This window comes from Myotis nattereri (genome assembly GCF_964212035.1).
Source record: "Myotis nattereri genome assembly, chromosome: X".
Classification (NCBI taxonomy): domain Eukaryota; kingdom Metazoa; phylum Chordata; class Mammalia; order Chiroptera; family Vespertilionidae; genus Myotis; species Myotis nattereri.
In genome coordinates, this window is record NC_138078.1 from 141760003 (window position 1) to 141895132 (window position 135130).

At 55.3% G+C, this 135130-nt stretch overlaps 8 protein-coding genes across 11 annotated transcripts in view; 7 read left to right on the forward strand and 1 right to left on the reverse strand.

The window, feature by feature from the left end:
- Positions 1 to 244: 244 nt before the first annotated feature.
- FLNA (filamin A) lies at positions 245 to 25560 on the forward strand (the record flags this gene model as incomplete). Its single annotated transcript, XM_081115169.1, has 47 exons — positions 245 to 617; positions 3670 to 3918; positions 4035 to 4132; positions 4252 to 4399; positions 4870 to 4988; positions 5560 to 5637; positions 5726 to 5888; positions 5992 to 6192; positions 6737 to 6874; positions 6960 to 7083; positions 7188 to 7324; positions 7407 to 7600; positions 7758 to 7871; positions 7956 to 8099; positions 9027 to 9150; positions 9233 to 9393; positions 9478 to 9568; positions 9654 to 9823; positions 10262 to 10379; positions 10477 to 10739; positions 11166 to 11763; positions 11858 to 12031; positions 12113 to 12275; positions 12352 to 12512; positions 12605 to 12775; positions 13397 to 13520; positions 13607 to 13763; positions 14840 to 15029; positions 15184 to 15207; positions 17760 to 18007; positions 18126 to 18221; positions 18399 to 18501; positions 18588 to 18728; positions 18838 to 18966; positions 19152 to 19325; positions 19876 to 20037; positions 20129 to 20332; positions 20409 to 20561; positions 20662 to 20784; positions 20894 to 21160; positions 21291 to 21428; positions 21614 to 21729; positions 22270 to 22402; positions 23414 to 23590; positions 23736 to 23954; positions 24039 to 24242; positions 25051 to 25560. 47 exons carry the CDS (start codon positions 245 to 247, stop codon positions 25236 to 25238), a joined length of 7944 nt encoding a protein of 2647 aa, XP_080971295.1. The 3' UTR covers positions 25239 to 25560.
- A 19986-nt stretch (positions 25561 to 45546) lies between these two features.
- RPL10 (ribosomal protein L10) lies at positions 45547 to 47989 on the forward strand. 2 transcript variants are annotated; one of them, XM_081081839.1, is made up of 7 exons: positions 45547 to 45587; positions 45688 to 45733; positions 46566 to 46624; positions 46717 to 46824; positions 46999 to 47137; positions 47537 to 47699; positions 47781 to 47989. In XM_081081839.1, the coding sequence occupies exons 2-7, from the start codon at positions 45711 to 45713 to the stop codon at positions 47931 to 47933; spliced, it is 645 nt and encodes a 214-aa protein (XP_080937965.1). In that variant the 5' UTR covers positions 45547 to 45587; positions 45688 to 45710; the 3' UTR covers positions 47934 to 47989. The 2 variants fall into 2 exon arrangements, with proteins under 2 accessions (XP_080937965.1, XP_080937964.1); XM_081081838.1 differs by having other exon boundaries at positions 45576 to 45594.
- A 3066-nt stretch (positions 47990 to 51055) lies between these two features.
- On the reverse strand, positions 51056 to 60020 carry DNASE1L1 (deoxyribonuclease 1 like 1). Of its 2 annotated transcripts, none has more exons than XM_081081870.1 (8): positions 59857 to 60020; positions 57399 to 57626; positions 56278 to 56366; positions 56110 to 56196; positions 53319 to 53419; positions 53062 to 53174; positions 52487 to 52735; positions 51056 to 52415 (listed from the first exon to the last, which is right to left on the reverse strand). In XM_081081870.1, the coding sequence occupies exons 2-8, from the start codon at positions 57525 to 57527 to the stop codon at positions 52254 to 52256; spliced, it is 930 nt and encodes a 309-aa protein (XP_080937996.1). In that variant the 5' UTR covers positions 57528 to 57626; positions 59857 to 60020; the 3' UTR covers positions 51056 to 52253. The 2 variants fall into 2 exon arrangements, with proteins under 2 accessions (XP_080937996.1, XP_080937997.1); XM_081081871.1 differs by having other exon boundaries at positions 59883 to 59994.
- A 1506-nt stretch (positions 60021 to 61526) lies between these two features.
- On the forward strand, positions 61527 to 70849 carry TAFAZZIN (tafazzin, phospholipid-lysophospholipid transacylase). The gene is made up of 10 exons (XM_081081979.1): positions 61527 to 61968; positions 62052 to 62180; positions 63624 to 63669; positions 63923 to 64008; positions 68129 to 68209; positions 68300 to 68341; positions 68548 to 68610; positions 68760 to 68812; positions 69935 to 70012; positions 70130 to 70849. The coding sequence occupies exons 1-10, from the start codon at positions 61860 to 61862 to the stop codon at positions 70229 to 70231; spliced, it is 789 nt and encodes a 262-aa protein (XP_080938105.1). The 5' UTR covers positions 61527 to 61859; the 3' UTR covers positions 70232 to 70849.
- Positions 70850 to 78216: 7367 nt separating this feature from the next.
- Positions 78217 to 89154, forward strand: ATP6AP1 (ATPase H+ transporting accessory protein 1). Its single transcript, XM_081081456.1, has 10 exons — positions 78217 to 78436; positions 78668 to 78794; positions 83197 to 83271; positions 84230 to 84423; positions 85175 to 85215; positions 86204 to 86289; positions 86706 to 86953; positions 87537 to 87584; positions 87671 to 87902; positions 88335 to 89154. The coding sequence occupies exons 1-10, from the start codon at positions 78285 to 78287 to the stop codon at positions 88542 to 88544; spliced, it is 1413 nt and encodes a 470-aa protein (XP_080937582.1). The 5' UTR covers positions 78217 to 78284; the 3' UTR covers positions 88545 to 89154.
- A 600-nt stretch (positions 89155 to 89754) lies between these two features.
- On the forward strand, positions 89755 to 95945 carry GDI1 (GDP dissociation inhibitor 1). Its single transcript, XM_081115197.1, has 11 exons — positions 89755 to 89911; positions 91181 to 91288; positions 91434 to 91533; positions 91677 to 91811; positions 92436 to 92634; positions 92906 to 93037; positions 93532 to 93631; positions 94059 to 94230; positions 94526 to 94670; positions 94798 to 94852; positions 94942 to 95945. Exons 1-11 carry the CDS (start codon positions 89867 to 89869, stop codon positions 95092 to 95094), a joined length of 1344 nt encoding a protein of 447 aa, XP_080971323.1. The 5' UTR covers positions 89755 to 89866; the 3' UTR covers positions 95095 to 95945.
- A 671-nt stretch (positions 95946 to 96616) lies between these two features.
- FAM50A (family with sequence similarity 50 member A) lies at positions 96617 to 105746 on the forward strand. 2 transcript variants are annotated; one of them, XM_081115132.1, is made up of 13 exons: positions 96617 to 96831; positions 98352 to 98436; positions 98535 to 98634; positions 98865 to 99010; positions 101413 to 101489; positions 101613 to 101679; positions 102300 to 102361; positions 102590 to 102666; positions 104341 to 104395; positions 104578 to 104626; positions 104724 to 104794; positions 105282 to 105392; positions 105565 to 105746. In XM_081115132.1, exons 1-13 carry the CDS (start codon positions 96721 to 96723, stop codon positions 105571 to 105573), a joined length of 1020 nt encoding a protein of 339 aa, XP_080971258.1. In that variant the 5' UTR covers positions 96617 to 96720; the 3' UTR covers positions 105574 to 105746. The 2 variants fall into 2 exon arrangements, with proteins under 2 accessions (XP_080971258.1, XP_080971259.1); XM_081115133.1 differs by lacking the exon at positions 96617 to 96831 and adding an exon at positions 96984 to 97217.
- A 14795-nt stretch (positions 105747 to 120541) lies between these two features.
- Positions 120542 to 135130, forward strand: part of PLXNA3 (plexin A3) — a gene marked incomplete at its 5' end in the record, with an annotated part of 15845 nt that continues 1256 nt past the window's right edge. Inside the window, 31 exons of the mRNA XM_081081252.1 lie at positions 120542 to 121138; positions 121481 to 122020; positions 123206 to 123388; positions 124457 to 124585; positions 124656 to 124756; positions 125094 to 125217; positions 125312 to 125468; positions 125545 to 125644; positions 125825 to 125939; positions 126113 to 126313; positions 126502 to 126598; positions 126967 to 127157; positions 127235 to 127380; positions 127449 to 127569; positions 127671 to 127807; positions 127900 to 128070; positions 128816 to 128909; positions 128993 to 129232; positions 129309 to 129452; positions 129532 to 129766; positions 129858 to 130000; positions 130082 to 130338; positions 130434 to 130500; positions 130589 to 130735; positions 130823 to 130982; positions 131091 to 131194; positions 131419 to 131515; positions 131790 to 131980; positions 132107 to 132276; positions 133478 to 133690; positions 133912 to 134062. Of these exons, the coding sequence (XP_080937378.1) occupies positions 120542 to 121138; positions 121481 to 122020; positions 123206 to 123388; positions 124457 to 124585; positions 124656 to 124756; positions 125094 to 125217; positions 125312 to 125468; positions 125545 to 125644; positions 125825 to 125939; positions 126113 to 126313; positions 126502 to 126598; positions 126967 to 127157; positions 127235 to 127380; positions 127449 to 127569; positions 127671 to 127807; positions 127900 to 128070; positions 128816 to 128909; positions 128993 to 129232; positions 129309 to 129452; positions 129532 to 129766; positions 129858 to 130000; positions 130082 to 130338; positions 130434 to 130500; positions 130589 to 130735; positions 130823 to 130982; positions 131091 to 131194; positions 131419 to 131515; positions 131790 to 131980; positions 132107 to 132276; positions 133478 to 133690; positions 133912 to 134062 (5523 nt within the window). The remainder of the gene's footprint in view (positions 121139 to 121480; positions 122021 to 123205; positions 123389 to 124456; positions 124586 to 124655; positions 124757 to 125093; positions 125218 to 125311; positions 125469 to 125544; positions 125645 to 125824; positions 125940 to 126112; positions 126314 to 126501; positions 126599 to 126966; positions 127158 to 127234; positions 127381 to 127448; positions 127570 to 127670; positions 127808 to 127899; positions 128071 to 128815; positions 128910 to 128992; positions 129233 to 129308; positions 129453 to 129531; positions 129767 to 129857; positions 130001 to 130081; positions 130339 to 130433; positions 130501 to 130588; positions 130736 to 130822; positions 130983 to 131090; positions 131195 to 131418; positions 131516 to 131789; positions 131981 to 132106; positions 132277 to 133477; positions 133691 to 133911; positions 134063 to 135130) is intronic.

Consider the following 135130-nt stretch of genomic DNA (forward strand, 5'->3'; position numbering starts at 1 on the left):
TGGGGGGCATTCCAAGGAGCGAGGTGGGGCGGGCCACCCCCAAAGCCCCACCCCATGACCACGCCCCATAGTGACCCCACCCCCAGCCCCGCCCCCAGCCCGCATTTAAAGGGCTCGCTCTCTCCACAGCGCAACCTCCGCTGTCTGCATCGCCCCTTGCACGCCGGAGTGCCTGCGACTTTAATTAAAGGGCCGTCCCCTCGCCTAGGCTGCAGCACCGCCCATCGGCTCCTCGCGCCTCAAAATGAGTAGCTCCCACTCCCGAGCGGGCCAGAGCGCGGCGGGCGCGGCTCCGGGTGGCGGTAACGACACGCGAGACGCCGAGATGCCGGCCACCGAGAAGGACCTGGCGGAGGACGCGCCGTGGAAGAAAATCCAGCAGAACACATTCACGCGCTGGTGCAATGAGCACCTCAAATGCGTGAGCAAGCGCATCGCCAACCTGCAGACGGACCTGAGTGACGGGCTGCGGCTGATCGCGCTGCTCGAGGTGCTCAGCCAGAAAAAGATGCACCGCAAGCACAACCAGAGGCCCACCTTCCGCCAGATGCAGCTCGAGAACGTGTCGGTGGCGCTCGAGTTCCTGGACCGCGAGAGCATCAAGCTCGTGTCCATCGGTGAGGGCGCGTGCCGCCCCGTGGCGCCGGGAGGGCGAGGGCGGGGGGCTCCGCATGTCCTTCCATCTCCCCTGGGTAGACCCCTCCCAGCCACCCTCCCCGAGTCGTGGTGCTTTCTCGGCCCCCTCCCCCCAGCCCGGCTGAGGGGCTCCGCGCGGGCCGGGCCTCGAGAACAAAGGCGCGCTGGCAGGCTCGCCCCGCTGCTGTGCGGACCGCTACGCGCCCCCGCCCGCCGCGCCCCGGCTGGCCCGCGCCCAGGCTGAGCTCACATCCTCCGCAGGCCGTGCCCCCGCCCCTTCGCTTGCTGTGGGAGAGGGCCTGGGGGTGGGCACTGGCCAGGCTCTGGCCCTGCGCCCAGTGTCCCATCCCTGTGCAGCGGGAGGCCCGGTTTCTCTACCTCCTGCAGCACTTTGGAGAGGGCCTCCTGACTTTCAGGTTCCCCTGTGGTTGCTAAACAAGGGAGTTAGAGTTTGCGGGTTCCATTGTTTAGGGCTCTCAGCTTTTTCTGGTCTTGGAAGATGCCCCCCCCCCTCCTCAGAGATGGCTCTAACCCCCAGTTTAGATCTCTGCCAGGGAACTTAGGAGGCCAGAGAAGGGCATGGCTAGCAAAACAGAACCTGAAATGAGTCTGGGTGTCAGCCAGTGAAGGGAGCTGGTTTGTCGTCTACTGAAACACTGAATTACTGTTGAACTTGGGCCAAACTCTTGTTTCTATGTAGGACTTGGCTTTTCTGCATCTCAAATGCAGGAGTTGGTTGGGAGGTACTCCAGCGTGTGCTGGGCTCATTGCCAGCCCAGTGTCCGTGTCACTGGGCTGGTGATGCTGGCATTGACCGGGCCTACTGTAGCATCCCTGGCTCTTAAGGTGGAACCCACTCCGGGACAGGCAGCAGAACTGGTGGCTTGGGGGCATTGTACAATAGAAAGAAGAAGGGCCATGAACTTTTTTCAGAATTGAAAGGGGTCTTTCAGTTGGCCCCCTTGCCCCGATGCGATCCATGCTGAGCCTGAGAAAGTGGGAGACCAAGATTCAGGTGCCTCCAACCACTCAGAGGGTTGGTCTCCAGGGCCTCACCTCTTTCTTTGGAATGCCTTTGGAGGCTCAGGCCCACCCCCCAGTCCCAGTCTGTGTCTAGCCAAGCTGAGTCATCTCTGAGCCTTGGGTGGGGGGGCAACCGGATGTGGGGAGGCGGGCCACACCCCAGCTGTCTGAGGGGGGGTCTCCTCCTCCCTTCTCTTTTGAGCTGGCTGGAGCAGGCCTAGTTCCCAGAGCTTTGCCATATAAGGCAAAAAAATGTTGGAAAGCAGCAGTGATTAGGGGAGGGAGGGGGCAGGCTGGCCCAGGGGCTGGGGAAAGGGGGTGGGAGGGGGCGGGGCCATCCAACCAGGCAGTCTCCCAATGAAGCCCGGCCCTTCCCTCTCTCTTTTCTGAGGGGGATGGGGAGGGCCTAGGCCTGCCTCCTATGGACCAGGGGGCGGGCCCAGCCTGACCCACCAGGGCTGATGAGCTTGGCCTTGTGTGTCCCCTCCTGGGTCACAGTGGGCCTCAGGCCTCATTAGGGCTCTTCTGCTGGACCCAGGACTCTGGGGATGGGGGCCTCGTGGGAAGCCCTGGCTGGTCCTGTGCATTTGGTCTTCTCTGACCCTTCCAGTCACCACTAGCCTGAAGCCCCCTCTCCACTTTCCCACCATTTGGAGACAGTGCAAGCCAGTGGTGCAGGACTCTGACCAATCTCAGTCTGGGGACAGAGAGGCCACTCTGCTCTGAGCGGCTCAGCTGGTCCTCAGGGTGCTGCCTACTAGACTCAGAGGCCACCCGCCATTGATCACCCTTTGGTGGCATCCATTCCCTTCTCCCCACCCCCAAGTTGACTCACTAGACAAGTATTTTCTCTTGACTGGGGGTTGGGTAGGTTGGAGACAGCAGGGATTTCAAAGATGAGCTCTTAGAAAGCTTGGCCTTTCTCTGGGCCCCACTCCCAGCCCCTCACCCCTTGAAGCCAAGACCCACAAGGGGCTTGGGTGGGTCCCACAGCCCAGAGGGGTTCCCATGGTGACAGGGTGCAGGGTGCCCGCCCTAACCACTTCCCCTGTGGTTAGCTTGGTGGCCGCCCGCCCACAGCCCAGCAGCCCGTTAGGTGGCAAGGAGGACAGGCAGCAGCCGGTTGGGCTCTGCTGAGGCAGCGGGATCAAGGACCCCACCCATGGCCTCTGCTACCCCAGTTCTCAAGCTGGGCCCTGGGCGTCCAACCCAGCCTCAGTGGCTCTGCCCTCCTCCTCGGGCTGGGTGAGGGGGCCCCCAGAATGTGCCCTGCTCATCCTCCTGCTGGGCCCCAGTGAGTCATGGCCCATTGCCATTGGGCTCCCGACCCCTCCCCTGTGCCATGACCTTGCCTGACTCCCAGCTTGGTCCTGCGGGGGGTGGGGGACACTAAGGAAGTGCAGGGTGGGGCTTGCACCCTCCACCCCAAGAGGGGGACCTTGCCAAACTCAGGCCTTGCCCAACACCTCTACTTCCCTTGCCTCCTGCCACCCACCTTGGGGAAGCAGTTGTATTTCCCAACTGCCCCACCCACCAGCCTTCCTCTTCCCCTTCCTCAGCCCTGGTCAGGGGCCCTGGCATCCAGGCCCACTAGGGCCGCGCTGTTCCTACTGCTTGTTGCCTGGAAACCCGTGGAGATGAGTGATGGGCCCCTGCTTGCGTTGCTACAGAGCACTCATCCTGCTCACTCCAGGGCCCCTCCCCTGGCCCTGTCTGCAGCCTGCTGCTGTCGTCAGTCCTTCCTCTTGTCCCCCAGGGCTTCCCGCTACACCCCCTAACTACACTCATTTTCCCCCAAAAGTTTTCTTCCCTCTGAAACCACCTACACCCCCTCCGGGGGCTTCTCCCCCACATGGGGTTCCCTGTGCTGCCATGCTCTCCACTGCCTGGGAGCCACCTGACACCCTGTGTGTGCACCCTCTCCACACGCAAGCCCGTGTGTACACACGTGCACAGGGGCACTTGGGTGGGCCCCCTGCTGTCCAACACCGTCACTCTTTTCCCTCACAGACAGCAAGGCCATCGTGGATGGGAACCTGAAGCTGATCTTGGGCCTCATCTGGACCCTGATTCTGCACTACTCCATCTCCATGCCCATGTGGGATGAGGAGGAGGATGAAGAAGCTAAGAAGCAAACGCCCAAGCAGAGGCTCCTGGGCTGGATCCAGAACAAGCTGCCGCAGCTGCCCATCACCAACTTCAGTCGGGACTGGCAGAGTGGCAGAGCCCTAGGCGCCCTTGTTGATAGCTGCGCCCCGGGTAAGGAGTGTGGGAGTGGGAGATGCGGGGCTGGAGCTGGGGCTGTGAGTAAGACAGTTGATACGGCCTGCAGGGGAGTCCGGCGGACCCCAGACTCAGTCATCTTTGTTCCGCAGGCCTGTGTCCTGACTGGGATTCCTGGGACGCCAGCAAGCCTGTGAACAATGCGCGGGAAGCCATGCAGCAGGCCGATGACTGGCTGGGCATCCCTCAGGTACAACTCTGCCTGGACATCCAGGGCTGTCCAGGGGCCAAGTCCCAGGGGGAGTGGGGTCCTATCCCTGGAACCCGAGGCCTGGAGGCCAAATGGTTCTTGTCTTTTGACTGTGACAGGTGATCACCCCCGAGGAGATCGTGGACCCCAATGTGGACGAACACTCCGTCATGACCTACCTGTCCCAGTTCCCCAAGGCCAAGCTGAAGCCAGGGGCTCCCCTGAGACCCAAACTGAACCCAAAGAAAGCCCGAGCCTACGGGCCAGGTGAGGGAGACAGGGCCTGGGGATGTTCAGGGACATGGCAGCTAGGTTCTCAAACGCCCCCTGAGAGTCAGACAGGCATGAGTCAGAGCTGGTCCAAACTGGCCACTTGCGACTAGCCGTCAACCCAAGGTAGGACCTGTTCAAGGAGGGAGCACCCAGCCACTTTCCCTGTAAGTGGAGACCAAACCCGGCCAGGGCATCACGCAGGAGCAAGGGCCCAGGCAAATCCAAGTGAGAGTTCCAGAAAACAGGCCCAGGCCTGTCTCACAGTGAAGGTACAGCTGGGGCCCAAGGCCAGGCTCATTGTACCAGCGTTCACGCTGAACTGACTCAGCCAGTTCTGAGTGTTCCACTGGGACGGCGGGGAGGGGGCTGAGCTGCGGAAGGAGATACTACTGAAGGATGATGGGGGAGGGGGAAGGCTGTGCACGACCCTAGCACCCAGCCATGCCTTTCTCCTCCCTTGGCAGGCATCGAGCCCACAGGCAATATGGTGAAGAAGCGGGCAGAGTTTACTGTGGAGACCAGAAGTGCCGGCCAGGGAGAGGTGCTGGTGTACGTCGAGGACCCAGCTGGACACCAAGAGGAGGTAGGGCCACCTTCAGGCTGGGCGGGGCACTGCAGTGCCTCCACTTGAAGGGACTGCTTTTGCCCTGACCGGTTTGGCCCAGTGGATAGAGCGTCGGCCTGAGGACTGAAGGGTCCCGGGTTCAATTCCGGTCAAGGGCATGTACCTTAGTTGTGGGCACATCCCCAGTGGGGAGTGTGCAGGAGGCAGCTGATCGATGTTTCTCTCTCATCGATGTTTCTAACTCTCTATCCTTCTCCTCCCTTCCTCTCTGTAAAAAATCAATAAAATATATAATTAATAAATAAATAACAGGGCTGCTCTTGCCTGGTCGGCCAGCGTGGCTCACTGGTTGAGCATTGACCTATGAACCAGGAGATCATGGTTCGATTCCCGGTCAGGGCACATGCTCAGGTTGCGGGCTTGGTTCCCAGTGTGGGGCTTGCAGGAAGCAGCCAACCAATGATTCTCTCTCATCACTGATATTTCTATCTCTCCCTGTCCTTTTCTCTCTCTGGAATCAATAAAAGTATATTTAAAAAAATAAAGGGGCTGGTCTTAGCAAAGGCTCATGGGCTCCTTGTTACCACAGGCCAAAGTGACTGCCAATAACGACAAGAACCGTACCTTCTCTGTCTGGTATGTCCCCGAGGTGACGGGGACTCACAAGGTGAGCCCTCAGCCTGTGGGGAGGCTGGTGGCGGGGACAGTGGCTGTGGGGCCCCGACCCTCTCACAGCCTGCCCCTCCTGGAAACAGGTCACCGTGCTCTTTGCTGGCCAGCATATCGCCAAGAGCCCCTTTGAGGTGTATGTGGACAAGTCCCAGGGCGACGCCAGCAAGGTGACTGCTCAGGGCCCCGGCCTGGAGCCCAGCGGCAACATCGCCAACAAGACCACCTACTTTGAGATCTTCACAGCAGGTGAGAGGAGGCTGCTGAGCAGGCGGTTCTGGGGTGGCGGAGCGTTGCTGGGGTCCGGGCGCAGCCTGGAGGCTCTGGGAGCTAAGCTGGTACTTTGTGGCAGGAGCTGGCTCAGGGGATGTAGAGGTCACGATCCAGGACCCTACCGGACAGAAGGGCACTGTGGAGCCTCAGCTGGAGGCCAGGGGCGACAGCACCTATCGCTGCAGCTACCAGCCCACCATGGAGGGTGTCCACACTGTGCACGTCACCTTCGCTGGCGTGCCTATCCCTCGAAGCCCCTACACTGTTACTATTGGCCAAGGTAGGCTGGTCCCGGCCACCTACGTCCCCCATTGCTGGGGCCTCCCATGGGATGGTCGGTTGGAGGGTCCCACTCCAGCCCTCCCCACCCTGGCACCCGGGGTCTCTGCTTCCACCGTTGGGGTGAGCTCTCTTTCCTCCCCTGCTGGGGCCCTTCTTCCTGTTCCTCTCGCCCTTTCCATCTCTCTTTCTCTTCACGCTTTCACCTTCGGAAGAACTTGCTCGAGCTGTCTAGAATCCTGCTGCTCTCTGCTCTGCCCACAGGGTCAACGGTACTTGGATCTGTCTTGCTTTGGGAGGGGCGGGCTGGGTGGGGCCGGGGAGCTGGTGTGGAGCAGGTGGGAGGAGGCCATCACATCCTGGTCTGGGCCACAGGTCCTGCGGTCGGGGTCCCTTTCATTTCTTCCTGGCATGTCCCTCCCTATCTCCTGGGGTCAATTGTGAGGGTCCCCACCCTCATCCTGATGGCCCAGCCCTGTGGGAGGAAGCAAGGGAGGGGTCGCCCTGTGCCAGCCCCAGTGGCTTCATGAGCCCTCTCCCCACAGCTTGTAACCCGAGTGCCTGCCGTGCTGTTGGCCGGGGCCTCCAGCCCAAAGGCGTGCGGGTGAAGGAGACTGCCGACTTCAAGGTGTACACGAAGGGCGCAGGCAGTGGGGAGCTCAAGGTCATCGTGAAGGGTCCAAGTAAGTCAGCCTGCAGCTGAGGTGGGCAGCGGCCGCCCCAGGGGTGCTGCTGGGCAGGCCTGAGGCCCTCCTTTGTCTCTGGCAGAGGGTGAGGAGCGTGTAAAACAGAAGGACCTGGGGGATGGTGTTTATGGCTTCGAGTATTACCCCACGGTGCCTGGCACATACACCGTCACCATCACGTGGGGCGGCCAGAACATCGGGCGCAGGTGAGGCCCCAACCCAGTGCTCAGAACCAATGCAGTGTAACCCCCCCACCCTGCTCAGGGCGGTGCCCCTCAGCACATACCCCTGTGTGGCTCTTTCTCTACAGTCCCTTCGAGGTGAAGGTGGGCACGGAGTGTGGCAATCAGAAGGTGCGGGCCTGGGGGCCCGGCCTGGAGGGTGGTGTCGTTGGCAAGTCAGCGGACTTCGTGGTGGAGGCCATCGGGGATGACGTAGGCACCCTCGGTGAGTTGGAGGCTACAGTGTGGGCAGCCAGGGGCTCCCTGCCAGGCTCCAGGGCACTGATAGAGTTGGTGGCTGTTGACAGGCTTCTCCGTGGAGGGCCCATCGCAGGCCAAGATTGAATGTGATGACAAGGGCGATGGCTCCTGTGATGTGCGCTACTGGCCCCAGGAAGCTGGCGAGTATGCTGTGCACGTGCTGTGCAACAGCGAGGACATCCGCCTCAGCCCCTTCATGGCTGACATCCGGGAGGCACCGCAGGACTTCCACCCAGACAGGGTAATGTGCATGTGCCACTGGCCCGGGTCTTGGCCCTCTTTTGCCTCCACTTGGGGGCTGGGCTGAGTGATTGGTGTTCCAGCGGTGTTTTCCCTGCCACCCTATTTCCTTGGTGGCCTGCATTTGGTCCCCTGAGATCTGGGTGGCTTCCCATCAGGTGAAGGCGCGTGGCCCTGGATTGGAGAAGACGGGCGTGGCCGTCAACAAGCCAGCGGAGTTCACGGTGGATGCTAAGCTCGGCGGGAAGGCCCCTCTCCGGGTTCAAGTGCAGGTGGGGTGCCCACCTATGGCACAGAGGTGGGGGTGGGCAGCTGCCCAGATCTGAGTACTGACCAGTTGGCCACCTACTTTCCAGGACAACGAGGGCTGCCCCGTGGAGGCATCAGTCAAGGACAATGGCAACGGCACGTACAGCTGTTCCTACGTGCCCAGGAAGCCCGTGAAGCACACAGCCATGGTGTCCTGGGGAGGTGTCAGCATCCCTAACAGCCCCTTCCGGGTGAGCTGGCCCTCCCACAGGCCTTCGATAGCCCTTCATCACATCTTCCTAGGGCACCTGTCCCGTGTTTATCTATAGCTCTTAGATCAAACGTGAATTCCAGACAGCTCATCCATTCCAAGTGTATAGCTTGGTAGTCTTGAGTCCATTCAGAGTTGTGCAATGGATAACACAATTAAAGACTAGGTAGGGTTTTGTGTTTTTTTAACTGATTTCAGAGAAGGGAGAGGGAGAGATTGAAACATCAATGATGACAGAATCATTGATTGGCTGCTTCCTGTACACCCCCTACTGGGGATTGAGCCCACATCCCAGGCATGTGCCCTGGCCAGGGATCCAACTGTGACCAATACTCAACCTCTGAGCCACACCGGCCAGGCAAGACTAGTTTTCATCATCGCAAACAAACGCTCCTCTACCCCCCAGAAATCCCCCTCCCCCAACCCTGAGCAACCACTATTCTGCTTTCTGCCTGTTCTAGACATTTGCTATCAATGGAACCATGTAATGTCTAGCAGCCTTTTGTGTCTGAATGCTTTCACTCAACATAATGTTTCAATTGTGGTTCTACTTGCAGCATGAATTGGTACTTCCTGCCTTTTCATGGCTGAATGATAGTCCATTGTATGGATTAGACCACATTGTATTTATCCAGTTATTTGTTGATGGGCCTTTGTTATGGTCTCCCTTTTGGCTGTTGTGAGTAGTGCCACTATGAACATTTGGGTACAAGTATGCAGACGAGTGATCTCATTTCTCTGGGTAGATAGAGGCATAAGAGCGGGATTACAGCGTCATATGGTCATTTTATGGTTAATCACTTGAGGCACCACAAGACCCCTTCCCAAGGTGGTTGCACCATTTTGCGTAACAGCCAGCAGTGGATGAAGGCTGGTAATACCCTTGCCCTTACCTTGTCCTGTGCAGGTGAACGTGGGAGCCGGCAGCCACCCAAACAAGGTCAAGGTGTACGGCCCAGGAGTGGCCAAGACAGGACTCAAGGCTCATGAGCCCACCTACTTCACCGTGGACTGCACGGAGGCCGGCCAGGGTAAGGCTCTGCCTCAGGTGGGTGGACATGTGGGTGAGGCATCCGCATGAGGTCCCAGCCTCCACTCCCTCCCCTGCTGCAGGCGATGTCAGCATTGGCATCAAGTGTGCCCCTGGTGTGGTGGGCCCGGCTGAGGCCGACATCGATTTTGACATCATTCGCAATGACAATGACACGTTCACGGTCAAGTACACACCACGTGGGGCTGGCAGCTATACCATCATGGTCCTCTTTGCTGACCAGGTGGGTGTTGCTGCTTCCCGTCCCCAACACTGCTGGGCATTGGGGTGCTGTTCTCCTCTTAGTCCGCTTCTCCCACCATTGCAGGCTACGCCTACCAGCCCCATCCGGGTCAAGGTGGAACCCTCCCATGATGCCAGCAAGGTGAAGGCAGAGGGCCCTGGCCTCAGCCGCACAGGTGAGGATGACCACCCTCTGGAGAGATCAGGGACCTCAAGGGGGATTGAGGCAATGTGCCCCTAATGGCTGCTGTGTCTCCTCAGGTGTTGAGCTTGGCAAACCCACCCACTTCACGGTCAATGCCAAAGCTGCTGGCAAGGGCAAACTGGATGTCCAGTTCTCAGGAACGGCCAAGGGGGATGCAGTGCGTGATGTGGACATCATCGACCACCACGATAATACCTACACGGTCAAGTACACTCCTGTACAGCAGGTAGCGCCCTTAACCTCTGCAGCCTGCACCTCTTCTCACCCATCATGCCTGTGGTCCTCCTTGAACGGTGGGCTGGGTGGGCTGCTCCAGGAGGCTTCCCACTCACTGCCATTTCCCACCTGGGAGACAGTGGGCATGAAGGCCAGGGGCGGAAGAGGAGAGCCAGTTGGCTGACCTATGAACCAGGAAGTCATGGTTTGATTCCCGGTCAGGGCACATGCCCAGGTTGTGGGCTCAATCCCCAGTGTGGGGCGTGCAGGAGTGCAGATTGTCTCATCATTGATGTTTCTATTTCTCCCTCTCCCTTCCTCTCTGAAATCAATAAACATAAGAGGACAGCCAGTGTCTCTCTGACCAGCCCCCAATTCCTAACGGGAAGCTGCAGGCCAGGAAACCAGGGTCATGACCTATGACTCTACCCTTCTGTACCCCTCCCAGGGCCCAGTGGGCGTCAATGTCACTTATGGAGGGGATCCTATTCCTAAGAGCCCCTTCTCCGTGGGGGTGTCTCCAAGCTTGGACCTCAGCAAGATCAAGGTGTCCGGCCTGGGAGAGAGTAAGTAGTTGGAGCCCTTGTCGTGGTTACCGAGCTGGCCCAGGAGCTGCCCGGGCTCAGTGTCACAGTTCTTTCCCTTCTTCTGTCATCTCAATAGAGGTGGACGTTGGCAAAGACCAGGAGTTCACAGTCAAGTCAAAGGGTGCTGGTGGCCAAGGAAAAGTGGCATCCAAGATCGTGGGCCCATCCGGCGCCTCAGTGCCCTGCAAGGTGGAGCCCGGCCTAGGGGCTGACAACAGTGTCGTGCGCTTTGTGCCCCGCGAGGAGGGGTCCTACGAGGTTGAGGTGACTTACGACGGTGTGCCTGTGCCTGGCAGCCCCTTTCCTATGGAAGCCGTGCCTCCCACAAAGCCTAGTAAGGTAACTGAGGTATGGGGGCTACCCTGTCTTTTCCAGACATGCCCTTACCCTTTATCAGGCTGAGGCCTGCTTATGCCCCTGTCTCGTAGGGGAGGGAAGCCAGAACAAGAGGAAGTAGATTGTCCTCGCTGGTTTGACTCAATGGATAGAGCGTTGGCCTGTGGACTAAAGGGTCCCAGGTTCAATTCCCAGTCAGGACATGTGCCTGGGTTGTGGGCTTGATCCCCAGTGTGGGGCGTGCAGGAAGCAGCCAATCAATGATTCTCTCTCATCATTGATGTTTCTCCCTCTCTCTTCCTCTCTGAAATAAAAATATATATATATTTTTTAGAAATTAAATTTAAAAATAGATTGAAGTGGGGGCCAGGGGTCAAGGGTCAGGGAGGTGGTGTGGTTTCAGCTCTTGACCTGCCCATCTCTCCTCAGGTGAAGGCGTTTGGGCCAGGGCTGCAGGGCGGCAGTGCAGGCTCCCCTGCCCGCTTCACCATCGACACCAAGGGCGCCGGCACTGGCGGCTTGGGCCTGACCGTGGAGGGCCCCTGCGAGGCGCAGCTCGAGTGCCTGGACAATGGGGATGGCACATGCTCCGTGTCCTACGTGCCCACCGAGCCCGGAGACTACAACATCAACATCCTCTTCGCCGACACTCACATCCCCGGCTCCCCATTCAAGGCCCATGTGGTGCCCTGTTTTGACGCATCCAAGGTCAAGTGCTCCGGCCCTGGGCTGGAGCGTGCCACGGCTGGGGAGGCAGGCCAGTTCCATGTGGACTGCTCAAGTGCGGGCAGTGCAGAGCTGACCATCGAGATCCGCTCCGAGGCTGGGTTGCCTGCCGAGGTGCACATACAAGACCACGGTGACGGCACACACACCATCACCTACATCCCTCTTTGCCCCGGCTCCTACACCGTCACCATCAAATACGGTGGCCAGCCTGTGCCCAACTTCCCCAGCAAGCTGCAGGTGGAGCCCGCGGTAGACACTTCCGGTGTCCAGTGCTACGGGCCTGGCATCGACGGCCAAGGTGAGAGGCCATACTGCGAGACAAGGGGGCTGGGGGCATCTAGGGTCCCCAGAGCCCCCGGAGCCCATGCCTACTCCTCATTGCCCCCTTACAGGCGTCTTCCGAGAGGCCACCACTGAGTTCAGCGTGGATGCCCGGGCTCTGACGAAAACTGGAGGGCCGCATGTCAAGGCCCGCGTGGCTAACCCCTCAGGCAACCTGACCGAGACCTACGTGCAGGACTGTGGTGACGGCACGTACAAAGTGGAGTACACACCTTATGAGGAGGGTATGTGCCAGGGCTCCCTGGGGCTGTGGGGCATGTGTGGGGTGGCCCGGGCTCCTCCTCACCCAGCCTGCCGTCCTCCAGGACTTCACTCTGTGGACGTGACCTACGATGGCAGCCCTGTGCCCAGCAGCCCCTTCCAGGTACCCGTGACCGAGGGCTGCGACCCTTCCCGAGTGCGCGTCCACGGGCCAGGCATCCAAAGTGGCACCACCAACAAGCCCAACAAGTTCACCGTGGAGACGAGGTGAGGAAGTGCCCAGGAGGCAGGGGCGTGATGGGCCTTGAAACTCCAGTACTAACTGGCTGTCTGTCTGGACTAGGGGAGCTGGCACAGGAGGCCTGGGCCTGGCTGTAGAGGGCCCCTCTGAGGCCAAGATGTCCTGCATGGATAACAAAGATGGCAGCTGCTCGGTTGAGTACATCCCCTATGAGGCTGGCACCTACAGCCTTAATGTCACCTATGGCGGCCACCAAGTGCCAGGTGAGGAGGCAGGTCGGCTAGGACTGAGCTGGAGCCACCCGTTGCCCTCCACCCTGTCTCACACACAATCCATCCTTCTGCCCCCCACCCAGGCAGTCCTTTCAAGGTCCCTGTGCATGATGTGACAGACGCAACCAAGGTCAAGTGCTCTGGACCTGGCCTGAGCCCAGGGATGGTCCGTGCCAATCTGCCTCAGTCCTTCCAGGTGGACACAAGCAAGGCTGGTGTGGCCCCACTACAGGTCAAAGTGCAGGGACCCAAAGGTGAGTGTCCACACGCTTAAGAGCAGTAGGTTGGGTCCAGCCAGTGTGGCTCAGTGGTTGAGTGCCGACCCATGAACCAGGAGGTCACAGTTCGATTCCTTGTCAGGGCACATGCTCGGGTGTGGGCTCAATCCCCAGTGTGGGGCATGCAGGAGGCAGCTGATCAGTGATTCTCTCTCATCATGGATGTTTCTGTCTCTCTCTCCATCTCCCTTCCTCTCTGAAATCTATAAAAAAATATATTTTTAAAAAGAGCAAGAGGTTGGAGGGCATGATCCTCTTTGAGGGGTGGGGGAAAGAGAGCAGAGGCCTTGCCCAAGAGGCTGGAGCAGGTGCACCAGCCGTTGATAGAGGAGCCTCGGGTGATGGGACCAGATGGAGGTAGAATAGACACTGAACAGATGTGGCAGCAGGGACCAAGGGCCAGGGTCCAAGCTGGCACCCAGAGTAGTTTCTGGTGTCACAGGGCGCAGGGCCATTCCTGGGATGGGCAGGTGAGGGCAAAATGAGGTGTAGGCCTGGAGTGGGGGCTGGGTGCATTTCTGAGCCCCTGACATCCCGGGTGATGGGGCTGAGGGCTCAGGAGACTGGCTGAGGCTCTGTCTTTGGGACTGGGGCCAGGCCTGGTAGAGCCAGTGGATGTGGTAGACAACGCTGACGGCACCCAGACCGTTAACTACGTGCCCAGCCGCGAGGGGCCCTACAGCATCTCCGTGATGTACGGGGAAGAGGAAGTGCCCCGCAGGTAAGAGGCAGCTCCCTTCCAGGCTGGGGGTGGCAGGCTGGGCATCAAGAGCTTTCCTAACCACTCACCCCTGGCCCAACAAACAGCCCCTTCAAGGTCAAGGTGCTGCCTACACACGACGCCAGCAAGGTGAAAGCCAGCGGCCCTGGGCTCAACACCACCGGTGTGCCCGCCAGCCTGCCTGTGGAGTTCACCATTGATGCGAAGGACGCAGGGGAAGGCCTGCTGGCTGTCCAGATCACGGTGAGTGGCGTCCTGGGCAGCTCCTGGCCCTGCTGGGTGCCACTCCGGGAACAGGGAAGGCCAGGGAAGGTGGGGAGCCCAGGCTGGAGCCGTGTGCAGAATAGAGCATACAGTTGGGGCACTTGAGGTCTCCCCAGGGAGTGATGCCAGCCAGGGCAGGTCTCCTGTGTGTAGGAAGATGGTGACAAGCACAGGCTTCCCCACCCATACACTAGCTCATGCCTCACTTTGAGCACGTTACCAAAGCCCTTAGTTCCTCAACTTGCCCACTTGTGACATTAGTGCTGGGCAGGCCCCGGGGTGGAGGATGGGAGCCGAGGGGTACTCATGGGGTAAAGCAGAATGGGTGCCAAGGACCCTGGCCCTGCCTGTTGTCATGGGGGGCAGAAGCTTTGGGCATTTGGGAACCTCTCTTCTGGCCCTTGCCAGTGGGGAAGTAAAGGACAATTCTGGATGCAGGCAGCTATTTTGGGCCATGGCGGCTGAGTGACTTGGACGCTGTTCCTGCAGCAGCTGACTTGACGCTGGCTCCTTTAAGAGAACCTGAGCCCGGCTGGTATGGCTCAGTGGTTGAGCATCAATCTATGAACCAGGAGGTCATGGTTCTATTCTTTTTTTAAAAAATATATTTTATTGATATTTTACAGAGAGGAAGGGAGAGAGATAGAGAGTTAGAAACATGGATGAGAGAGAAACATCAATCAGCTGCCTCCTGCACATCTCCCACTGGGGATGTGCCCGCAACTCAGGTACATGCCCTTGACCGGAATCGAACCCGGGACCCTTGAGTCCGCAGGCCGACGCTCTATCCACTGAGCCAAACCGGTTTCGGCCATGGTTCTATTCTTGGTTGGCGCACATGCCCGGGTTGCAAGCTTGATCCCCAGTGTGGGGCGTGCAGGAGGCAACCGATCCATGATTCTCTCTCATCATTGATGTTTCTGTCTCTCTCCCTCTCCCTTCCTCTCTCTGAAATCAATAAAAATATATATTTTAGAAAAAGAGAGAACCAGAGGTGATCCTGGGCTGGGTAGGCTTATGCCAACCACCTCCGTCCCCTGTGCTTTGCCACACAGGACCCTGAAGGCAAGCCCAAGAAGACGCATATCCAAGACAACCACGATGGCACGTACACGGTGGCCTATGTGCCAGATGTGACGGGCCGCTACACTATCCTTATCAAGTATGGCGGTGATGAGATCCCCTTCTCCCCGTACCGTGTTCGCGCCGTCCCCACCGGGGATGCCAGCAAGTGCACGGTCACAGGTGAGCCCGCCCGCCATCGGCCACGGCGCTCAGCACGGGGCTTGGGTGTGCCTGTGTGCAAGGGCTCGCTGCTTGGGGCAGCGTGTGGGAGTGGGGGCCGCCCCCTGAGTGACTCACCTGACCTTTCTCCTTGCTCTCTGCCCTCTCACCTCAGTGTCAATCGGAGGTCACGGGCTAGGTAAGCTGCTTGCCGGGGCCACTCCCAATGCCCCTCCTGCCCAGAGGGCAGCTTCCTTTCCTCTTCCATGCTGATTCCCAGGACAGTTCCAGCTGCAGCTCTTGGCAGGGACAGAGGGGGGGGCCGGAGGGTTAGGGCCCAGGGAGGCCTCTGGAGCTGAGCATGAGCGCTCTGGCCCGTCCCCTCTCTGGGCCTCTGTTTCCCCATCTGAGAAGTTGGGTTGCAGCTGAGAGCTTTGGGGTGAGGTGCATCCTGAGAGGCACCCCACTGGGGCTCTGGGGTCTGGGGATCTTGGCACCCCAGGAAAGCCCAGGAGGCGGGCAGCAGGCCCTTCCTTCTTGCTCCCTCCTTCCATGTCAAGGGCTCCTGCATGGGCTAAGGGGACAAGGGGTCTCCCCCGACAGGCGAGAGTCCCCAGCCCTGGCCAGATCCACAGACCCTCATCCCCACCTCCCAGGGGCCTCGCGTCCCGGGCCGGGGGAGGCGCAGCCTGCATGAGCGGGTGGGGCTCGCTGGTAGTGCAGTAGCACCAGCGTTGACTGCTTGGGCGGCCAGCATGGCGGGGCCTGGCCCAGCCTCAGAGCCCCAAAGTGCACTCGGTGGCCTATCCGCCCTCCCCGCCTCCTTTCCTACCCCTGTCCCCCCAGCAGTGACGTTATTCAGAGGGTCTCCAACCAGGTGTGGCAGGGGAGAGCCAGCCCTAGGCAAGGACACCAATAAGAGGCGATTGCTACTTAGGAGGCTCTGAGGCCTGCAGGCCTGGAGCTTGGGCGAGGCAGCCAGCATGAGTTAGGGTGTCTTGGGCTTTGCAGCAAGGGCTCATCTGCCGAATACAGCAGGCCCTGGGATCTGAGATGATAGGCATGTAGGGCAGGGGGACGAGGCCTTGGGGACCAGAGGCAGTGTCAAGCCTTGGTTGAGGGAGTGGCCTCGGTTTACCTGGCCACTGTGTGCAGAACAGAGATAGTGAGCCCAATTGGGGAGCTGAAGTTACTTTTATTTTTATTTATTTATATTTTAAAAATTTATTTTTATTATAGATTTCAGAGAGGAAGGGAGAGGGAGAGATAGAAACATCTATGATGAGAGCGAATCATTGATCGGTTGCCTCCTCCATGGTCCCTACTGGGGATCGAGCCCGCAACCTGGGCATGTGCCCTGACCGGGAATCGAACCGTGACCTCCTGGTTCATAGGTTTACGCTCAACCACTGAGCCACACCGGCCAGGCTGAAGTTACTTTTAGATCAGCCAGAAGGGTGGCTTGGGCTAGGCTTGTGGCCATGGGGCTTGAGGGGGGTGCCAAGTTGGGAGGTGTACTTTGAAGATGGAGCAGCCAAGACTGGCTGATGGGCTGGGTGGGAAAAGTGGGGATTCGAGGGTAACTGAGGTTGGGGCCCAAACCACGAGCTAGATGGTGGGTTCAGTTCTCAGTTGGGGAGAATGGGTGTTGGATGGGTATGAGGTGAGGCCTTCCAGGGCAGAGTGGGCAGCAAGTGGCCAGGCCTGGACCTCGGGAGAGCTGCGGAAGGCCAGCAGAGAGCCTAGGGCAGCCTGAGCCCTCGACCACAGGGGAGCTCAGTGGCAGGCTGGCTGGGGAACCCCTTGGACGCAGCCCTGGAGCAGGTTCCATGCTCCTGGGGGCTTCCCTGGCCAGGGCCAGCCTGCCTGTTACTTTGAGGCCTCACAGCCCCACCACCCCCTGAGCCTCCACGGCTAAGCGCAGGTCGTAACGTCACTGTCCCTCCCCTTTCCTCAGGCACTCTGGGGCCCTGGAGGCTGCTCAGCTGCTCTGCCCTTGCAACCTAGAGGCGGTGGCTGTGGCTTGGGCCTCCTGTCCCCCTCCCTCCGGGTGCTGCCGCTGCCTATGCGCTGTGCTGCTAGGGCGCTAACCCCGCTGCTCCCTGCTTCCCTGCTCCCAGCTCCCTGCCTGCTCTGGGCTGTGCCCAGCCACCCCTCACCTCGAGCCTTCGGTTGAGCGAGCATTCTCAGTTGTCAGGAAACTCTCATTTCCCCTTCAGGCCTGGGTGGGGGCGGGAGGCGAATGTCACATCCCCCCACACTGCAGCAGGACCCCGCCTCACCGCGTGCACACACAGCACTGGGGGCCGGGGCCGGGGCCAGGCCACGGGGCAAAGGCAGCTGTGCGCCCAACCGGAGCACTGGCATTCCTCAGCGCGGTCCATGGCACCAGCTGAGGCTGAGTTGGCAGGGGAGGTGGCAGCAAACGCTTGTGCCCCAACGGCAGCAGCGGCCTCACGGGCCTCCAGGCCCGCCCTTCCTCCCCAACACCTGGGTGCCACCCGTCGGGCCTTTCCCACATGGGGGCTGCCCCCAAGACAGGGCTCCCTGGCCTGAGGTGGCTCGAGGGAACCTTTCCTGCCTTCTGAGAAACTACTCACCTTCCAAGCTCGGGGGTCAGGGGTGGGAGGCCTGGCTGTGCTTGGTGGTGGCAATAAAAGGCCTGGGCGGGCGGCAGGCAGTGGATAGGAGCAGCCTGAACGCCACGCTCATGCACTGGCCCCCCTCTGGGGACCCGCCTTGCCCCACTAGGTGCTGGCATCGGCCCCACCATCCAGATTGGGGAGGAAACGGTGATCACTGTGGACACCAAGGCTGCAGGCAAAGGCAAGGTTACCTGCACTGTGTGCACACCCGACGGCTCCGAGGTGGACGTGGATGTGGTAGAGAATGAGGATGGCACCTTTGACATCTTCTACACAGCCCCGCAGCCGGGCAAATACGTCATCTGTGTGCGCTTTGGCGGCGAGCACGTGCCCAACAGCCCCTTCCAAGTGACGGTCAGAAAGGGCCAGGGGTGAAGGGTCTGGGTGGGACCCATCCTGAAACGTGCCCCACCCCCCGCCAAAGGATTTCTCTGTGATTTCAGAGTCTCCAGCTCTTGTGTTTGCTCTGCAGGCTTTGGCTGGTGACCAGCCCACCACGCAGCCTCCATTGAGGCCCCAGCAGCTGGCCCCACCATACACCTACGCTCCGGGGGCCCAGCAGACCTGGGTATGGCCTAGCCCGCCTCCTCCAGCTCGCCTAGCTCTAGGGGACGTTGGGGGGCTGGCCAGCTGGGTGTCCCATGAGGCCCATTCTGGCACATGTGAGGAGGGATCCCAAATCTTCCTGCTTGGGACTCCCTCGACTCCTACAGCCCCTCACTTGGGCCCTCTGTCTCCACTGCAGGCCCCAGAGAGACCCATGGTGGGCGTCAATGGGCTGGATGTGACCAGCCTGAGGCCCTTCGACCTTGTCATCCCCTTCACCATCAAGAAGGGCGAGATCACAGGTGAGTGGGAGCAGGAAGGAGCCTGGGAGCCGCAGAGGCCAGGGTGTGCCAAGGGGCTGCCCTGACCCTGTCACATTGCCCTGCAGGGGAGGTACGGATGCCCTCTGGCAAAGTGGCACAGCCGGCGATCACCGACAACAAGGACGGTACAGTGACGGTGCGCTACGCCCCCAGCGAAGCTGGTCTACACGAGATGGACATCCGCTATGACAACATGCACATCCCAGGTGCGCCCTCACAGCATGCCACCGCCGCCTCACAGAGGCCTGGGGCAGCGGGAGGACCTGGGGGCCAACACAAGGTCCCCATTACACATGGCCCCTCTTCCTGCCTCAGGAAGCCCCCTGCAGTTCTACGTGGATTACGTCAACTGTGGCCACGTCACCGCCTACGGGCCAGGCCTCACCCACGGAGTAGTGAACAAGCCTGCTGTCTTCACAGTCAACACCAAGGACGCAGGAGAGGGTGAGTGGCAGCTGGTTTTGACCTTTCTGTGCCATGGTTGTCCTCAGCGTGTGGAGAGCTGGGCGCAGGAGAGACATTCCCGAGTGGGGTCCCCTGCCCTGTCCCCCAGCCTCTGCTTGCCTGTTGGGGCTCTCCCTCATCTTGTCCTGGGTATAGTTCCTGCCCTCACCCATGATTCTCTACAGGGGGCTTGTCCCTGGCCATCGAGGGACCATCCAAAGCAGAAATCAGCTGCACCGACAATCAGGATGGGACGTGTAGTGTGTCCTACCTGCCTGTGCTGCCCGGCGACTACAGCATCCTTGTCAAGTACAATGAGCAGCACATCCCAGGCAGCCCCTTCACAGCCAGGGTCACAGGTGGGTGCCAGTGGGGAGAGTGACAGGAGGAGGCAGGTGGCCTGACCGGCGTGGTTCAGTGGTTGAGCCTCGACCTATGAACCAGAAGGTCATGGTTCGATTCCCGATCAGGGCACATGCCTGGGTTGTGGGCTCAATCTGCAGTGTGGGGCGTGCAAGAAGCAATTGATCGGTGATTCTGTCTCATCATTGATGTTTCTCTCTCTCTCCCTCTCCCTGTCTTTCTGAAGTCGATAAAAGTATATTTTAGACCTTAGCCGGTTTGGCTCAGTAGATAGAGCATCGGCCTGCAGACTGAAAGATCCCGGGTTCGATTCTGGTCAAGGTCACATGCCCGGGTTGCTGGCTCGATCCCCAGTGGGGGTCTTGCAGGAGGCAGCTGATCAATGATTCTCTCTCATCATTGATGTCTCTATCTCTCTCCCCCTCCCTTCCTCTCTGAAATCAATAAGAAATTTTTTTTAAAATAGTTTTGTTGTTTTAAAGAAAGGCAGGTGGCAGGGTGGGTGCTGTCTCTGCTTCTGGACACTCAGTGACTGTCCTTTGCCAGGTGATGACTCCATGCGCATGTCCCACCTGAAGGTGGGCTCCGCTGCTGACATTCCCATCAACATCTCTGAGACGGACCTCAGCCTGTTGACGGCCACAGTGGTGCCTCCTTCGGGCCGCGAGGAGCCCTGTCTGCTGAAGCGGCTGCGCAATGGCCATGTGGGTAAGAGGCTGAGGGGCAGGGCCTTCTGGAAAGGAGGGAGGTTGGGGTGGGGGCATGCCTTTCCCTGGCTGACAGCCCGCTCTGTGCCCAGGGATCTCCTTCGTGCCCAAGGAGACGGGGGAGCACCTAGTGCATGTGAAAAAGGGTGGCCAGCACGTGGCCAGCAGCCCCATCCCAGTGATGATCAGCCAGTCGGAGATTGGGGATGCCAGCCGTGTGCGTGTCTCGGGCCAGGGCCTCCATGAAGGCCACACCTTTGAGCCCGCGGAGTTTATCATTGACACCCGTGATGCTGGTAAGCGATGGTGGCCTGCCCGCCAGGGTGAACCCACTGTGCTTGGCTCTCTGGCTCAGGGGTGTCCCTTCTGCAGGCTACGGCGGGCTCAGCCTGTCCATCGAGGGCCCCAGCAAAGTGGACATCAACACAGAGGACCTGGAGGATGGCACGTGCAGGGTCACCTACTGCCCCACGGAGCCCGGAAACTACATCATCAACATTAAGTTTGCTGACCAGCACGTGCCTGGTGAGTGCCACGCACGCGCACTTCTCCCTAACCCTCCTGATCGCACCCCAGGGCCAGGATGTAACCTGTATGGGGTGTGGGCTGTGCTTCCCTCCTGCAGGCAGCCCCTTCTCTGTGAAGGTGACAGGCGAAGGCCGAGTGAAAGAGAGCATCACACGCAGGCGACGGGCCCCTTCAGTGGCCAATGTTGGCAGTCATTGTGACCTCAGCCTAAAGATCCCCGGTAGGAGCTATAAGGGGGGGGGGGGCGGGGGGACTGGGGAGGCCTGGTAACTCCAAGCAGAAGTCTGGGGCCTGGAGCTCCTGCTCACCAGGCTGTCCCCCACCTGCAGAAATTAGCATCCAGGACATGACAGCCCAGGTGACCAGCCCGTCAGGCAAGACCCATGAAGCTGAGATTGTGGAAGGGGAAAACCACACGTACTGCATCCGCTTTGTGCCTGCCGAGATGGGCATGCACACGGTCAGCGTCAAGTACAAGGGCCAGCACGTGCCTGGGAGCCCCTTCCAGTTCACCGTGGGGCCCCTAGGGGAAGGGGGAGCCCACAAGGTCCGCGCCGGAGGCCCTGGCCTCGAGAGGGCCGAGGCTGGAGTGCCAGGTAGGCCTGTTTCCTGCCAGCTTCTCGCTCTCCTGGGCAGGGTGGGGGGTGGAGGGGCTGAGGTCAGGGGTTGCAGCCTCGGGAGAGGTGCACATGCGCTCCACTCACCGGACACACTGCTTTGCCACAGCTGAATTCAGCATTTGGACCAGGGAAGCTGGCGCTGGGGGCCTGGCCATTGCTGTCGAGGGCCCCAGCAAGGCCGAGATCTCCTTCGAGGACCGCAAGGATGGCTCCTGCGGTGTGGCCTATGTGGTCCAGGAGCCAGGTACTGAGGGCCGGGCCGGGCCGGGGTGAGAGTTGGCGATGCCTCAGTGTGGGTGTTGGTGGGTCTATGCAGACAGTCCTGCTCGGCTCCCCTCTCCACCTTGACCCAGGGCCACTGGGCTGTTCGTGGGAGGCGGGAGGCGAGAACGCGGCCAAGATGCATTATCTGCGTCTCTCCCTGTGCAGGTGACTACGAGGTCTCCGTGAAGTTCAATGAGGAGCACATCCCCGACAGCCCCTTCGTGGTGCCTGTGGCTTCTCCGTCTGGCGACGCCCGCCGCCTTACTGTTTCTAGTCTTCAGGTGAGGCACTGAGAGAAACCGCCCGCCTGGGGCTCCTGGGCCCGGCCAGACCAGAGCCAGTGCACGGAGCAGGCCTCGACCCTGTGTCGAGTGACCCACCCAGCCCCGCTCGGGGCGCCGCGCCTCTGCTCTGGCCGGGTGCAGCCCACGCTTTGGGTTGGCAGGACACATCCCTGCCCACCACGTGGAGTTTTTCTCGTGTCTCAGGTCTAAAGGCTTTGAACAGAAGCCTGTGCCCCTTGAGCACCAGGGCTGAGGTTTAAAGAGGGACAGCCTGTAGGGGCTGAGTGCTGCCCAGCGGGTGGGGCTGCCCTCCCTTTACGCTGCCCCGGGGAGTGTGATTGTGGAGCGCATGCGCCTGGGGGTGGGGGCTGGGGCGTGTGCCTGTAGCTTGCTGCCCCTGGAGAATCAATGGCTCTCCCTCTTTAAACCAAGTTGGACGCCAGATGGGTAAGTGCAACCCTGTGGGCCTCCTGCTTCTGGAGCCCTGCCCTCCCTCGTCCTGACCACCCAATCTAACCACCTCTGCTGTGCTTCCAGGAGTCAGGGTTAAAGGTCAACCAGCCAGCCTCTTTTGCAGTCAGCCTGAACGGGGCCAAGGGGGCGATCGATGCCAAGGTGCACAGCCCCTCGGGAGCCCTGGAGGAGTGTTATGTCACAGAGATCGACCAAGGTGAGGCCCTGTCCCTACCCAGCCACCCCGCCACCTGCCCAGGCCCCGCTGGGAGGAGTGGGCCTGCCCAGCCGGCTGGAAGCAGGCTGAGAGTACGAAAGGAGGTACAGATTCTATGAGCAGCCAAGATGGGCCCACACACGGGCCCCCTCAGCCAGGCGACCCTGCCACTACTCGTGACCCACACCCCTGGGCATCTGGCTCAGCAGCCACGACTGCTAGAAAGAAGATGGCCTTCTGCAGGGCCCGATGCAGTCTCCTGAAGGAGAGGCCGCAAGTGCAGCCAAGAGGCTCATGGCCCTTTAGCCAGGGCATGGCACCTATAGACAGGCCTGGGCAACCCAGGGATGGGCGAGGGTGAGAAGGTGTGCATTGCTGCCGGGTAGAGTTTTGCTAGTATCACAGTGTAGTCCTGCCCCTTCCCAGCTGTGTGGCCTCGAGCAAGTTCCTTGCTGCCTCTGAGCTCCAGTTAACATGCAGGGAGCTTGGCATTCGTGGTAACCTTTCTTTTTGTTGTTAATCCTCACCTGAGGATATTTTTCCATTGATTTTTCAAGAGAGTGGAAGGGAGAGGGAGAGACACATTGATTGGTTGCCTCCCACATGCGCCCTGACTGGGCCAGGGTTGAGCCTGCAACCGAGGTACATGCCCTTGACTGGAATCAAAACCAGGACCCTTCAGTCCACGGGCTTGACGCTCCATCCACTGAGCCAAACCGGCTAGGGCCATGGTAACTTTTCTAAAGAGGCAGTGAGGTGCGTGTTTTGCTTGTAAAAGATTTCAGTCCCAGTGAGCCCCGACAGGCTGCTTGGGCATCTACAGCTTCACCCCTCAGGTTTTAGGTCTGTGCTGTGGGGTGTGGGTGCCCGGCATGGTCCATGGAAGAAGCTGCGTGAGCTGCATGGACCTGCTGGGCTCAGGCTGGCGGGCAAGGGTCGCACCTCACAGATGTCACTTGCTCTGTCTGTGGGAAGGGACCTGGGTCCACAGCATGCCCCTCTGCTCCTCAGATAAGTACGCCGTGCGTTTTATCCCACGGGAGAATGGTGTCTACCTGATTGATGTCAAGTTCAATGGCACCCACATCCCTGGAAGCCCCTTCAAGATCCGAGTTGGGGAGCCTGGGCATGGAGGGGACCCGGGGCTGGTGTCTGCCTACGGAGCCGGCCTGGAAGGTGGCGTCACAGGTAGGTCAGCTGCTAGGGCCCCCATCTAAGATCTCAGTGACAACAGGAGGCACACAAGAATGACAAAGCTATGCTGCTGGGTGGGCAGTGGGGGGCTGGGGTGGGATGAGTCAGACCAGCTCTGCCTGACCTCCTGTGTCCCCAGGGAGCCCAGCTGAGTTTATCGTGAACACAAGCAATGCGGGAGCCGGTGCCCTCTCGGTCACCATCGACGGGCCCTCCAAGGTGAAGATGGATTGCCAGGAGTGCCCCGAGGGCTACCGCGTCACCTACACCCCCATGGTACCTGGCAGCTACCTCATCTCCATCAAATATGGTGGCCCCTACCACATCGGGGGCAGCCCCTTCAAGGCCAAAGTCACAGGTGAGCCTCTGCAGCAGACTGCTGGCGCCCACCTCAATGCCTAGCCCTCTGCTACCTCTCAGCCCCACCTGCTCTGCCCCACAGGCCCCCGTCTCGTCAGCAACCACAGCCTCCATGAGACATCATCAGTATTTGTAGACTCCATGACCAAGACAGCCAGTGTCCCCCAACACGGCACCCCAGGCCCAGGTCCCACTGATGCCAGCAAGGTGCTGGCCAAGGGCCTGGGGCTGAGCAAGGCCTACGTGGGCCAGAAGAGCAGCTTCACCGTGGACTGCAGCAAAGCAGGTGGGTGCCTGGAACACAGGAAGGGGGTTGAAGGGGTGGGGATGCCTTTGAGGGTGTGGCCGTCCCTTCTAGAGCCACTTCCTATTTTGGCCTCCCTGCCCTCTGCCTTAAGTACCTTGAAGGAGCTGGAGTTTCCTATGCTGGCCTGGCTGGGGGGCAGGGGTGCTGGCAGGTCTTTAGAAAGGGGTGTCAGCCTAGCCAGTGTGGCTCAGTGGGTGTGTCAACCCATGAACCAGGAGGTCAGGGTTCGATTCCCAGTCAGGGCACATGCCCGGGTTGTGGGCTCGATCCCCAGTGTGGGGCGTGCAGGAGGCAGCCGATCCATCTTTCTCTCTCATCATTGATGTTTCTATCTCTCTCTCCTTCTCCCTCCCTCTCTGAAATCAATAAAAATGTATGTTAAAAGAAGTAAAAAAAAAAAAAAATAGAAAAGAAAGGGCTGTTCGCTCTGCCCTGGCTGGGTAGGTCAGCTGGTTAGAGCATCATCCCCATACACCAAGGTTGCGGGTTCGATCCCCAGTCAGGGCACATACAAAAATCAACCAATGAATGCATAATTAAGTGGAACAATAAATCCATGTTTCTCTCTTCTCTCTCTCTCTCTCTCTCTGTCCCTCTCTCTCTCTCTCCCTCTCTCTCTCTCTCTCCCCCTCCCTCATCAATAAATAATTTTTAAAAAAGAAAGGGTTGTCATATTAGAACAGGTGATTGGGACAGAAGGAGGGGGAGGGGGAGTCAGCATAGTTACAACTGAAAATAGGGGGCTTGGCACCTGGGACTGAGGCCCTCTCCCCTCTCCCCCCGCCAGGCAACAACATGCTGCTAGTGGGGGTGCACGGCCCCCGGACGCCCTGTGAGGAGATCCTGGTGAAGCACGTGGGCAGCCGGCTCTACAGCGTGTCCTATCTGCTCAAGGACAAGGGGGAGTACACGCTGGTTGTCAAGTGGGGCGATGAGCACATCCCAGGCAGCCCCTACCGAGTCCTGGTGCCCTGAGCGCTGTGCCTGTGCCAGTGGCGACTCCCAGGACCAGAAGTGTCCCCGTGCCCACCCCCAACCCCCCTCCAAGCAGCCCCCCCTCCTCTCCTCAGCCCCGGAGCCCTGGCCAGCCCTGGCCGCCCTGTCACTGCAGCCACCCCTGCCCTGCGCTCACCTGCCTCCACTTGGGCAAAGGAGAGAGGCAAGCAGCGGGAACCGTTGATGGCTCCGCCTGTCTTCTTTGGTTCTGGGAGGGGTGATGGGTGGGGGCCTGTGCACGACCACCTGCTAGTTCCCTTCCCTAGCCAAGAAGAATAAAGCTCAGCTTTCATTCTCCTGAGACTGGCTCTCGATTTCTTGCAAGGACACCGACAGGGTGGCTGGCACATGGGCCGCGGCCACAGGCTGCTGATCTCCAGGCCTGGCCCCACCTGCTGACCCCACCCCCTAACTCCAGGAGGCCCCATCTGCACTGGCCGCCTCTGCCTCTCCGGATTCAGATCAATGCAGGGCAAGGGGGATGTAGCACCCCCAGAACACGGCCTGGGAAACTTGCCCCAGTCCACACCAGGAGTAGGCGATGTCCTGGGGAAAGGCCGGGCTGTGGCCAGGCAGCAGGATGCAAAGTGCTGGGTGGAAGGACCAGGTAGCCAGGCTTGAAATCACAGCAGACCCTGGCCATCTCCTAGACATCTTACATGCGCCACCACCCCTGGGGTAAGGGACTGTCACAAGGTCCTCTGCCCCAATGGGTCTCTCAAGGCCCCTCAGCAGGCAGATGGAAATATCGGAGGAACTGCTGTGAGATGCACAGTTTGTCCACTCCCACCTGACCCCAGGTGTCCTTGTCTGTCCTGCCCACCCTCCATGAGCATGCTTTGCCATGGCTCCTTGGGGCATTCAAACCCACCACTTAACTGTCCGTCACCTCCCTCATCCCACCCAACTATCTCCCACTCTAAAAACAACCCAATCTCCCAATGCCCCACCCCAAGTCCTCTGCCATGGGCAGCAGGCAGCCTCCTCTCCCACTTCAGGGGAAGGGCCCTAAAGCCAGTTTTCAGCCTGGCGTGGCTCAGTGGTTGAGCAGCCACCTATGAACCAGGAGGTCACAGTTCGATTCCCTGTCAGGGCACATGCCCGGGTTGTGGCTCAATTTCCAGTGGCCGGCGGGCATGCAGGAGGCAGCCGATGCAGGATTCTCTCTCATTGATGTTTCCACCTCTCCCTCTCCCTTCCTCTGTGAAATCAATAAAAATATATTTTTTAAAAAATATCAACTTACCCTAGCTGGTTTGGCTCAGTGGATACAGCATCAGCCTGCGGACTGAAGGGTCCCAGGTTCGATTCCCATCACGGGCACATGCCTGGGTTGTGGGCTTGATCCCAGTGGGGGACGTGCAGGAGGCAGCCGGTCTATGATTCTCTCTCTTCATTGATGTTTCTCTCTCTTTTCCTCTCCCTTCCTCTCTGAAATCAATGAAGACATATATATATATATTTTATACATATATATTTAAAAATCAGCTTTCATAGCTCTTCCCCAACTGGGTGGCTACAGGCATGCTGGCCACGCCCCTTCCAGAAGCACTTTGTTGGCCAACATGAGCCCAGAGCCCAGGACACAGTTGCTTCTTGGCCCAGGAGAAACCATGAGCTCAGGGAGGGAGAGGGGGAGAACAATGCAGTGGCCAGTTGCCAGCTCCCCAATCCTGTGCTGGGGTCCACCCCCCAATTCAACCCTCCATAGCATGTGGTAGACCCTCGCTGTTACTGCCCCTGGGGCTGGACTGCTGCCCTAGGCTCTGGGTGTCCAGTCTCCACAGTAAGCTCTGCCCCAGGGGACGCTGGACACGCCTGAATAAAGTTAGGCCCCACCCCCGGCCCCCCAATTCTCTCTCCCACTGTCCTCAAAGGCAGGGGTATTCTGGAGGCTTCTAGAAGCTACCCAGGTGGAGAGGAAACAGGAGGAGGCAGACGCTGGCCCACAGAGGTGCAGCACCAGCGGGGGAACAGAGATCCCCCCAAGGCACCCCTTCTCCCCTCGGCCCAGTGGACCCCCAGGACTCTGCACACACACCGCACACCTCCCTTCCCTGAGATACCAGAGCCTCCTGCCTCCTCCTAGGCTGGCCCCTCCAAGAGGAGACAGTCCTGCCCCCATCCTCTCCCAATGCCCGCCTGGTGGGCCCCCGACGGAGATGGGTCCCAGCCACCAGGAGCCCTGTCCCCTCCCCAGAGGCCATGTCACACCCAGGCAGCGGTGACATGTGTGGCAGCAACGATGGAAAATGCCAACCTGGGGGGAACAAGCCCCCGGGGACCACCCTGGCCTGAGTCTAGGGACACACCAGGCCTGAGCCTGAGCCCTGCCGGCACGGGCAGGAGGGGCCCCAGTGGGGGGCCAGCAGCTGGCACCAGGAAAGAGAGCCGCCAGGCAAATGGCCTGGGACCCGGCTGATCCACTGAGCAAATCCCAGAGGACATCCCGGCTGCTGGGAGGACACAGGGAGGGGCAGGGCCCAGGCCAGGAGCCAGGGTCACACACTGGGTGTGGAGGCCTGGCCACCCGCCCAGAGCCAACAGGGTGGTCACCCAGCCCCACCCGGCCCCACGCCCGAGCCCTGCTCGCCAGTGGGAACCAGGAGCAGAGGGGAGGACCCGGCCACATGCCTTCCCAGGCTCCCCCACCTCACCTGCTAAGTGGGGGAGGAGATGGCTGGCCACCCTACTGGGAGCACCTGGCCCCGCCCCACAAGCCCTGTCTACCCCGAGTCCAGGCTGGGCAGGGCAGGGCAGGGGGAGGGCTGAGCTGACCCCACCCCACAGTCAGCCTCCACCCCCGCCCCAGCCACACCTCTGCACCTGAAACTCCCTGCTGCCCATGCCCACAGGAGGCTGGGGGGCCCAGGTGGAGAAAGGGGAGCACTGGGCCCTCAGGGTAGGGCTGCCACCCCCCTGCCCCCGACAGTGAGGGAGTCCAGCCTGTCAACAAGGGGAACATTAGACTGGGGACCCTTGGGGTTCCCGCAGAGCCCCCCAGCACGGGCAGCCTCGACCACCCAGGGCATGGGGCCACGGTGCTCCAGGGCAGGCCCCTGGGAACCTGGAGGGAGCCAGTAGCCCAGGAGGGCGGGCACCGAGTCAGGGCGAGAGCATGCGCGGTGTGGTGCTGACCTGGGCCCTCGGGTGCACCCAGTGGCTCGGGACGTCTCATCCCAGTCCAGGCCCCGGGCCATCCCAGCGGCAGTCAGGTCCCCAGAGGCAGGGACAGTCATGCACACGGAGTCCTCCTCAGGCCCCAGGCGTCCCCAGGGAGGGCGTTCCCTGCAGGAGGACACTGAGCTGCTTGGAGGTCAGGCTGCGGCGGCCACCTCCGTGACCCAGCACGGGGTCAGGGCAGGTCTCCAGGGCCCAGCGAGACCGCAGCCAGGGCCGCAGGGTGAGGACATCGCTGAGCAGCGGGCGGGGCGGAGGCTACCCTGGGGTCAGCACAGCTGCTGGAAACGGGGGCACAGACATCCCGGCTCCTGGGTAAGGACCCGGGTCCTCGGGCAGAGAGGGTGAGGCCACAGTGGTCACTGAGGGCAGATGGGGACAGGGTCAGGGCAGGGGCTGTGAGTGTGCCATCCTCAGGGCAGGCCACTAGGGGGAGCGCCCCAGGAAAGGGGCCCTGCAGCAGGGGGGTGGGGGGTGAGGCCCCAGTGCCCGCCCAGCACCGCCCAGCCCTCCACAGCTTCCTGGCCAGGCGGCCCAGGGCAGACGGCAGGGCAGCGCTCTCCTCACGGTGGCTCCTGCCCAGGGACAAGGGAGGGGACGGGGCTCAGCACGGGCACAGGTGGGGACAGGGTTTCAGGGTCAGATGGCCCAGGAGCAAGGGCTGCACCAGGCCTGGGCACCTCCAGGCAGCCCCGCACCCTGTGTCCCTCACCCTGGCTGACTGTCCCCAGGAGTCAGGGCCAGGATCCCTGCGGCGAGGCCCGCCAGCGACACCTGCTGCTCCCGGGAAGCAGAGCCCGGCTCCCCAGAACCTCGCTGTCCTGGGTTCAAGAAACGCACAGCACCTGGGACGGTGCCAGGAGCCGGCACCAAGGGCTCGGTGTTGCCCAGCAGCGAGAGCCAACAAGAGAAGCACTCACCGCCCACAGAACCTGTGTGACAAATTCAGAGCCAGCAAATGCGTCATCGTCATCGGGAAGTCACCTCTGGGCCCCTGCCAGGAATGATGGGGCTGGGGCGGGCACGTCTCCAGGGAAACGAGATGCAAAGGGCCTCCTTCAGCCACAGTGGGAGCGCCTTCCTCAACAACTGCCCCTGACCCGCGAGGCTGACGCCTGCCACCCTCACCCCCCAACCCGCCAGAGCCCAGCTCAGGGCTACCTGACACCCTCCTTGAAGGAAAGGGGCTCCTGGGCCTGCCCCTCCCCAATGCTGCCTGCACCTCTCCACTCCCTGCCCCCACCCTTCAGGCTGCATGGAGGAAGGCTGGAGGGGACAGCAGGGGGCAGGGGACGTCACCCCTGCCTTAGGCAGGGCAGCTGCCCCTACCCCAGTCCCTACCCCAGTCCCTGCCCCTGGGGACGGAGCAGGAATGGAGGCGAGACTGAGCCAGTGTGTGGGGACATGGGAGGTCAGAGACACCCTGTGGCCCAGCCTGGATGGGGACTGACAGGGCGCTGACCAGCGCTGCTGTGATGAGGAAGGGCTTCCTGCCCTGTGCTGGAGCCGCTCCAGGGCCTGGGACCGCCATCAGCGCCGCCACCTCCCCAGCGACGGGCAGAGAGCACACACCGTGGGCACACGGGGCTCTGAGGCACACTCTTCTCTCTTTCTCTTTGTGTGTTTCCTTTACAGCCCTTTGAAGACCAAGAGCCCCCCTGCCCTGCAAGCACAGGCCCTGCCTGGCTTGGTCCCGGGGCTAGAACCGGCCACGCTCCCGGAGACAAAGGACACGTTCTTGAGGGGCCTGTTCTGTGGGGGGCCAGGAGTCCTCACGCCGGGACCCCGGGTTCAGGAGCCAGGCCCTTCCTCGCAGCCTTCTCATTTGCTGTGAACAGAACACCCCTCAGCCCAGTCGCCCCCTCCAGCCCTGCTCCAGCGCTGGCCTGTGTGACCCATACAAATACGGCAGAGCTGAGGGGCTGTCCCTTACAGATCCAGTGAGGAGGAGGCTGTGTCTTCCGTCTTGGGCCGCTCGCCCCTCTCCTCTGGTCCTGGGAAGCCCTGCCTGAGCGGCCGGGTGGCCGGGCCCTGTGGGGAGGCACCGAGACCCCTGTCACCGTCGTCTGAGTGGTCCTGGAGGCAGAGCCCTCTCCCCCCAGGCAGGCCTGAGGCTGCAGCGAGGCTGGTGCCTGGACTGCAGCTGGGACAGACCCGGCGCCAGAACCCCCAGCCAGGCCCTTGGGCGTCCTGTCCTTCAGACACTGGGGAGATCACGTGTGGGTCGCATCAGGGCGCTACGATTGGGGCCATTTGTTACGCAGCAACAGGAAACTAATACACCCCTGTAAATGAAGACGGGGACTCAAGTCTGAAGCAAAGAAACTGACAAGAAGCCCCAGAAGCCATTAGGAAAAGCCTGGAAAGTCTGATGGCATGAAAACTAGTCGTCTGCCTGACCAAACACAAACCCCAAACCACAACGTCAAGGGACAAGTGACAACGTGAGGGAAACTACTGACAGGGTGTGATTCAGGGCTCCCATCATAACGCAGAGAGAGCTTACCCGGGCACAGGGCTCAGCCCGACAACCCAGAGGCAGAGGGGGTGCAGGGGGGATACGTGGGAAAGGAAAGCCAAAGGTTACTCCACCCTCTGTTCCCACAGCCAGAACACGCTCAGGTGCTGGGCTCTGAGCGGCAGACGGTGGCCAGTGACCAGCAATGCACGTCGCCTGCCGCTCCAACGAGATGACAGGCCACCGTGGCACCGAATAAGACCGGCCTCTGCCCCCTGCCACGACTGGCCGAGGAAGCAGGGTGCTGCTGGGCACCGGCCCCGGAGCTGGGAGGCCCTCCTGGGAGGGGCATTGGGCAGCTGTCAGGGAAGCTCCCAGGCAGAAAACCACCTTCTGGCCTCGATATGCCCCACATCCACCTTCTTGCTCCCTGGGCCCAGGTTCCTCTCCCATCTCGGAGCTGGGGGTTTGGGTCGTCCCTCTGCCTCCTCAGAGAGTCTGTCCAGCCCCACCCAGGCCCCCATCTGATCTGTCTCCGATGTGCCCAGATGCTGTTTTCAAACCTGGGAGTCGCTGAGCACCTGCACAGGGACCCCTTTCCCCGCCTGGGCTGTGCACGTGCCCTGCAGCCCGCCCAGGCAGGAAGGGTGATGCTGCTAACAGGAGGCCCTGGTGTCTGAGGGCTGGCAGCCTCCTAGCATTTCCCCGCCTGCGGAGACCATCCAAGGAGCCAGCCCCACGTCGGGCAGGGGGCACACACCTAGGGGCTGCCGGCCTGCGAAGATGTGCTTCTCACAGCGGGATCCCTGGACCAGCAGCAGCAGCAGCACAGGGAGAGTGTGCGAGGCGCGGATTCTCAGGCCCCAGTCAGGTCTGCAACATCAGAGACTGCGGGGAGGGGCAGGCCAGTGACTGGGTGTGAACAGCCCTGCAGGGGCTGCCATGCACCTGCACCCCCCCCACCCCCACCCCAGTCCCCATGAGCACCACCAGGACGGATGTTCCTGATCACACCTCCGTCTAGAGAAGCCGCCAGCTCTCTGCAGGGCTCACCTTGGCCTGTCCAGGTGCGCGGCAGGCGGGCACAGCTGATGGCCGCAGTCAGGGGCTCCTGGGGAAGAGCAGGCCTGCCTGGCAGGACTCGCTCCCCAGGGCCCCCTGCCAAGGTCCGGGGAGGACGGTTCCTTCCTGCCTCTCACCTCCTGGCCGCGGACAGCCAGTCCCTCTGGCGGACGGCACCTTCCCCGTGACTGGCCTAACTCTGTCCCCCTCTCCCTGCATACAGGCTCCTGTGTGGTTGTTTGTTATCCATGCTTTACAGGAACTGTCTTGCCCTAACCGGTTTGGCTCAGTGGATAGAGCGTCGGCCTGCAGACTGAAAGGTCCCAGTTCGATTCTGATCAAGGGCATGTACCTTGGTTGCGGGCACATATCCAGTGGGGGGGGGGGGGTGCAGGAGGCAGCTGATCGATGTTTCTCTCTCATTGATGTTTCTAACTATCACTCTCCTTTCTTCTCTGGAAAAAAAATTTTTTAAATATATTTTATTGATTTTTTACAGAGAGGAAGGGAGAGGGATAGAGAGTTAGAAACATCGATGAGAGAGAAACATTGATCAGCTGCCTCCTGCACACCCCCTATTGGGGATGTGTCCACAACCCAGGTACTTGCCCTTGACCGGAATCGAACCTGGGACCCTTCAGTCCGCAGGCTGATGCTTTATCCACTGAGCCAAACCGGTTAGGGCTGGAAAAAATATTTTTAAAAAAGAAACTGTCTCGATACACTCGGGAGGCACTCGAACACAGTGGGCCCGGAAATGAGTGTGTATGTGATTGCGTGCGGGGAAGTGGGGGGTGGGGGTTTGGTGGGGTACATCTGGGGCCCTGGGAGGATGGAAGCTCCCAAGAGCTCAGAGCAAGGCCATTGTCATTGGCCAGGACTGGGCGGGGCCGGAGACGGAGTGACCCTGCCCTTTTGTCATCTGGGTAGGGACGCCGCCCTCCTTTCCCCCTCACCAGTCCCCTCCGGACCCCAGTACACTGTCTCTGGCCATCGGGAGGGCCAGGCACCCTCAGGAAGGTGGGGGGAGTCCTGCGGGGAGCCCGGGATGGGCGCCTGACTGAGACCCCAGAATCTCCCGGGACCTGGACTCAGTCGTTTCTTCTTTCTGGGGGAAGGGTAGACATCCTCAGGACTCTGGCCCGGCCCAGCACCCGGAGGGCAGGAAGACAGAGACTGGTGGCCAGGGCGTGGTCCTCGCGCGTGGGGCCCCGCCCTGAGCGCGTCTGTGGTCTTCTCAAATCATCTCAGCACGCCCACCGGAAACTCCGCCCCATAGATAGCTGAGCTCCGCTTTCCTGCCTCCTTTTCCGGACAGATTAGCCAATGAAAAAGCGCGTCTTCTGACAAGACCCGCCCTCAGACCGTCAAAGGAAGCTGACAGACACTTCTTTGACCAATCAAAACTAGGCGTTTTCTAGCGCCTCCCTTCTAGGCTCCGCCTTAGGGAGCAATTGTCTTGGGTGTGGACCGGGCCAGCTATGAACAGTGGGGACCTAGAGATCCTGCGGGAGTCGTCCTGTCTGTACGTTAGTCTGCTTGTGTACTTTTGGTGTGATCATGTATTTTGAAGTAATTAAGTTCACAGGAAGTTCCATAGAAACAGAGGTATGGGCCCCTCCCGCAGGTCCCTGGTGTCCGCATCTTGTACACTTAGTACAGTCGCACGCCAGGAAACGGCACTGGTGCCAGCCGAGAGCTGCTCCGGGTTTCTCCCGTGTGTGAGCGCACGCGGGCACACGCATAGCGCCGTGCACTTTCCTCACGTGTAGATTCCAGGGGCCGCCACTGCCGTCAGCGGCCAGCCTGTTCCCGCACAAGGAACCCTCCGGTTGACCTTTCCTAGCCACGGCCTCTCCCCTCCTCCCGCCAGCCCATGCAACCAGTATTCTATTTTCTTTCTTCTTTTTTAAAAAATGTATTTTTATTGATTTTTTTTTTTTTTTTACAGAGAGGAAGGGAGAGGGATAGAGTTAGAAACATCGATGAGAGGAACCATCGATTAGCTGTCTCGTGCACGCCCCCTACTGGGGACCGAACCTGCAACCAAGGTACATGCCCTCGCCCAGAATCGAACCCGGAACCTCTCAGTCCAGGCCCGAGGCTCTAGCCACTGAGCCAAACCGGTCAGGGCCAGTATTCTCGTCTTATCCCTGCAGTTTTGTCATTTGCAGGCCGTTACATAAGGAAGTGTGCAGCGTGTAACGGGCTGAGCCCTTTCCCACTGGCGTCCGGCCTCACGGTTGCATGTATTATAGTTTTCCTTTGTGTTGCTGGCTGCAGTCCTCGGTGGGGATCATCCGCTGTTCCTTCCAGCGTTCACCCCCTGAGGGAGGCGTTGCCTGTTCCCAGCCTTTGCTTCTACAAACAACCCGCTATGAACATGGGAGCACAGGTTTTCCTGTGACCACAAGTTTCCATTTCTTTGGCCAAGTGCCCAAGCGTTGCATGGCTGGGTCCTGTGGAGATGGATGTTTAGCTTTGAAAGGAACAGCTGAGCCCTGGCTTGTTTGGCTCAGTGGCTAGAGTGTCAGCCTGTGGACTGAAGGGTCCTGGGTTTGATTCTGGTCAAGGGCACATGCCCTGGTTGCAGGCTCCATCCCATTACGGGGCGTGCACAAGGCAGCTAATCAATGATTAATGATTCTCTCTCATCATTGATGTTTCTCTCTCTCTTTCCCTCTCCCTTTCTTTCTGAAATCAATACAAATATATTAAAAACAAAAAAGAAACAGCTGAGTTGCCTTCCACAGTGGCTATAACATTTTACATTACCACCCTGCACACTTTTAAAATACATAATCAAATTTTGTTTTACGAAACATTATTTTAAGTAAGATTTTTTAAAGCAAGATTGTTAACAATCTTCTTTTCTAACTACATTTTTCTATGTAATCACCAACATAGTTATTCAGTTTTAAAAACATACACTTTAGCCCAGCCAGCTTGGGTCAGTGGTTGAGTGACAACCTATGAACCAGGAGGTCACAGTTTGATTCCTGGTCAGGGCACATGCCTGGGTTGTGGGCTTGAGCTCCAGTATGGGGTGTGCAGCAGGCAGCCAATCAATGATTCTCCCTCATCATTGATGTTTTTATCTCTCCCTCTCCCTTTCTGAAAGCAATAAAAATGTTTTTTAAAAACATACACTTTATACATTGGATTGTGATTTTCTTTTTTTTTTATATATTTTTATTGATTTCAGAGAGAAAGGGAGAGGGATAGAGAGAGAGATAGGAACATCAATGATGAGAGTGAATCATTGATCAGCTGCCTCCTGCACACCCCCTACTGGGGATTGAGCCCACAACCTGGGCATATGGCCTTGACCAGAATTGAACCTGGGACCCTCCAGTCCCCAGGCTGACGCTCTATCCACTGAGCCAAACCAGGTAGGGCTGATTGTGATTTTCTTTCTTTTTTAAAATTTTTTTAAAAAATATTTTATTGATTTTTTACAGAGAGGAAGGGAGAGGGATAGAGAGTTAGAAACATCGATGACAGAGAAACATCGATCAGCTATCTCCTGCACACTCCCTACTGGGAATGTGCCCGCAACCAAGGTACATGCCCTTGACTGGAATCGAACCTGGGACCCTTGAGTCTGCAGGCTGACGCTCTATCTACTGAGCCAAACGGGTCAGGGCTGTGATTTTCTTTTACTTGGTAATATATCTTTGAGATCTTTCCACGTCAGTACACAAATGTCTAGCTCACTTCTTCTCTGGCTGCTTGGTCTTTGATAAAATACATGTACTGTAATTTACATAATGAATCCCCATTGAGGTACTGTCATATTTTCTCTCTTGTTTTGCTATTCACATTAATGCTGCAACCACCAGCTTTGAACATGTGTCAATCTCCCTCTAGGATAATTTCCACTAAGTAGAATTGATCTATGGGCATTTATCATGTTTGTTTGTTTTTTAACATGTTTTTGTTGTTGTTGTTAATCCTCATTGGAGGATATTTTTCCATTGATTTTCAGAGTGGAAGGGTTGGGGAGAGACAGAAACATCAATGTGAGAGAGACACATCAATTGGTTGCCTCCCACATCCATCCTGACCCCGCGCTGGGGATAGAGCCTGCAACTGAGGTACGTGCCCTTGACCAGAATGGAACCTGGAACCCTTCAGTCCATGGCCCATGCTCTATCCACTGAGCAAAACCGGCTTGAGTTAACATGTTAATAGACACTACATAAGTGTTTCCCCAAAAGACCCTACCTGTCATACGCTAGGGCTGTTAGTTCTTTGTTCTGTATGTTGCAAATATTTTTCCTCAGATTATTTAGCTTAGCTCTTTCCCCGCATTTCTTTTTTTTTTTTTTAATATATTTTATTGCTGAAACCGGTTTGGCTCAGTGGATAGAGCGTCGGCCTGCGGACTGAAAGGTCCCGGGTTTGATTCCGGTCAAGGGCATGTACCTGGGTTGTGGGCACTTTCCCAGTGGGGGATGTGCAGGAGGCAGCTGATTGATGTTTCTCTCTCATCGATGTTTCTAACTCTCTATCTCTCTCTCTTCCTCTCTGTAAAAAATCAATAAAATATATTTAAATAAAATAAATAAATAAATAAATATATTTTATTGATTTTTTACAGAGAGGAAGGGAGAGGGACAGAGAGCCAGAAACATCGATGAGAGAGAAACATCGATCAGCTGCCTCTTGCACACCCCAACTGGGGATGTGCCCGCAACCAAGATACATGCCCCCGACCAGAATCAAACCCAGGACCCCTCAGTCCACAGGCCGACGCTCTGTCCACTGGTGTTCTTTCCAGACTACTTTGTAGCAACTTGTGAGTTTTGAGCATCACCTTCAGCTTGAACTCTTTGCAGATGGGCTCTAGGAGAACTTCAGGCTGTGACTACACTTGCAATGGATTCACCAAGGAAGCTTAATGCACCCTCCACTGGATCATTTTCTCAGATGTCCGATGAAGGATGCAGTATTCAGCTGACACTCAAGCTGTCTCAGAAGCACTAGCAAAGAACCTTAGTAACTTGACTCTCAACCCTAGTATCAAATTCTCTTCCCATCCACAAAAACATTCACCCCAACAGCAGGACAGAGAAGGAGAATTAACGGGGTATATAGTGGGAAGGAGTCATGGACTGGTCTACAGGAGGAAATATGGAGTGAGGGCAATGGCAAGTCTTAAAAGAGACCTCAACCCCTAGCTGGTTTGGCTCAGTGGATAGAGCATTGGCCTGCGGACTGAAGAGTCCTGGGTTCGATTCCGGTCAAGGGCACATGCCTGGGTTGTGGGCTTGATCCCCAGTGCGGGGGGCGGGGGGGTGCAGGAGGCAGCTGATCAGTGATTCTCTCTCATCATTGATGTTTCTGTGTTTCTCTCTCCCTCTCCCTTCCTCTCTGAAATCAATAAAAATATTTTTAAAAAGAGACCTCAAGGGACAGTTTCCAATATGGCTGAGGAGAAGGAATGAGGCTTTTCAAAACCGCAGGAAGAATAGGAATGAACCTGTATTTCAATGTGACTGTTGTCATTGCCTATCACATCCAGGTCCTTCTGGCATTTCTGAGAATTATGACATTGGGGTCATTTTAGGCATACACTGTATTCTTGTACTTATTTTAAATTTTAACACATTTTTTGATGTACTATTTCAATTTTTAGTAGCAAATGTATGTATAGGGCATCTTCACTAAACTTGAGGCATATCTGAGAAAAAATATTTTTCCTCAGACTGTCTTTTTTTTAAAAAATATATTTTATTGATATTTTACAGAGAGGAAGGGAGAGAGATAGAGAGTTAGAAACATCAATCAGCTGCCTCCTGCACATCTCCCACTGGGGATGTGCCCGCAACCCAGGTACATGCCCTTGACCGGGATCGAACCTGGGACCTTTCAGTCCGCAGGCCGACGCTCTATCCACTGAGCCAAACCGGTTTTGGCAGACTGTCTTTTTTTAAAAAATATTTTTTATTGATTTCAGAGAGGAAGGGAGAGGAAGAGAGAGAGAGAAACATCATGATGAGAATTATTGATTGGCTGCCTCCTGCACACCCCACACTGGGGATCAAGTCAATAACCTGCCGACTGAACCTTGACCTCCCAGTTCGTAGGTCAACACTCAACCACTGAGCCACGCAGGCCGAGCCTGTCTTTTGTCTTAAAAGACTAGACTGGCTGGTTTTGCCTGTGAAGAAGTTAAACATTTTGAGCAGAGGCAGTGCCTGCTCCAGAGCTCAACATATGGTCTGAGAATCCTGCAGAAAAAAAGCTGGCTCAGTGTGAGGTGAGCAGGTGGCCGCTGTGTGGAGGCTGTGCATTAACAAAGTATCCATAGAGAGCACTTACAACTCAATGGATTCAAAATCCATTAAAAATTCAGAAATATAACTCTTACATGAAGGCAAATCAATAGCCCTAGCTGGTTTGGCTTAGTGGATAGTGTTGGCCTGCAGACTGAAGGATCCTAGGTTTGATTCTAGGTCAGGGTCATGGACCTCGGTTGCAGGCAGACTCCTCCCCAGCCTGGGTCCTGGTCAGGGCTTGTGCAGGAAGAAGGTAACCAATTGATGTGTTTCTCTCATATTGATAATTCTCTCTGTCTTTCCCTCTCTCTTCTACTCTCTCTGAAGAATCAACGGAAAAATATCCTCCTGGGAGGATTAAAAAAAAAAAAAAAGGAAATCAATGGACTCTGGGATATCCTTGCTCAATAGTTACAAAATGGGTCATTCTGAAATGGGTTTATGTATAATCATCCTATATAATAAAAGCCTAATATGCTAAGTGTCCAGTCATCCAGTTGGCCATCAACCAATCAAAGCATAATATGCTAATGATATGCTAAGGCCGCTCAACTGCTCGCTATGATGTGCACTGAGCACCAGGGGGCAGACAGTCAACCAGTTGGCCAGTCGCTATGACGTGCACTGACCACCAGGGGCAAATGCTACGACCAGTAGGTTAGCTTGCTGCTGGTGTCTGGCCAAATTGGACTGAGCCCTCCTGTGGTCCCTCCCGTGGTCCCTCCCCAGCCAGCCAACCTCCCACTTCCCTCCCCAGCTCTGATCGTGCACTGGTGCGGTCTCTCGGCCTGGCCTGCACCCTCTTGCAATCTGGGACCCCTCAGGGGATGTCAGAGAGCGGGTTTCAGCCCAGCGACGGAATGACCGCTCACTATGACACACACTGACCACCAGGAGGCAGGCGCTCAATGCAGGAGCTTCCCCCTGGGGTCAATGTACTCCCACAGGGGGAGCGCCGCTCAGCCAGAAGCCGGGCTCATGGCTGGCGAGCACAGCAGAGGTGGCAGGAGTCTTCCCTGCCTCTGTAGCAGCACTAAGGTTGTCCAACAGCCAGCTTAGGCCTGCTCTCTCAAGAGCTCCTGGACTGCAAGAGGGCACAGGCCAGGCTGAGGGGATCCACCCCCCCAAGTGCACGAATTTTATTCCCTGGGCATCTAGTCAATAATAAGAACTTTCATAAAAGTACTGGCTGGAATGGCATCTCTGTATGGTACAGATGTAGATGCAGCAAACCTCAGGGAAACATTCCCAGACTTGCAATATGAAGTCAGGAATAAAAATGATCTTACATGGGAAGAAATTGTGGTAGAATTGGTATGCAGTGTTTCTAAAGAAGATCATAGTAAGTTTTATTTGCATGCTTCTAAGCCAGTGGTTCTCAACCTTCCTAATGCTGCGACCCTTTAATACAGTTCCTCATGTTGTGGTGACCCCCAACCATAAAATTATTTTCGTTGCTACTTCATAACTGTAATTTTGCTGCTGTTATGAATCGTCATGTAAATATCTGATATGCAGGATGTATTTTCATTGTTACAAATTGAACATAATTAAACCATAGTGATTAATCACAAAGACAATATGTAATTATATATGTGTTTTCCGATGGTCTTAGGTGACCCCTGTGAAAGGGTCGTTCGACCCCCAAAGGGGTTGTGACCCACAGGTTGAGAACCGCTGTACTAAGCCATGATGATGAAGGAATGGTTTTTGGAACAAATGTTGACCTGAGAAAATTAACACTTTTTTTCAGAGGGGATTTTTGCAGAAGTCTAACTGAAAACCCAACCTTTTCATTATTCAGGCCCACCAAGGTACAGAACTGGACTGTGGTATTGAGACTGACAATGATTATAATGGTGTTGTGACATGTTAGAAAATACCAGTTGAGCCTGGTGTGGCTCAGTTGGTTGGGCATCCTACCATGCACCAAAAGGTTGCTAGTTCAATTCCCAGTCAGGGCACATGCCTTGGTTGCTGCTTGATCCCCAGTAGGGGGCATGCAGGAGGTAGCCAATCAATATCTCTCTCCCTTCCTCTATGAAACAAAGCCTATCTAATAATAGACAAACATGGTAATTGACCATACCTTCACCACACCTCCCATTGGCTAATCAGTGAGATATGCAAATTAACCGCCAACAAAGATGGCGGCTAATTTGCATACTGCAGGCAGGGCAGGCAGCACCAGCCACCAGCGCAAGCCACCATCCAGGCCCCCGTGTGCGACCCTAGAAGCCCCAGAAGCCACCTGCTTGCCGCCCGTGATCGGATTCGATCCCGGGCCACTGGCCAGCCCCAGAAGCCCCAGAAGCCACCTGATATGGCAGTAACTCTATCAGTAAGCACTATGAAAGTCAGTGGCATAAATGCACCAATTAAAAGACAGATTATGAGGGTGAATCAAAAACAAAACCCACTTTAAATATAAAGACACATATAGATTAAAAGTAAATGAATTAAGCTGCAGCCTGTTTTGCTCAGTGGATAGAGCCTTAGCCCGTGGACTGAAGGGTCCCAGTTCGATTCCAGTCAAGGGCATATACCTCAGTTGCTGGCTTGATCTCCAGTCCCTATCAGAGCATGTGCAGGAGGCAACCAATCAATGTGTCTCTCCCTTTCCCTTCACTCTCTCTAAAATTCAGTGGAAAAATATCCTTGGGTCAAGATTAACAAAAACAAAGTAAATAGATTAAGTAACATTAAAGAGATTATAAGAAAAATATATTCCAAATTTTGTTACTTGTATAATGGTTATGTTTAAATTATTAACACCTAAGAAATTGGGTGAAGGGTACATATAATATGCTGTAGTATTTTATAGTTTTTTTTTACATGTATGAGATTATTTCAAATTAAAATATTAAAAAATTAAAAATTAATAAAATATTAATTGAAATGTATCTGCATTACATAAAAAATCTCCTAATTGCTTCTAGCATAATTTATTAAATTGTGCTAAAATTTATAAGGGTTCAATTAAAAAATATCTTAATTCTAAATGATATAATAGAAAATATATAATAGTGCAGTTATAAGCACTTATCTGAAAATAAAAATTTAAAGAAGTGAATTTAAAGAAGGGATTAGCCAAAGAAAATATATGCACAACCCATGGACACAGACAACAGTATGGTGATGGCCAGAGGGAAGTGGGGGGCAAGAGCTGGGTAGAGTGGGCAAAGGGGGGAAATAGGGACATCCTATATAATAATAATAAAAGGCTAATATGCACATTGACTGAACGGCAGAATGGCCGGTTGCTATGATGCGCACTGGCCAACAGGGGGCAGATGCTCAATGCAGGAGCTTCCCCCTGGTGGTCCGTGCACTTCCATATGGGGAGTGCCACTCAGCCAGAAGCTGGCTCATGGCTGGCCAGCGCAGAGGTGGTGGCAGGAGCCTCTCCCACCTCCGTGGCAGCACTAAGAATGTCCAACTAACGGTTTAGACCCGATCCCTTGGGGGCCTAAGCCTTTAGTTGGACATCCGCCAAGGGCTCTCTGGCTGCCAGAAGGATGTCTGACTGCAAGCTTAGGCCTGATCCCCCAGGGAGTGGGCCTAAGTCGACAGGTGGACATCCCCCAAGGGGTCCTGGACTTCAAATGGGCACAGGCCGGGCTGAGGGACGCCCCCCCGCCCCCCCCCCCGAGTGCACACATTTTTGTGCACCGGTCCTCTAGTATATGTGTGTGTGTGTGTGTGTGTGTGTGTGTGTGTGTGTGTGTGTATATATATATATATATATATATATATATATATTTAACTTTAAGCCCAGGCAGACTTGAAAAACCACTTTAGAAGTACAAACACATAGTCATTGAAATAAAAATCTCAACAGATGGATTAAGACACAAAGAGATGGCCCCAAAGAATCAGTGACTTGAAGCCGGTGCCTTGGAAATGACCTCCTGCCTTGCTCCCTCGTAGCTGCTGCTGCTGCTTTCCCTGAAAATTGCAGCAGCTCCTCCTCAGAGATCCAGGCTCTGGCTCTTCAACGCCCCTCATCCTGGCTCCTAGGCGTCTGATGACACCAACTTCTCTTCTTCCCCTGCTCTGGGGGCGGCAGCTTCTTCCTGTGCTATCTCTGCTACTGCGGTTTCCCGTTTTGCACATTCCGTCTTCCAACCCTGAGTAACCAGCCCCTTATATTCAAGCTCCAGGTCCTTATCTCTTAGCTCCTTATAGTATGACAGCAGAGAACTTCTCCTACTTCCTGTATCTGCAGGGCTGACAGAGCTGAAAATCACAGTGTTTAATTGTTGCTGGAAGCCGGTCCATCCTTGCTGCTTGACACAGTCGCTGCAGGGAGGAAACATCTGCACAGCATAAGGGACCTGGGGTTTAATGGCATACTGTTCTTAATATGTTTGCTTCCCTTCTTGGCGCTATGTGTTTTAACCAAGGTCACCTCTCCGAGAAAGGTTGTTTCCCCAGGTGGGAATTTTTCCCTGGAGTTAGGGAGGGAATGAAACCCCTTAACTAAGTTCCAGGCAGGTAATTAATCACTTTAACTACGAACAATCATGCTTAAGCTACATAATCTTTACTTAGAATAATCTCCTTCAGTTACTTCCTTGTAGCTTAATAGAACAATAGAGTAACCGTGGAATGGAGATAAGAAACGCCCTAACCTTTGGAATAGAATTGATAGGATTAAAATCAACCAGTATAAATATAGATGTAACAAGACAATAAACACAGAACCTGGCTGGAGAACCTGGCCAGAACCTAGATGGAGAACCTAACTATGCTGATCAACTGAATGCTGCTGTCTCCGTGTCATTCTTTCTTCGTCGACTCCATGCACACCTTTGGGAACCCCTGGATCTGTTGGGGCTGGACCCCAACAAATTGTGTGGGTTACAGAATCCCAATGTCACTTGAATTCCCAGTATCGCCATGATTCTTTTTTAAAAAATATTTTATTGATTTCAGAGAGGAAGGGAGAGGGAGAGAGAGATAGAAACATCAATGATGAGAGAGAGTCATTGATTGGTTGCCTCCCCCACTGGGGATCAAGCCTGCAACCTGACTATGTGTCCAGACCAGGAACCACCAAACCGTGACCTCCTGGTTCATAGGTCGATGCTCAACCACTGAGCCACGCCAGCCGGGCTCTCCATGTTTCTCATGTGAAAGGTAGGACAGAAGTTGGAGGAGCAGGGCCCTGAAACCTGGAACTGGGACATCTGGTCACCCTCCATTGAAGCTGACTATCAGGAAGCCCCCAGTCCCTCTGAGCCTCCCTTGCTGATGTGAGTAGCCTGCCTTCTCATGTCTGGGGGACTGGTGCTCCATTGCTGGAGGACTGTGTCATTACCTCACTTGGGAAGGTGCCTTTCCAGGTGACACCTGTTGTCCTTGAGACCCATTGCAACCATCCCCTTGACATTAGACCCATAACTAGTGTCAAACACCTATATGCTCCAGGGAACAGACACGAAGTCTAACCCAAGAGGAAATAGCTCACACATCAATAAAAATTTCCAGCCCACCCTGGCTGGTTTGGCTCAGCAGATAGTCAGCTTGTGAACTCAAGAGTCCCGGGTTCGAGTCCAGTCAAGGGCACATGCCCCAGTTGCAGGCTCAATCCCTGGGGGGCAGGGGTGCAGGAGGCAGCCAATCAATGATTCTCTCTCATCACTGATGTTTCTCTCTCTCTCTCCCTCTCCCTTCCTCTCTGAAATCAATAAAGGTATATTTAAAAAAATTTCCAGCCCACAGTGTGGCTCGGTGGTGAGCATCGATCCAGGAACCAAGAGCTCTCTGGTTCGATTCCCAGTCTTAGCAAGTGGAATGTGGTCTAAGGAGCAAAAGGGAATGTCAGTTGTCAGTTCCCAGGGGAGGGAGTATTGATTCAATTATTTGATCAGACCTAACATTCCAGCCTTTTTGCCCTAAAAAAACACCACAATCTTTCCAAGCCACAGCCATTTATTACAGTGCCAGGTTATCCCGGAGAACAGGTATGCTTGGGCAGGAATCCCTCCCTGGAGGGCCGCACACACAATCCTTCCCCCTCCTCTGTCAAGTAACACTAAGAATACTTTACTTCCCGCCTTCCCCATCTCCAAAAGTTTGGACAGACACCTCTGGTAGGCAGCACATTCCCGTGTGACTGGCCCAGTTCTGCCCACCTCTCCCTGGATACTGGGCTCCTGCGGTGGAGTGGGGGGCGTGGGGGGGCAAATCCATACTTTATTTTTACTTTTTAAAATTGATTTTAGAGAGGAAGGGAGAGGGAGAGAGTTTAGAAACATCAATGATGACAAAGTATCATTGATCAGCTGCCTCTTGCATGTCCCACACTGGGTATTGAGCCCACAACCCAGGCATGTGCCCTGACCAGAATCGATCCTGTGACTCCTGGTTCATAGGCCGATGCTCAACCACTGACCCACGTTGGCCAGGCCGAAACCATGCTTATGGAGAGCCACCCAGACACACTTAGGCGGCATTGGAACATGGTGGGGCTTGGTAAGGAGTGTGTGTGTTGTGGGGTGGGGGGGAAGGGGAGACGCACATTCTGGGCCCTGGGAGGGTGGACACTGCTCTCAGAGGCCTGGACTAGATGGGGCGGGAGACCGAGTGACCATAAGGAATCGCAGCCCTCTTTCTCCTCTTCTCCATCGGGAGCACAACGTCTCTTTTCTCTGCCCCAAGAGGGTGGGCAGGGAGGACCCAACGGTGCTCTCGGGGTTCCCTGGAACCTGGATTTCGGTGGAGGCTCGTCATTGGCCTTTTTCCCGCGGGTGGGCAAAGACCACCCGGTATCGGCACAGTCTGCGGACTTCTAGGTTACGACGGGGAGTGGGGGCGTGGGGGCGCGCTTCGGCCTCCGGCCTCCCTACCGACAAAGGAATGCAAATCGAGGCTCCAGCATGGCGCGTCCACTGCGGGCCCTGAAGCCCAGAGGGAGGCAGAGAGCGTGTCACAGGCAAAGTGAATCCTTAGAACAAGCTCGCAGCCGCGCAGCCGCCGTGAGCCCCACTCGGGGGCACTTCCCCTTTTTCAACTCAAGAACAGAAGTTTTTCATAGTTACAATAAAGCCTCGGGCCGAGTTCTACGCCCAAGATGGCCAGCTGGAAAGGGCTTTCCCGTGCTGATGTGGCTGGCCCCCATTCGCTAGCTCACTGCGGTCGGGCTCTCCGCCTCTTTCCGGTCCTGCGCATGTACTCGGCTGCCTGCCCGCAGGCGCAGAGCGCCTTCACGTCTATGGTCTACGAGTCTGATAGAGTGTCCACCCGCCCTCGCCAGGACTCTATGGTTCCTACGCGCGAAGAGAGGCGGCCTATATAAACCATGCGCAGGCGTGGGAGCGTCTCTTTCCCTTCGGCGGGGTGAGTGGTGAGTGTTCCCTCCTCTCGCTGTGCCCTCGCCGCTTCCCTCCCGTGGTTCGAACCTTGTCGTCGCCTTCTGACTTTTTCTGTTTCATTGCAGCCACTGAGGATCCTGGTGTCGCCATGGGTCGACGCCCCGCCCGGTGGTGAGTATTGAATCCATGTAATTTGGCTGCTGGAAGAGGTATAGTGCATTTGACTGCTTACAATCGTGGGGTGGAGCCTCCCTAGTACATACAGCTTTCCCTATTTTGGGAATAGACTCCATCGTTCTCCCCTATACCTTCCGTATCGCTTTAGGTCTTCGTTTAGATCATGTGGTTCTTTAATTTAAAACTTAATGCCGACCTTTAAGCGCTTCCACAATTTTATTGGGGTGTTGTGTTGACCCTTTCCTGCATTTCCGAGCCAGTTTCAGGCTAGAAGCGACGTCTGCCTTGCATCCCGCCCTTTGTCCTGGAAATTGGCCGCCTTTTGAAGGCTCAATGCCTTCTGGGCCTTTGTGTGCCTTTCCCTTAGTTCGGGGCTGGGTGTCCTGAGAGCCCAAGTCTTGTGTGGCCTGCAGAGGGCGTCGGAATCCTTCACGCGGCTTGGAAGCCAAATGCCACGTGCCCAAAAGTCCATGTGGATGGCATGAACTGTGCTACTTTTATGCAGCAAATATGTAGTATACAATGTCTGGAAGTGAGAGGTGTTTTTTTAACTGGGAGAGTCTGTTTCAAAGGATTGGCCTTGTAAGAAATTGAAAACCCAGTAAGAGGTCAAGAAAGATTTTTGCCTACATGGTTGTCCTCTAATAACTTTTGGCCACCTAGTTGTGACTGTCTTGCTTTAGCGCCACGCCAGACATGGAGGCAGCTTACCGATTGGCTTGTGCCATCCCCTCCTGCAGTCGTGGAGGGAGCACTGAAGTGCCTATTGACCAGTTAACTTGTGAATCCCTGCAAACCTGGGTTTCTCCCCTCTCCCCCTCCGCAGTTACCGGTATTGTAAGAACAAGCCGTACCCAAAGTCTCGCTTCTGCCGAGGTGTCCCTGGTAAGTCGCGGGAGAGCTCCCCAACTGGTTTGGCTGCACTGACTCAGTTGTCGAGGGCACCCCACATACAACTGACCCAAGCATTTTTTCAGATGCCAAGATCCGCATCTTTGACCTGGGGCGGAAAAAGGCGAAAGTGGATGAGTTCCCACTCTGTGGCCACATGGTGTCAGACGAATATGAGCAGCTCTCCTCCGAAGGTGAGGTGCAGAATTCCTGGTTAATCATACCTATTCCTACGCGCTCCCCCAGCCAAATCCGGAGCTCACAGTACTGGAATTACCAGTTCCCGTTCCTTAGTCATGAACACCCAATTGTGAGCCATGGTGAGTGCTGTGCCATGCTTACTCTGCTGCCTTCCTTCCCCCATCTAGCCCTGGAGGCTGCCCGTATTTGTGCCAACAAGTACATGGTGAAAAGTTGTGGCAAAGATGGCTTTCACATCCGAGTGCGGCTCCACCCCTTCCATGTCATCCGCATCAACAAGATGTTGTCCTGTGCTGGGGCTGACAGGTGAGCTGGGGGGTTTTCACATAACTTGAGGGTCTCTGTTGAGCTTGATTATAGTAGTAGAGCAAAGAGATGGCCCCACATAAAGACTCATCCATCCATGGCAAAGCCAGCTTAATGGCTGGCAAGATATCGTGGGCAGTTGTATGTTGGAGGGCTTTCAGATGAGCATGGGGGGGCACCTTGGCAGGGATTCTGTGGAGTTTTTTTGGGGGTTCACTGCAGCCAATTAAGCCGACCATGCTCTGTTCCCCATGGGGGCCTGGTGTGCAATGGCTGCAAACAGCAGCATCCTTGGTAGTGTACGCAACCCATTGCTTAGTATGGGTTGCCTTAAGGGACCTTGGATACAGCCCTTTCTGGTGGACACTTGTGTCTGAACTCATGCTGTCCCCAATCTAGGCTCCAGACAGGTATGCGGGGTGCCTTTGGAAAGCCCCAAGGCACAGTGGCCAGAGTCCACATTGGCCAAGTCATCATGTCCATCCGCACCAAGCTGCAGAACAAGGAGCACGTGATTGAGGCCCTACGAAGAGCCAAGTTCAAGTTCCCTGGCCGCCAGAAGGTAACAAGTGCCATAACCTTCATCCCTCCTTTCCTTGCCCACTGTCCCCAAATATGTAAACTCAATTCGTTTTTTCCCCAGATCCACATCTCCAAGAAGTGGGGCTTTACTAAGTTTAATGCGGATGAGTTTGAAGACATGGTGGCCGAGAAGCGCCTCATCCCAGATGGCTGTGGGGTCAAATACATCCCTAATCGTGGTCCCCTGGACAAATGGCGAGCCCTGCACTCATGAGAGTCTCAGTGCTGCCCCCACCTTACACCCACCAATAAATCAATTTTTCAGCCATATCTTTGCATCTAGATTCATGGGGGGTGGGGGAGCCTCTGGGAACCCCAGGATCACTGCCCTTTGTCCTCCCGGAAAAGGCTGACAACAGATCAGGGCCAGGGAACAAATAAGCCCAGCACAGCAGCCCAGATAGGACATTGCCTTCCACCTGCCTAGACCAGGGTTTGTAGGTTCGAAGCCTCAGGTCATGGTTAAGTCCTAATGCCTCGAATGCTGCCTTTATAAAGTGCCCTTCCCACGGGTCCTGATGAAGGACTTGTGGCTTCAGGTGGCCCTTGCACTGGTATGGAATCTTTGCTCGTCAGCAGCGTCACGGAATGGGGAGAGTTTGGATCCCTCTGGGGGTGGTCACAGCCATGTTTTAACAGGTCCTCCAGTTTGCCCCCTTCGAAATGTGCCACAGGGGTTGGCAACAGCTGACCTTTGGGCAAATAGTGTGCAGCCCCAGACTGTAAACTTAATGCCCCTAATGTCTTGGTAGCTGTTCTGATTTTTATTAATTTTTAAGAGGCATATCAATTGATTGCTCTACTCATCCAAGGATTCACTGGTTGATTTTTACTGGTGCCCTGGCCAGCTATCAAAACCATAGTCTTGGCATATTGGGACGATGTTCTAACCATTTGGACTTCCTGGCCAGGGCCCTATGATTTTACTACACTCTGTTCTCTGGAAAATGGAACCGTTCTGGAGTTAGGCCCTTCTCTGACCTGTGTCCTGTTGATGCCCTCACATTGGCACAAAGCAAAATACTTAAGATTAGAACTTGTTACAGTTGGAACAATTTGTTACATCAGAGCTGGCTCATGTATTTTCTGCATCTGTATGGTTGGTAACCACTCTCCCTGGGGCTGGACCCAGGATCGGCAGAACACCAGGAAGGCCAGCCCCACTCAGTGATAGCTGCCCGGGAGGGGTGGGGGGAGTCCCTGAGAAACGCACTGGCCACTGAGCAATAGTGCCATGGTGTGCTGACTGGCCTGCAGAGCACGGGACCAGAAAAGACCTGGGAGCCCTAGCTGGTTTGGCTCAGTGGGTAGAGCATCGGCCTGCAGACAGGCTCCTGGGTTTGATTCCAGTCGAGGGTGCATACCCGGGTTGTGGGCTTAATCCCCAGTGGGGGTGTCCAGGAGGCAGCCGATGAATGATTCTCATCATTGATGTTTCTCTCCCTTCCTCTGAAGTCAATTAAAAAATATATTTTAAAAAAAAAGACCTGGGAGAAAACGGTGCTGTCCCCACCCACACTGCACTCATTTCACAGAGGGAAGCACTCAGGCCAATGACAGGAGGAACTTGCTCCATGTCTCTGCAGCCGTGTCTTTTGATATCCCCTTCTCTGGGACATTCCCCGGGTCAGATAAGGCTGGGGGTTTTGGCTTGAGATCCTCGAGTGGAGCTTCCCTACAGTGACAAACCTACCAGAACTAAGGCAGACATCACGTCCTCCCTGGCCACCTTGCTAAGCGTCAGCCTCTGGGCATTGAAGGCACAGATGCGAAAGGCCTGGGCCACGCCCACCAGGAGCAGGAGCACAGCTGGGCAGCGCATGGCTGTGTTTGGGCTGCTGGGATCCTCTGCAGGAATCCAGGTTGCTCCAGGGTGGAGTCCCAGCTGGGCCTGCTTGTGGTTTCAGGAGGACCTGGGGTTCTGGACAGAGAAAGGGATGCTCAGCCTGCTGCCCAGCACCAGCCCCCAGAGCTGCCAGCCTGGACGATTCCTGCCTCTTCTCCTTGTGGACACCTGATGTGGGCACATATGGCTCGGCCTCATGCTCTTAATGGTGACAAAATACACACAGCACGGAATTGAGCATCTTAACCAGTTTAGTGGCGTCAAATACACCCACATTGTGCAACCATCACCACCCTCCATCCCCAGAACTTATTCATCTTCTAAACAGAAACTCTGTCCACATTAAACACTAATCCCCCATTTCCCCTCCAGAGCCCTGGCCCCAGCCACCCTACTTTCTGCCTCTATGAGCTTCCCTACCCCAGGGACCTCACAGAATGAAATCATTGTCCTTTTGTGTCCGGCTTCTTTCACATAGTATAATGTTCTCAAGGCTCATCCATGTTGTAATGTGTGTCAAAATTTCCCTCCTGTTTTGTTTTTTTAAGCCCACAGCACCCGGTATTCTCCTATCCAACTACTAACCAGGCCTGACCCTGCTTAGCTTAGAAGGTCAGGCCAGATCAGAAGGTCAGGCGTGTTCAGGGTGGTGTGGCGGCAGACAAAATCTCCTTCCTGGTTCAGGCTATATTCCACTGTACGGACCGACCACGTGTTGCCCACCCATTCCTCTATGAACGGACACGTGGGTTGCGACCATCTCTTGGCTACTGTGAGCGATGCTGATGGGAGCACAAATATCTTTCAGGTCCCACCTTTCCGTTCTTTTGGGCCTGTACCCAGAAGTGGGATTGCTGAGCCTTATGGGAGCTCTGTTTAATTTGTTGAGGAAGTGCCCTGCTGTCTTCCATAGCGGCTGCACCAGCTTCCAGTCCCAGCAGCTGGTTGACCCCAGCTTTTCACCACCAGTACGAGGGCCATCTTCACAAATATCTTGCTCCACTCCTTTTTTTAAAAAAATATTTTTTCATTGATTTCAGAGAGGAAAAGAGAGAGAGAAACATCAAGGATGAGAGAGAATAGTTGATTGGCTGCCTACTGCATGCCCACACTGGGAATTCAGCACACAACCCGGGCATGTACTCTGATCTGGAATCAAACCATGACCTCCTGGTTCATAGGTCATCACTCAACCACTGAGCCACCCCGGCTGGGCTTTTTTTTTTTTCCGCTCCACTTCTCAGATGTTACCATTTTTTTTATTTTTTTAAATATATTTTTATTGGTTTGAGAGAGAGAGAGAGGAAGGGAGAGGGAGAAATAGAAACATCAATGGTAATAGAGAACCATTGATTGGCTGCCTCCTGCACACCCGCTACTGAGGATGGAGCCCACAACCCAGGCCTGTGTCCTGACTGGGAATCAAACCATGACCTCCTGGTTCATAGGTTGAAAGTCAACCACTGAGCCACACCAAACAGGCTGTTTTTAAAATTTTTTATTGATTTGAGAGAGAGAGAAACCTTGATTTACTGTTCCACTTAATTATGCAATCATTGGTTGATTCTTGTATGTGCCCTGACTGGGCGGGGATCAAACCCGCAACCTTGGCGTAGGATGACACTCTAACCAACTGAGCTACCCAGCCAGGGCACTAGCTGCTTTTACTGACCTCTGTTCTCTGGAAAATGGAGCGGTTCTGGAGTTAGCCAGGTCCCTCTCTGATCTCATGTCCTTTGCAGGTGACCTGTGCACGCCCTCCCACACTGAGGGACTGTCCTAACACACCCCAAGGAACCCTGCGTGTCCCATTTGCGGGCATGTAACAGGGACACAGTGACCATCATTTAATACAACTGTTTCACAAAGCAAACATCATGCTTAAAAAAACAGAGTTTCTTACAGTTAAAGCCATTACATGACAGCCGGTTCATATATGTTCTGTGCATCCGTAGCCTTAGTAACCACTCTGCCTGGGGCCACACTCTACATGGACTGACTGCAGTTCATGGGCTTTGCCACAGGCGTTGGGTGTGTTTGCAGCTATTTTCATTAGATCACACAAATTTCAGTGCATCAGCCATTTTTTCGTGTGTGTGTGTGTGTGTGTGTGTGTGTGTGTGTGTGAAGTGCTTATCTCCATTTTTGTATCTACTGGGATCTTCACGCTGATTCACGTGAATCCCATGTACAATACAGGTGGCCCAGTGACAGATCTGTTCCACACGTGTAGTGTCCCTCCTATCTAGCTTTTCGTTCTCAGTTTGTATGTGTTTCCTTTTTGTCATAATTTTTCATGTGTTGTGATTCCCTTTTCTAAGCCCCTTTCCCCTCCCCCAGCCTCGGGGCCCCTGCCTTCCTCTTACACACTCTCATGCCAGACACAGGCCCAGTAAAAGAACACGAGCCCAACCAAAGAAAAGGCAGAGGGCTGCAGTCCAATAGGGCAGGGCTGGGAAGGGCTGGGCAGGGCTGGGCAGGACCGGATTGGGCAGGACTGGGCAGGGCCGGGCTGGGCAGAGCAAGGAAGGGCAGGGCTGGGCAGGGCCAGGCTGGGCTGCAGTTGAAGCCGTTCAGGAGTCGCTTTGGCCGCAGGGCAGAGGGCCAGGAGAGGCTGGGGTTTGAGTCCTGAGGGCGGTGTAGTCAGCCATCACCTCTGCGGGCAGCAGACGCCAGGGTGGGTGAAGTTCAGGCCCCCAGGCCCAGCTGTGGGGGCAGGAGCAGCAGCAGCAGTGGGGACAGCAACAGAGTGGCCAGGCTGAGGGGCCGGGTCCCATGCCCCGCCCGGCTCAGGCTGAGGCTCAGGCTCAGCTCCACCTCCACGGGGTAGTGGTCACTGACGTTGAGAGCCTGGGGTGGACAGAAGGACAGTGTCAGGGTCAAGGGACTTCCCCGTGGCCATTCCCGCTGCCTCGTTTTACCTGCTCCTCGGTGAGCCGGAAGCTCCGGGGGAAATTGAAGGCAGCAGCTGTGTGCAACAGCCTCCGGAAGCGCTCCCCGTGCACCACGATGCGGTCATAGGCGCAGTTGGTGCTGGCGCGCACCGTGGTGTCCTCGCCGTCGGCGATCGCCCAGTAGAAGTCAGCCTGAGTCCGCAGTATCAGCTCCTCCAGGCGCTTTTTGGCCAGTGAATTACAGTCAGCATTGAAGTCCCCCAGCAGGATTATGTCCTGGAGAGGGTGCAGCAGTTGTGTCAGGCCACCACGCCATCCGATCCCCCTCTCTCCCATGCAACCTGCCCAGCCCTACCTCGCCCTTCTTCTTTTTTTCTTTTTATTAAATAAATGTTACTGATTTTGTACAGAGAGGAAGGGAGAGGGATAGAGAGTTAGAAACATGGATGAGAGAGAAACATCGATCAGCTGCCTCCTGCACACTCCCTACTGGGGATATGCCCGCAACCAAGGTACATGCCCTTGGCTGGAATCGAACCCGGGACCTTTCAGTCCGCAGGCTGATGCTCTATCCACTGAGCCAACCCGGCTAGGGCTCCTACCTCACTCTTCCAGCGCCGGGAGGCATCCAGAAACACGTCATACAGGGCGTTCAGCTCCTGCTCCACGGCCTTCGGAGTGGTGTGTAGGGGGACCAACACCAAGCTGGGAAGGTCTGCAAGGCCCCAGGGATGGAGGGCTCCCACCCACTCCTGGTTCTTCTACACGCAGCCCCCTCTGGGTGACCGAGCCCCCAGCAGAGCCAGCCAGCCCCCCTTCCCGCTGCCCCACAGCAGGGCCAGCCTGCTTCCCCTCTTACCCTTGCTGGGCAATGTGAACTTGGCCACAAAGGGCTCCCGGGCAAAGAGGTCGTCCTTGTCATTGTACAGGTAGGAATCCTGGACCTCCATCTTGTGTGACCTGGGGGACCGAGGGATGGGAAGCAGTGGTCCCACATCACTGATTCTGGTTTGCAAGTGCCAACATCAGAGCTGGCACTCAGGGAGGGGGCCTCTGCCAGCAGCTCTGTTCCATATGGCCACAGTCTTCCTAGCCTTTTTTCCCTCTTCCTAGCCTTTTTTTCTAGAATTTTATTGAGAGAAAATTCACAAACCATAAGCCCAGCCCGTGTGGCTCAATGGTTGAGTGTTGACCTATGAGCCAGGTCTGATTCCTGGTTGCGGGCTTGATTCCCAGTAGGGGGCGTGAAGGAGGCAGCGGATCAATGACTCTCATGACTGATGTTTCTATTTCTCCCTCTCCCTTCCTTTCTGAAATCAATAAAATATCTTTTTTTAAAAAATATATTTTATTGATTTTTCACAGAGAGGAAGGGAGAGAGATAGAGAGCTAGAAACATCGATGGGAGAGAAACATCGATCAGCCGCCTCCTGCACATCTCCCACTGGGGATGTGCCCGCAGCCCAGGTACATGCCCTTGACCGGAATCGAACCTGGGACCCCTCAGTCCACAGGCCGACGCTCTATCCACTGAGCCAAACCGGCTTCGGCAATAAAATATCTTTTAAAAAATTCGCATACGCCCTGGCTGGTTTGGCTCAGTGGATAGAGCGTCGGCCTGCGGACTGAAGGGTCCCAGGTTCGATTCTGGCCAAGGGCATGTACCTGGGTTGCGGGCACATCCCCAGTAGCGGGTGTGCAGGAGGCAGCTGATCGATGTTTCTCTCTCATCGATGTTTCTAACTCTCTATCCCTCTCCTTTCCTCTCTGAAAAATCAATAAAATATATATTAAAAAAAAGGTACCTAAAACCTTCAAAAAAAAAAAATTCACATACCATAAAATTCCAGTGGCGTTTGTTACACTCACAAGGATGTAGAACCATCACTACAATCAATTTTAAAACATTGTTAAACATTGTTTAAAAAGAAACTGTATCCATTAGCATCCACTTACCATTCTCCTCCCCCAGAACCCCTGGAAGTCACTTATCTATTTTCTGTCTCTGGATTTGCCTATTCTGGACATTCCGTGTGAATGTAATCAAATCATGGCCAGTGTGGCTCAGTGGTTGACCATCATCCCATGCACTAAGAGGTTGCTGGTTTGATTCCTGATCAGGGCACATGCCTGGGTTTAGGTCTCGATCCCCAGTGTGGGGCATGCAGGAGGCAACTGATTGATGTTTCTCTTTGTCTCATTCTCCCTTCCCCCCTCTCTAAAATCAATAAAAAAGATATTTTTAAAAAATAATAATATGCTCCCTAGCCGACTTGGCTCAGTGTATAGAGCGTCAGCCTGTGGACTGAAGGGTCCAAGGTTCGATTCCGGCCAAGGGCACATGCCTGGGTTGCGGGCTCGATCCCCAGTAGGGGGCGTGCAGGAGGCAGCCAATCAATGATTCTCTCTCATCATTGATGTTTCTATCTCTCTCTCCTTCTCCCTTCCTCTCTGAAATCAATAAAGAAATATATTTAAAAAAATAAAAAAATAATATATGATCTTCTGTATCTGGCTTCTTTCCCTTAGCATCGTTTCCAAGGTTCACCCATGTTGGAGCATGGGCCAGTATTTCATGTCTGAATCATATTCTGTTGGAGAGAGACCACCTTTTATGTGTCCAGCCATCAGCTGATGGACACTTGGGTCATTTCCACTTTGAGGAGTTATGAGTGATGCTGCTATGAGCATTTCTGTGTGGACATTGTTCCGTCATTATTATTTTTAAAATATATTTTTATTGATTTCAGAGAGGAAGGGAGAGGGAGAGATAGAAACATCAGTGATAAGAGAGAATCATTGATTGGCTGCCTCCTGCACGCCCCACACTGGGAATAGAGCCCACAACCCAGGCATGTGCCCTGACCGGGAATCGAACCGTGACCTCCTGGTTCATAGGTCGATGCCCAACCACTGAAACATGCCAGCCGTGCTCCCCCATTATTTTGGAGTGAATTCTAGACATTATATACTTCCATCTATATAAAAAAATAGGTGCTCAGCTGATGTGGCTCAGTGGTTGAGCATCAACCTATGAACCAGGAGGTCACGGTTCGATTCCTGGTCAGGGCACATGCCCAGGTTGTGGGCTTGATCTTCAGTATGGGGCGTGCAGGAGGCAGCGATGAATGATTCTCTCTCATTATTGATGTTTCTATCTCTCTCTCCCTCTCCCTTCCTCTCTCTGAAATCAATAAAAACATATAAGAAATATTTAAGAAAAAAAAATAGGTCTCCTTCCCTGGCAGTCCCCCTTGCCCTCACGATCCTGACCACAAAGGCTCCCCCGAGACTCCTCCCAGGATCTGAGGGCTGTTTCTGGAGCCGTGTCCACCGGAGGCCCACGACAGGCCCTGCTTGAGCCTCTTCCCAGAAGCTGCAGCCAGCCACTCCCAAATGGGGCAAGACACGCCCAGAGCCCCCGTGGCTTCCACGGGAGAGGCAGAGGGGCCTGGCATCTGTGCGTGGAGAAGGCAGGTGAACACCGAAGCTGGCAAGGCTAGAGGAGAGGCAGAGCCCAGATTAAAGGGCCCAGGAGAAGAAGTGTGAGAGAAGGTGAAGGATGCCCTGGGAGGAAGGGGTCTGGGACGACTCAGCCATCTCACAGCGGGCCAAGTGCCAAGTCCGCCCTGGCCACCATGTGTGCTTACCTGTAGATGTACACGTACTTCTCCATGTATGTGCTGCGCCCCAGGAAGGGGCTGCTCAGGGAGCTGTAGGGCCCAGAGTCATCAAATCTGCCAGGAAAGGGGAGCCCAGGGTCAGGGACCCTGAGGCTCCAGGGGGCCCCGGATTAGACCCACAGAGCCCCGGCTCACCGATTGAGTTCTCGGAGCAGGAGGTAGAGGGCGCTGCCAGAAGAGTCCACCAGCTCCTGCAGCACCGTGATGTCACAGCGAGCCAGGATCTGTAGGACACCAGCAAGGCCGGCCCCACTCAGTGCCAGGAGCCCCTGAGAAACTGGCACTGGCCACTGATGTGGGCACGAATGGCATGGCGTGCTGGCTGTGGCCCACAGAGCAGTGGGCCTAGGAAAGACTTGGGTGGGTCCGGCCAGTGTGGCTCAATGGTTGAGTGTTGACCTATGAACCAGGAGGTCATGGTTGGATTCCCGGTCAGGGCACATGCCTGGTTGTGGGCTCGATCCCCAGTGTGGGGTGTGTAGGAGGCAGCCGATCAATGATTCTCTCTCATCATGGATGCTTCTATCTCTCTCTCCCTCTCCCTTCCTCTTTGAAATCAATAAAAATATATTACACGCCGAAACCGGTTTGGCTCAGTGGATAGAGCGTCGGCCTGCGGACTGAAGGGTCCCGGGTTCGATTCCGGTCAAGGGCATGTACCTGGGTTGCGGGCACATCCCCAGTGGGGGATGTGCAGGAGGCGGCTGATCGATGTTTCTCTCTCATCGATGTTTCTGACTCTCTGTCTCTCTCCCTTCCACTCTGTAAAAAATCAATAAAATATAAAAAAATATATATTACACAAACAAACAAAAAGACCTGGGAGAAAGCTGAATGCCGTGGCCACCCTCACTGCACCCATTTTCCAGAGGAAGAGACGCAGGCCAGTGACGGGAGGAATGTGCTCCATGTCTCTGCACCTGTGTTTCTTGATGTCCCTTTTTAAAATATATGTTTTGATTGATTTCAGAGCGGAAGAGAGAGGGAGACAGAAACATCGATGATGAGAGAATCATTGATCGGCTGCCTCCTGCGTGACCTCAACCAGGGATCGAGCCCGGAACCCGGGCATGTGCCCTGACCGGGAATCGAATCGGACTTCCTGGTTCATAGGTCGACACTCAACCACGGAGCCACGCCAGCCGGGCTTTTTCGATGTCTCCTTCTCTGGGACATGCCCCAGGTCAGGTAGGGCTGGGTGGGGGCTTTGGCTCCTGGTCCTCAGGAGTGCAGCTTCCCTACAGTGATGAACTTACCCGAACTAAAGGGTCCATCACGTCCTCCCTGGCCACCTTGCTAAGCGTCAGCCTCTGGGCATTGAAGGCACAGATGCGAAAGGCCTGGGCCACGCCCACCAGGAGCAGGAGCACAGCTGGGCAGCGCATGGCTGTGTTTGGGCTGCTGGGATCCTCTGCAGGAATCCAGGTTGCCCCAGGGTGGAGTCCCAGCTGGGCCTGCTTGTGGTTTCAGGAGGACCTGGGGTTCTGGACAGAGAAAGGGATGCTCAGCCTGCTGCCCAGCACCAGCCCCCAGAGCTGCCAGCCTGGACGATTCCTGCCTCTTCTCCCTGTGGACACCTGATGTGGACACATATGGCTCGGCCTCATGCTCTTAATGGTGACAAAATACACACAGCATGGAGTTGAGCCTCTTAACCAGTTTAGTGGCGTCAAATACACCCACATTGTGCAACCATCACCACCCTCCATCCCCAGAACTTTTTCATCTTCTAAACAGAAACTCTGTCCACATTAAACACTAACCCCCCATTTCCCCTCCAGAGCCCTGGCCCCAGCCACCCTACTTTCTGCCTCTATGAGCTTCCCTACCCCAGGGACCTCACAGAATGAAATCATTGTCCTTTTGTGTCCGGCTTCTTTCACATAGTATAATGTTCTCAAGGCTCATCCATGTTGTAATGTGTGTCAAAATTTCCCTCCTGTTTTGTTTTTTTAAGCCCACAGCACCCGGTATTCTCCTATCCAACTACTAACCAGGCCTGACCCTGCTTAGCTTAGAAGGTCAGGCCAGATCAGAAGGTCAGGCGTGTTCAGGGTGGTGTGGCGGCAGACAAAATCTCCTTCCTGGTTCAGGCTATATTCCACTGTACGGACCGACCACGTGTTGCCCACCCATTCCTCTATGAACGGACACGTGGGTTGCGACCATCTCTTGGCTACTGTGAGCGATGCTGATGGGAGCACAAATATCTTTCAGGTTCCTCCTTTCCGTTCTTTTGGGCCTGTACCCAGAAGTGGGATTGCTGAGCCTTATGGGAGCTCTGTTTAATTTGTTGAGGAAGTGCCCTGCTGTCTTCCATAGCGGCGGCACCAGCTTCCAGTCCCAGCAGCTGGTTGACCCCAGCTTTTCACCACCAGTACGAGGGCCATCTTCACAAATCTCTCCCTCTCCACTTCTGAGCTTTTTTTTAAAGTATATAGTTACCTTTATTATAATTCATAAAAGCATTAGAAATTGATTTTTAAAATGACTGTTACACCCTAACCGGTTTGGCTCCGTGGATAGAGCGTCGGCCTGCGGACTGAAGGGCCCCAGGTTCGATTCCGGTCAAGGGCATGTACCTTGGTTTCGGGCACATCCTCAGTAGGGGGTGTGCAGGAGGCAGCTGATCGATGTTTCTCTCTCATCGATGTTTCAAACTCTCTATCCCTCTCCCTTCCTCTCTGTAAAAAATCAATAAAATATATTTTTAAAAAAGTGACGGTTAGGTTCTCATGAACTTCTGCTCTCTGTTCATTCAGCTATGCCCAAGCCGGTTTGGCTCAGTGGATAAAGCGTCGGCCTGCGGACTGAATGGTCCCAGGTTCGATTCCAGTCAAGCGCACATGCCCGGGTTGTGGGCTCTATCCTCAGCATGGGGTGTGCAGGAGGCAGCCGATCCATGATTCTCTCTCATCATTGATGTTTCTATCTCTCCCTCTCCCTTCCTCTCTGAAATCAATAAGAACATATTAAACATAAAATTAAATGATCTCAGATACACCAATCACCCCACCAAATCAGCCCACTGCAGTGTCTGATGGCCCCTTTCCCATGCCCCACATCATTGGTGAGCCCCTCTTGTACGTCTTATCAGCTGGAGCCCTCTTCTTCCTGAGGGTCTCCATTTATTTTTGTCCTAGCCTCACCCAGACTTTGCTCTTTCGGGTTCAGCTCCTTGATCCACCCTGTCCATGTGGCTCTCATTCAGTGACATCCTAAGTCCCTCTACTTCTGTCTGCCTGTCTCCTCTGTCATCTTGTCACCTTTCTCCTGGGGCTCACTTTCTGCCTCTCTCAGGCTCTTCCTGCCTCTGTTGTTCTTGGCCTGTCTTGTCTGTTCATCTCTCATGGCTTCTCTGCATATCTGCGCTCTCCTGGCTGGGCATGGTGCCTGTTCCTCCCTTGTCACCTGCTCTGTCACTCATGCTAGTTTGGGTCTCCCGCCCTGGTGCCTATTTTGGGATGGATGTGTGTGTGTTAGGCAGCCCTGGGCTGGCAAGGGCAGCTTGGAGGCTCCAGGGCCAGGGGCCCCCAGGAGGGTCCAGGACAAGAAGAACCAGAGTGACTGTACCTGGCCTCAGCCCAAAGCCCAGCCTGGGCTCCCAACACTTGGCCTTGGCCCTAGTCTTGGGGTTCCCTTCCCCTCTCACTACCCCCACCCCTAAGGTGGGTGGCAACTTTGTCCCTCCCTCTGCCCAAAGGGCTTCCATACCTGCGCAGACCAGCTTGTCTACACACCTGCCTCGGCTGTAAGTGGATCGAGACACCCCAATCGCAGCAGCTGCCTGACGGGGACCGGAGAGAAGAGGAACAGGATGCGGTTCTACCCCACTCATCCAGGCCCCGGCCTGCCTGGTCCCTGCCCCGCCCAGCCGCGGGCAAGTAGGGCGGGCGCCTGGCCTGCGGACAGCGGACCAGCCCGCCCACTTTCCCACCAGGCCCCGCCTTCCAGCTGCGGGCGTGGGACCGAGCGGGGGCGGAGGCCCCGGGCTGCAGGCAGAGGTCAGACCTGTGAGTCACAGAGATCAACCGGCAGCAGCTGGTTAAAGAATGGTTGCCTGTGCTGAGAGCGGCGAACAGCTGGCGCCTGAGTGCAAACCCCTATGCATTCTCCCAGGCCCGGCGCTCAGCCTCTGGACTTTCCCAGGCAGCGTCTGGGGAGGGAAGATGCAAAGGCTGGAGCTCATGCTCGACGTAAGGGCGCGAGAGCTTTCTCTCCACGTCCTCCGCCCGGGTCCAGTGTGGCTGCTCAGAGCGGACTGAGAACTGTCCCTGGGAGAAGGGGATTCGAGAGCTGGTAGCTCGGCATCGCGTGGGGGCCGGCACTGTCTCTGTTGGGACAACTGGGGGACTCCGGCGGCGTCGTCTAGGGTAGGAGGTGGGTCTGCATTGGCTGGTTGTGGAGCGGTCCTCAGAATAGTGTCGCCGTTGCCAGGATTAGGGGTAGTGATGAGCAGGTTGGAAAAAAAAATTTTAAATTGCCGAGCCGGTTTGGCTCAGTGGATAGAGCGTCGGCCTGCGGACTGAAGAGTCCCGGGTTCGATTCCGGTCAAGGGCATGTACCCTGGTTGTGGGCACATCCCCAGTGGGGGGCGTGCAGGAGGCAGCTGATTGATGTTTCTCTCTCATCCATGTTTCTAACTCTCTATCCCTCTCCCTTCTTCTCTGTAAAAAATCAATAAAATATATTTTTTAAAAAAATTTTAAATAAAAAAAAAGCATGATTTAAAATAAAAGAGAGACCTCTTGAGGGGTACAGGGCTTGCCTTTGGGGGCGATGAACATGTTTTGGAACTAGTTAGACATGGTGGTTGACAACAGTGCAAATGTATTAAGTGATATGCTATGTATATATTGCTATGTATATGTTACATCACATGTTACATTGTATATCAGATACATGTATACAGGTATCTGTAATATTGTAATTATGTAGGAGCACATATGTAACAGTGTGTATGTTGTATACATAAAATACACAATTTAAAATATTATAAAATACCATAAATGGTTTAATTTTATGTTGTATGAATTCAACCTCAGTAAAAATAAAGGGGGGGCAATGGACACAGACACTGGGGAGGTGGGGGCTTGCCCGGGCTGGGAAGAGCTGGGGGAGGGGGTCAATTGGGGAAAAAGGGGACATTTAGACAAAAAAATAAATAAAAAGAAATAAAGGGGGGGGATACTAAAGTAGAAGTGCTCTGCTAGCCCCAAATTTGAGTGGTGTCAGGTAATCCCGCTGTGCAACCCACGATTTTTCTGGGGATAAATTGAGACAAAAGGGCCTCGCAGCAGGCGGGCGCCAGGCACTGAGGCTGCGCTGGGCCGGGCGGGGTCGGGGGAGGTGCCGCGCTGCCGTCAAGCAGCCCGGGCGCGTTTGCGACAGGCGGCGGTGGAACGTGGGGCCTGGACCGGCTCGCTTTTCCCCGGGTGGGCGTGGGGCGCGCGGTTCTCAGCTCCGACTCCTGTCGTTCCTCACCGCGATCCCCGACTCCTGATCACGGTGGGCTGGTCGGTGGCGAGGGGGGGCCGGGCGGCCTCTGGCCCGCCCCGCGAGGTGACCTTGTTCGAGTCCCCTGTCGCGCTGCGCCGCGGCGCGCGTTGCTGGCGTCGGCCTGTTAGGGACCCGGCTGTGGGGCGATTGAGGACACGCCACCAGCTGCCCCGTAGCAGGGGAAGTGCCGGGCCGCCGGGAGCTGTGGGGCGGGAGGGATGCCCCTCCATGTGAAATGGCCTTTCCCCGCCGTGCCGCCGGTCACCTGGACCCTGGCCAGCAGCGTCGTCATGGGCCTGGTGGGCACCTACAGCTGCTTCTGGACCAGTGAGTGGGCTTGGCTTGGGGGGAGCCCTGGGCCTCAGGGGAGAAGGAGGCCAAGACCCCCACGCTCTTTCTGTCCCCACCAGAGTGCATGAACCGCCTCACCGTCCACAACAAGGAAGTGCTGTATGAGCTCATCGAGAACCGCGGCCCAGCCACGCCCCTCATCACGGTCTCCAATCACCAGTCCTGCATGGATGACCCTCATCTCTGGGGTACACGGGCCAGTGTGCTGGGCGCAGGGAGGCAGGGAGAGAACCCCGGAAAGGGCCAAACAGAAGCAGAACAAACTCACTTGCCACTGGGCTCTTCAGAGCTCTGGGACTACTGTTTCCGGGCCATCCAGCCCCAGTGTGACCCCTCCCGCATCCTCTGAGGGAAGGTGATTTGGAGAGGGCCTCAGAAGTTTGGAGGGAAGGAGGAAGCGAGGAAATGGCCACAGGGCAAGGTCTGACCATTTACTCTGTTGCAGCAGGCCTGTGGAACCTGTTTTTTCTAAATCGTGGAAGGTCCCACAGAGTCTTGGAGTCTTGGGAACAAATCCGAGGACCCGTCAAGGAAACTCTGGGTTAGGGGCTGAGAGATCCGAGAGACCTGTATCCTGGTTCCAGGTTTGCCCCAGGCTGGGTTTGTACCCTTCAGCCAACCTTATTTGGGAGCCCAGTTCCCCACCTACAAGTTCCTGCCCTACTGACTTCACAGGGACTTGCTTGGCTGCAATAACCTGGATGGCTGGGTGCGGGGGTATCCAGAGCTTTCACTGCTGAATGCAGGAGGTTAGACTCCTACAGCTCAGGGGCAGTGGTCAGCAAACTGCGGCTCGTGAGCCACATGCGGCTCTTTGGCCCTTTGAGTGTGGCTCTTCCACAAAATACCACGTGCGGGCGCGCACGTACACTGCGATTGAAACTTAATGGCCCATGCGCAGAAGTTGGCTTTCGGCCTGGGCGAGTCTATTTTGAAGAAGTACTGTTGATATTTGGCTCTGTTGACTAATGAGTTTGCCGACCACTGCTCAGGGGCAACCACCTGGTAAAATCAGCCTTTCAGAACTCATCCTGGCTGCTGGGCAGAGAATGGTCTGTGAGTGCCACCACCAGATCCCAGGAGGCTTTTAAAAAATACATATATTTGAATTTATTTCAGAGAGAAAGAGAGAGATAGAAACATCAATGATGAGAGAGAATCATCAGTCGGCTGTCTCCTTAACATCCCACACAGGGACTGAGCCTGCAACCGGGGCATGTGCCCTTGACTGGGAATCAAACCATGACCTTCTGGTTCACAGTTGACGCTCAACCCCTGAGACACTGCAGCTGGGCAGGAAGGTTGGCGACTGCTGGAGAGCATTCCAGTAGCCTGGACTAAGGTGGTAGTGGTGAAACTGGAGAGGGAGATATAGAATAGGCAGCATCAAAATATATTGGGGAAGTAGGCAGACCAGACAGGGTGACTAATAAAACATGGGGAGTAGGGCAGAGCAAGGAGCCAGCGAGAACTTGGGGGTCCGGTCCAAGGGTCCAGAAGATGCCACTTTGGGCCACTGGGAAATGGTAGTGCTGCTACCCTTGTCCCTCATTCCCTGAAGTGGGGTGACAGAAAAAGGTGCTCCCCGGGAACAAGGTAAGTTGAGGCATGAAAGCTTTCCTCTTCTCCAGGGATCCTGAAACTCCGCCACATCTGGAACCTGAAGTTGATGCGTTGGTGAGGAGGAATGAGCCCCTCCCAATGGGCCCGGCAGGACTCACCCATCTCTGCCCAGATTTGCCTTCCTCCTGCTCTGACCAGGAGGCGGCATCCAGCAGCCCAGGCAGGGCATGGGGTGGGGCGCCGCAGGTCCTCTGTGCCTACATTTCACATCGCTGACGGTGCCAGGCGTCACGCTGGGGCGGGGGGGGGGGGGTGGAGAAGCAGGGCGCAGAGGAGGCGGGGATGACTGTGGCTGTCCCCACTCCAGGACCCCTGCAGCTGCAGACATCTGCTTCACCAAGGAGCTGCATTCTCACTTTTTCAGCCTGGGCAAGTGCGTGCCTGTTTGTCGAGGTGAGTTACTCCCCCGGGAGGGGCTGGTGGGCCGGTGCAGGTTTCTCTGGCTTGGGCTTGGAGCAGGGAGCCTGGTGGCCTGTGCATCTGGCTTGGCAACACTGGAGGTGGAGGGACGCAGGTGGGACAGGCAGCCTGGGAGAAGGGGGCCAGGGAGCCAGCGAGCGCTGCCCATTAGCCTGAGGCCCAGCTCCATTGCTAGAGGAGTGCTGGCTCCTCTGTACCTGCCTGAGGATTGTACAATCCTGGGGCTCTGGCATTAGAAGTTGAGGCATTCCCTGGTTGGTTTAGCTCAGTGGATAGAGCATAGGCCGATGGACTGAAGGGTCCTGAGTTCAGTTCCTGTCAAGGGCAGGTAACTCGGTTGCAGGCTCAATCCTCAGCCCTGGTTGGGGCACGTGTGGGAGGCAACCAATCAATGTGTCTCTCTCACACTGATGTTTCTCTCTCCGTGTCTCTCCCCCTCCCTTCCACTCTCTCTAAAAATCAATGGGAAAATATCCTCAGGTGAGGATTAACAAACAAACAAACAAAAGAAGTCACTGATGGCAGTGTGTTATCTGCGGTGCTGGTGGCTTGTGCTGCAGGCTGCAGGGAAAACACACTTGCTTGTGGAGGGAAGTGTGTAACATTGAATGACTACTCGGCACCTCTGAAGAGCCTCAGGAGGTAGGGGCCATTCTGGTACCCATTCTCCACATAAGGAAGGATTAAGCTGCTGGCCCAAGGTCATTGGGCGAGAGGTGGCAAAGCCAGGATTCAAATCCAGGTTGCTCTTTTCTCTGGGGAAATAGAATATTTCCCAACCGAATGTGAAAGGAAAAGCATTCTAGACGCACGTGGCAGGCACTAGAGAGGTCGTCGATAAGGGTAGGAAATGCAGGTTGTAGCCCAGTTGGCCTGGCTCAGTAGTTGAGCGTCGACCTATGAACCAGGAGGTCACAGTTGGATTCCCGGTCAGGGCACATGCCCAGGTTGTGGGCTCAATTCCTAGTCGGGGGTGTGCAGGAGGCAGCCAATCAATGATTCTCTCTCATCATTGATGTTTCTCTCTCCCTCTCCCTTCCTCTCTGAAACCAATAAAAATATATACATTTTTTAAAAAAAGAACAGTTGGGAATAAAGATACTGGGGACTCAACCACAAACTCATAAACAGAGACGAGATTGCAGAGGGAAAGGGGCCCAGGACAGCACCTCAGAGCACAGAAGGACAGACAATCTCCAAGGCAGCAGGAAGCAGTGGCCAGAGAGGAAGTAAGCAAAGCCACAGGAGCTTCTGGGGGCTGGAGAGGGGGAAGGGAAGGGAGACAGCAGGAGTGGCCACTCCTTCCAGAGGTTGGTGGTGAGGCAGAAAGAGGAAGAAGTAACCAGTGGCCCTGGCCAAGTGGCTCAGGTAGTTGGAGCGTCATCCCATACACCAAAAGGTTGCAGGTTCGATGCCCAGTCAGGGCACATACCTAGGTTGCGGGTTCGATCCCTGGTCATTGCAGAAGGCAGTCAATCGATGTTTCTCTCTCATATTGATGTTTCTCTCCCTTCCTCTCTCTTGGTTTGGTTCAGTGGATAGAGCGTCGGCCTGTGGACTGAAGGGTCCCGGGTTCGATGTCGGTCAAGGGCACATGCCCGGGTTGTGGCATTGATTCCCAGTGGGGGGCGTGCAGGAGGCAGCCGATCAATGATTCTCTCTCATCATTGATGCTTCTCTCTCTTCCTCTTCCTTCCTCTCTGCAATCAATAAAAATTTATTTTTAAAAAATTAAAAAAATAAGCCGAGACCGGTTTGGCTCGGTGGATAGAGCATCGGCCTGCGGACTGAGAGGTCCCAGGTTCGATTCCGGTCAGGGGCATATACCTGGGTTGCAGGCACATCCCCAGTGGGAGATGTGCAGGAGGCAGCTGATCGATGTTTCTCTCTCATCGATGTTTCTGACTCTCTCTCTCCCTTCCTCTCTGTAAAAAATCAATAAAATATATTTAAAAAAAATTAAAAAAATAAAATCAATAAAAATGTATCCTTGGGTGAAGATTTAAATTAGAAAAGGCCCAGCTGGTGTGGCCCAGTGGTTGAGCATCAACCCATGAACCAAGCAGTCACTGGTTTGATTCCCGGTTGGGGCACATGCCCTGGTTGCAGGCTTGATCCCCAGTAGGTGGGCATGCAGGAGGCAGCCAATGGATGATGTTTTTTTCTCATTGATGTTTCTATCTCTCTATCTCTCTCCCTTCCTCTCTCTAAAAATCAATAAATATAGTCTGGCTGGAGTGGCTCAGTGGTTGAGCAACAACCTACAATCCCAGAGGTCACGGTTTGATTCCTGGTCAAGGGCACATGCCTGGGTTGTGGGCTCAGTCCCCAGTGTGGGGTGTACAGGAGGCAGCTGATCAATGGTTCTCTCTCATCACTGATGTTTCTATCTCCCTCTCCCTTCCTCTCTGAAATCAATAAAAAATATTTTTAAAAACAATAAAAAAATAAACATTTTAGAAAATCAATAAAAACATTTTTTTTAAAAAAAGAAGTAACCTGCCAAAACCGGTTTGGCTCAGTGGATAGAGCGTCAGCCTGCGGACTGAAGGGTCCCAGGTTCGATTCCGGTCAAGGGCATGTACCTGGGTTGCGGGCACATCCCCAGTGGGAGGTATGCAGGAGGCGGCTGATCGATGTTTCTCTCTCATCGATGTTTCTGACTCTCTATCTCTCTCCCTTCTTCTCTGTAAAAAATCAATAAAATATATTAAAAAAAAAGAAGTAACCAAAAGGTATTGGTGTCAAGGGGGAGTTTTTTAAAAAATATTTTTATTGATTTCATAGAGGAAGGGAGAGGGAGAGAGAGAGAAACATCAATGATGAGAGAGAATCATTGATCGGCTGCTTCCTGCATGCCCCATGCTGGAGATCAAGCCCGCCCTTGACTGGAATCAAACTCGGGACCCTTCAGTCCATAGGCTGACGCTCTATCCACTGAGCCAAACCAGCCAGGGCAAGGGGTAGTTTTTTTAAATTATTTCTGGTTGGTCAAAGTAAAGCATGGTAAAGTCCAATAAAATACCTCAAATAAATGAAAAGCTGCAGCACCCACGCCTCCAAATCTGCAAATGACTTACTCCCCAGAGACAGTGCCTATAATGCTTTCTCATTTGGCTGCTTTGGGAAGCTGCCTCTTTTCCCTAAAACACAAGCAGATGCTACAGTGTCATGGCTGGTGACCATGAAGCTGTTTATCACGCCCTGTTCTGAGATTAGGACTCTGCTCTTATACCCCATCCCTGAGTCTCAATTTCCTCACTCTGCAACCTCAGACAGAAGCAGCCTGTGTCCACTCCCTGTCTCTTTGACCTGCATCTAAGATTTATTGCACAGTTAAAATCAGAAAGCAAAAAAAACCCCCTAAAACTCAGAAAGCAAAATCTTAATCCTAAGCACCTTCAGTGAGAGAAAGTGGGCAGGGACAAGCCTTTTATCAAACGCATTTGATGGACAGCAAAGATAAAACATGTTGAAGCAAAGGAACTATCTGGCATACTTTGCTTTTGTGTTCCGAAAAAAATCCTTCCCCCACCCCCTTGTGTAGGCCTTGTGATATGCATGAAGTATCGGAGTGATCTTGCAAAGCTCTACAAGTGAGTAGAAAGACCATTTGCAAAAGCTAAACATTATGAAGTGTTGCACCCGAAGCATAGCATTGTTTTTTAAATTATTTTTAAAATACATTTATATTGATTTCAGAGAGGAAGGGAGAGGGAGAGAGAGATAGAAACATCAGCGATGAGAGAGAATCACTGATTGGCTGCTTCCTGCACACCCCACACTGGGGACGGCGCCCACAACCAGGACCACGGAATCCAACCGCGACCTCCTGGTTCCTAGGCTGAGGCTCAACCACTGAACCCCAGCAGCCGGGCTAGAGGAGATTGTTGAACAAAGGATGTTGAGGGCCGAGAAGTGGTGCAGCCGGGACTGAGCGGGCTTGGGAGAGACAGTCCTTGGAGGGTGTCCGTGTGGACTGTGCAGGGAGGAAGAGGACCATCCTGAGCTGCCGCTTCGTTCTGCTCTGCGGGAGGGGGAAGGAGAGGCCCAGGAGAGTGGGGACTGATGGGGAGAGGCCTTTTCTCGGCAGGAGACGGTGTTTACCAGAAGGGAATGGACTTCATTTTGGAGAAGCTCAACCACGGGGATTGGGTGCACATCTTCCCAGAAGGTCAGTGGGGCTGGCTGGTGGCAACGCTCCCAAGGATACGGGTGAGACCCCGCCCCCTCCAAAGCCTCCCCTCTGTCTCGCCCCTCCCAGGAAAAGTGAACATGAGCTCCGAGTTCCTGCGCTTCAAGTGGGGTAAGGGCTGCTGGCCCTCTGGGGCCCTGGTGGACCACGGTACATGGGGCAGCTGAACGTGTTGGTAGCAGCAGCCAGGGGCCAGGCGCTGAGACAAGGGCTGGCCCAGGGGAGCCGGTGTGAACTGGGGGCAGGCAGGGTGGCCCCCACTGCAGGCCAGCCCTGAAGCGCTGCTTCGCCCAACGTTTCTACCTCCCTGCGGGCAGGAATCGGGCGCCTGATCGCCGAGTGTCGTCTCGACCCCATCATCCTGCCGCTGTGGCATGTGGGTAAGCCTCCCTCTGGGCAGGCCTGCGGTCGGGCTGGAGGCAGGGAGAGGGGCTTCCTTCGGGGCTAGGGAGAGGGTGGCCAGGCTGAGGGCTGGGGCCGCCCCGCTGCACCCATGCCTGCTTCCAACCTTCTGTTCCCCGTGCTGCAGGAATGAATGATGTCCTTCCTAACAAACCGCCATATGTTCCCCGCATCGGACAGGTAGGTAGGGGCTGCTGGTCTTTGTCTGTCTGCCTGCCTGCCTGCCATTTGCCCCTTGGCTGCCACTCAGCATTCCGGGAGCCAGGTTCAGGAGGAGCTGAGCTTGAGGCTGAGGCAGGGGTCCAAGTGGGACACTGACAGGGCCTTCCTCTAGGGCAGTGGTCAGCAAACTCATTAGTCAACAGAGCCAAATATCAACAGTACAACGACTGAAATTTCTTTTGAGACCCAATTTTTTAAACTTAAACTATATAGGTAGGTACATTGTTATTAACTTATTAGGGTACTCTTAAGCTGGCCTTTGCTAAAAACGTCCTCAATCTGATTGAGGTACATTCGCTGAGGTCGACCCCTTCCAACTCTCCCATCCTCAACTCGTGCATGAATCCCGCGCATCTCCCGTCGCCCTACCTACCAACACCCCCCACTTCTTCTAACGCCACTTCTTCAAAATAGACTTGCCCAGGCCGAAAACCGACTTCTGCACATGGGCCACGAAGTTTCAGTTGCACTGTACGTGCACGCCTGCACGTGGTATTTTGTGGAAGAGCCACACTCAGGGGGCCAAAGAGCCGCATGTGGCTCGCGAGCCATGGTTTGCTGACCACTGCTCTAGGGCACCAAGCCCCAGAGAAGGAGAGCGAATGAAATCAGGCTGTGGCAGGGGTGGTCCCTGGGGTTAGGACAAGACAGGACTCTAGAGCATGGACTCTAGGACTGAGATGGCTCTTTGCAAGCCATTGAGCCCCATTCTAAAGAGGGAGAGGCCTGGCCAGTGAGGTTCAGTGGTTGAGCTTTGACCTATGAACCAGGAGGTCACGGTTCCATTCCTAGTCTGGGCACATGCCTGGGTTGTGGGCTCGATCCCCAGTTGGGGGCATGAAGGAAGTAGCTGATTCATGATTCTCTCATCATTGATGTTTCTCTCTCTCTCTCCCTCCCTTCCTCATTGAAATCAATTGAAATATAATTTAAAATAAATAAAAATTAAAAGGGAGAGTGGCCAGAGGGAGCACCTAGCAATTCAGGGGCAGGATTCTACTTCTGGTCCCCCAGGGCAGTTGGGCTCGGGCTGTGGGCACTCCCCTTGTTCTCATCACCCTGTGGCCGGTGTCCCTGCAGAAAATCACTGTGCTGATAGGCAAGCCCTTCAGCGTCCTGCCTGTGCTCGAGCGGCTCCGTGCGGAGAATAAATCCACGGTGAGTTTCCCAGCCTGCCCCTGGCTGTCCTTCGCCCCTCCCGGTGCTCCTCGGCCTCCTGGGGCCCCTGGGCGCAGCTCCCGGAGGGCTCCTGCTCAGCCTGGCCCTTCCCCTCAGGTGGAGATGCGCAAAACCCTGACCGACTTCATCCAGCAGGAATTCCAGGGCCTGAAGACCCAGGCGGAGCAGCTCCACAACCACCTGCAGCCTGACAGATAGGCCCTGCCCTGCGCAGACCCTGCCCGGCTGCCTCGTGGTCCTGTGAGGCCCCTGAGGCCTGGGGAAGAGGCAGCCCCGGGACCTGGTCCCCAGCTGCCAGGTTCCCTGTGCTGCCTTGGGTTCTCGCCCCTGCACATGGCTGGGCTGGGCGGGACTGATGCTTTGAGCTCAGATGGAGTTTTTAGACAGAGTCTTCATCACCCTTAAAGGGTGCCCTCCCCTAGTTAATGAGCATTCCAGCTCATCTGTGGTTTTGCAGTTGAAGGGGGGATGGGTGACTAGACGGGCTTAGGGAGGGGCCCACAAGGCCATTGGCCTCGAGTTGCTCACCACCTCATCAGGGACGGTCTTTGGCCAGTGCTTCCTTCTGACCAGGCTTCCAATAGGCCTGGGAGCCTCGGGCAGCCACCCCCACCCCCCACCCCCCACCCCCCACTGTAGGCAGGAGAGCAGCCCTTTGCCACAAGTGGGGCCTGCAGCAAGGGCCTCAGACCTGGCCAGTCGTCCCATGCTGGGGCCCACCAACCCCTTCCTTTCTGTGTCCCTGACATCACTCAAGCCCCCTGAGGCTGGGTTTCTGTTTTATAAAGAATAAAGTATCTGTGTCGTGCTGTTTTATCTCTGGCCTCTCTATTCGGGTGGCGATGGGAGGTCACCCGCTGGGCAGGAAGGGGGCTTGCAGGAGGCAGCCCATCAATGATTCTCTCTCATCATTAATGGACCCTCAGAGCCCTGGGCGCAGCCAGAGCACAGGAACAGATGGCGTCAAGCTCTTGGTGTGCACCAGCCATTGACTTCAGTCATCCCCATGACAACCTTGTGGAAGTAGGAATTAATCTCATTTTGCAAAGGAGGCAGAGCAAGCGTGAGGGAGTTGCTTCAAAACCCAAAACTAGCAAAGTAGGGAGAAGCAAGGAGCAGTTCAATCCTCTCCCTCTGCTGCCCAGGAGGGAGGAGTCTGCTGAAGGGCCCAGCGGGCCTCCATGAGCAGCATGTACTGTGTTGAGTTGTGGGAAGGGGCCTGGCTGGTGTGGCTCAGTGGTTGAGCGTCAACCTAAGAACCAGGAGGTTCGATTCCCGGTCAGGGCACATGCCCGGGTTGTGGGCTCGATCCCCAGTGTGGGGTGTGCAGGAGGCAGCCGATCCATGATTCTCATCATGGATGTTTCTATCTTTCTCCCTTCCTCTCTGAAATCAATAATATATTTTTAAAAGAGAGAGGTAGGAAGGGGAACACCTAGATTGAGCTTGGGACCCTGGGTGGGAACAATAGCGGATCCAGGGTAGTGATGCTCCTGGCAGAAGTGGAAAGCAAATCCTCTATAGAGAAAAGCAAGCTCAGTTTAGGCCTCCAGTTCACCCAAGATGAAGACTAGCCAAGAAGACCTCACAAAGAGCACCAAACATGTAGGAAAGGGAGCCCCATACTTATGTCAGTAGAAACAAGAAGAGGTTGAAACCCTTGGGGACTTCTGAAATGGACCGTGTCAGGCAGAATATGAAAAATACTATAATAGAAATCTGGAAAGAGCCTAGCCAGTGTGGCTCAGTGGTTGAGTGTCAGCTTACCAGTATGAACCAGGAGGTCACGGTTCCATTACCAGTCAGGGCACATGCTCAGGTTGCAGGCTCAATCCAGGTGGGGGGCATGGTGGAGGAAGCTGATCAATGATTCTCTCTCACCGTGGATGTTTCTATCTCTCCCTCTCCCTTCCTGTGAAATCAATAAAAACATATTTTTTTTTCATTTTTATTGTTTATTTTTTTATTTTTTTATTTTTTTTGTTTTTTTTTGTTTGTTTGTTTGTTTTTTGCTTAAAGTATTACAAAGGGTATTACATATGTGTTCATTTTATCACCCCGCCCTAGACAGTCCCCTAGCCTCCCCTATCCCCCAGTGTCTTATGTCCATTGGTTATGCTTATATGCATGCATACAAGTCCTTTAGTTGATCTCTTACCCCCCTACCAACTGCCCCCCAACCCTCCCCGGCCTTCCTGCTGCAGTTTGACAATCTGTTTGAGGCTGCTCTGCCTCTGTATCTATTATTGTTCAAAAGTTTATAATGGTCTCTATTATCCATGAATGAGTGAGATCATGTGGTATTTTTCCTTCATTGACTGGCTTATTTCACTTAGCATAATGCTCTCCAGTTCCATCCATGACGTTGCAAATGGTAAGAGTTCCTTCCTTAATAAAAACATATTTTTAAAAATCAGAAAAGAAAGAAAAGACAGAACCACTAAAAAAGATGGAGCCAGCAAGAAGAGAAGATTTAAAGATGGTCAGAACTGCAACTGTGTAATTAGTTTTAAACAAAAAGCTTTTTAAATGATGAGAAGGGAAAAAAATCACTTCAGAGGAAAAAAAGAAACACTTGTAAGCAAATATAGGTAAAAACAGACTGTTGGCCAGTTTGCACATATAGGTGCAAGTGTAACATACGCTGTGATAGCATGTTGCATATTTTCATCTTACATTTCAACTACATACTCATTTCCATAATATATAAACATTGTTTTGCATGTTTTTATTTTTAATTTGTATTATTTTTTAAAAATATATTTTTGTTGATTTCAGAGAGGAAGGGAGAGGGAAAGAGAGAGATAGGAACATCAATGATGAGAGAATCATCAATCAGCTGCCTCCTGTATGGCCCTTACTCGGGAACCAGGCATGTGCCCTGACTGGGAATCAAACCGTGACCTCCTGGTTCATAGGTCAATGCTCAACCACTGAGCCATGCTGGCTGGGCCCAAGAAAGTTTTGTGTCCTCATCTTACCTGCTTCCTGACAGCAGTTGACACTGACTTTGTTCACTATGGAGTCCTTGAAACCAAGTCTCTCCCTGGGATTTCCCCTCCTCTTTGATGCTTCTCCCATTTCTCTTCTGGACACTCCTCCCTGCTCGTTGTACATCGAGCATGTCAAACTCAAAGGCTAACACGGGCCAAATAAACAAGGTTGAAGTGTACGTGGGCCACAAAACAACAAAAGCTTCAATTTTCATAGAAATGTAGGTTTATTTCCATAGAGACAGGCCGAATACAAAGGGCTGAAATAAATGAGTCATCATTCACATAAAATAATAGAACATTTTAATGAAAATTAATATTTTTTCTTTTTAAAAAAATATATTTTATTGATTTTTTACAGAGAGGAAGGGAGAGGGATAGAGAGTTAGAAACATCAATGAGAGAGAAACATCAATCAGCTGCCTCCTGCATACTCCCCACTGGGGATGTGCCCGCAACCAAGGTCCATGCCCTTGACCGGAATCAAACCTGGGACCCTTGAGTCTGCAGGCCGACGCTCTATCCCAGGGGTGGGCAAACTTTTTGACTCGAGGGCCACAATGGGTTCTTAAACTGGACCGGAGGGCCGGAACAAAAGCATGGATGGAGTGTTTGTGTGAACTAATATAAATTCAAAGTAAACATCATTACATAAAAGGGTACGGTCTTTTTTTTTTTAGTTTTATTCATTTCAAACAGGCCAGATCCGGCCCGCGGGCCGTAGTTTGCCCACGGCTGCTCTATCCACTGAGCCAAACCAGCTAGGGCTAATATTTTTTCTTGAACATTAACTTACTAGACACTGCATAACTGCAGAAATTAATAAGCATAACACAAATAAACCTATTTTTCTTGTTTTCCGAAAGCGAAATATTTCCTGTTGCGCACACCAAACAAGTCACTCCAAGATAATGATGTGGCCATCGGCTGCTAAAATAGTCACTGCTAGTATTAGTGGAGAGAAATGGTGCACCTGCGTGTAAGGCACATAAGGGAAATGAATGCAACACGATTATAGGAATCAGTCATTAGTGAACGTTGTAGTTCGTTATTAATAACTAGAGGCCCGGTCACAAAAATTTGTGCACTCGGGGGAAGGGGGTGCCCCTTAGTTCAGCCTGTGCCCTCTGGCAGATTGGGACCCCTCGGGGGATGACCATCTGCTGGCTTAGGCCTGCTCCCCGGGGGAACGGGCCTAAGCTGGCAGGTCAGACATCCCTCTGGCATCCTGGGAGCCCTCGGGGGATGTCCACTTGCCAGCGGAGAGCAGGCCTAAGCTGCAGTCAGACATCCTTAGCGCTGCTGAGGAGGTGGGAGAGACTCCCACCAACACCGCTGTACTGGCAGCCATCAGCCTGGCTGTGGCTGAGCAGAGCTACCCCCATGTGGTAGTGCACTGACCACCAGGGGGGCAGGTACTGCATTGAGTATCTGTCCCCTGGTGGTCAGTATGTGTCATAGTGACCAGTCATTCCCAGTCGTTCTGCTGTTAGGGTCAGTTTGCATATTACCCTTTTATTATATAGGACCGTGGTCGGCAAACTGCAGCTCGCAAGTCACATGCGGCTTTTTGGCCCCTTGAGTGTGGCCACGAAGTTTTAATTGCACTGTACATGCATGCCCGCACATGGTATTTTGTGGAAGAGCCACACTCAAGGGGCCGCAGTTTGCCAACCACTGATATAGGAGGATAGAGGCCTGGTGCACAGGTGGGGGCCGGCTGTTTTGCCCTGAAGGGTGTCCCGGATCAGGGTGGGGGTCCCGCTGGGGTGCCTGGCCAGCCTGGGTGGGGGACTGATGGCTGTTTGCAGGGTGGTCAAGCCCCCCAGTGGGGACCCTCACCCCATGGGGGTGTGGCCAGCCTGGGTGAGGGGCTTAGGGCTGTTTTCAGGCTGGCCACACTCCCTTCAGGGTGGGGGTCCCTACTGGGATGCCTGGCCAGCCTGGGTGAGGGGCTGAGGGCTGTTTTCAGGCTGGCCACACCCCCTTCAGGGTGGGGGTCCCCACTGGGGTGCCTGGCCAGCCTGGGTGAGGGGCTGATGGCTGTTTGCAGGGTGGTCAAGCCCCCCAGTGGGGACCCTCACCCCATGGGAGTGTGGCCAGCCTGGGTGAGGGGCTGAGGGCTGTTTTCAGGCTGGCCACACCTGCAGGCTGGAAGCAGGTATCTGGGATTTATTTAACCTCTATAATTGAAATTTTGTTGCCTTGGTCGGGCTCAAAGCCTGGGTTGCCCAGCCCCTCCTTGAACAGAGGCCTCGCTGGCTGGAAGCAGATATCTGGGATTTATTTATCTTCTATAATTGAAACTCTGTAGCCTTGAGCGGAGCTTAGGGCCAGCAGGGCAGGCGGGAAGCTTTGCTTCCTCCATCGCCAGGGGCAACCCAAACCTCCTGCTTGCTCCAGCTCTGTGGCTGCCACCATCTTTGTGATGGAGTGAGGGTTAATTTGCATATTACTCTTTTATTAGATAGGATTATGTATAACAGGGTATTATAAAAATTAAGTTATAAAATTTTTATTAAAACATTTCTTACATACCGTTATATTGGCTGGCCCCAAAAATATTCATTGTAGGCCACATGTGGCCCTTGGGCCGTGAGTTTGACATGTTGTACGTGCTGCTGTTCCTCCAGACATTATCCTATCCTGGGCCCTCTTCTCTACCTACAGAGCAGTGGTTCTCAACCTTCCTAATGCCGCAACCCTTTAATACAGCTCCTCATGTTGAGGTGACCCCCAACCATAAAATTATTTTCGTTGCTACTTCATAACTGTAATTTTGCTACTGTTATGAATCATCATGTAAATATCTGATCTGCAGGATGTATTTTCATTGTTACAAATTGAACATAATGAAAGCATAGTGATTAATCACAAAAACAATATGTAATTATATATGTGTTTTCCGATGGTCTTAGGCGACCCCTGTGAAAGGGTTGTTTGACTCCCAAAGGGGTCACGACTCACAGGTTGAGAACCGCTGTTACAGAGGATCAACCTGCAGGAAAAAGAAACCACTCTTGCAATTTTTTTCATAGAACAGAGTTTATTACTCACAGAACATTTTAGTGCTGGTAACCTTGCCCATGGTGCAGGGATGCACCCCAGGAGAGGAACCCTGAAATTATGACACTGAGAGCTCATGTAGCATTTCTGGCACATCTGCCATCCAAGATATATGTACACACACACCTCATCTTTACTCTGGAATTAAGCAAATCCTCCCTAGGGAGGGGGCAGGCATCTCCAGGTTTATTACCATAAATGTAAGCTAAAAGCAAATCTCTAGAAAGATGAAGGGAATTTTGAATGATTTTGGAAAGTGTCCAGGAAGGGAGGCTTATATTTATCATAGCTTATCAATTTTCTTTGCTAAGAAGGCCCTAGCCCTAGCCAGTTTGGCTCAGTGGATAGAGCGTCAGTCTGTGGACTGAAGGGCCCCAGATTCGATTCCGGTCAAGGGCACGTAATTTGGGTGCAGGCTTGATCCCCATCCCTGGCCTGGCCGTGCGGGAGGCAACCAATTGAAATGTGTCTCTCACATAGATGTTTCTCTTTCTCTGTCTCTATCCCTCCCTTTAAAAATCAATGGAAAAATAGCCTCAGGTGAGGGAGGGAAATAAAAAGCCCTAACTGGTTTGGCTCTGTGGATAGAGCGCTGGCCTGCAGACTGAAGGGTCCTAGGTTTAATTCCAGTCGAGGGCACGTGCCTCGGTTGCAGGCCCCTCCCTGGCCTGGGCCCTGGTTGGGGCAACTGATCGATGTCTCTCTCACATCGATATTTCTCTCTCTCTTTCACTCTCCCTAAAAAACCAATGGAAAAATATCCTTGGGTGAGGAAAAAAAAAAAGGCCCCAACTGTGCAAGGAACACCAAGAAATCCAGTGAGAATTGTCACTTAACACACAGTAATATAAATAGGGGATGTTTAATGTGAAAATTACTAAGTAGTAATAAAAAAGTAAGTTTAAAGGTAGACAGCAGCCCTAGGTTTGGCTCAGTGGATAGAGCGTCAGCCTGCGGACTGACGGGTTCGATTCTGAACAAGGGCTCAATGAGATTCTCTCTCATCATTGATGTTTCTATCTTTCTGTCCCTCTCTGAAATCAATAAAAATATATATTTAAAAATGTACTTCCAGACCTTTGATTGGTATAGAAGTTCAATGACTGGTTCAGTCACCAGACCTGCAGGAACAGCTCTTTGGAGAGCAAGCAAGCTGTGGTTGATGGGTGGGCACCCAAGCTGTTGGGAAGGCACTGCTAGAACTGGGAGCTGGAGAGCCCTCTTCTGCTGGAACTCAGCACACTTCTGTGTACAGTTTGAGCCAGAGTGTCTCTGAGTGTCTCTGGGTGGCCAGCCCCACAGGACCTCCCACATGTGCACTTCCAGGGCTGAGGGCTGAGGAGATGGTGTGGGAAGCAGTGACCTGCGCTGAGGTGCAGACTGGAGTTGTCTGGCGCCCTTGTACACACTGCTGCTGTGTGCGTTGAGAGCTGGTGAAAACTCTAAATTGCAGGCTTGGCGCTGGAGAAAGTCATGCAGGTGAGCAGCAAGGAGAGCTTTTCCTTTTCAATACCATCCCCTGTCCTCTGCAGACAAAGCTCGGATCACACCTGCGGTGCAGAAGTGACGTTTGAATGTATACAGTTGCCACTTTTTAGCAACTTTTGGAACTCCCGTGCACAGAGATCATTCCAACAGTTCGGCTACATTGTAGCGTCTCAAAGAAAGTATTTCACGGCTTCTCTCGGGCACATCTGAATGGCCAGCATTTCCCCTCTGGCACAACTCAGGAACAGGGCAAAGTATGGGGAAGGGGCGCGGCGCCACCGAGCCCCCTCCCCCCACCCCGCCCCAGGCACTCCACTCTCCCTGGTCTCCACTACCGCTTGCAATTTTAAGCAGAAGATGAAACCTGGGCGAAGCCTTGGGTGTGGGGACCTGTGGAGCGGAGCCCGCCCCGCCCCGCCCGTCCTATCCTGTCAGTGCCAGCTGTATCTGCTGGGTGGTAGTGGAAACTGACAGAGCTCCAGTCTGTCCCTGTCCTACAAGGAGCGTGCGCGCCGTGAGAAGCGGTTGGCCAATCAGGGAAAAGGAGTGGCCATGAGTGGCATGCGCTTCCTTCAATCTTTTGAAGTCCTGGCCCCAGGCCTGCACTCTGGCCAATGGTGACGCGGGGCGGAGCTTGGGCGAGGGCGACGGTCACCTGATCTGCGGCGGCAGTGGTGGCCGAGGCCGTGGAGACTGAAGCTGTGATGGCGGCGACAGTGGCGGCTCCGGTGCGGGCGGGGACGAGCAGGGCCCCAGCGTTTTGTCAGATGAAGTGGCTGCCACTGTTGCTGGTGGCGGTGGCGGCGGCGGCGGCGGCGGAGCAGCAGGTGCCGCTGGTGCTGTGGTCGAGCGATCGGTGAGCCGGGTGGTGGGCTGGGGCGGGCTGTGCGGCGCACGGTGGCGGTTGGGGTGCCCTCGCCCGGCTCCTGGGCTGCGAGGCCTAGAGGGGACTGTCCCTTGCTTGGCGGCCTAGAGCGAATCGGCCAGATCGGATCTCCGGGACCCACACATCAAGCTGGGAGCCCGTGGGCTTCGGATCGTAAGCCAAGCGCCCCCACCTGACAGCACCTCTTCTGTCCCCTGACAGGGACTTGTGGGCTCCTGCGGCCGACACCCATGAGGGCCACATCACCAGCGACATGCAGCTCTCTACTTACTTAGACCCCGCCCTGGAGCTGGGCCCCCGCAACGTGCTGCTGTTCCTGCAGGACAAGGTGCGCCTGTCCCAGCCCTCTGTCCCTCAGTCATCAGGAGGCAGGCAGGCCCCTCCCCCCAGGATAAGGAGACCCATTCCCCAAGGGAAGCTTCGGTGACCTTGTCTCAACTGCAGGGAGGTGTGGCTTCTCTCTTGGGAAGGCCCATAGGAGAAGGTTCAGTGAGAATATAGTGAGGGCCCAGAAATGGCACCAACTTCATTGGGGGGGAGCAAGTGGTCAGAGGCCGGAAGTCTACAGAGTACCATGAACTTGTGTGACCTACTCTATATGGTGGGGATGATTGTTGGCGGTTGAGAAGACAGATGCCCAAGGAGGGGAAGTGACTGGTTCAAGGTCACACAGCTAATGGGTGGCGGAGTTGCAATTCTAATTGTAATGATCATAATAGAGAGAAAAAAGTGATCACTTACTGAGTGCTTCATGGGCACTGTGCTAAGCTGATGTCATTGTCTTGGTTTTACTACCAAGGAAACTAAAGGTTGTAGAGGTGCAGTGATTGGCTGGGTTGTGCACACCACCATTGGTTCCAGCCTGAGTCTGTCAGGACCTTCCCCGGCCACCCCCCCCCCCACCCCAGGCCAGTTTGTGCTCATAACTGGGTTTGTGCTCCCTCCCTTCCAGATCGCTCTGCCCTCCAACCAGGCATTCAGCCCATGAGAAGACTCTAGGGCAGTGTAGGTTTGGCATTTGGGAAGTTGTCGAGCCTCTGCTTGTCCCTTCCTTGTTCGTGGCCTGTATGGTTCATTCCCCTCCTGGTCTTGCTCCATCACTCTGTGGGTAGCCTGTGGCGGGCATGTTCTCCTGTAGTCCTCCCAGGAGGCGGTAAATAATGTTGTCAGACTGGAACTCAATTCTAGTTCTACTACTTACCAGCCTTTGGTCTGCGAATGCCCGTTTCTGCATCTGTAAAATGCAGATATCACCTCATCAGAGGGCTGTGAGGAGCAATTCTTAAAATCCACGGAACACACCTAGCTGGATCCCTGTCTGATGGCATCCACCCATTTAGCAAATATGAACTGCCTACTATGTGCCAGTTATTAAGCGGTGGGGGCATAGTAATGAGCAGAATAACCCAAGCCCCTACCACGAGGAAGCTGACAGTCACGTGAGCATGACAAGTCAATGCTGAGGTCTTATATGCCATAATGTTAGCGCTATAGTGTTGAGAGACGAAAGAAACAGGCTAACCCTATTGTGGTGTGCACAAGCATAGCCAATCATTGCCAGAGTAACGGCAACCCTATGTAAGGTAAAGCTGATCAGGCAAGACTCACTGAGCAGAGACCTGAATGGAGGTCCCTACAGAGCCCTGTAGCTATAAAGGGCGGGTGTTCCTGGCAGAAAGTACAGCATGTGCAAAGGCCCTGGGCAAGACGGAAGAGCCGCTGTTGCTGGAGTATAGTGAGTGAGAGCAAGGGGTAGGGGATGGTGAGCCAGGTCGCCAGGAGATGAAGAGGAAAAAGGTCAGTTGCAGTTCTCAACGTGACAGGAAGCCTCGGGTCACTTCAAGCAGGAGGTGCTGCGAGGAGTAGAGAGTGGCAGTTTCTAGGCTTTCCGAAGGAGATTGTCCAAACAAGGTCAGGATTCCTGCCCAGGAGGGAGAGGAAGCTGGCCAACTGTGTATACTAAACAGAAGCTGATTAAGATCGCCTCAGGGCCTGGTGGGGAAAAGCCAGAGAAAGCTGGGCATTGGGGTGGAGGGGCAGGAGTTGAAGGGCATCTCTAGGTTGGAGAGGAAAAGGGATGAGCGTCCATTACTGTGGTCTGGAGGCCTCAGAAGACTTCAGTGCTTCCCCCAGCATGTTCGAGATCTTCACCTGTTTCTCCCCTTCCACCAAAACCAGGTGAGGAGGGGGACTTCTCACCCTCCTTTACTAAAGGTGCCATCCATGCCTGGCCAGTGTGGCTCAGTGGTTGAGCATCGACCTATGAACCAGGAGGTCACGGTTCGATTGCTGGTCAGGGCACATGCCCGGGTGGCGGGCTCGATCCCCAATGGGGGGTGTGCAGGAGGCAGCTGATCGATGATTCTCATCATTGATGTTTCTCTCCCTCTCCCTTCTTCTGTGAAATGAAAAATATATATATATATTTTAAAAAGGTCCCGTTGGTTCTAGCTGTTGCAACTGGTATGCAGGTTCTCCTTTTTTTTCAACTTCCCTTGATGGGGGGAAGGCATGCACTAAATGCTGCTGACTGCCCCCAGCCCCTCCCCTGGCTTCCCTCTTCCCTACCCAGTTCCTCTTGTCGACAGCAGGCAGCTGACTCTTACTCCTGAGGCTACCACAAGTCAGCTGCCCGCATTTCCTCCCAACCCCATGACTGCCTTCCATGTTTTCTCACCCTCACCCTCACCCTCACCCTGCTAGGAGGGTGCTAGAGAAATGAAAGAGCCCTAGCCAGTTTGGCTCAGTGGATAGAGTGTCGGCCTGTGGACTGAAGGGTCCCGTGTTTGATTCTGGTCATGGGCATGTACTGTGGTTGCAGGCTCCTCCCCGGCCCAGGTCCTGGTCAGGGCGTGTGTAGGAGGCAACCAATCGATATGTTTCTCACACATTGCTGTTTCTCTCTGTCTTTCCCTCTCTCTTCCACTCTCTTTAAAAGAAAAAAAAACTCACCCTAGCCGGTTTGGCTCAGTGGCTAGAGCATTGACCTGCTGACTGAAGGGTCCTGGGTTTGATTCTGGGCAAGGGCATATGCCCAGGTTGCAGGCTCGATCTCCAGTGTGGGGTGTGCAGGAGGCAGCTGATCAATGATCTCTCTCATCATTGATGTTTCTATCTCTCCCTCTCTCTTCCTCTCTGAAATCAATAAAAAAATATTTTAAAAAAACTCAATGGAAAAATATCCTTGGTTGAGGATTAAATATATATATATATATATATATATATATATATATATATATATATATATATATATATATATACTAGAGGCCCGGTGCACAAAAATTTGTGCACTCAGGGCGGGGGGGTCTCTCAGCCCGGCCTGTGCCCTCTCACAGTCTGGGACCCCTTGGGAGATAACGACCTGCTGGCTTAGGCCTGCTCCCGGGTGGCAGAGGGCAGGCCCAATCCCTAGGTGCAGCCCCTGGTTGGGCTCAGAGCAGGGCCGATTGGGGAGTTGGGGCACCACCCCCTGTCATGCACAGAGCAGGGCAGATTGGGAGGTTGCGATGCCACCCTCAGTCACGCTCAGGCTCAGGGTAGGGCCGATTGGGGGGTTGGGGCACCGCCCCCTGTCACACTCAAGGCAGAGTTGATGGGGAGGTTGTGGCGCCACCCCCTGTCACGCACAGAGCAGGGCCAATCAGGGGGTTGGGGTGCTGCCCCCTGTCACGCACAGAGCAGGGCCCATCAGGGAGTTGGGGAGCTCCCCCCCCCCCGTCACGCACAGAGCAGGGCCCATCAGGGGGTTGGGGTGCCTTCCCCTGTCACGAACAGAGCAGGGCCGATAGGGAGGTTGTGGCCCCGCCCCCTGTCACACACAGAGCTGCAGGGCGATCAGGGCGTTTGGGCGCTGCCCCCTGTCACACTGATCCCGGTGCCGGGAGGCCTCGCGGCTCCGCTGATCCCAGTGCTGGGAGGCATATTACCCTTTTACTATATAGGGTAGAGGCCTGGTGCATGGGTGGGTGCCGGCTGGTTTGCCCTGAAGGGTGTCTTGGATCAGGGTGGGGGTCCCCACTGGGGTGCCTGGCCATCCTGGGTGAGGGGTTGATGGCTGTTTGCAGCTGGTCACACACCCTTCAGGGTGAGGGTCCCCACTGGGGTGCCTGCCCAGTCTGGGTGAGGGGCTGAGGGCTGTTTTCAGGCTGGGACTGAAGCTCCCAACTGCTCCTTTTTTTCTTTTTCTTTTTTTTTAATTCTGGGCCAGCTTTAGCTCTGAGGCTCCAGCTCTTAGGCCTCCGCTCTTGAAAGCAGGTATCTGGTTTGTTTCGGTTCTCGAAACTCTGTATCAACTCCAGCTCTGAGATCCCAGCTGGCTGAGGTTTTGTTTAGCATCTATATTTGTTACAATGTTTGAAACTGCCCGCTCAGAGGCCTGCAGCAGCCGGCGGGGACTCCGTCACTGAAGCAAGCAAGCCTCATGTTAGTTTCAAGCTGCCTGGCTGCCGGCTGCCATCTTAGCTGACAGTTAATTTGCATATCACCCTGTTAGCCAATGGGAAGGGTAGCGGTCGTACGCCAATTGCCATGTTTCTCTTTTATTAGTGTAGATATATGAAAGAACCTTCTATCCCACCCCCACCCCAAACTTGCCCTTGCTTGTTTTTCTGACCAGAGCAAATCTGACTCTAAGTGAGATTTTGCTGGCCCTGCAAATGCACGGGGAAGGGGCCTGCCCCCTGCCCTGGCCCTGGCCACTTCTGAGGCCGTCTTCCCTGCTTCCCTACTAGCTGAGCATTGAGGACTTCACAGCATACGGTGGCGTGTTTGGAAACAAGCAGGACAGCACCTTTTCTAACCTGGAGGTAAGAGTCCTCTCCCAGCTGCGGGCATGGGGGCTGTCCCGCCCCCCACCCCATAGCACAATACAGAACTGTTTCCCGAACCCCAGTGTGGGGCTTGCATGAGGCAGCCGATCAGTGATCCTCTCTAATTGATGTTTCTAGCTCTCTATCTCTCTCCCTTCCTCTCTTTCTCAAAATAAAACAAACAAAAAACCAAAAAACAGCCCTGGCTGGTGTGGCTCAGTGGCTAGAGTGTCAGCCTATACACCAGAGGGTTGCGGGTTCAATTCCCGGTCAAGTGCATGTACCTGGTTGCAGGTTCAATCCCCACCCTGTCAGGGTGTGTGTGGGAAGCAAACAATTGATGTGTCTCTTTCTACATCTCTCTCTCTCTCCTCCCCTACTCTCTCCCACTCTCTAAAAATCAATGGAAAAAAATATCCTCGCTCGTCAGGTGAGGATTTAAAAAAAAAAAAAAAGAGTAAAAAAACCATATTTAAAACCCTACCTGGTTTGGCTCAATGGATAAAGCATCAGACTGTGGACTGAAGGGTCCTGAGTTCGATTCTGGTCAAGGGCATGTACCTTGGTGGCAGGTTCACTCTCCGGCCCATGCAGGAGGCAACCAATCAATGTGTTACTCTCACATCGATGTGTCTCTCTCTGTCTCTCCCCCTCCTTTCCACTCTCTCTAAAAGTCAATGGAAAAATATTCTCGGGTGAGGAGTAACCAAAAAAAACAAAACAAACCTGTTTCCTTAGGAACCAGAGCTGCTGGCTTTGGGGGTAGAAAGGCGTGAGAGTCAGGGACCAGGGGTGCGGGGCATTTTCCTTCTGACCCTGAATGAGACTCAGTCCTGTGGGTGTGGGTGTGGGTGGGGGTGTGGCTTGCAGGGGAGGGCTGCCGGAGCGGTGTGAGGGGCTGGCTCAGGCCAGGTCCCTTTTGCTAACTCATCCTCCACGTCTCCTTTGTCCCCAGAATGCCCTGGACTTGGCCCCCTCCTCTCTTGTGCTTCCTGCTGTTGACTGGTATGCAGTCAGCACTCTGACCACGTACCTGCAGGAGAAGCTGGGGGCCAGCCCCTTGCACGTGGACCTGGCCACCCTTCGGGAGCTAAAGCTCAATGCCAGCCTCCCGGCCCTGCTGCTCATCCGCTTGCCCTACACAGCCAGGTATGGCCCGGCCTCCAGCCGCAAGGCTCTGGCCTCTGGTAGCACAACCCAGTCAACGATGACAGTCCTTCCGTCCAGAACCCTGAAGCCCTTCCAGAAGGTGCCCAGTATCGCCAGAAGAGACTGGAAGGGCCTCTGGCCGGGCTGTGATTCACGAGTCAGTGCCCTGCACTGAACTAGGCCTCGCGGGCCTCCAGAGACAAGGTAGACGTGGGCTCTGGTGGTAGGAAGCCAACTCGCCTAGCCAGGACCCGTTCACACAGCAGGTAGCAGGGACCTGAGTGGGACCATGAAGTGGGGCAGGGGAGGGGCAAGGGATTCCAGGCAGGGCCATGAGGTGAGCAAAGATGTGGAGGGATCCCAACTGGCGTGGCTCAGTGGTTGAGTGTTGACCTATGAACCAGGAGGTCACAGTTCCATTCCCGGTCAGGGCACATGCCCGGGTTGCGGGCTCGATCCCCAGTGCGGGGATGTACAGGAGGCAGCCGATCCATGATTCTTTCTCATCATTGCTGTTTCTTTCCCTCTCTCTTCCTCTCTGAAATCAATAAAAGTGTATATATATATAAAAAAAAAAGATGTGAAGGGAGGGTGGCTCCCAGAGCCCCAGCTAGAGTGCTAGGTGAATGGGGCTCATGGGGAAGGACGCTGGCATTGAATGGGGGGGACACTAGGGGGTTCGAGGGGGGCGGCTGGGGATGGTGGAGAGCTATTCGGATTGTGGGGCTCTAATACTCTGTCTTTTCCATAGCTCGGGTCTGATGGCACCACGGGAAGTCCTCACAGGCAATGGTGAGTGGGTCAGGGAGGAGGCATGTTCTCCATCCCTCGGAGTGGTCCTCAGCTCCTCTTCACGCCCCCGCGAGACTCCCTGCTTCTTGGAGCACCTGGCAGCTGATCAGGGAAATGCTGGCCTTCGGGCCTCATCCATTGGGCCTGCCTAGTAGAGATTTGGGGATGTCTAGGGGGTCTTCTCTGCGGGAGCCTGTGAGCCAGTTTCCACTGAGGCAGCCTGAATTCTTTAGTGTGGGTTTAAGAGACCAGCAGCTTTTCAAAAAACAGTTCTGAACACTTGTCTTCTCCTTCTTTTTTAATATTTTTGTATTGATTTCAGAGGGGAAGGGAGAGAGAGAGAGCAAATCATTGATCGGCTGCCTCCTGCACACCCCGCACTGGGGATCGAGACTGCAACCCAGGCACGGGCCCTGACCGGGAATCGAACCCTGACCTTCTGGTTCATAGGTCGACGCCCAACCACTGAGCCACACTGGCCAGGCATCACTTGTCTTCCTTTTGCTATAAAGGACAGTCAGTCATTCCCTGTGGAAAGGTCACTGGAAACCTTCCACGGGTGGGTTCAAAGTTACGTATGTCTTTGTCTTTTCTCATTCCCTTTAGTTAGGCTTTGGCATTAGGGAGCTGACAGCCTCAGGGGAGGCTGGGGTTAGACAGGATAAACAGCAGCTGCTGTCAGGGATCCTGAATGGAAACTGAAAACACTATTGAAGGCTGACGGGAGCCGACTCATCAGGGGTCTCAGTGTCCCACCGCAGAGGACATGTTAGTTTCCGGGGGTGGGAGGACTTCACAGTGCAGACCCCTGGTGGTCGCCATCTCAGTGAGGGGGTCTCCCTGAGCTCCATCCAGAGGGCACTAGTGTAGGGTGTGCAAGGGCACCGCCTTGCCTCTGCTGGCTTCTGTGTGAAGATCAGGCGGTGGGAAGCATTGCTCTAGGCGTCCACCTGTGACCTGGTTCTCTGCTCTTCCCGTTGCCCCTCAGATGAGGTCATTGGGCAGGTGCTGAGCATGCTCAAGTCGGAAGATGTCCCGTACACAGCGGCCCTCACAGCGGTCCGCCCTTCCAGGGTATGTGCCCTGCCGCAGGGGCTCTGGGAGGTGTGGGCAGAGGCCACGTGGTGCGTGGGCCTGGAGGGGGTGTGGCTCCGATGGCCTCAGTGGGGGCCAGCTTCTCCCCTGGGCCCATGTCAAGGGGGGGGACGATTACGAACCTGCTTACTCCTTCCAGGTGCAGCTTTCCGAACGCCCTGTCAGTCTTAGGGGCTGGCAAATGCTCGGACAATTAAGTCCAAATGTTCCCTCGTTGGAGGGGCTAGGACTATTCCAGAGACTTAGGGGCCAGCCAGAGAAAGCTTCCCGGAGGAAGGGCCTCCGAGGAGGACCGGTGGGACTACAGATGGTGGAGAGGGACAGCGAGGGCAGGCCACTTGGTCTGGGCCTGCTCCCAGGCCCGTTGAGAGAAGGCTTGTGGGCTGTCTCTGCAGGTGGCCCGCGATGCAGCCATGGTGGCCGGCGGGCTAGGTCGGCAGCTGCTGCAAACAACGCCCAAACAGCCCGTGTCCGATGTGGTCCACCCCCCTGTGAGTTATAACGATACCGCCCCCCGGATCCTGTTCTGGGCCCAGAACTTCTCAGTGGCTTATAGGGACAGCTGGGAAGACCTGACCGCCAGGACCTTTGAGGCCCCGTCTCTCAACATGACTGGCTCCTTCTGGAATGACTCCATTGCCAGGTGAGGGCAAAGGACCTGTCACTTCGGGTGGGTATCTGTGCTGGTGGTGTGGGTTTGCCATGGGAATGCTGCGGGGAGGGGCTGCTATCGGAGGGCCCTTGGAGTGGGGGTTGCTCAGAGTTCTGCTCCCCCATGCCTTCTAGTCCTTGCCTGGGACTTGGTTGTTACTACTCCCAAGTCACCTGGGAACCTGACGCTTCCCCCTTGAGCAGCCTCAAGGCGACTGCACTATGGTGCATACCATGCCCGAGCCAGTTCTGGGCTCCCGTACCTTCCCTGTGCAGTGAGAGAGATCGCCCTCACTCCCAAAACCCAACCTGGGCACCTCAACGACCCCAAGGGGGAGGTTCTTAAAGGAGGAGGGACAGTGGGTTCAGGGGAGCCAGAGGAAGGAGCCCTCAGCTGGAGGTGGGGGACCTGCATGCTGGTTCCTGACCTAGAATGTGTCAGGGTCTCAGTTTTCCCTTCCGTCAAGTGGGGGCAAGGACCCAGGCAGCTTACGTAGGAGCAGACTTGAGCAATGCGGTCTAAGATGCTCAAGGCCCTTTCAGAACCTGACTGGCCTCTCACTCTGATGCTACAGGCTTTCGCTGACCTATGAACAACTCTTTGGTGCCACAGTGACATTTAAGTGAGTCCGAGGGGCGGTGGCGGTGTGGGTAGACTGGTGTGGCCCTGGCTTCCTCAGCTACCTGACACCCCTGTGGTCTCCCCCAGGTTCACTCTGGTGAACCGCTTCTATCCAGTGTCGGCCCGGCACTGGTTTACCATGGAGCGCCTCGAAATCCACAGCAATGGCTCGGTAGCCTACTTCAACGTCTCCCAGATCACAGGGCCCAGCATCTACTCCTTCCACTGCCAGTACGTCAGCAGTCTTAGCAACAAGGGCAGTATCCTTGTGCCTGACACGCAGCCCTTTCTCTGGCAGATGACTCTTGAGGAGTTCCAGGTAAGAAGTAGGGAGGAGCCTGGGTCCGGGTAGAGGGGAGGAAGCAGACGCCTGAAGTCTTTAAAAAATTTATATATATATATTTAAAATATATTCTTATTGATTTCATAGAGGAAGGGGGAGAGAGAGAGAGCGAGAGAAACATCAATGATGAGAGAGAATCATGGATCTGCTGCCTCCTGCATGCCCCACACTGGGGATCGAGCCCACAACCTGGGCATGTGCCTCAACTGGGAATCGAACCGTGACCTCCTGGTTCATAGGTCAATGCCCAACCACTGAGCCACGCTGGGTTGGTACCCTTTGGGCTTGGGCTCAGGAACATAGTTGAGAGTCCTGTCCCCACGATGCTCCCTTCCCACTAACTTGGGAACCTCAACCCTTACTGGGCCTCCCTCTCCGTGGGGCCACACGCTCCTTTCTGTCCCCCAGATCCAGGCCTTCAACGTGACAGGCGAGCAGTTCTCCTATGCCACCGACTGTGCGGGCTTCTTCTCCCCGGCCATCTGGATGGGGCTGCTCACCTCCTTGTTCATGCTCTTCATCTTCACCTACGGCCTGCACATGATCCTCAGCCTCAAGACCATGGACCGCTTTGACGACCACAAGGGCCCCACCATCACTTTGACCCAGATTGTGTGACCCTGTGCCCACGGGGGGTTAAGGGTGTGATGGTGTCCAGGTTGTCACTTTCTCACCTCAAGGCATGCTGGACCGAAGGACTTCCTTCGCTTCCTACCATAGCATGAACCCCCAACTCCCCTGTTTTGCTCCTATTCAACCCTGTGAGGGGCTTTCCTGGGGCTGCCCACCCCCCATCTCTATCAACAGGTGTACATATTCTGCATAGATAGTAGAGAAATCTCCCAAGATTGGTGATTATAAAGGGAGGGGACATGAATTCTAGAGCCTCTCCCTCTTCCCCCTCTCCTTATTTATTTTCATATCTCCACCTTCACCCCTTGTTGTTTATAGTGCTTTTGTGTAGCCAGTGCTCCCTCCCTAGGCTTTATGGGGTTCCCTGCAGCAGCCAGGAGCTGGAGATTCCCTGAGTTGGGGTGAAAGTACCACTTAACTATCCCGCTTGGCTAGTGTTGTTTTTGGTGATGTGCTAACAATAAGCAGCACACGGGTTTATTTTTGTGGCCTGAGAAGGAAGGGACCTCCACGGCAGGTGGGCTGGGTGTGCTCCCTGGGTTTCTGGCAGGCTTGGTGGGTTTCCTTCCTAATAAAATAAAGATGGGTCACCATGCTGCGGCCTCTTGTCAGTCATTTCTGCACTGGATATGCGGGATGCGCTTGGCTGAGAGCTTCCGGGGAGGCGCCCAGGTGTAGCTGTCGCCAAGTGAGGCCCAGGGGGAGGCGGGAAGGGCTGCAGGGGCCCTGAGGCTGCCTCGGAGCCCGGGAGAGGCAGAGGGTCTTGAGCCAGCTGGACCCCTAAGTAGCTAGTGTAGGGAGCGGGCTGCGGTGCACAGGCAGGAAGGGCCAGGAAATGACAGCTGTGACAATGGCAGCCCTCAGGTCCCCCTGGGGCCGCCCGGGCTGCTGCAGGGGTGTGTGCGGGGCCCGGGCAGCGCTGAGCATCCCCAAGGGCGGGGCAGGCGCACCGGCTCCCGCGCACTGATCCCCATCCTCGGTCGCAGCACCGCCACCGGCGGCCCCGCCCGCCCCGCCCCGCTCCCCTCCCCTCGGGGCTCTCGGCGAGCGGCGCCGCCCGCGGGGCCACGCTGGTGCTGAGGCCAGGGCACTGGCAGCCCTCCCGGGAGGCGAACCGGGGAGGCGGCGGCCCCGGCCGTGCGCGGCGGAGCGTGGGGAGGGACGGACTCTTTGACGCGGCGGAGGGATCGGGGGCGGGGGGGGGGGGCGGCTGACGCGCCGCCATCTTTGGTCCAGTGCGGCGGCAGCGGCGGCGGCTGTGGTGAAGCAGGAGGAGGAGCCCACGGCGCTGGCACCGAGGCCTGACCATGGATGAAGAATACGATGTGATCGTGCTGGGCACCGGCCTCACCGTAAGTGCGGCCCCCGGCGCCCGGAGCGCCACATCGCCCCATCCTCCCCGCAGTGCTGCCGCCCCCGACCCCATCCTGTCACTGCCATCAGCGGGGCTGCCGACCCGGGTTGGCTCTCTGATCCCCGAAAAAAAGCAGCCCCGTGCCCACCCCCACGATGTCGCCTCTACTACCCACTGCCGTGGCTCCTTCTCTAAGAAATGACCCCCATTTTTTCTGCCCCCTCAACTCCCCGGGCCCCGACAGCCGGCCCCTTCTGTCCTCCCCATCCCAGCCTACACCCCTACTCGACCCTATACCCCCTAGAGCCCCCCCGCCCTTTAGCCCCCCCTGCACTCAGCCCTATACCCCCCAGAGTCCCTTGCACCGACACCTGCCCATTCAGCATCCCCTCTCATCTTGCGCTAATCCTGGTGAGGATGAAATATAAGGACCTCGGGTCAGGGGCCCTCGGCAAGGGTGGACCCTCATCTTGCCTTCTCGGCTTTTTATGGGATCCAGGGACCCAGGGAATGTTCCAGAAGGAGCAGTAGTGAGGGCAGTGGCCACATTCCCGCTACCCCTCCTATCCTTCCCCCCCCATCCTCCCCCCCCCATCCCCAGTTTCCCATGGATACCTCAGGCTGACTAGTGTCTGCAGCCTTTGTCTTTGGGTTAGTGACAGTGAATGGAGGGGTGTTTATCTTCCCCCTGCCCTCCAACCCCGTTGGACCACTCCTCAGAGACATTTCCCTCCGTTATGGCGCAGGAGCCCCTCCCCTGGTGGGAAGATTCGGGGTCAGGGGCCACTTGGAGGACCCAGCAGCTCAGGGTGGGGTCGGCGATTCCTGTGCCATGCTAAGCCTTTCTTCACTTCCCTCCCCGGGGTCCTTCACCGTCCAGTGGGTCTCTGTGGCTCATTGTGTCTTATCTGTCTTTTCTTGCAGCTCTATGTAGATAGCTGGTGTAGATAGATGACTTTCTTGGTATGGGAGTTGCTGGATAGACCATCCGTGTGTCTGCTGGATGCTCTCCTGCTATGCTTCCATTATCTCTTTTCTTTATCTCTTTGCCCCTCAAGGTTATAAAGGAGACTGTGGTCAGATTAAACCATTGCCCCCTAATTTTAGGCGACTCGGCCAGCAGGGGGTGGTGGTGGTGGTGGTGATGGTGAAAGGAGCTGTCCATTGATGCCGAGTCTTTCTAGCTTTGCTGTCCTTTCCTGTTTGGGGTGGGGAACCAGTAAGGGCTGCTGGTGGGAGTGCAGCAAATGTGTCACCCCTTCTGCAGGAATGCATCCTGTCGGGCATCATGTCTGTGAATGGGAAGAAGGTGCTGCACATGGACCGGAACCCCTACTATGGGGGTGAGAGCTCCTCCATCACACCCCTGGAGGAGGTGAGGCCGCCTGAGCCCAGGCCCATCCCTTGTTAACCTCTTGCATAGGGTGCTGAAGCAGCTCCTTAGGTTTTCTGGGCAGGAGGGGCGGGGGAGGGAGGGGTGGTCTTAGAGGTGCCTCTCTTTCTCTCCTTCCTGCTTACAGCTGTATAAGCGTTTTCAATTGCTGGAGGGGCCACCTGAGTCGATGGGCCGGGGCCGAGACTGGAATGTTGATCTGATCCCCAAATTCCTCATGGCCAATGGTGAGGGAGACGCAGGACATATTGCGGGGGGGTGATTGGGACCACCAGAGAGGGATCAGGCTCCAAAGAAGGGGCAGCCAGAGCAGCCAGAGCTTCTGAGGGAGCCATGCTGATACTGTTGCCTTTCCCTCACCACCCTGCAGGGCAGCTGGTAAAGATGCTACTGTATACAGAGGTGACTCGCTACTTGGACTTCAAGGTGGTGGAAGGCAGCTTTGTCTACAAGGGAGGCAAGATCTACAAAGTGCCGTCCACTGAGACTGAAGCCTTGGCTTCTAGTGAGTACGGGTCCCCTGAGCCAGAGAATCTTGGGGATGGGGGCAGACATCCAGAACAGGGCATCCCTTGCCCAAGGTCACGTTCCCCATGCAGTACCAGAAGTCCCTTGCTCTGTCTTTTCTCTACCACCCTGGGCTGTCCCTCACACAGGTTGCCAGGAGGGAAGTCCATGTGCACAGGGGATGTGGAGGGGAGACTCCTTGAAAGACCAGTCTTTTTAAAAAATTTCAGAGAGGAAGGGAGCGGGAAAGAGATAGAGAAATATCAATGATGAGAGAGAATCATTGATCGGCTGCCTCCTGCACGCCCCTCATGGGAGATCAAGCCCACAACCTGGACATGTGCCCTGACCGGGAATCGAACCGTGACCTCCTGGTTTATAGGTTGATGCTCAACCACTGAGCCACACTGGCCGGGCAAGACTTCACCTTTTGACAGGGACTCCACCTGAGCAGTGAAACATCTTCCAGTGTCAGAGCCAGGAGGGCCCTCAGAGCCTTTCCAGATGGGAAACTGAGGCTGAGAAGGGCAGAGGGGTTCATCTAAGGTCACATGGCCTGCCTAGTGGGAAGGAGAGGTTCCTGTTCTGTGGTGTGAAGGCTTTCCTTGCATCATCTCTGCAGATCTGATGGGTATGTTCGAGAAACGGCGCTTCCGCAAGTTCCTAGTGTTCGTGGCAAACTTTGATGAGAATGATCCCAAGACCTTTGAGGGCGTCGACCCCCAGAGCACCAGCATGCGCGAAGTCTACCGGAAGTTTGACTTGGGCCAGGACGTCATTGACTTCACTGGCCACGCCCTGGCGCTCTACCGCACTGATGAGTGAGGGGAAGCTGTTATGGCACACTGCGCCTCACCTGGCCTGAGCCCTGCCCTCCCCACCCCTGCCTACTGCTCCCTCGGTCCACTGTGCACATCTCTTGTCCTCAGCCACACCCTCACCTGTTGCTTTTCCATTCCTTCCCTGTGTTTAACCCATTAAGTTTTCCCAGGCCATTGAGGATGGGGGAATGCTAGCCTGGTGCCCGGGTGGGATGAGCTGGGGATTCCGCTGTTGGAGCCTCTTCTTCTAACCCTGTCCCCCCCCCCTTAGCTACTTGGACCAGCCTTGTCTCGAAACCATCAACCGCATCAAGTTGTACAGCGAGTCCCTGGCCCGGTATGGCAAGAGCCCATATTTATACCCACTCTATGGCCTTGGCGAGCTGCCTCAGGGCTTTGCAAGGTGAGAGCATAGCTTCTTTCAGGACTAAGGCCAAGCCTGGGAATGGCCCCTTGAGCATTTTCATAGCATCCTGTGCTTTGCCCTCTTAGCCTTCATTTACCTTGCATCTTCCTGGGGTGCCTGGGGTGCCGCAGCAATGTGTTGAAGTGCAGAGTTGAAGGGGCCACTGCAGACAGGGCTTGCTTGGCTCCTGGGCTGTCAGGCAGTGCGAGGACTGGGCCGGGGTCCTCGGAACCTTGAGTCAGGGCTTGTCCAGAGCCCTTAGTTTTGCTCCTCAAACCACTTCTGTGAGGGCTATTCCCTCATGTCACCTTTAGACTAGCCCTTTGCAGGATATTCTGGGCGACAGATCTGGGTAGAACCATTGAGCCTCCTGAGCTCTGCCTGCTTGGGGCAGCCTTCTCTGTACCCCAGTGCTGGTTGGGGGAGGGTGCAGTGGCACTGGTCCCTGTTTCTTCTGGGTGGGTACTTCACCATCACTCTCCCCACCATAGATTGAGTGCCATCTATGGGGGGACATATATGCTGAACAAACCTGTGGATGACATCATCATGGAGAATGGCAAGGTGGTGGGTGTGAAGTCTGAGGGAGAGGTAAGCCTTCCCTATGGTGCAGTCATGATGGTGTGGGTGGAATTTGTTCTTCTCCTTAGAGGTTCTCTTCCCAGTGACCCTGGCTCTGCTGGGTTTGCTGCTGCTCAGCTCTGAGGGCCTTGGGTTGGGCACTGGAGCTCCAGGAGTCTACATAGCCAATTCCTGTTGGCAAGAGGTGTCTCTCCAGGCCCATGTGCTGTGTCAGTGGTCCAAGGAGTGTTCCTGATCAGTGTCAGCAAAGGGGGTCGCCCAATGGGCATACTTCCCTGAGATGCAGGATGAAGCTGTTCGCTGCATACAGGAGGGGCAGTGGCGACAGCTCAGAGGAGTGCCCTGCCTGCTGGAGCTGCCAGCCCTAGCTGTGGGCATCTCCATGACTTCCTGGGGGAGTGTGGGATAGGGACAAGGCCTTTTGGTGCTTTCACAGGTGGCCCGCTGCAAGCAGCTGATCTGTGATCCCAGCTACATTCCAGACCGTGTGCGGAAGGCTGGCCAGGTCATCCGAATCATCTGTATCCTCAGCCACCCCATCAAGAACACCAACGATGCCAACTCCTGCCAAATCATCATCCCCCAGAACCAGGTCAACAGGAAGTCAGGTGGGCTAAGCCCCATGTGACTTCCTCCAGGGTGTTGTCTTTGGGGTGACTCTGCCTGTCCTCATAAGCCTAGGGGCTCTGCCTGATCCCTCCATGGAAGAATAGGGACCCGCATCACAGTCCCCATGACTTGGGGCCCTAGGGATTGGGTGGCTTGGACTCTCCCCCTTCGTGAAGGTGGCAGCTTGGATGCTGCCTGCTGTGTGGAGCTGGGGAGGGTCAGGCAGGCCCAAATTGAGCCAACCCCCGAGAGCCCTTTGTGTGCCCACGTTAATGGAGCGCTTCCTGTGGACAGACATCTACGTGTGCATGATCTCCTACGCACACAACGTGGCTGCTCAGGGCAAGTACATCGCCATTGCCAGCACCACGGTGGAGACTGCGGAGCCCGAAAAGGAGGTTGAGCCGGCCCTGGAGCTACTGGAGCCCATTGACCAGAAGTGAGGGGCTTGGGGGAGGAAGGGAGCCAAGGAGCTGGGGGGCTGGGGGCTGGGGGCTGGGGGACGGGTACCATGGAGGGCAAGGCTGGTTGTGAGGCCTGTCCCCTCCCCTCCATCTGCCCTTCAGGTTTGTGGCCATCAGTGACTTGTATGAGCCCATCGACGATGGTTCCGAGAGCCAGGTGAGCAGCCTGTCCTGGCCCCGGCCCCTGGCTCCTTGCCCAGGGCCCCTACCCAACTCACCCTGGGCCCCGGCTCTGGCTGTTTTCAGGTGTTCTGTTCCTGCTCCTATGACGCCACCACACACTTTGAGACAACCTGCAATGACATCAAAGACATCTACAAGCGTATGGCAGGCTCCGCCTTTGACTTTGAGAACATGAAGCGCAAACAGAACGATGTCTTTGGAGAAGCTGACCAGTGATTGCTGACCCTCCCCCAGCCCCAGATGCCTCTCCCCTGTTCTCCTCCAGGGCTCGGGAGATGGGCATGGCTGGGCACCCCTGTTTCCAGCATCCTCTGCTTCCCCCACCACATTCCTGTCACCCACCTCATTGATTCACTGACCAAATCCTTAATCTTAGTGATGGTTTGGGAGATGGGCGGGGGGTTGGCTAGTATCCTCTTTCTTGGCCCTTCCTTATCCTGGGAAAAGAGGGTTCCTCTCCTTGTCTGTGTTTCTTGCCCTGACCACGAATTCTTCTGCTCTGTATGGGAAGAACATGGAGGAAAAGCTGACTTCTGCCCCCACTGCTCTTACTCCCACTGTAGTGGCCTTTGGAGATGCCCCCTGCCTCCCCCCACCACCTCTTGTGTGTTGGAGAGAAGGGGCCCTCCCAGCACAAAGTTTCATCCTTCGTCCCTCCCCACCCTGTTAATTTATTCTAATTTATTAACTTCTGCCCACCCTGTCTGAGAAGAGAGCTCTGTACCCCTCCCTTGCAGTCTTGGTGCAGCCTAGGGCTGTGGAGCAGCTCCCCTGGCTACCTGGGTGGCCTGGGATGGGGAAGGGCTTGGGTGTGGCCCCATTGGAGGTTGATCTTGCTGTTTTTGTTTCTTTGTGTCTTTGTATTTATGTCCTTTGGTACTGAGAGAAATGTGAGCAAAGCAGAAGGAGGTGGGAAAATGGATCTAGACCCCCAGTGTGCCCTGCCCCCACCCTTTCCCTTAGTGGTGGGAAACCCTTATCTTTCAAAGTGAATGTGTGCCCTTCCCCAACCTCTAGTGTATTTCACAGAAAACAAAACCTCCCAATAAAACTGTGTGGAAACCTGAGCCCAGATCTTTAGCATTATTTCCCCCAAACTGGGCACCGGGTAGGGCCTCAGCTTACGTGGGATGTCATTCTGTCCCTGTGAGTTTGGGACTCTGGCTTAGGTTGGCTCCTGATGGCTACAAACAGGTCACTTCCTTCATCAGGGAATTAAAGAGCTGAAGTGAAAGGGCCTGTGCAGAGGCAACGGGTCACATCAACCTTCCCTGGGGGTCAATGTGAAGGGAACTGGGAGAGGGGTCTGGCCTGGGGTGGGGTTGAAGTAGAGGAGCAGGGTCCCTGCCTCCAGGTCAAGGAAGAGGAGGCAGATGGGGCCCAGGCCCAGCCTCGTGGTCTGGGGAAATGGGGGATTGGGGCCCAGTCTTGGGTGCCCTCAAACTGGTGCAAGCAGGGGAAATGGGCTGCCGCAGGTAAGGGGGCAGCAAGGGGGCGTCTGGCCTTGGGCCGGATCATCAGAGACCCCAGGGGGTCTCTGGGGTGATGCTCAGCCTTGGGATAAACAGGAGGAAGTAGGACCGGGGAACCCAGCCTCGGGCCTGGGGTTAACGTCGAGGAATGGACGGGGAACCGAGGGAGTGTGCGCGGGGGTGGGCCTCCGGGGGTCACGTGGTGGGGTGGCTGGCGCTGCTCTGGGCGTGGCGGGGCGCCCGTGCGTTCCCTGTTGGGCGACGTCACAGCGCGCGGGCGTCAGCCGAACGCCGCGGTCACCGCAGCCGGCGACTTTGCCAGGCTACTGTCGCTGTCTCCGCCGCTGCCGCCGCTGCCACCGCTGCCACCATGGCTCAGTACAAGGGCGCCGCGAGCGAGGCGGGCCGCGCCATGCACCTGATGAAAAAGCGGGAGAAGCAGCGCGAGCAGATGGAGCAGATGAAGCAGCGGATCACCGAGGTGCGGGCTGGGCGGGGCCGCCACAGAGCATGCGCGCTGCGCACTGCCCCGGCCCCCTGGGGCCCCTGGCGACCCCGGGAGGGAGACCTTGCTCGCTGACCTCTAGCAAGGGTTAGAAGCGAGCTGGCGACTGTCTGCTCATCTGTAAAGTGGGCTCAGAAGGCTGAGCCGACCTAGCTTGTGACAAGCCTCCATCAGCCAGTGGTTCTATTGGTCACATTGGGGAGCCCCTCGTAGGCACAGAGCATCCTGGCTCTGGCCCCCTCAGCCCTGAGAGTGAGGTCTCTGCCTGAGCCAATGGATCCCAGGAAGGGCAGGTCCCGCAGGTCCAGGCCAATCCACCAGTTGGTGAGGCTCTTTCCAGAGCCGTTTGCCTCGAAACAAAGGTAGGCTCAGGTATGCTAGCAGGTCACAAAGGCCTTCAGTGAGTGGGAGGTCAGGAAGGAAGGAGCTGTTCTTCCCCCTCTCCCCCTTGGGCCTTTGCAGTACTCTTCCTTTGGAATTCAGGACATGAGGGGCAAGCAGGCTCCTGCCTTAGGTACCATGGAAGCCGGGCCCAAGCAAAAGCCCTTATGCTGAGGCCTCCGTTCATGCCCCACTCAGTGCTGACTCTCTGCCAGCCAGGGGTACATTTCTCTGCTGGCCACCTCCTCCGGAGGCCACTGGCCAGAGAGGGACCTATGTGGGATGGGGCTGAACTGGAGCGAGGCCTCATGGGAAGCTGTTGGCAGCATCTGGCCACTCTTCACTCTCCTGGCACCACTTGACTTGGGTCTCCAGAGCTTCATCTTAAAAGCTGGGTATCACCCCGGGCAGTGTAGCTCAGTGGTTGAGCGTTGACCTATGAACCAGGAGGTCACGGTTCCATTCCCGGTCAGCGCACATTCCCAGGTTACTCGATCCTCAGTGTGGGGCGTGCAGGAGGCAGCCAATCAATGATGCTCTCTCATCATTGATGTTTCTCTCCCTCTCCCTCCTCTCTGAAATCAATTACATGTATATATATATTTTTTTTTTCTTTTTTTTTTTTCTTGAGCCCTGGCTGGTGTGGCTCAGTTGGTTGGAACATTGCCCTGTACACCAAAAGGTGGGAGGTTCGATTCCTGGACAGGGCACATACCTAGGTTGAGGGTTTGATTCCTGGTCGGGGCACATGCAGCAGGCAACTAATCGATATTTCTCTCTTTTCCATCCTCTACCTAAAATCAATAAAAAAATTAAAAGGGCAGGTAGAACCCATGGATCTAGGATACTGAGGGTGCTCTGGTCCCCAGTGGGAGGTATGGAGGGGCCAGAACAGCTCAGAGGTCACTGGAAAGCAACCCCATTTGGCTCCCTCGGCACTGAAAGAGCCCCTTGTAGCCCTGTGGAAAGTTCCATCCACTGAGGAAAGGGGACGTGTTTTCCCCAAGGTCACATTATAGGCCCGGAGCAGCCCTGGGACTGGAACCCAGACCCAGGTCCCCACTTCCACCGTGGCGTGGTGGGTGGCCCTGACCACCGCTCTCCCTCCCCTACAGGAGAACATAATGAAATCCAACATTGACAAGAAGTTCTCTGCGCACTATGATGCGGTGGAGGCAGAGCTGAAGTCCAGCACCGTGGGTAAGCAAAGCACGCGTGTCACCCTCTCCTGGACCCAGGGGACTGTTTTGCTGGCTCTGGGTGACCGATCCGTATCCCCGTGTCTCCTGTCCTCACAGGACTTGTGACCCTGAATGACATGAAGGCCAAGCAGGAGGCACTGGTGAAAGAACGGGAGAAGCAGCTGGCCAAGAAGGAGCAGTCGAAGGAGTTGCAGCTGTGAGTCCTCTGTGCCGGCAGCCCCCCGCCGAGGTGTAGCTAGTGCATGGGATTGGGTCATGCTGGCTCCTGCTCATCAGAGCACTGCCCATGAACTTGAAGTGACCCAGGGCAGTAGGACTCCTCAGGGTCTGCACCCCGTGGGCCTACACTGAGCCCATAGGTGGCTCTGGCTCACGGAAGGGGCCTCCGGTGAGGATGTGGCGATGATGGCTATCCATGCCTCGCAGGAAGCTGGAGAAGCTGCGAGAGAAGGAGCGCAAGAAGGAGGCCAAGCGGAAGATCTCCAGCCTGTCCTTCACGCTGGAGGAAGAGGAGGAATTGGATGAAGAGGAGGAGGAGGAGACCATGGATGAGGAGGAGTTGGAAAGGGAAGGTAAGGGCAGGCTGGGGGCACCAGGGAGGCACCCTGCCTGCAGCGCTCTGTCCCGGGTTTCTAGCTCTAGAGTAAAGCAGCACATCCACTACCCAGCCTCGATCGCCCGCCATGTTTGTGGTCCCAAACTTCACATGTCAGGGCAGGAGAGAAAGAGCCAAGTCTGCAGTGTGTGTAGAGCCCTAGCCTGTTTGGTTCAGTGGATAGAGCAGGGGTGGGCAAACTTTTTGACTCGAGGGCCACAATGGGTTCTTAAACTGGACCGGAGGGCCGGAACAAAAGCATGGATGGAGTGTTTGTGTGAACTAATATAAATTCAAAGTAAACATCATTATATAAAAGGGTACGGTCTTTTTTTTTTTTTTTTTTAGTTTTATTCATTTCAAACAGGCCGGATCCAGCCCGTGGGCTGTAGTTTGCCCACAGCTGGGATAGAGCATCGGCCTGCGGACTAAAGGGTCCCAGGTTCAATTCCAGTCAAGGGCACATGCCCGGTTGCGGGCCTGTGGGAGGCAGCTGACCAGTGATTCTCTCTCATCATTGATGTTTCTCTCCGTCTCCCTCTCCCTTACTCTCTGAAATCAATTTTTAAAAGTATTAAAAATACTTTTTAAAAAATATATATTTCTTTATTGATTTCAGAGAGGAAGGAAGAGGGAGACGGAGAGAAACATCAATGATGAGAGAGAATCATTGACTGGCTGCCTCCTGCACGCCCCCTACTGGAGATCCAGCCTGCAACTCAGGCTTGTGCCCTTGGCCGGAATCGAACCCCGGACCCCTCAGTCCGCAGGCGGACGCTCTATCCACTAAGCCAAACCAGCTAGGGCTAAAAATATTTTTAAAAAGCTGAGTTGGGGCGGGGGCTTGCCTTCAGTGGCAGTGAGTCAGAGCCAGTCATGTGAGCCCCGTCCAGGGGCATGGGGTCTTCAGTGCGAGAGGCTGTCAGAGCGAGCTGCTGTAGGTACCATGAAGAATGGACCAAGGACGGGAGAGAATGGTCTAGATCAGGCTGGCTGGTAGAACTTTCTGTGATGATGGAAATGTCTGTGCTGCCAGGTGGCCACTGAACATGTGGCTCGTGTGACTGGGGCACTAAATTGTTAAATTGTGTTTGATTAATTTCAATGTAAATTGACAGCCACAGAAATTCAGTGGCTACTTATGAGGCTGTGCAGGTCTTAGCTGAGGAAACAAGGGGCTATAGGGACAACTTGGAAAGGCTAGGGAGCAAGGACAAAGCCAGCAGGAGGGCCCCGTGTGCCCTGCACCTGCTCCATGCTGGGCCAGGGTCAAGACAGATGGACAAAAGCAGGGGACTGTTGCCCTGGGCGGTGTGGCTCAGTTGGTTGAGCGTCGACCTATGAACAAGGAGGTCACTCTTGTCACAGTGTCAAAGGTGCTAAGTCCAGCAGGTTGAAGAACCACCGTTTTAGTTCATGTCCCAGTTGGGGAATCTGAGTCTCAGAGTCCAGGATGTTGGCAAGGCTGGCCTTTCCTTCCCTTCTCCCAGTTGGCTCTGAGTGGGAAAAAGGAATATCGTGCACTTTGGGGTTATTGTGAGGATTAAATGAGACAACAGATATGTGGCTGTGGGACCTGGCCAGGTAGCTCAGTTGGTTAGAGTGACATCCCAGTATGCCAAGCTTGTGGGTTCGATGCCCTATCAGGGCACATACAAGAATCAACTAATGGCCCAGCTGGCGTGGTTGAGCATCGACCTATGAAGCAGGAGGTCACACTTTGATTGCCGGTCAGGGCACATGCCTGGGTTGCTGGCTCGATCCTCAATGTGGGGCGTGCAGGAGGCAGCCGATCAATGATTCTCTCTCATCATTGATGTTTCTGTCTCTCCCTTCCTCTCCCTTCCTCTCTGAAATCAATAAAAATATATTTTTTAAAAAAGAATCAACTAATGAATGCATAAATAAGTGGAACAACAAATCAATGTTTCTCTCTCTCTCTTTCTCTCTTTTCCCCTCTCCCTTCCTCTCTCTCACTCTTTCTCTCAAAAAATCATTTTAAAAAAAGATGTGACTGTGATGAGCACAGCTCCTGGAACAGAGGGGGCCCTCTCCCAAGCACCCACCCCTCAGTGGATGCCCTACCCATCCAATGCAATGGGGCCTTTGCTCCCTCAGACACTGGCCCTAATGCCATCAGGTCACAGCTGATGGAAGAACGCAGTACATGTATATGCGCATGCGCGTGTGTGTGCATATGCATGTGGAACCTGCAGTCCCAGCGGCAGTGCAGGCTGCTGTGACGGGGAGCAGAGGGCAATGTGTCCCAGCCAGGGTGGTCTAGGAAGCCTCCAAGGAGGTGGCATTTGAGCTGGGGCCCGAGTGACAAAGGTCCAGGACCCATCGTGCAGCTGACCCCTGTGTTTCCTTTGGCTCCAGAGATCCCCACAAAGAAGAGGAAATTGGGGAAGAATCCAGATGTGGACACAAGCTTTTTGCCTGACCGTGACCGCGAGGTAAAAGCAGCCTGACCCCAGCCCTGGCCCTGACCTTGGCAGAGGCTTTTGCTCAGGGAGTGGGGCCCTGCATGCCTGCTGAGCAGCCTGGGGCGTCCTCCCTGTACCCCTTTCCTCTCCCAGGAGGAGGAGAATCGGCTCCGGGAAGAGCTGCGGCAAGAGTGGGAAGCCAAGCAGGAGAAGATCAAGAGTGAGTGCTCATGCCCTAGCTGGTTTGGCTCAGTGGATAGAGCATCGGCCCACGAACTGAAGGATTGTGGATTTATTTCCGGTCAAGGGCATGTACTTCGGTTCAGGCTCCATCCCCAGTCCCCAGCCCCGGTCAGGGCACATGTGGGAGGCAACCAGTTGATATGTCTCTCCCACATTGATGTTTCTCTCTCTGTGCCTCTCCCTCTCCCTTCCGCTCTCTCTAAAAATCAATGGAAAATATCCTCAGTTGAGGATTAACAAACAAAAAGAGTGGTGACAGGCTTGGAGTACTGATTGGGGTGGTTCCTCGGAGTCCCTCCAGGGTGATGAGTTGAGATGTTGAGGTGCCCTGCTCCTCCTGGCAGCATCCCAGGACACGGGGGTCTCCACATCAAGGGAAGCAACAGGGAATTGGTGGGGGACTGTTCAGTGATACCCATCCACCCCATTGAAAACAAAACAAAACAAAAAGAGTGAGTGCTCACCAAGTGGGACCTGCATGGCCCAGCCTGGGGTGCTGGGCCAGTGAGAGCCCTGGGCTGAAGGCCAAGCCCCAGGGAGCTTGCGGGGGCTGGGGACTCATGGTTCTGGAGACTAAGTGGCAATTCTGCTTTGTAGGTGAAGAAATTGAAATCACATTCAGTTACTGGGATGGCTCTGGACACCGGCGGACAGTCAAGGTGGGCAGTGTGGGGCCTGCAGCCCACGCCCTGTGTTCCTCAGATTCCGTGAGGAGGAGCTGCAGTCCTGGCTTTGGAACCTGCAGGCCCCTTCCTGTGGGTGGCCCCTGGGTATCCTGGGGGGAGCAGGGAAGAGGGCCTGGCCACCTGTGACGGTGACAGCTCCGGGGTCCCATCTTTCCCTCCCAACTTTCTGGTATCCTGGGTGCCGGCTCGGGCCTCATGCAGATGAAAAAAGGCAACACTATGCAGCAGTTCCTGCAGAAGGCGCTTGAGATCCTGCGCAAAGACTTCAGTGAGCTCAGGTAGGGTGTATGTGCACATGTATGAGCAGGTATGAAAGTGTGTGTGTGCATGTGTGAACATGTATGTGCATGTGGAACCTGCTGTCCCAGCCCTGGTCCAGAAGCCCCAAGTTGTGTCTGCTGCTTGTGGCTCACCAAGATGACTGCTCCCTGGGTACGAAAGTGGCATGAGGCACTGTGCTACTGAGAAGAAGGTTAGGATTCTTTTTATATATATACTAGAGGCCTGGTGCATAGATTTGTTCACCAGTGGGGTCCCTCAGTGTGGCCTATGGGGATCGGGCCGAAACCAGCAGTCCAACGCCGCCTGCCACTCCTGCCTGCGGCTCCCATTCATGCCGGCCCCGCTGTGCCTGCCACAGACTCACACCCAGTCAGTCCCAATCAGAAGAGTCTCGGCCGCTGCAGTGGCACTTGCCTGGCGCTCACCAGCCATGAGCCCTGTGTTTGGCACCCCTCTGTCAGCTGAGTGGTGCTTCCGCTGTGGGAGCACACTGATCACCAGGGGGCAGCTCCTGGGTTGAGCGTCTGCCCCCTGGTGGTCAGTACACGTCATAGAGACCTGTGGTTTGGTTGTTTAGTCTTTCAGTCGGTCAGTCACTTAGGCTTTTATATATATAAACTAGTGGCCTGGTGCACGAAATTTGTGCATGGGGGGGTGTTCCCTCAGCCCAGCCTACACCCTCTCCAATCGAGGACCCCTTGGGGGATGTCCTAAACCGACAGTCGGACATGCCTCTCACAATCTAGGACCGCTGGCTCCTAACTGCTCACCTGCCTGCCTGCCTGATTGCCCCTAACCCCTCTGCCTGCCTGCCTGATCTCACCTTTCACTGCTCTCCCCTGCCAGCCTGATTGCCCCCAACTGCCCTCCCCTGCTGGCTTTATCGCCTCTAACTGCCTCTGTCTCAGCCCCTACCACCATGGCTTTGTCCGGAAGGAAGTCAGAAGTCCAGAAGATGGCTGGTCAACCTGGTCTAATTAGCATATTACCCTTTTATTAGTATAGATATATTTTTTAAAAATATATTTTATTGATTTTTTACAGAGAGGAAGGGAAAGTCAGAAACATCGATGAGAGAGAAACATTGATCAGCTGCCTCCTGCACACTCCCCACTGGGGACGTGCCCACAACCAAGGTACATGCCCTTGACTGGAATCGAACCTGGGACCCTTGAGTCAGCAGGCTGACGCTCTATCCACTGAGCCAAACTGGTCAGGTCTAGTATAGATATTTTTAAAATTTATTTTGAATATATTTTTATTGACTTTAGAGAGGAAGGGAGAGGGAGAGAGAAACATCAATGATGAGAGAGAATCATTGATCAGCTGCCTCCTGCACACTCCATCCTGGGGATTAATCCCACAACCCGGGCATGTCCCCTGACTAGGAATTGAACCATGACTTCCTGGTTCATAGGTCAACGCTCAACCACTTAACCACGCCAGCCGGGCAGGATTCTTTTTCCATTCCTGTCACCACACACAGCTTAGGTGGGAGCATGGGCCTTTGGTCTTTAGCCCAGAGGTGGAGGACAGTGGGTGCTACTCCTGGGCTCACCAAACCTAGCAGTCAGCCTCCAAGCAGTCAGGGTTGCCTCCCAGCTCTGGCACTGGTCTCCTTGGCTGGCTGCTGCTTCATCCATCCGTTCCCTCCTGCCTTTCTCCCTCAGGTCAGCAGGGGTGGAGCAGCTCATGTACATCAAGGAGGACCTCATAATACCCCACGTGAGTCCCCTCTCTTCCCACAGCCCTGGAAGGGGGAGGGGTGGCGGGCATTGGCCTGCCTGGGGGCTTCGTACGGACAGTCTGCCCTGCTCTGGGCTTTGGCTCGGGCTGGGGAGCGCAGTGTTGGGTGGGAGAGGCTGGGATGGGTCATCAGCCATGTCTTTCCTGCCCTTGGCTCCTAGCACCACAGCTTCTATGATTTCATCGTCACCAAGGCCCGAGGGAAGAGTGGTGAGTGCGCCCGGCCCAGCCCCTCACCTTCCCCAGCAACTCGCCCGCACATCTCAGGGCAGCAGCCTGAAGGTGGGCTGGCTGCTTCTCCCTGTAGGCCCACTCTTCAATTTCGATGTTCATGATGATGTGCGGCTGCTCAGCGATGCCACTGTGGAGAAGGACGAGGTACAGGGGTGCAGGGGCGCTGGGCCAGGGGAGGGAGGAGCAGTGGACGGAAGGAGAAGTGAAGTCAGGCCCTGGAGAGCATTATGCTGAGTGAAATAAGCCAGTCAGAGAAAGACAAGTATCACATGATCTCACTTATATGTGGAATCTAATGTACAAAATAAGCTGATGAATGGAGTGGATCCAGAGACAAGGAAGCATGGAACAGACTTCAGAATATCGGAGGGAAGGTGGGGGGACGGTGGGTGGGTGGGAAGAGATCAACCAAAGACCTTGTATGCATAGCTGCATAACCCATGGACACAGACAATAGGGTGGCGAAGGCCTGGGGCGGGGGGTGGGGTGGACTAGAAGGGGTCAATGGGGAAAAATAGGGGACATGTGTAATACTTTCAACAATAAAGATTAAAAAGAGAGAGAGAGAGAGAAGTCAGGTTCCCGGGTGGCCCTGAGCACAAGGCCTGGCTGGCCCTTCTCCCTTCCTCAGTCACATGCAGGCAAGGTGGTGCTAAGGAGCTGGTATGAGAAAAACAAGCACATCTTCCCCGCCAGCCGCTGGGAACCCTATGACCCTGAGAAGAAGTGGGACAAGTACACGGTAAGAAGGCCGCACTGAGGCGGCCTGCTGCTGGGCTGGTCAGTGGGAGCTGGGCGTTGGACGCTGTCCTGGCTGGGGTGGGCTGCACTGTTCCGCTAGCGGGCCACAGCGATAGGCCAGCCCACCCCACTCAGCTCTGCTTCCCTTCTCTGTCCCTTTGTCCTCACACCAGATCCGATGAATGCAGAGGTGAAGCAGGCTCACTCCCCCAGTCCCCTCTGGTCTCCCCACTGCCTGGGTCTCCAGGACTCCAGAAACCCAGCTCCCCCGTCCTGTGATGTCACTGATCATCCCCTGCCCCTGATGCTGTCAGTTACTGCTTTTTTGTTTGCAATAAAGAAGTTGTGCCTGGCCGGTGTGGCTCAGTGGTTGAGCGTCGACCTATGAACCAGGAGGTCATGATTCCATTCCTGGTCAGGGCACATGCCTGTGTTGTAAGCTTGATCCCTAGTGTGAGGCGTGCAGGAGGCAGCCAATCAGTGATTCTCTCTCATCATTGATGTTTCTATCTCTCCCTCTCCCTCTCTGAAATCAATAAAAATATATTAAAAAAAAAAAAAAAAAAGAAATGCAGTTGTCAGAGTCAGAGCACCTATACTGTGTTTTATTTAAAAAACACATTTTTTTGCCCTGGCCAGTTTGGCTCAGTGGATAGAGCATCGGCCTCCAGATTGAAGGGTCCTGAATTCGATTCCGGTCAAGGGCACATACCTCGGTTGCAGGCTCTGGTTGCTCGATCTCTGGCCCCGGTTGGGGCATGTGCAGAAGGCAACCAATCAATGTGTCTCTCTCACATTGATGTTTTTCTCTCTCTGTCCCCCTCCCTTCCACTCTCTCTAAAAAGCAGTGGAGGGATATCCTCTGGTGAGGATTTAAAAAAAGAAAGAAAGAAAAACAATACATTTTTGAGATAAAATTCACGATAAGATATAGTTCACCATTTTAGCGATTTGCAAGTGTGTAATGCAGGGGTATTTCCTACACTGACAATGTTGTGCAACCATCACCTCTATCTAGTTTCAGAATATTTCCAGCACCCCAAAAGGAGACCCCATAGCCATTAACAGTCTTTCCCCCAGCCCCTGGCAACCCTACTCTACTTTGTGTGGATTTGCCGATTCTGGAAATTTCACATAAGTGGAATCATACAGCAATTGTGGTCTTTGTGTCTGGCAAGAAAGTGTGTGTTTGGTGGGGTGGGAGGATGGGAGAGGATTGGGCAGGAATGTGAGTCTGTGGAGGGAGAAGGGGGGCATTTACAAGCCACAGGGGCCTGGGCAGGTCCAGCTGTCCCTGCAGCCAGCCCGCCTTCCCCAAGGCACCAGCGTGGCATTGTGGTTCTTTACTGTGAGTGGGAGGGGTGTTCCACTCCAGGCCTCCCTCCCGGGCCCTGGGGCTCCTTTTGTGTCTCTAAGCTGCTTGTTCTATAGGGCTCAGGGCTGTTATGTGGCTCCCAGTTACCCTACATCACCACCACAGCTGTGCAAACCCACCCTGGCCTTCCTTGCTGGGCCCTTCCCAGTATTTCTCCTGAGTCCTGACATGAGAAGGCTGCTATGAGCCTGGCCGGTGTGGCTCAGAGGTTGAGCATCCACCTATGAACCAGGAGGTCACAGTTCAATGCCCAGTCAGGGCACATGCCTGGGTTGTGGCCTTGATCCCCAGTGTGGGGCGTGTGCAGGAGGCAGCCAATAAACGATTCTCTCTCATCATTGATGTTTCTCTCTCTCCCTATACCTTCCTCTCTGAAACCAATTTAAATATATATATTAAAGAGAGAAGGCTGTTACCCAGCCAGGTGTAGCTCAGCGGTTGAGCGTCAACCCAGGAACCAAGAGGTCGCCGGTTGGATTTCTGGTCAGGGCATATGCCCAGGTTGTGGGCTCGATCCCCAGTGTGGGGCGTGCAGGAGGCAGCTGATCAATGATTCTCTCTCATCATTGCTGTTTCTATCTCTCCCTCTCCCTTCCTCTCTGAAATCAATAAAATATATATATATATATATATATATATATATATATATATATATTAAAAGAAAGAGAGAAGGCTGCTATGAGTGTCCTGCTCAGACTGCCCTGCCCCGGTGCGGGTGGCTTTCACGGCCCCAAGGGGGGAATCTGGCTTAGCGATGGCTGCTCCCCCATTCCCCTTGGGTAAACTGAGGCAGACACACCTGGCTCCAGGATGCCGAGGAAAACAAACTGACCACTCCTTGCTCCTACCCTTCTTCCCCTTGCCTGACACCAAGCGAGGGGACAGGAGCCCTACCGGCCTGGCTCAGTGGTTGAGCTTTGACCTATGAACCAGGAAGTCATGGTTTGATTCCTGGTCAGGGCACATTCCCGGGTTGCAGGCTCCATCCCCAGCAGGGGCATGCAGGAGGCAGCCGATCCATGATTCTCTCTCATCATTAATGTTTCTATCTCTCTCTTTCCCTCTCTCTTCCTCTCTGAAATCAATAAAAATATATTTTTTTAAAAAACAGAGGGCAGGAGACAGCAGCTGGCTGGTAGGGAGCTTCCCAGCTCTGGGTCTGGCCCCACCTCCCTGTGGGCTTTGCTGGGTGTAGAGACTCCTATGCACTTCTGCAGGCAGGACCCTGTGTTCTGTTCAGCCACGGCCTGGGGAGGCCTGGCTGGTAGCTAGCAGCTCTCACTCCGGCTTCTAGGCCCTGGGTCTGGGATGTGGCCATCTGGGGTCACTGGAGGAGGGAGGAGGGAGAAATAGACCAGAGCACCTCGGGCACAGCCGGGAGGGGGTGGCCAGGCCTGACCTTAGGTCGTGAACAAGTCTGGGCAACCTCAATGGGACCTTTTGTTTGGTTCCAGGAACCCTAGAGAGGGGATTGTTTGGCCTTCTGCACCAACCCCCTCCTGCATTCTTGGAGAAGCCACCAGAAGAACAGGCTTCCCAGGGAAATGAGCCCCTCTCAGCCACCTCATCCGATGGCGGATGTTTCCAAGGGAGCCGCCTTCGGTCTCGTACCTTCAGGAAAACAAGCTCCTTGAGACCCAATTTTGGGTCCTGGCAGAGAAGGAGCTGGTTTCTGGAAGTGCCCCCCCCCAACCCCCCCGCTAAGTTCCTGGGAGGTTGGGCTGAGGCAGAAAGGAGCCCTTTGGGGTGAGGATCAAGGGGCAGGAGGACTGTCAGGGAAGGAGACCTACTTCCTTGTGGCCAGTGAAGAGATGGGAAAGGCTGCACCACGGTGGGGGGGGGGGGGGCTGAGGGAGGACCCCCTTGTCCTCAGTGAGGACTGTGGCAGCAGCCTGGAAGAGCATTGGCAAAACAATCTTCTTTTAAAAAATAACATATTTTTGCCAAAACCGGTTTGGCTCAGTGGATAGAGCGTCGGCCTGCGGACTGAGGGGTCCCAGGTTCGATTCCGGTCATGGGCATGTACCTGGGTTGCGGGCACATCCCCCGTGGGAGATGTGCAGGAGGCGGCTGATCGATGTTTCTCTCTCATCGATGTTTCTAGCTCTCTATCTCTCTCCCTTCCTCTCTGTAAAAAATCAATAAAATATATTTAAAAAAAATAAAAAATAACATATTTTTATTGATTTCAGAGAGGAAGGGAGAGGGGGAGAGAGAGAAACATCAGTAATGAGAGAGAATCATTGAGGGCTGCCTCCTGCATGTCCTATATTGGGGATCAAGCCTGCAACCCAGGCATGTGCCCTGACTGGAAATGGAACCGTGACCTCCTGGTTCATAGGTCAATGCTCAACCACTGAGCCATGCCTGCCCGGCAGGAGCAAGCTTCTTGCAGCTGTCCCCTGAGTTTCTGTCAGGAGAGGGGACTGTCCAGCCCAGGCCTCTCTCCTTGGGACCTTCGATTCATATGAATGTGGGGCTCAGAGGCCAGGTTGGGTGGCTGCAGAGAGTAGTTGTGGGGCTGCTGTCTGATGCTCTAACTTCATGAGGTCACTGGAGTCAGTAAGCAATCAAAACAATAACCCTAGCTGGTGTGGCTCAGTGGATAGAGTGTCAGCCTGCGGACTGAAGGGTCCCAGGTTCGATTCCAGTCAAGGGCACATGCCTGGGTTGCGGGCTTGATCCCCAGTGGGGGGCATGCAGGAGGCAGCCTATCAATGATTCTCTCTCATCACTGATGTTTCTGTATCTCTTTCCTTCTCCCTCATCATTGATGTTTCTATCTCTCTTTCCCTCTCCCTTCCTCTCTGAAATCAATAAAGCCATATTTAAAAAAAAACATTTCTAGGGACCAGTGTGCCAAAGCCAGTGGTGGGCTAGGTCCCAAATACACAAGGGAGAGATGAAGGCCAGCTGTACCTTGTTTGCCCAGGCTTCATTCAGTGTGTGTGTGTGTGTGTGTGTGTGTGTGTGTGTGTGTGTGTGTGTAAATAACCAACAGGGAAACAGAAAATGAACAAGCAAGATGACCTCGAAGCTGACAAGAATGACAAGTCAGCCATTCCAAAACTGGGTAGTGGGTGATCCACTTGCAAAGACATGAGGTGAGCAGGGACTGGAATGGAGGGAAGGAAGGAGGGGAAGGAGAGGCAGGGAGGAAACATCACAGAGGTAGCTGAGCAAAAGCGGGGAATGCTGATCTTTTCTTGTTTACCTTGATCTGTTCTTCAGAGGCCGGAAATTCACCTGGTGCACACATCAGCATGAAAGGGTGGACCTGCTGATGCCTCACCTCTGCCCAGCTCTCTGACCCAGTTCTCACAATTCCCCCCAACAAAGAAGCATTTGCTCTTGTCACTTAATATATCTGAATCTCTTACATCTCTCTCTCTCTATATGTGCATGCAGAGCCTCTTCATTCTTTTTTTAAAGCAGCACAATTAATTTTTTGGATATTGGCAAATTCTTTTCCCTGGTGCCTGACCCATTTTGCAGCCCCACCAGCAGGTGAGAGAATCGTGGCTCCCTTGAGCTTCACCTATAGGGTACTGTTACTTCCCACCAGGGAATATATGCAACCTGAGATGGGACATGTGGTCTCTTAGTGTGGGTCCTATTTTTCCAACTGAGGAAAAATTCATATAACAAAAATAACCATTAACCATTTAAAAATGCACATTTGGTAGCATTTCATACATTCACAATGTTGTGCAACCATCACCTTCGTCTAATTCCAGGACATTTTCATCACTTCTAAAGGAAACTCCATACCCATTAAACAGTCCCTGGCAACCATTTACTTTCTACTTATATACGTTTTCTTGTTCTGGAAGTTTCACATAAATGAAAGTATACAATCAAATCTCTATATAGATAGAAAGGCATCCCATTTTCATGGATTGGAAGACTCAATACTGTCAGGATGACTGTATTAAGTTTCTATTGCAGTGTAACAAATTAACAAAAATTCAGTAGCTTAAAACAATACTCATTTATTACCTGACAGTTTCTACAGGTTAAAAGTCTGGACATGATGGACCTGGAACCTCTGCTCAGGGTCTCCCTAGGCTGCAATCAAGGTTGGCTAGGCTGCTCTCTCATGTGAGGCTCAGTGTCCTCTTCCAAGCTCATATGGTTCTGGGTAGAATTCAGTTCCTGTGACTATAGGACTGAGGTCTCTGTTCTCTCATTAGCTATCCTATATAATAAAAGGATAATATGCAAATCGACCAAATGGCGGAATGACCGGTCGCTATGATGTTCACTGACCACCAGGGAGCAGACAATACAGGAGCTGTCCCCTGGTGGTCAGTGCGCTCCCCGGAGTGCTGCTCAGCCAGAAGCCAAGCTCACAGCTGGCAAGCTCAGCAATGGTGGCGGGAGCCTCTCCCACCTCTACGGCTTAGGCCCGTCAGTCGGACATCCCACAAGGGCTCCCAGACTGCGAGAGGGTGCAGGCCTGGCTGAGGGAGCCCCCCACCCCATGCACAAATTTCGTGCACCAGGCCTCTAGTTGTCTACATAATGCTTTCAGCTCCTAGAGGCCACCTAAAGTTCCTTGCCACCTGGTCCCCTCCATAGCCCCTCTCATGCTTCAAATCTATCCCTACAGGAAGGTTCCAGTCTTGGTTAAGCACTCATCTTACTAGGCCAGGCCCACCCAGATAATTTCCTCTTCGATGAACTCAAAGTTAGCTGATTAGTAACCTAACCATGAGAGCCTGTGTCGAGTTTCTGCTCTACCTCACGGGAAAGGGGTTGTATAGGTCTGTACACTAGGAAGCAGGAACCTTGGGGTCATCTTAGAATTCTGCCCCCAAATGACAACTCCCCCGCCCCCGAAGTGATCTTTAAATTTGATGTAATCCCTACTCCAATCCCAGCATGCTTTTCTGTAGAAATTGACAAACTGACCCTCAAATGATAAAGAAATGCAAAGGACTTAGATTCTAGGTCCTAGAATATCCGAAACAGTTTTGAAAAAGAACAGAGTTGGAGGAATCACATTACCTGAATTGAAAACTTATTATGAAGCTACAAGAATCAAAGCAGTGTGGTAAAGGCGCAAGGATGGGTGTAGAGGTGAATGGCACAGAATTAGGATTCCAGACATAAATCCTTACATTTATGATGTTTAATAAATGGTGCTGGACCAGTCAGATATCTGAATGGGAAAAGTGGACTTTAACCCTGATGTTATGGGTTGAATTGTGTCCCCTGGGAAGATATGTCTATGTCCTGTTTCCCTGTGAATGGGACCTGATGTAGAGGCAGGGTCTTTGCAGATGTGAAACAGTTAAAATGAGGCCAGACTGGAGAAGAGTACACCCTAATCCAATATGATTAGTGTCCTTCTAAGAAGAGAGGAGCCCTAGCCGGTTTGGCTCAGTGGATAGAGAGTTGGGCCACGACTGAAGGGTCCCAGGTTTGATTCTGGTCAAGGGCACGTACCTCTGTTGCAGGCTCGATCCCTGGCCCTGGTCAGGGCGCATGGGGAAGGCAACCAATCAATGTGTCTCTCTGTGTGTCTCTCCCCCTCCCTTCCACTCTCTCTAAAAAATCAATGGGAAAATATCCTTGGGTGAGGATTAACAAAAAACAAAAAAAGAGGAGGAGGAGGAGGAGGGGGAGAAGAGAGGAGACAGACAGACAAGGAGAATGCCACGTGACAAGAGAGACTGGCGTGTGGCATCGACAAACCATGGAATGCTAAGGATTGCCAGCCACTCAGAAGCTGGAAGAGACAATAAGGGCCCTCCCCTAGAGCCTCTGGAGGAGTGTGGGCTGGCCCACTCCTCAATTTCATTTTATATATATATATACTGTATATATTTTATTTATTTCAGAGAGGAAGGGAGAGGGAGGGACAGAAACATCTGTCTTCTGCACACCCCCTACTGGGGATCGAGCCCGCAACCCGGGCATCATGTGCCCTTGGCCGGAATTGAACACAGGACCCTTCAGTCTGCAGGCCGATGCTCTATCCACTGAGCCAAACTGGCTAGGGCCCACTCTTTGATTTCAGACTTCTGGCCTTCAGAACTAGGAGAAAAGAAATGTCCATTGTCTTAGCTATGTAGTTTGTGGGATTTTGTTATGGCAGCCACAGGAAACACACACCATCCAGAAAAATGAACTTGACATGAGTTGTAGACCTAAAAGTAAAAGCTAAAACTAAATAACATCTAAATAAAACATGGGAGCCCAGCTAGCATGGCTCAGGGGTTGAGTATTAACCTATGAACCGGGAGGTCACGGTTAGATTTCGGGTCAGGGCACATGCCTGGGTTGCAGGCTTGATCCCCAGTGTGGAGCGTGCAGGAGGCAGTCGATCAATGATTCTCTCTCATCACTGATGTTTCTATCTCTCCCTCTCCCTCTCCTTTCCTCTCTGAAATCAATAAAAAATATATTTACAGAAAAAGGGTACTATTCTTACAGCTTTTCTGTAAGTTTGAAATAACTTCAAATTATAAAGTTAAAAAGAAAGTAACCATTTCTATGCAACATTTGACTGGAGGTTCTAACCAGGGCAATTGGGCAATAAAATTAAATACAAGTCATCCAGATTGGAAAGGAAGAGTAAAACTATCTCTTTTCTCAAATGACATAATCTTGTGTATGCAAAATCCTAAGAAATCCACTAAAAAACTATTAGAGCTAATAAATGAGTTCAGCAAAGTTGCAGGATAAAAGATCATTCATTACCCAAAAGCAATGGCATTTCTGTACCCTAGCAATGAAAAATCCAAAATGAAATCAAGAAAGCAATTCCATTGACAAACAGCATCAAAAAGAATAAAATACTTAGGAATAAATTTAACAAAAGAAATACAAGATTTGTACACTGACAACTACAAAATATCATTGAAAAAAAAACGAAAGAAAACCTAAATAAATAGGAAGACTTCTGCTTAAGTCAGTTCTCCAGAGAAATAGAACAGTGTATACACACACACACACACAATGTATTTTGAGGAATTAGCTCATGTGATTGTGGGGGCTGACGAGTTGGGAAGTCTCAAATTTGTAGGGCCGGCCAGCAGGCTGGAGACTCAGGCAAGATTTCCACATCACAGTCTTGAGATAGAATTTCTACTTCAATTTTTGTTGTTAAGGGCTTCAACTGAGTGGACGAGACCCACCCATGTCATGGAGGGTAATCTTTACTTAAAGTCAACCAATTGTTGATGTTGAGCATATCTACAAAATGCCTTCACAGCAACACCAAGGTAATTGTTTGATTAAATCACCAGGGACTACAGATGAGCCAAATTGAAATTAATAAACACAACATTAATCATCAGAACATCTCATGTTCATGGATGGAAAGACTTAATCTTGTTAAGATAGCAGCCTTCCCCACATTGATCTAGAGCAGCCGTGGGCAAACTACGGCCCGCGGGCCGGATTCGGCCCGTTTGAAATGAATAAAACTAAAAAAAAAAAGACCGTACCCTTTTATGCAATGATGTTTACTTTGAATTTATATTAGTTCACACAAACACTCCATCCATGCTTTTGTTCCGGCCCTCCGGTCCAGTTTAAGAACCCATTGTGGCCTCGAGTCAAAAAGTTTGCCCACCCCTGGGCAAATTCTCTCTCTCTCTGTCTCTCCCCCGCCCCTTCCATTCTCTCTAAAAATCAATGGAAAAAATCCTTGAGTGAGGATTAAAAAAAAAAAGACAGTGTAGGATGGGCATAAAGATGAACATATATATCAATGGAACAGAATTGAGAGTCCAGCCAGTTCAGTGTGGCTCAGTGGTTGCGTGCTGACCTATGAACCAGGAGGTCAGGGTTCATTTCCTGGTCAGAGCATATGCCTGAGTTGTGGGCTCAATCCCCAGTGTGGGGCATGCAGGAGGCAGCCGATCAATGATTCTCTCTCATCATTGATATTTCTATCTCTCCCTCTCCCTTCCTTTCTGAAATCAATAAAAATATCCATAATAATAAAAACATAATATGCTAAATAGACTGGATGTCCTTCTGGACGTCCTTCCTGATGACCCTCTGGACAAAGCCATGGCTACGAGGGAAGCCTGGGTTCCGGGTGCCAGAGGGAAGCTGCTGCCAACAGCCGGGGGAAGAAAGGCCTACGCTTGCAAGAATTTTGTTCATCAGGCCCCTAGTATTTTTATTTTATTTATTTTTTATTTTTTAAATATATTTTATTGATTTTTTACAGAGAGGAAGGGAGAGAAAAATAGAGAGTTAGAAACATCGATGAGAGAGAAACATCAACCAGCTGCCTCCTGCACATCTCCCACTGGGGATGTGCCCGCAACCAAGGTACATGCCCTTGCCTGGAATCAAACCTGGGACCTTTCAGTCCGCAGGCTGACACTCTATCCACTGAGCCAAACCGGCTTCGGCAGGCCCCTAGTATTTTAAAAAAGAAGAATTGAGAGTCCAGCAATAAACCCATAAGTCTATTGTCAATTGATTTTTAACATATATTTTTTATTGATTTCAGAGAGGAAGGGAGAGGGAGAAATAGAAACATCAGTGAAGAGAGAGTCATTGATCGACTGCCTCCTGCAACGGCCCACACTGAGGATCCAGTCCGCAACCCAGGCATATACTCTGACTGGGAATCGAACCCTGATCTCCTGGTTCATAGGTTGATGCTCAACCACTGAACCACACTGACCAGGCTACACTTTTATTTTTAAAATTATATGAATAAGTTTGTCTTCATGGTCCCTGACATCTGCTGAACTGTGGAGCCAGGCTTTATCGGTAGGGCTGTGTGGTGCCTTGTATCTGCCTCCTGGCGTCCTGTTGACCATCTCCAGAAGGCTCAGCTTCTGGAGAAGCTGGACGTATGTTTAGAAGGGTATGTCCCCAGGAAGAGTGAGAGAGATTCGGAGCCCAGGCCGATGACATCAAATGCACTGATTTGTCTCTTGTTCCATTCTATTCTGGCTTCAGAGAAATAAGACAGTTGCTAATGAGATTGGTGCCATGGTGTGTAGTTTCTGTGCCTTGAGCGCTCTCATTTCAGAGATCTTGTTCCTGGTCTTGTTTCTGTTCTAAAGGCTCATCCAGTTCTTTTTTTTTCCCCCTCTGGACATGGAATCCAGTTCTTCAATTTTTTTTTTTCGTTTTCATCTCAGAAATGCTCACATTTTCATGTCACCGATACTCCTTCCTATTAGCTTCCTGTGGAAGCAATATAGGAAACACTAGATAATTAGGAGTCAAAACACTTTATTAATAGTTGTACAGACCTGATGCAGAGCTGGTAAAAAGCTGAGTTCATCTGGTGAACAATTATGCAGCAAAAGCAAATGTATGCTGAGGGTCTCCTGGTGTGCCAGACAGTTTGTCTGATACAATGGAACCAAATCAGACATATGGAGCTGAGTCAGTGAAGGAGACAGTCTGAAACAAACCCTAGCTGGTTTGGCTCAGTGGATAGCCTATCTGATAGAGTGTTGGCCTGCAGACTGAAGGGTCCTGGGTTCAATTCCAGTCAAGGGCACATGCCTAGGTTGTGGGCTTGATCCCCAGTGGGGGACGTGCAGGAGCCAGCTGATCAACGATTCTCTCTCATCATTGATGTTTCTATCTCTTTCTCCCTCTCTGAAATCAATAAAAGATATATATATATTTTTTAAAAAATCATATAACCCTGCCTCGGTGACTCAGTGGTAGAACATCGACCTATGAACCTGGAGGTTACGGTTCGATTCCATGTCAGGGCACATGCCTGGGTTGTGGTCTTGATCCCCAGTGTGGAGTGTGCAGGAGGCAGCCGATCAATGATTCTCTCTCATCATTGATGTTTCTCTCTCTCTCTCTCTTTCTCCCTTCCTCTTTGAAATAAATAAAGATACATTTAAAAAAACACACCATCATATAAATAAGTGGTTGCTTTATGTGAAATTACAAAGGAGATGTACTTGGGAATATGTAGGGAAGAGGAAATTTTTTTTTCTTGTTTAGAGATGCCAAGGAAGCCTTCTAGAGGAAATTATGCTTAAATTGAAACTTTACAAATGAATAGGCATTATCTACGTACAAATGTATGGTAGAGAAACTGCCTGTGCAAAAGCCCTATAAGAAGGAATAGGACAAATGAACAGAACTAGCAATGTGGCTGGAGTATAGATAATAAGGGACGTATAGCATGAGATGAAGATAGAGAACTAGGGGTTAGAATTCAGGGGTGGGCAAACTTTTTGACTCGAGGGCCACAAATGGGTTCTTAAACTGGACCCTGGACCGGAGGGCCGGAACAAAAGCATGGATGGAGTGTTTGTGTGAACTAATACAAATTGAAAGTAAACATCATTACATAAAAGGGTACGGTCTTTTTTTTTTTTTTAGTTTTATTCCCGCGGGCCATAGTTTGCCCACGGCTGGGTTAGATCATGTGGGTCTTTATGAGTCATCCTCAAGATTTTTTTTCCCTAACCTAGATCTTCGATTTTGAAACCAAATTTGGACTCTTGACTCTGGATCCCCAGTTTCCTTAGCAAGTTGTTCTCCGGAATCAATCCCGGGACACAGGTTGTTGGCAGCGCCGTGCTGAGGGTGTGTAATTGGGAGGAAGTGCAGCTGGTACGGCACTGTCTACCTTCCCTACTTTGAGTCTTCTCTACAAGGTGACCTTTGCCCTGGCTTGCTTCTAAGTCCTCAGGTTGTGATCTTCTCTGGACTCGGTGCCTCGCTAGACTCTAAAACCAAATCTGGATTCTAGACTCTTCAGTGATTGCTAAAGCAAGCTGGGTAAGGTTTTTGGTTGAACGCTTTGATGAGGATTTAAAAAATATATAGAGGATTTTTATTCATTCCAGAGGGGATGGGAGAAGGAGAGAGAAACATCAATGATGAGAGAGAATCACTGATAGGCAGCCTCCTGCACGCCCCACACTGGAGATCCAGCCCGCAGCCCCAGCATGTATGTGCCTTGACTGGAAATCGAACAGTGACCTCCTGGTCCTCGGAGCCACGCCCCAGGGGCTTTGTTGAGAATTTTCAATTGATCTCCTGTGGATTCGGTGTGGCTTCATCTACCATTCATTGCGGGGGGGGGGGGGGGGGCGAGCAAGGGGATGAAATCCCCAGATCCCCCCAGATCCCGCCCACTCCCTTGTCTCCTGCTGGGGAAGGGGGAAGGGGCCAAGTATAAATGGTGACAGCCCTCGAGTCCTTGTGCTGGCCTTTTGCATATTATTAGTCACGGGCCCTCCAGGTTATGGACCGTCGCGGGAAGCGTGTCCTAAGCCCCGACCTGGAGTCTTTGGCTGGTGTGCACCTGAGGGGTCAGGGAGCAGGTGAGGCAGCAGGTGACCCCGGTGCGTCTCCGGGCGCAGGGGCGGGGCGAGGCGGGGCCGGCGCGCCCCCGAGTCAGCCGTGCGCACGCCCCGGGCCCGAGGGGGTGTGGCGTGGGCGCGCGCGGGTCCCAGGGTTGCCCGAGGCAGCGGGTGGGGAGGAGGGGGGGGGAGAGGCGCGCGCTGCGGACGCGGCCATTGTGTGAGTCTTGGGGGGGTCAGCTCGTCGAGCGGGGATCCCTGCAGCTCACGGAGCCCAGGTTGTTCGCTGAGCCTTCCCCCGACCCCGGAGAGGAGCGGCCCGGTCTATGCGCCCCGCCACCCGGCCCTCCCTGGGCGCCCCCGCCCAGCGCGGTGGTACGGTCCGGGTTTAAAAGGCCCCGGCGGCCGGGGGCCTGCCCAGTGTGTGGGCGGCGGCGGCGGCGGCAGCGGTGGTCGGGATCCGGGCAGAGGGCGCACGGCGCGGGGCGCGGCGGCGGGGGCGCGCCATCGGAGCCGGTGTGGGGCTCAGGGACGCGTCCACGTGGCTGGTGGGCGGCCACCCGGAGCCAGAGGCGGCGGAGCCAGAGGCGGCGGCGGAGGGGCAGGTAGGTGGCCGCCGTCCCCCGCTGCCCGTGCGGGGCTAGCCTGCTCCGCGGCCCGGGGTTCGGGCAGCCCGAGGGTTCCGTCGGCCTTGAGGGGGTGGGGCCCTGCCTTTCCTCCTGCTCCTTGGGCGCAGGCCTGACTGGTCCTCCGTGCCCCGCACGAGCCCAGCCCCCCTGCCCAATGGGGACCCTTTGTGGCGGAGGAGCGGCCTCTCCAAGGACTGCTGTGGCGCCTCCATCCACTAGGGTCCCCGTGGGTCGGCCGAGGGGTGCCCCTGGTTGGGGGGCAGGGCGAGCCTGGCGAACAGCACGGTAGGGGCATTGGGGACAGTGGGGAACGGGCGCTGGAGCCATGTCTCTGCGAGGGGCGGTCTCCTCCTCGGGCCCTGCTGCCTGGGCTGTAGCAGAGGGGTGTGCGTGCGTGTGACGCCGCGGGCTCCCACTTACAGGTGGAAGTTGGAATGGGGTGCTTGGGATGCAAATCCTGCCTCTCCAGGTCTTCCTCCCGACCTGTCCCGGCCCCCATTCCTATGCTTGTGTTCCTGCGGGGTGTGGAGGAGGTGAGGGTGCGCGGCGGCCTCTCTTCTCTCTCGCCTTTCTTTCTTCTCTGGCTGTTGCATTAGGGGTCTAGGATGCGGACCTGACAAAAGAGTCCTGGAAAGGTGATCAGTCTGAGCTGAAACTTTGCAGTTTCAAGCTGGGCCTGCTCCTTGTTCCAGCAAATGCTTTTTTTTCTGTTCTCTCTTCTGCACCTCCTTGGTTTGGTTCCTGGCACACACACCCCCGGCCCTCCCTCTCCCCGAAGCTGGGTACCTTGCATCTCCCTTGGGGCTTGGGCACTGAGAGGGTAGCGCTGAGCCCTGCCGTGTTGGCTGCCCCCGTTGGCTGCTCTGACACTGTGGTGCTATCTTTGCCACCTGGATTTGGCAGGGGAGCTGGGTGTGGCCTGGGGGTGAAGACTCAGGCAAGCTGGGTCCTTCCAGCCCCTACTCCCTTTCCCCCAAAGCCTCTATTTGGGGATTATGATCCCCTTTCATGGGGTTCCTTGGGCCCCCTGGCACCTCTCCTTCTCCAGCTAACCTCTGGGTCTGGAAGGAGAGCTGCACAGGGCTGCCCGGGCCATCTGGCTGTGCCTGAGCAGAGCCTGACTTATGTCTGTCTCGGTGGTGCCTGGTTGGGGAGGAGGGGAGAGCAGGCGAGACTTGGCTTTGTGTTGCGATCTCGGTAGGCCAGACAGCAGGTTCCTGGACAGCCGGCTGAGGGGGGCCCTCAGGGTGAGGAGGCCAGGACTGGGAGTGTGGTGATGCCCAGACCTCTGCCCTGAGGCCCCTGGTGGCAATGCCACTCTGGAATGGTGTCCCCCACCCCCCCACCCCCGCTTGTGATTGTTCTCTCCCTGCCTTTCCCCTTCCCCCAACTTGGGCGTGGGGCGTCTCTGTGGCCTGGGGTTTGCCTACTGTGGCTCTTGTGTGTGGCTAGCCGCCCTCAGCTCTGGGATCTGGTGTTCGGGTCTCATTCCAGGAGGGCCTCCCGCCCTGCCTTTCCCAGCATCTGGCTCTGCTGCCCCCTTGGGTGTGGCCCAGTTGAGGCGAGGCCTCCTGGCTCCTTTCCAGGGGTGGGGGGTTGGTGGGGGTGGGGGATGATTGATGGCCCCCAAGCCTGCCTGTGCTTACTGCTCACTCACGCGCCCTGCTGGAGGCCCCTCCTCTCCCAGCCGAGTTCACCATCTGGGGCTCTGGCTCTGGCATGGTGGTGGGTGAATGAGTGACTCCCACCGACTGTGGCATGGAGCTTACCCTGCTGGGGGTCCCGGGGCAGAAAAAGAGGTTGCAGCCTGGGCCAGGGGCCTCTTACTTGGCACTCCCCATCTCTCCTCAGGCTCTTTCCCGGAGCGCAGCCGCCGGCCATGCCCACTGTCTGCCTCCTCCCGCTGCTCCTCCTTGCCATGGGGGGGGCCTTGGGTGGCAGCAGGCCCTTCACTGCCTTCTCAGTGACAGACACCACACTCACCCACCTGGCTGTGCACCGGGTGACCGGGGAGGTATTTGTGGGGGCAGTGAACCGAGTCTTCAAGCTGGCCCCCAACCTGACTGAGCTGCGGGCCCACGTCACGGGGCCCGTGGAGGACAATGCTCGCTGCTACCCACCGCCCAGCATGCGTGTGTGCACCCACCGCCTGGCACCCGTGGACAACGTGAACAAGCTGCTTCTCATAGACTACGCTGCCCGCCGCTTGGTGGCCTGCGGCAGCATCTGGCAAGGCATCTGCCAGTTTCTGCGCCTGGATGACCTCTTCAAGCTGGGCGAGCCCCACCACCGCAAAGAGCACTACCTCTCGGGGGCCCAGGAGCCCGACTCCATGGCTGGGGTCATCGTGGAGCAGGGTCAGGGGCCCAGCAAGCTGTTTGTGGGCACCGCCGTGGACGGCAAGTCTGAGTACTTCCCCACCCTGAGCTCCCGCAAGCTCATCAGTGACGAGGACAGTGCCGACATGTTTAGTCTGGTGGGTGAGCCTGCCTGTCTGTTCACCCTCCTCCCCTCGCCTCTCCTCCTGCCCCTCGAGAGCCAGCACCTGTGTCCCTCCTGCCTTCACTCTGTCCTAGCTCCACCTCCGGGAGAGCCCAGGTCCTAGAGGGGACAAGCTCCCGAAGATAGAAGGATGGGCTGAGGCACAGGATGGGGCTGCTCTGGGCTCCTGTGACTGTGTGTTTGGGGAGGGGAGGCAGGGGGAGGTCATGAGGGAAGCCCTGGGGGAACCATGTTTAGGGGCTGAGAGGCCAGAGTTTGGGAGGCAGGTGACAGAGCCAGGCCTCACCCCATGCTCTCTCCTCGACCTGCTCTCCAGGTATACCAGGATGAGTTTGTCTCCTCGCAGATCAAGATCCCCTCGGACACCCTGTCCTTGTACCCCGCCTTTGACATCTATTACATCTACGGCTTCGTGAGCGCCTCCTTCGTGTACTTCCTGACGCTGCAGCTGGACACCCAGCAGACACTGCTGGACACAGCGGGCGAGAAATTCTTCACGTCCAAGATCGTGCGCATGTGCGCCGGGGACTCGGAGTTCTACTCCTACGTGGAGTTTCCCATCGGCTGCTCCTGGCGCGGCGTGGAGTACCGCTTGGTGCAGAGTGCGCACCTGGCCAAGCCCGGCCTGCTGCTGGCCCAGGCCCTGGGTGTGCCGGCTGACGAGGACGTCCTCTTCACCATCTTCTCACAGGGCCAGAAGAACCGGGCGAGCCCGCCCCGGCAGACCGTGCTCTGCCTCTTCACCCTCAGCACCATCAATGCTCACATCCGGCGCCGCATCCAGTCATGCTATCGGGGGGAGGGCACACTGGCCCTGCCCTGGCTGCTCAACAAGGAGCTGCCCTGCATCAACACTGTGAGCACAGCGGGCTTCAGCCCTGGCACATCCGCTTCTCACTCTCAGGGACTCTTGTCCTCTCTCGTCCTCTCCCTGCATCTGCTGCTCCCCTTGCCTGCCTTCTCACCAGCTCTCTTGGCGGCCACTCTATACTTGCGGACCACGCCTCCCTTTTCCTGCCCCTCCACCCATCCCCAGTTTGCTACTTCTTGCTCCATCTCCTGGGTGTCCCTCACTGAGTTAGTGACAGTCTGCCAGCCTGTCCCATCTCTTTTTTATATATACACTAGAGGCCCAGTGCACCCTCTCCAATCTGGGACCCCTCAGGGGATGTCCCACAGGGATCGGGCCTAAACTGGCAGTCGGACATCCCTCTCGCAATCCAGGACTGCTGGCTCCCAACCACTTGCCTGCCTGCCTGATTGCCCCTAACCGCTTCTGCCAGCCAGCCTGATCACCCCCTAACCACTCCCCTGCCAGCCCGATTGACGCCCGACTGCTCCCCTGCAGGCCCGATCACCCCCAACTGCCCTCCCCTGCCAGCCCGGTCACCCCTAACTGCCCTCCCCTGCAGGCCTGGTGCCCTCCAACTGCCCTCCCCTGCTGGCCTGGTCCCCCCTGACTGCCCTCCCTGCAGGCCTGGTCACCCCCAACTGCCCTCCCCTGCAGTCAGTTAGCATATTCCCTCCTTATTGGCTGTGGGCGCTGCCATCTTTGCAACAGCATAAGGGTCAATTAGCATATTCCCTCTTTATTAGATAGGATTTTTATTGATTTCTGAGAGGAAGGGAGAGGGAGAGAGAGACAGAAACATCAATGATGAGAGAGAATCATTGATCAGCTGCCTCCTATATACCCTACCTTGAGGATCAAGCCTGCAACCCAGGGCACATGTCCTAACTGGGAATTGAACCATGACCTCCTGGTTCATAGGTCAACGCTCAACCATTTGCAGGCCCAGGCCTCGCTCTCCTTTTCTGCTCCTGCATCCTCTCCCTCCACCATCCGTCTCCCTCCTCCATCTCCTTCCTGCATTTACCTCCTCATTCCCCAATTTCCTGTGGGGTCCAGGGCAAGGGGTTAGTCTTAGCTGGTGAGGAACAACTTGCAGATCCTGCTCCCTTCCCTAATGTGGGGTCTTGTGGCCTCTGTCCAGTGGCCCCCAAGCTTCAAGTCTCACATGCATTCCTGCTGTTTCCCCAGCCCATGCAGATAAATGGGAACTTCTGCGGGCTGGTGTTGAACCAGCCTCTGGGCGGCCTGCACGTGATCGAGGGGCTGCCCCTGCTGGCGGACAGCACTGATGGTATGGCTAGTGTGGCCGCCTACACCTACCACCAGCACTCCGTGGTCTTCATCGGCACACGCAGCGGCAGCCTGAAGAAGGTACGCCCTGGCCCCCTTGGCATCTAGACATGGGGGCAGACTGAGATACGGGATGAGGGGTAGGGACAAGAATGTGCAGACGAGCCCTGTAAGACCCTGAACAGTACACAGCCCGTAGGGGAAGGGGGACTTCCCAGGCTGGGCCCCAGGAGCCTGGCCAGGATCCATGGGCTGCCCCCATAGCCATCCACCCCTACCAGCACCCATGCTCACTTTGGCCTGAATCGCCTGCTTGCTAGGGCTGTGGGAACAGAGACCAGACCTATCTTGGGGCGTCCCTGCCAGGAGAGCAGGTGGCCGTGGTTTAGCCATCGTTGCTAGATCCTTAGTCAAATGAATGCGAACATAATCATCTTTGCCCTCCTGCCTGTTCCTTTGCAGTGGGGACCTCAGTTGCTGCTGTTCTGGGACCGGGGCTGGTGGGAAATGGGGAGATGAGCCCCTGGGACCTCTGGCGTATCCTAAAGGGATAGGAGTCAGGGCGGCTTCCGCTCCTCATCCTGTTTGCCAGGCAATTGCAGAGCTATCCCCAGGGGGGCGGGGGCGGTGTCAGTGGCTGGGGGAAGGCTTTTGAAAGGAGCTGCTGAGGTCTTGGGCTGAGCCTGCTCCCTTGGGGTATAATTCCCATCCCGTACACTTCCCCTGCTTCAAGCATACATTCCAAGGCTTCTAGTAAGTTCGCAGAGTTGCGCAACCCTAACCACCCCACCACCACCGTCTCATTCCAGGACATTGTCATCACCCTAAAAACCTCTTCCCCTTTGGATATCATCCCTGTCCCCCATCGCTGGACATCAATAATATCTCTGTCTCTATCTCCTGGGAGTGCCTTCTGGCTGGCTGAGTCACCCCCAAGGACCTCCAGGGGCTGGCCTTTGAGCCCTCCGTCCCCTGGCCCTGGGGATCCCGGGGTCAGGGAAAGTTCAAGTGCTGAGCCACGCCCTGGCTTCAGCTCAGCCACAACTTGGGAAGTCCCTGGCCCTAGAGGAGGATGCCCGGGGGCGCATGGGTTGCTGCTGTGGCCTCAGACTGGCTTGTCGTCCCTCTTCCCCGGTCTTGTGGCCCCAGGTCCGAGTTGATGGCTCCCAGGACGCCCACCTGTATGAGACAGTGCCCGTGGTGGACGGCAGCCCCATACTACGAGACCTGCTCTTCAGCCCCGACCACCAGCACATCTACCTCCTGAGTGAGAAGCAGGTGGGCCCCGAGGCGGTGGCGGCGGGCGGCTGTGTGGGTCCGGGGCGGGTGCTGACAAGGTTGTCCCCAGGTGAGCCAGCTCCCAGTGGAGACGTGCGAGCAGTACTCCAGCTGCGCAGCCTGCCTGGGCTCCAGGGACCCACACTGTGGCTGGTGTGTGCTGCAGCACAGGTGAGGGAGGCGGTGTGGGGCTGGGTGGTGACGATGGCTCAGGGAGGCTCTGCTCCTGGGAGAAGCCACCAGGCATGTTGGTTGGGGAGGGTGGTACCTGCCCTTGCCCACATGTTCACATCTCCCAGCCAGGCCCTTGAGGCCTCCCCCTCCCTCCCCTTCCACTTTCTCCAGCTAATGAGCAGAAGCTCCACCCCAAGTGACGTCACTAGGACCCCATGGGCCAAGGCGCTGTGGGCTGGGGCCGGCTGTCCCCTTTCCCCCCAGGCTCCCAGTGAGCCTTGGACAGAGCCCTCCCAGGGCAGGTGCGGGATGGGCTGTGGCTGACCCCACACAGATGCTGTCGAGAAGGGGCCTGTCCGGGCGCCTCAGCCCCGTATGGCTTTGCGGAAGAGCTGAGCAAGTGTGTCCAGGTGCGGGTCCGGCCCAACAATGTGTCAGTGACATCGCCCGGGGTGCAGGTAAGTGGAGTGGCGAGTGAGTGGGGTGGGGCGTGGGGGCCAATGCAGGTGCGTGTTGAGGGGTGCGCCCTGCTGAGTCCCCTGCCTTCCGCAGCTGACTGTGGCCATGCGCAATGTGCCAGACCTCAGCGCAGGCGTGAGCTGTGCCTTCGAGGAGGTGGCGGAGAACGAGGCCGTCCTGCTGCCCTCCGGGGAGTTGCGCTGCCCCTCGCCCTCTCTCCAGGAGCTCCGGGCTCTCACCAGGGGACATGGTCAGTGGCTGGGCCGCTCGGGAGGGGGCGCTGTCTGTCCCCAGCTGGCTCACGGCCATCCTTGGGCTTGCTGCAGGGGCCACGCGCACTGTGCGGCTGCAGCTGCTCTCCAAGGAGACAGGTGTGCGGTTCGCCGGGACCGACTTTGTCTTTTACAACTGCAGCTTCCATCAGTCGTGAGTACTGGCCTAGCTGACCTCTGCCCCCACGTCACTTCATCCCTTGCTGCATTGTGCAGGCCTCGGACGTGCCCTGGCGCCTTCTTCCTTCGGTTCCCCCTATGTCCCCTAGGAGGGGTGGCGAGGGGGCAGCCTGGCCTTCTCTGTTGTTGCTGAAGCCTTCCCCACCCCCACCAGGTGCATGTCCTGCGTTGGCAGCCCTTACCCCTGCCACTGGTGTAAGTACCGCCACGTGTGTACCAGCCACCCCCACGAGTGCTCCTTCCAGGAGGGCAGGGTCCACAGCCCCGAGGTGAGGCGGGTGCCGCGCGCGAGGGGGGTCGGGCTCCGTGTGGACTGGCCTCTGGCTTCTCTGCCTTTGATTCTCAGTTCCTTGGAGCCTCCTCAATGCGGGGTTGGCGCCCTGCTGGGCCAGGATGGCAGCAGTTGGTGTGTGGCTGATGGGCGTTCTCCATCCTCCCCAAGGGCTGCCCTGAGATCCTGCCCAGCGGGGACCTCCTGATCCCAGTGGGTGTCATGCAACCCCTTACCCTGCGGGCCAAGAACCTGCCGCAGCCGCAGTCAGGCCAGAAGAACTACGAGTGCGTGGTCCGGGTCCAGGGGCGGCAGCAGCGTGTGCCTGCTGTGCGCTTCAACAGCAGCAGCGTGCAGTGCCAGAACGCCTCGGTGAGGCCCCGTGCCCCGCCTCCCCCCCACCCCCCCCGGCCTGTACCCCGCTCCCCCACCTGTGCCCCACTCTCCCGGCCTGTACACCTCCTCTCCCTGGCCTGTGCCCAGCTCACTGACTGGCCTGGGAGCCTCAAGTAGCTGTGGCAGGGCACCTTCTGAGGGGTCGTGTGGTCCCTCTCCCCCAGTACTCCTATGAAGGTGACGAGTATGGTGACACTGAGCTGGACTTCTCTGTGGTCTGGGATGGAGATTTCCCTATCGACAAGCCTGCTACCTTCCGAGGTGAGGGGCAAGATGGGGCGTAGGTTCCTGACCAACATGGCTCATTGGTTGAGTGTTAGCCTATGAACCAGGAAGTCATGCTTCAATTCCCGGTCAAAGGCAGATGCCCAGGTTGCGGGCTCTGTCCCGGGGGGGGGGGGGGCATGCAGGAGACAGCCAATCAATGATTCTCTCATCATTGATATTTCTCTCTCTCCCTCTCCCTTCCTCTCTGAAATCAATAAAAATGTATTAAAAAAAAAAGATGGGGTGGAGGAGCTTGCCTCCTGGGGCAGAGTTGGCATGAACTGGGGCCAGGTCTAACAGGGGGACCCTGAGTGGCCCTGGCTCCCCATAGCCACCCCCAGCGGTGACCCCTGTGTCCACAGCTATCCTATATAAATGCTGGGCACAACGACCCAGCTGTGGCCTCTGCCTCAAGGCCGACCCCCGCTTCAACTGTGGCTGGTGCATCTCGGAGCACAGGTGCCAGCTGCGTGCCCACTGTCTGGCCCCCAAGACCAACTGGATGCACCCGAGCCAGAAGGGCACCCGCTGTAGCCACCCCCGCATCACCCAGGTGAGCCTCTCACACCTTCCGCATACGAGACACCCAGCGGTCTGGCTCACCCTCTCACCTCTTGTCCTGCTCTGCAGATTCACCCACTCATGGGGCCCAAGGAGGGAGGCACCCGAGTCACCATCGAGGGTGAGAACCTAGGCCTCACCTACCGAGAGGTAGGCCTTCGGGTGGCCGGCGTGCGTTGCAATTCCATTCCCGCTGAGTACATCAGCGCCGAGAGGTGAGTGTGGCTGGGCGGGCACCCATGCTGCTGCTCCGAGGCTGGCCCTGACCTTCTCTGACCCCTAGGATCGTGTGTGAGATGGAGGAGTCACTGGTGCCCAGCCCACCGCCGGGGCCCGTGGAGCTGTGTGTAGGCGACTGTTCTGCCGACTTCCGCACGCAATCAGAGCAGCTCTACAGCTTTGTGGTGTGTGAGCCGCCCGGCCCTTCCCACACCCACCCCTTGTGAGGGCGCGCGACCCGCACTGGGCTGCCTCCTCCCTCCCCTCAGGGCTGCTTCTCCCACAGACCCCGACATTCGACCGTGTGCGTCCCAGTCGGGGCCCAGCTTCTGGGGGCACGAGGCTCACCATCTCTGGAAGTTCTCTAGATGCCGGCAGCACGGTCACAGTGATCGTGAGAGATGGCGAGTGCCAGTTTGTGAGGTGGGTAGGGCCCTGCCAGTCTTGGGATGGGCATTTGGTTGCCCGGTGAGGGCCCTGGGCCACCTACTCAAAGCTCTCCACTTGCCATGTAGGAGGGATGCCGAAGCAATCGTGTGTATCTCGCCCGTTTCCACCCTGGGCCCCAGCCAGGCCCCCATCACCCTGGCCATTGACCGTGCTAACATCTCCAGCCCCGGAGTTCTGTACACCTACACCCAGGACCCTACTGTCACTCGCCTTGAGCCCACCTGGAGTATAATCAAGTAAGACTCTAGAGAAGAGAGAATGGGTCCCCAAGATCCTGTCCTGGGGCCTTGCCTGATGGCTGGGCCCTTGGGCATCAAATTATACCTCCTCTAAGCCTGAGCCCTTAGCCAGGCTGGTGTGGCTCAGTGGTTGAGCATCGACCTATGAACCAGGAGGTCACAGTTTGATTCCCGGTCAGGGCACATGTCTGGATTGTGGGCTCGGTCCCCAAGTAAGGGACACGCAGGAGGCAGCCAATCAATGATCCTCTCTCATCATTGATGTTTCTTTCTTTCTTTCTTTTTTTTTTAAATATATTTTATTGATTTCTTACAGAGAGGAAGGGAGAGAGATAGTTAGAAACATCGATGAGAGAGAAAGATCGATCAGCTGCCTCCTGCACATCTCCCACTGGGGATGTGCCCGCAACCCAGGTACATGCCCCCGACCGGAATCGAACCCGGGACCCCTCAGTCCGCAGGCCGATGCTCTATCCACTGAGCCAAACCGGTTTCGGCATCATTGATGTTTCTATCTCTTTCTCCCTCTCCCTCCCTCTCCGAAATAAATAATAAAAATATATTAAACCTGGGCCCTTATGGGCAGAGGGGGCAGGGTCCTCCTGACACAGAGCACCTGGCACCCGCCCAGCGACCTGAGTTGTAGGAGGCCCTAGGCTCCCACTGCAGCCTTCATAGCTTTCCAGGGCTGGGCTGGGGGCGTTGGGGGATAGAGTCTGAGGCCCCTCCTCCCTGTCCCCAGCGGAAGCACTGCCATCACTGTCAGTGGGACCCACCTGCTGACAGTCCAAGAACCCCGGGTCCGGGCCAAGTACCGAGGCATCGAGACCACCAATGTGAGTGCCAGCTGCCCTCGCCCCGCCCCTGCCCCTGCAATGCATGGTCTCATGTGCTGGACTGCCCGCCTTTGTCCACACAGACGTGCCAGGTTATCAACGACACTGCCATGCTGTGTAAGGCCCCTGGCATCTTCCTGGGGCGGCCCCAGCCACGGGCCCAAGGCGAGCACCCTGATGAGTTTGGTTTCCTGCTGGACCATGTGCAGACAGCCCGCTCCCTCAACCGGTCCTCCTTCACCTACTACCCTGACCCCAGCTTTGAGCCACTTGGGCCCTCCGGCGTCCTGGATGTCAAACCTGGCTCCCACGTGGTGTTGAAGGTGCTGGTGGGGCACAAGGGCTGGGAGGGGCGGGGGGGGGGAGGAAGCCCTGGCTGACCGTGCCCTCCATGCACAGGGCAAGAATCTGATCCCCGCAGCAGCGGGCAGCTCTCGCCTCAACTACACCGTGCTGATTGGGGGCCAGCCATGTGCACTCACCGTCTCGGACACGCAACTCCTGTGTGACTCACCCAGCCAGACGGGCCGGCAGCCTGTCATGGTGGGTAGGGGGTGGGAAGGCCCCCAGGGGCCGGTGGGGCAGGTGTGGGGGTCAGCTCATGGTGAGCCTCTCCCCGCAGGTGCTGGTGGGCGGCCTGGAGTTCTGGCTGGGCACCCTACACATCACGGCCGAGCGGGCGCTGACCCTGCCGGCCATGGTGGGGCTGGCGGCCGGGGGCGGGCTCTTGCTGCTGGCCATCACCGCTGTGCTGGTCGCCTACAAGCGCAAGACTCAGGATGCAGACCGCACGCTCAAGCGGCTCCAGCTCCAGATGGACAACTTGGAGTCCCGCGTGGCTCTGGAATGCAAGGAAGGTGCATTGGAGTGGGGGTGCAGTGCGGGGTGGGGGTGCGGGGCGCCGGCCTCCTCTTGCTCTGCTCACTCTTCCTCCCTGCCCCCCCCCAGCCTTTGCTGAGCTGCAGACAGACATCAATGAGCTGACGAACCACATGGACGTGGTGCAGATCCCGTTCCTGGACTACCGGACCTATGCCGTGCGCGTGCTCTTCCCAGGCATCGAGGCCCACCCGGTGCTCAAGGAGCTGGATGTGAGCCCCTGCCTGGCCTGCCTGCGCCCTGCCATCCCCAGGGCCACTGTGCCACCATCTGACGCCCCCTGTCCCTCACAGACGCCCCCTAATGTCGAGAAGGCTCTGCGCCTGTTCGGGCAGCTGCTGCACAGCCGCGCCTTTGTGCTCACCTTCATTCACACGTTGGAGGCCCAGAGTAGCTTCTCCATGCGGGACCGCGGCACCGTGGCTTCGCTCACCATGGTGGCCCTCCAGAGCCGCCTCGATTACGCCACGGGGCTGCTCAAGCAACTGCTGGCAGACCTCATCGAGAAAAACCTTGAGAGCAAGAACCATCCAAAGCTGTTGCTGCGCAGGTACGTCCCAACCCCAGCCCTACCCTCCGCCAGCCTGCCCCCTGAACCGCCCCCTCCCCTGCCCGGCTAGGGCCCCAGTAACCTTTGCGCCCTAGGACGGAGTCAGTGGCTGAGAAGATGCTTACCAACTGGTTCACGTTCCTGCTGCATAAGTTTCTGAAGGTGCACTGGGCGGGAGGGCTGCGGGCCGGGGAGGTGGGGAGGCAGCTGGCCATGGGGCAGGCAGCCATGTGCCCGCCTCTCGCTGCAGGAGTGCGCGGGGGAGCCACTCTTCCTGCTCTACTGCGCCATCAAGCAGCAGATGGAGAAGGGCCCCATCGACGCCATCACGGGCGAGGCGCGCTACTCCCTGAGTGAGGATAAACTCATTCGGCAGCAGATTGACTACAAGATGCTGGTGAATGGGGGGCCTGGCGGGCAGGGCTCTGGGTGTGGGGGGGGAAGCCTCGTCCAGGACCCACCCTGCGCTTCTCCTCGGCCGCAGACCCTGTACTGCGTGTGCCCAGAGAGTGAGGGCAGCGCTCAGGTCCCCGTGAAGGTTCTCAACTGTGACAGCATCACCCAGGCCAAAGACAAGCTGCTGGATGCCGTGTACAAGGGCATCCCCTACTCCCAGCGTCCCAAGGCCGAGGACATGGACCTGGGTGAGGCCTCCCCTCTCCTCCGTCCCTGGACTCTGTCCTCTGAGTGGAGTGGGCCCGGGGTCTCGGGGGACACTGGGCAGGACCTCAAGGGCTGTCTGTGGCCCGCAGAGTGGCGCCAGGGCCGCATGGCCCGCATCATCCTCCAGGATGAAGATGTCACCACCAAGATCGAGTGTGACTGGAAGAGGGTCAACTCACTGGCCCACTACCAGGTGAGGGGCCGGGGCCCCGCTCACCCCCAGGGCCACCTCGGAGCTGTGGCCCTGCCCTGATGACACAGGAGCAGGGTCCTGGCTCCCTTCCTCCTCAGGGAGCCTCGGGAGCTATTCTGTGCACACTGCAGGGTCTGGACGGGGGAGGGGGGGCATGACCCAGGCCCCGGGGGCATGGCTCCTCAGCCACCTGCACTGCCCCCTTTGTCTCTGGGGTTCTCCAGGTGACAGATGGTTCCTTGGTGGCCCTGGTGCCCAAACAAGTGTCCGCCTATAACATGGCCAACTCCTTCACCTTCACCCGCTCCCTCAGCCGCTACGGTAGGTGTCCTGTGTGGGGGCCTCCATATGCCCTATGAGGCTGTGACCGCGGTCACGGGGAGCCCCTGTCGGAGCAGCCAGCTTGACTCTGGTGGCCTCCCTGGGCTTTGGCCTTGGAAGATCTCCAGTTCCTTAGAGATTAGTAGTGGGTGGGTCGGCAAGAGCATACAGGTCCCCTCAGCCTGCTGGGCCCCCAGGACAGAGTACAGCAAGCGCCCCCGCGGTGGCTGGTGGGGCCCCGCTGCCTAAGGGGCCAACTGGTCCTCTGCCCCAGAGAGCCTGCTTCGCACGGCCAGCAGCCCCGACAGCCTCCGCTCTCGGGCGCCCATGATCACGCCTGACCAGGAGACGGGCACCAAGCTGTGGCACCTGGTGAAGAACCATGACCACGCCGACCACCGCGAGGGGGACCGTGGCAGCAAGATGGTCTCCGAGATCTACCTGACGCGGCTACTGGCCACCAAGGTGCGGGCCGGCCCCGTGCCACCTTCTCACTGCCAAGCCTCTGTCCCCCTTTGTCCCCCTCTGTCCTGCTGCGGGGACATCGCGACCCAGCTGCCTCACGGCCTGTATGTTTGCTGTCCCCCGCAGGGCACGCTGCAGAAGTTTGTGGATGACCTCTTTGAGACGGTGTTCAGCACGGCGCACCGGGGCTCGGCCCTGCCCCTGGCCATCAAGTACATGTTCGACTTCCTCGATGAGCAGGCCGACCAGCGCCAGATCAGTGACCCTGACGTGCGCCACACCTGGAAGAGCAACTGGTACTGCCCTGCGCCCTCCTGCTGCCGGCCCCTCTAGGGGTGGATGGTCAGAAGAGGCTGCTGGCTTTGCCAAGACTCAGGGACCACAGAGTTAGTCGGGGCAGCTGATGGGAGCTGGAGTGGCTGTCCAGGCAGGAAAGGACCAGCATCCAAGGTGGCAGCAAGCAAAGAGGGCGAGTGAGCGCCATTCGGAGGTGGGCTCTGTAGGGCATTTGCCTGGGGTTAGTGAGGCCAGTACCCAGCAGTGGCCCTTAGCCCTCAGGGCCTTGCGTGGGGCACAGATGCTGGTAGCTCGGCTCATGTGGTAGCTCTTTTTTTAAGAAATATATATATATATATATATATATATATATTATATAATTTTTTAAAATATATATTTATTGACTTCAGTGATGAAGGGAGAGGGAGAGAGAGAAGAGAGAGATAGAAACATCAATGATGAGAGAGAATCATTGATTGGCTGCCTCCTGTACACCCCTCACTGGGGATCAAGCCCACAACCCAGGCATGTGCCCTGACCTGGAATCGAACCCAGGACCCTTCAGTCCGCAGGCCGATGCTCTATCCACTGAGCCAAACCAGCCAGGGCAAGAAATATATTTTTATTGATTTCAGAGAAGAAGGCAAAGGGAGAGCGAGATAGAAACATCAATGATGAGAGAGAATCATTGATCAGCCGCCTCCTGCACACCCCCTACTGGAGATCGAACCTGCAACCCGGGCATATGCCCTGACCTGGAATCGAACCCAGGACCCTTCAGTCCGCAGGCCGATGCTCTATCCACTGAGCCAAACCAGCCAGGGCAAGAAATATATTTTTATTGATTTCAGAGAGGAAGGCAAAGGGAGAGCAAGATAGACACATCAATGATGAGAGAGAATCATTGATCAGCCGCCTCCTGCACGCCCCCTACTGGAGATCGAACCCGCAACCTGGGCATGTGCCCTGACCTGGAATCGATCCATGACCTCCAGGTTCATAGGTTGACGCTCAACCACTGAGCCATGCCTGCCGGCCCCCATGTGGTAGCTCTTTATGTCTCTGGCAGAAACTTAAAGAAAAGGCTGTTAACCCTAAACATGTCACTCTTGCTGCTCTGGGTAAGACGTGGGCTGGCCAGTCAGGAACCATGGAAGGGAAGGGCACAGGAGGGTGCTTCTGGGAGACGAGGGAGCTGCGGTTGTGTGTCCGTCCACGCAGCCTGCCCCTGCGCTTCTGGGTGAACGTGATCAAGAATCCGCAGTTCGTGTTCGACATCCACAAGAGCAGCATCACGGACGCCTGCCTGTCGGTGGTGGCCCAGACCTTCATGGACTCCTGCTCCACGTCCGAGCACCGCCTGGGCAAGGACTCCCCCTCCAATAAGCTGCTCTATGCCAAGGACATCCCAAACTACAAGAGTTGGGTGGAGAGGTGGGCCCTGCCCTGTGGCCCCAGGTTGTGGGGAGGTGGAACCAGGCAGTCCCGGGGGAGCTGCCGTGGGTGGAGGGGGGCAGGAGCTGCCCCTCTGTGGGCTGGCTTCTCTGAGGTGGGCCAACTATAGGACAAAGGCCCCGAGGCTGGCCTGGCAGCCAGGGCAGGGACTTGGACTTTTATGCCACCTGCCCATGTGTGTGACCTCAGGGTCCCAACAGGTACTACCGGGACATTGCAAAGATGGCATCCATCAGTGACCAGGACATGGACGCCTACCTGGTGGAGCAGTCCCGCCTCCATGCCAGCGACTTCAGTGTCCTAAGCGCGCTCAGTGAGCTCTACTTCTATGTCACCAAGTACCACCAGGAGGTGTGTGCTGCTCCCGGAGTGACAAAGCAGGCGTCTGGGTGGGAGTCGAGGAATGCCACAGGATGTGGAGGGGACAGAGGGGATAGGGAGCCCATCTTTTATTTATTTATTTTAATATATTTTTATTGATTTCAGACAGGAAGGGAAAGGGAGAAATAGAAACTTCAAAGATGAGAGAGAATCACTGATCGGCTGCCTCCTGCACGCCCCCCACTGGGGTTGGAGCCTGCAACCCAGGCATGTGCCCTGACCAGGAATCGAACCCAGGAGCTCCTGGTTCATAGGTGGATGCTCAACCACTGAGCCACACCGGCCAGGCAGGAGCCCATCTGTTAGATTGCTCATGATCACTCCCCCAAGCAGGCCGCTAGGCCAGCACACATGACACTCGCCTCAATGCTGGGATTTAAAGGACCCAGAAAAGAAGCCACTGGCTAGAGTACACAGTTCTGGTTGGGCAAGAGTTGAGGGCCAGGGGCATTGGGAGGGACAGGCTGAGGAGGGTGGGGCCAGAAGGTGGGCATGGACAGCCCTTTCTAGGGCTTGTGGGATTTGTGACTGAAGGTGGCAGGAGGCAAGGGACAGAGGTGTGGACCTCAGGATGTATTGTTGGCTGAAGATATGGATTTGTGAGCCAGGACATGGCCCTGAAGGCCCTGAGCCTGGATGAGCTCAGCCAGGGCGGCCGGGAGTGGGTGCAGAGGGACCGGTGGCCCGAGCATTGAGTCCTGGGGCCCTGGGACACTCAGAGGTGGCAGAGAAGAAAGGGAGCCGGTAGCAGAGACAGAAGAGGGGGTGGCCAGCAGGTGGGACGGACCCCAAGAGTAGGGAGCTGATCCTGGAACATGTGTGAGGAACCCCGGCCCCATGGAGGAGGGTCAGGGAGGAGAGCGCTCAGCTGTCAGGTGCTGATGGTCAAGGAGCCTGAGAACGCTGGCTGGGTTTGGTGACAAGATGGTAGAGACGTGGACAAGAGAGGTTTTTTTTGGGGGGGAGGAATTGGGAGGAGATGAGAAAAGGAGATCGGGGACGGTGAGTCCAGACCACTTGTGGGAGGGCCACATTCTG

What these genes read in the sequence shown, in the direction of transcription:
- RPL10 (XM_081081839.1), top strand. Translation starts at nt 45,711, where the DNA reads ATGGGTCGACGCCCCGCCCGGTG. An exon ending in TGAGCAGCTCTCCTCCGAAG is followed by an intron (nt 46,825 to 46,998) that starts GTGAGGTGCAGA and finishes TCCCCCATCTAG; the next exon opens with CCCTGGAGGCTGCCCGTATT. An exon ending in AGTTCCCTGGCCGCCAGAAG is followed by an intron (nt 47,700 to 47,780) that starts GTAACAAGTGCC and finishes TTTTTTCCCCAG; the next exon opens with ATCCACATCTCCAAGAAGTG.
- DNASE1L1 (XM_081081870.1), bottom strand. Translation starts at nt 57,527, where the DNA reads ATGCGCTGCCCAGCTGTGCTCCTGCTCCTGGTGGGCGTGGCCCAGGCC. An exon ending in AAGTACGTGTACATCTACAG is followed by an intron (nt 53,420 to 56,109) that starts GTAAGCACACAT and finishes TCGGTCCCCCAG; the next exon opens with GTCACACAAGATGGAGGTCC. An exon ending in CCCGGCGCTGGAAGAGTGAG is followed by an intron (nt 52,736 to 53,061) that starts GTAGGAGCCCTA and finishes CACCCTCTCCAG; the next exon opens with GACATAATCCTGCTGGGGGA.
- TAFAZZIN (XM_081081979.1), top strand. Translation starts at nt 61,860, where the DNA reads ATGCCCCTCCATGTGAAATGGCCTTTCCCCGCCGTGCCGCCGGTCACC. An exon ending in AACCTGAAGTTGATGCGTTG is followed by an intron (nt 63,670 to 63,922) that starts GTGAGGAGGAAT and finishes TCCCCACTCCAG; the next exon opens with GACCCCTGCAGCTGCAGACA. An exon ending in GGTGCACATCTTCCCAGAAG is followed by an intron (nt 68,210 to 68,299) that starts GTCAGTGGGGCT and finishes CGCCCCTCCCAG; the next exon opens with GAAAAGTGAACATGAGCTCC.
- ATP6AP1 (XM_081081456.1), top strand. Translation starts at nt 78,285, where the DNA reads ATGGCGGCGACAGTGGCGGCTCCGGTGCGGGCGGGGACGAGCAGGGCC. An exon ending in TGCTGTTCCTGCAGGACAAG is followed by an intron (nt 78,795 to 83,196) that starts GTGCGCCTGTCC and finishes CTTCCCTACTAG; the next exon opens with CTGAGCATTGAGGACTTCAC. An exon ending in GGTGCCACAGTGACATTTAA is followed by an intron (nt 87,585 to 87,670) that starts GTGAGTCCGAGG and finishes GGTCTCCCCCAG; the next exon opens with GTTCACTCTGGTGAACCGCT.
- GDI1 (XM_081115197.1), top strand. Translation starts at nt 89,867, where the DNA reads ATGGATGAAGAATACGATGTGATCGTGCTGGGCACCGGCCTCACC. An exon ending in TGCTGGGCACCGGCCTCACC is followed by an intron (nt 89,912 to 91,180) that starts GTAAGTGCGGCC and finishes CCCCTTCTGCAG; the next exon opens with GAATGCATCCTGTCGGGCAT. An exon ending in GACTGAAGCCTTGGCTTCTA is followed by an intron (nt 91,812 to 92,435) that starts GTGAGTACGGGT and finishes TCATCTCTGCAG; the next exon opens with ATCTGATGGGTATGTTCGAG.
- FAM50A (XM_081115132.1), top strand. Translation starts at nt 96,721, where the DNA reads ATGGCTCAGTACAAGGGCGCCGCGAGCGAGGCGGGCCGCGCCATGCAC. An exon ending in GCTGAAGTCCAGCACCGTGG is followed by an intron (nt 98,437 to 98,534) that starts GTAAGCAAAGCA and finishes CTGTCCTCACAG; the next exon opens with GACTTGTGACCCTGAATGAC. An exon ending in AAAGACTTCAGTGAGCTCAG is followed by an intron (nt 102,667 to 104,340) that starts GTAGGGTGTATG and finishes TTTCTCCCTCAG; the next exon opens with GTCAGCAGGGGTGGAGCAGC.